This window comes from Amphiprion ocellaris, chromosome 7, assembly GCF_022539595.1.
Source record: "Amphiprion ocellaris isolate individual 3 ecotype Okinawa chromosome 7, ASM2253959v1, whole genome shotgun sequence".
Taxonomy (NCBI): Eukaryota; Metazoa; Chordata; class Actinopteri; family Pomacentridae; genus Amphiprion; species Amphiprion ocellaris.
Genome location: NC_072772.1, coordinates 34,254,475 through 34,382,504, shown reverse-complemented (window position 1 = coordinate 34,382,504; position 128,030 = coordinate 34,254,475). Strand labels below are relative to the sequence as shown.

The following is a 128,030-nucleotide window of genomic DNA, read 5'->3' as shown; positions in this document are numbered from 1 at the left end:
ACTACTATGACCACCAAACAAGATACTCTTCCTGGCCTCCACCTCATCCACAAGCACCTCCACCTCGGTCTCCGAAACATTTCGTTTTCTTTTTCTGCCATGACTGAGCGTAAAATGCCGTGGATCAGCAGCTTGTTTATATGGAAATACATTCATGAGTTACTTTGCATTGACCATTCATGGTAAAATGTGGGTGTGTCGTGGGCGGGATGTGAGGTGGATCCACCTGCGCAATCTTCCAGCTGGAGTGTGATTTATAAATGGGAAATTGCGTGCAGTTGTGCGTACGCACGGTTTTATACATCAGGATATTTTTTGGCGTACGCCTATTTCAGGGTTTCGGCGTAGTCAAACTTTTAGTGTGGATCCTACGCAACGTTTTATAAATGAGGCCCCTGATCTGTTTTTGGTGCTGCTTTATCGGACCTCAGGCCTCTGACTGAGTGGATTTCAGATATTCTGACTGTTTATCTGGTTTTACTGAAGACATTCTGTCCTCTGGAGAAACAGTTGAGTGTCTCTTATTGGTTCTATTTAAGTAAAGGTTGTTTTTTTTTGTATTTTCTGTGAAGCACAATTATAAGATAAGATAAGATAAAGTTCTTTATTTCTCCCCACTCCAGGGGAAATTTACATTGTTACAGCAGCTTATGTAACAGTAGACGTAGTGATAAGAATAAAATAATAATAGAACAATAGTAATAATATTTACAATATATACAAGGGTGAGAGATGAGGATAAAGTGGCTTAACAGAAAAAATAAAAATAAAGTTTAAAAGTGCAAAGATGTGCAGTGCAAGAATGTCTGCAAATTTTATGGTTTGGGGTGGTAATGATATAGTCCAGTTTATGTTAACATCAGCCAGTGAATTATGTAACTCACTTCAGAATAACATTTTCCTTTGACCTTCTGAGCATTTTTCCATGAACTACTGGCCTTTGCGATGTCATGCCTGTTTATTTCTTTGTGTAGTTCTGTGCAGATCTGCAGGGATGTGAGTCTTCATGCTGCTGCTCAGCCTTGCTGGAGGTACATCACTTATATTCTGTTATTTATTCGGACGCACTAGAACAAACATCTTAGGATGATCCATGAACTAATTTTTATTCAGATTTGATAAAGTTTCTTCATAAATGGAGCAATTTAAGCAACAGTGTTTAAAAAAAGTGATGCGTAGACATTTTTCTTTTACCACAAGAATGAAAAATGCAGACCTCAGAGGTATAAATGTATTTTGTATTCACAAATTTCAACACGTATTAAGACAAATGACATTTGTAACAACAGTAAAAAACAACAGGTCTGTCGAGTGTGAAAACGGTTTGAACTCAAGGTCCATTTCCAGCTTCTATGCTTCTACTATGTCACTTAATCATTTCCAGTCCACGAGGGGGAAACTCCTGCCACTGATGAAGACCATGAGATGAACTGAAAGCTCCAGAAAAAGCAAGTAATGCTGTCTCAATAGAAACAGAAACAAATTAAAACTAAACAGCTGACAATAAACAAATATAAACAAAACGACTGTAAACATAAATCATGAATGAAGTCTTTTAAAAAAAAAAAGTCCAATATTAAGAGTATCATTTAATAAAAGCCATAAAGATAAACCTGAAGGCTCCAACTCAGAACTCAGGACAGATCTGTTTCTAGTCAAGTTTTAAATAAACGAGTCCCTTCAGTCGCACAGTTTGGAAATGAGGCCAGAAAAAACAGACGTATTCTGAAGCTAAACTAGAGATTAAGTCTAAAACAGCAGCAGGTAGCAGCTGAGAAAAAAGACGGAACCTTAAATGTTTCTGACCTCGTTGTCTGTGAGAACATTGCAGCCGTTACTGTAGAAAGAATGTAAACTTTTTGATTTTGTCAGTATTTCAGGATGCACCAGATGAGAAAAGAACAAAACTAGATGTCTATAACTTCACTAAAGCTCCTGTAATTCTCTAATTTACTCACAAAACTATCAGATAGTGTTATTCAGGGTTTCTGCGTGGTTCAACACATACATATAGGACTCTAGAGCTTTTTTTAATGACTACATATTTAATACCTGTTTCATTGTCATACTAGTTATGATGGATAGTAATGAAGATCAGTCAGAACAAACCATTTAAATACATGTCAGTAATGTACTTGATTTATTTAAACATCTGGATAATCAGCAGAAAACTGATGGATTCATTCAGAGCTCTGGAACATTGGTGCTAGATTTAGTTTAGTTGTTACAAAAATGTCCACTTATTAACATTTGTTTTATATTTAAGGCTTTTTAATAATTAAGCTTAATAAGATCTAACTTCAGGACTTTTCTTAGATCCTTATCCTGCCTTTAAAACATGTATTTCCTGATAATAGCGCTGCAGGAAGTGGGTTTACTGAAATCAAACACTCAGCTCCACCTGACGTCAGTGTTACAAAGCAAGTTAAAACAACAACAACAGGATGTTGTGTTGTTTTCTGCCCTCACTGAGCCTAACAACTATCATCCTGCTGACACATGAACAGATCTAGAGTCGCAGATTCCTCACAAGAAGCAACACAGCTGTTGCAGCCAAAGCAGGACAGAAAGTTGTGCACAAGTTAATCGGTTCATTAATAAGACACAAGCATATCTGACTATAACTACACTTTATTCCATCTGTTCCATTATATGTGTTGTTCTGGTAAAAATGACGATTTCTGACTAATTCTTTCAGCTGCAGCTGTGGTGAAGTTCACTGGTTTGGGGAGTTTTAAAGAGCATCTTTCAACTCTGTCAGTAAACTTACTGCAGCTACTATAAGGTCAGAAGGTAAACAGCTTTAGTGCTTTATCAGTCTCTCTGTAGTGATCAATGTTCCCTCTAATTTTTCAGTCTGAGTGTGAGCAAACACACAAACTCCCTGAGCGTCCCTTGGACCACTGTGAGCAACATCAGACTTGTGCACTGTGGTCACACCAGCATCACATCCATTCAAGTTACATGGTTCATTAAAAGAATCAAATTACAGCATTTACATTTCTGTTAAAACACTTTGTCAACAGGAGCCAGTTGAAGGCTGCAGTGATTTTAGTGACACTACAATGTATAAGAGTGAAGTTATTGAATATTTGTCTCTCTTTATTGTTGCAGCGGTTTTGCAAATTGCAGACGGACCCTGTTCACTCCATAGACACCAATGTTATTCCTGTAGCTTGAAAGACAGCTACTTTTGATAAAACTGGGCTTGTAGCACATTGTCTGCCTTGCAACAATGGGAAAGAGGCACCGTTTATGTTTTGACAACCAATATCTAATGAGTTATTGATGCTGGAAGTCCCAATCTGTGAATATCTTTCCAACTTTACTGAACTTAGGGCCACTACCACCTAAGGAGTGATATATTTAATTTTGAAAAAAGCATTTAGCCATACTTAAAGCTTTAAGTGCTTTATTAACACGGAACTAAAAATTTTGTATTGTTTTATTATCACAGGTTCTGTCTGAAAAGAGGTGGCATCATTTTTAAACAGTGAAATCAAACTAACAAAATGTAATGACCAACCAGTGAGCAATACTGGATTCTGCAAAAACATAAACAACTTTTTTTAAAAATCTAAATCTTATCTTAACACAGTTAATGTATTAACTTATTTATGTGTGTATGCATGTATTTATTGATTTATTTAGTACTGTTAACATATCAGAGTTCCTGAGTGATTTTTCTTAAGATAGGCAAAGGCCATTTATTGATTACATATAGGCTCTTAAATGTTTATTAAAAACTAAAAAGCATTTTAAAAAAAACAACTTAGGCATTTATTGAGTCACTAAAATACTGCAGAGTACAGACCACATCAGCATGATTATAAGCATCCTCTGGTAAATTAACAACCAGATACTGATGTCTCTCACCATATGGACTTCAGGAGATGACTGGGGATGATAAACTGTGACCTACTGGTTGGGTTTCTCTCTGTTCTCATGTTTCTTACATGTTTGTCCCCTGACAGCCGGGTCCTAATGTTTTTTGAGCAACACACCATACTATGACGTTTTTACAATGATGGTTCTACTATGGAACCAGTTTGACATGTTCAGGTGTTCTTTGTGTGAAAACTCAGAGATTTCAGGGATCAGAAGGTGGTTTTCAACTTTCTTTGTTCACTTTCTGCTTCAACTTTAAACTAAATTTCCTTCAGTAACCCAGCCCTCTGGACTTCCAGGAAGCTGTGTTCCTATTGGCTGTCCAGGTGGCTGCTAGGTGTTATCAGGAACACCTGAGCAGCTTGGTGTTATCAGGAACACCTGAGCAGCTCAGTGTCTTCCTGCTTTATTTAGCTGCAGACAAACATTTCCTCTGTTTCTCTTCACCACTGAACTGGGTTTGACTCCATTGCTTCAGTTTGTTCTTTAGGCGTTGGCTTGCAGCTTCCAGCAGTAAAATCGTCTTTAATGTGTTTCTTGGTGTGTTTTAGGGCTTTGTACTGGATAGTTGTCTTGGTAAAGGTGGTTCTTTAGCCACAGTTAGCACATGGTGCTAATGTGTGCAGTGATTAGTGGATTTGATGCAGCTGAGTTGTGTCTTTATCTTGGCTGTAGTGGGTCTTTAGAGGTTTTTAGTCAGACACATTCTGTATTCTTGTTTGAGAACCTACGTTGGTTGTCCAGAAGGTAAGAGTTCCTGTCCTGATTCTCTGTTCTCAGAGGTTCTCTGGTAGGCTGCAGGAGACTTTAGTGTTTGGGTTGTGCTAGTTTGGTTTTTGTATGGTTTCATTTGGACGACTATCTTGAGGCCCCTCCATGTGGTTTAGTGAGGTTTTCTGGAACAGTTCTACAAAGCAACCTGCAGCAGAAGAGACTTTGAGAGTTTTTAGGAAGTTCTGGAGACCAGACTTTAGAGCAGCAGAAACATTTGTCAGCAGTTTGAGCAGGAGAAGGTGAGCTTCAGAGTAGAAATGAGATGGAAACCTTCTTGACCCGTGTGGTGAGGTCCTGTACCAAGAGTTTGAGCAGGTTGTGAAGAGTCTGTAGTTCTTTGGTCTGAAAGCACAAGAAGAGTCGACTCATTAAAGGAGAAAACAGGAGATATTGTTGGTTCTTCTGTCACTCTGCAGTTTCCTTAGACTGAATATCAAGTTTATATTTTAAATGATTTCCCATGTGAGCCCAAGAAGACTTCAATAAACTCCCTCCATCCCCTGGACACAACAGATTTTATTACCATGTTAAATGTTTATTTTTTTTTTTTTTTAAGTGTTTTTGAGTTTTAATCATAGTTTTTTCTCTTTGCTTGTTTAGTTTTGTCATCTGTGTAAAAGGTGCTAAACAAATAAAGTTGAATTGATAAACTGAATAATTGACTAACTCATGATTATGACAACAGAAGTATTTTCATTGTGATTTAAGGGTTTGTTTCATTTTCAAGGTTGGGGTTAAAATCTTGACAGAAAAAGAAGATTAAAGAAATAAACTACATAACAAAAAGCAATTAAATCAAAGGAAAAAAAATTAATACAATAAAACTTTTAAAAAGTTTTATTATTAAAAAGAATTAAGAAATTTAAGATGTAATTTTCTAATTAAACACTTAATTTTTTAATTAAATGTTTTATCTTTTTAAAGGTTTAATAATCTAATTAAATGTTTTGTATTTTTTAAAATGTTTAATATTCTTCTTCTTTAATTATATTTTTTAAATGTTTAATTATGGAAAATATTTTATCTGTAATTTTGAATATTTGTATTTTAAAAATTTTGTTTAATTTCATAATGACATGTATTGTATCTTGTTGAATTATCTAATTCAATATTTTGTCTGTTTAATAGAGTTAAACATTAAATACAATTACATTATATTAAACAGACAAAATATTAGATAATTCAACAAGATACATGTCATTATGAAATTAAACAAAATTTTTAAAATACAAATATTCAAAATTACAGATAAAATATTTTCCATAATTAAACATTTAAAAAATATAATTAAACAAGAAGAATGTTAAACATTTAAAAAATGCAAAACATTTAATTAGATTATTAAACCTTTAAAAAGACAAAACATTTAATTAAAAAATTAAGTTTAATTAGAAAATTACATCTTAAAGACAATAAAACTTCAAATAGGAATTAAACAGAAAATACAATGAAGCATTTAAAAAGAAAATTAAACATTAAAAGGTGGTAAAACATTTAAAAAGAAAAACCTTAAAGATTTAATCAAAACATTAAATATTGGGAAAGAAAAAAAAACTCAAACAAGCTGATTAAACATTTGAAAAAACAATTAAACATTAAAAAGACAAAACATTTGGAAATCAAATCAGACATTAGAAAAGAATAAAAGGTGAGAAAAGAGCAAAACTAAACATTTAAGAAGAATCAAACTAAAGACAAAACATTTGAAAAGACAACAGTTAAACTTTAGAAGATCAAATTAAACAGAAGAGACAATAAAATGATGAAATGAACAAAAACAGATAAAGGCCAAAAAGTGTTTTCTAGTCTGAAATGAAAACATCAAGTTGTTTCTTCAAACATTTCCTCTTTCTATGTTCTTGGTTTGATTGTGGACAGATTTACTAAGAACTCATTTCAGAAAACTGCTTTCCAGATAAAGTCTACTAGTAGTTGAAGGCATTGATCAAACTAATGTTACCTTCTGATCTCCACAAACTTTACTGTTCAGTGAAGAGAATCAAAGTTTGTTGAGGATTTCTAAAAAACCCACAGGTGAAGGTCTGAGAAGAACAGATGGATGATCTAAATGTGAAATCAAAACTCATGGTCACAAGTTTTAAGGCTTCTGTTAACCAGAAAGTTCAAACTAACAGAGAAGTACTGAGAAACCTTTAAGATTTCAGTCCTCAGACTGTGGAAAGGTTCAAACTAACAGAGAACTACTCAGGAACTTAGAAGATATCAGTCCTTGGACTGTCTGAAGGTTCAATCTAACAGAGAACTACTGTGGGACTTAGAAAATTTCAGCCCTCAGACTGTGTGAAAGCTCAGGTCCTGAGGACTCGGGAGGTCTGGAGGCTTGGAAAGTCTTGGAACTGAGGGTTCCACCCTCCAGTACAAAGGCTGAAGCCCAACCTCCTGAGAAAAACGGTCGAGTCGAGACTCGAGTTAAAAAAAAACTCGAACATGACAAAAAATAGATGATAAATGCGCAAAAAAAAGAATATTTAGTATCTGAGCGGATAGCTCAGGGGGATAAGAAGAGGACTACCAAGCGGAGGGTCGCAGGTTCAAGACCCACCACCGGCCTTTTTCTTTCTTTGCCTTTGTCAGGATTTTAGGAAAATTTAAGAAGTGTCTGGTCTTGAACCAGCGACCTGCAGCTCCATAGGCAAATCCTTAACTCACTGAGCTACAGATCAGATAAAAAGAAATAAATTCGTCGTCCCTTTGGCATCGTAGTTCCTGAAGTGACCACATGGGTGGAGCTAAGGCGGAGTCTGGGTGGAGTCAGGGCGGAGAGTAGGCGGGGAGGTGGGTGGCGGCCTCCCCCCTCTACTCCCCCACCTCCCGCCACCACCCACCACACCTTCCCCCGCCCGACGAGTTCTTCGAGTCTCCACGAGTTCTTCGAGTCTCCACAGGTTTTCCCGAGTTTCTGGAGTTTCCACCAGGTCGGAGGCAGAACAAGTTGTCATGAAGAGGTGTTGAAGTCAGCCAGGATGGACTGACTTTTTACAGCGACGAGAAGGAAGACGACTAGAAGAACAGGCCTTTAACCACCATCCATAAAATCCATGGAGTCGCTCCAGAGAAATGAAGGGAGATCAACTTTTATCAACCTCCATCCAGACGTTCAACTTGATATCTTTACTTTGACATTTTTAGCACCACAAACCTTTAGTATCACACTTTATTATCATTTATTAAGACTTTAATGGAATCCACCAGCAGATTTAGTTTTTGTTGACAAACTTTATTCTTGTCGTTGTGGGACTGCAGTATTTAAAACTCTTCCTTCTATCTGACCTCATGTTTATTAGTTTTAGTGGAGAAAGTTATTTTAGTTGTCGATTAGTCTCTTAAAAACCAAGTATTAAATTGGATTAGTCAAGAGGTTTAAATTTCTCACTTTGTCATATTTTAAATATGACAAAAAATACAAAAATAAAGTGTCTTGAGACAATTTGACCTGTAATTGGCATTATATAAATAAAGTTGAATTAAAAATGTATGTATCTTGTAATGGAGTAATTCAGCCATATATGTTGGAAAACACATTTTCTTTGTCCATTAATCTGTTGATTGTTTTCTCCAGTAATTCATTTCTTGTTTTGGTTTATAAAATGCCAAACCCAAATATATTCAGTTTACTGTCATAAAAACCAAAAAGATTTAGATTCATGATGCAGGAATCGGACAGTTTTTCACTTTTTATCTTAGTTTAGTCAGAAAGATAGTTGATAATGTGTGAATTGTTGCAGCTTGTGAGCCGTAAAAGATTTTAATCTTTAGGGCCGAGTGTCAGAAAACATTTAGAAACCAACATCAACAAAACACTCAACAAAGATTTGAACATCATTAAAGGGAAATCCAACTTTTGCATGACAATGTCTAATTAAAGGACATTTATTTCCAACGTAAATGTGTGATATTCATCCTCTGGAGCTTTCTCTTCACGTCGTCTTCCACCTGGACTGGTTTGGTCGGGAGCATGTGCAACAAACATTTGAAAAACTGCACTTTAACATCAATGAATGACACTGAAGTTTAATCTCTACATAAATGAGACTGAGTCTGGATGTGCTGCTCTGTCATTAACTCCTAAGTTTAGGGAAAGTTCAAACAAAAGAGGACAGTTCAGATAAGACTTGAGAATGAGCTTATTCTGAACAAACATCTCAGACTTTCTGAGCTTCAGCACCTCTAGCAAGATATTTTAACAACAAGCAACTCAAGAGATCCAGAAGTTGGAGAGAGTTAGCTTTAGCTGAGCCAAAGAACATGTGGGATGCTAACCTAGCAAACATTTCAGACTTTTCTCTGTGAATTCAGAGAAATAATTTCCTATTTAATGACAGAGCTACACATCTTAACTCAGTCTCATTAAAACAGACTCTAATTCAGTGTCATCCATCCATATTAAAGTGCAGTTACCCAAAATGTTTGTTGCATGAGCTCCAACAAAACCTGTCCAGGTAGAAGGCCACTTTGACAAACAGGAAGTGGAAGATTCCAAGCAGATTTATAGAAGGGGGAACAGGACTGTACTAAGTGTGGTCCAGCATAGAGGGGTGTTTTGTGGGTTGTTAAGGCTGATAATGATTATTAGTGAGACATTTGGAGTAGATATTCATTTGCAGTAAATGAAAGTATTTAAAATCTTGAGTTAAACTAAGAAGAACACAAACTCTAACAGAAAACTTTGTTGATACGTTTTTGTTTTGTTTACAGATGTTAAGTTAAAGGAGTTTTATTCGTTACGTATAACCAATCAAATCACTCCAGAAGACAGAGCGACCACAGGTAGATAAAGGTTCAGAGCCAAAGTAGCATGGCGTGTCCTGTCTACTCATTCATATCTATGAGAACAACGATGGCTGCACATAAGGACGCCTGACGTTGATTAGCTGCGTAAATACCATTATATACAGTCTATGGTAAATACGTATGTGAATCGCATCATTGGCTGCAGCAGCCAGTCACCGATCACTCACTGACTCACACTGAAAAATAGCACAGAATGAATTGTTACGTGTTTGTTTTATTTACAATTTAGGTTGGATTTTTTTTTTTGTGCGCAGCGCAGATTTTCTGTGCACGGAGACCGTGTCAGCAGTGCACACACACGTAGCTTAGAGGGAACAGTGGTAGTGATATAATCCTGAAACTGCTAATAAACTCCTAACGGAGCTTTTCTTATAGAAATAGGGATGTAATTTTCCAAAAGAACTAATTGGTGAGCAGGAGCTGCTTTTAGACACATGATCTTTTATCTTGAACACAACCTGGTCTGAAACAACAGAATTAAACTCCAAGTTAAGCCGAATTCTGCTTCGTAGTGAAGGTTTCAGGTCAGAGTCTGGGTTTAGCGTTCAGCTTATTATTATGTGACTCTTAGAGGTAAATCAGGGCTTCTGCAGTGTAAATGTAAGATATGATGGAGAACCAGGAGGGAAACGAGGCCTACAGTTATGTAATAATTAGATGTATTTATTGTCATTTTTGTCAGTGGTTTGAAGCTTTGCATTACAGTAATTCCTAGTAATATAAATAATCAATTAATATACTAATTGTGGCCTGAAACGAAGGAACTGATTGACCAACTAAGAAAATAATTTATCTAAAACCAACACTTTATGAGTCGTTGACTGAACAGCATCACAGTCCAACTCAGGCAAACAGAGACATATTAACTGAATGTTTAAGATGCCTGTTAACGTTTCACAGAGCAGAGGGTCCTCACTGTGATCTGAATCAGGCTTTAAGGTGACCGTGCTACTGACTGAACACTTTCTGCTGAATCTGGGAACCAAACCAGGGAGACTAACGGAGGACAGTCTGGACTTCAGTCTTAGAGGTAGTCGTCCTCACTGGACGGCTCGTCCTCATCGTAGTGGTAATAGTTGCTGGGTCCTTCTCCGGGGTCGTCGCTGCTGGCGGCTGAACTCGCCTCAGTGAGCCTGGACCCTTCAGAGGAAGCAGAAGGACTGCGGCTCATCCACCACAGCTGGGTGGCAAAGCTCCGCCCCCAGCTGCAGTGCTGGCCAATAGGACGCAAGAGGCGGATGAGCTCAGTGGCCTCCTGCCAGTAAGAAGTTCACTTGCTGTGGCCCCGCCCAGACCGCTGCTTGTTCATGGTGGTCAACATCTGGCTGATGTAGGAGGTGAGCAGGTCGTCCATCTTGTAGCCCTGCAGGTACGAACAGATCAGACGGATGGAGCCTCAGACGGCAAGAATTTACAGATCTGCATTTCCTTCCACTGTGCTTCAATTCTTCCTGATTCACATGAACAGTTGATGTAGTCTAGTTGTTATACAGTCACTGCAGGTACTATGGAAAGGAGAGACCATGAGACGCCTGATGTGCTCCTCATATGATCTCCAACTGCATCCAGCTGCTACATCCAGCTGTTGGGACCTGCGGTGCCTCAGTGGCAGATGTTTGTGTATTTAGGAGTTCAGGAATACAGCAGCTTCCTCATCACAGCCAGACAGAGCAGCTGGATACTGTCTGAGATCAGCCTTTTAAAAGAACAACTAGAAGTGAATGCATCAGGTTCAGCGTCGTCTCTCCTTGCTGTAGTGTTTCCCAAACTCACTAGTAGTTTATGTTGTTACAACCTGAATAAAATGTCTATCAGGATCAACACACCAACTGCTCACATGGATTAGAGAGAATGTAAAGCATATTGTGAGGAAATGGAAAAGTAGTGCTCAATTCAGGGAATGAAATGAACTTCAATCAATCTGCAGATTAGAGATCCGTCTCCTGGTATAGTTCTGTTCACTCCTCTCTGCTTTGGACTGCAGAGATGTCGTTCAGCTTGTGTTTGTGTGTTTTATCCTTGTGTGTGTTTCATTTAACAGACACATCTGAGAATAGATCCAACACAAGCAAGGATCTAGTCAGGAGGAACCAACCTGGATAAGAGCCATAAAACAAGTTCAAGTGTGATAATAGGACCGTGGTGCCTACAGACGGTGCAGGAGGTAACAGGACTTTGTTGTGCGTTTGTGTTTTACAGTGTTGCTCGGGTTGAAGTGCACCAACTGGAACACAAGCTAGAAGCCCTCAGAACCTGACGGCACCAGACCAGGAATGTCCCTTCCAAGACAGGAGGTAAGGACGAGGTATGTCCATTATGAAAGCAGTGAAAACCTGTAGCTATGCTAACTGGGCCCGTACAGAACAAGGAGATCTGGGAAGAATTGGAGCCTTTTAAGCCCAGACTGGTTCATCATGAGAACCAAACACCCAAAACACAAGCTGAACAATGTTGTAGTTGCAGCGAGGAGTGAACACACCAATGAAAGATAAGGGACGCTTCTCTGAGGACAGCAATATTCATACATTACAAAGGAAGACATCTATGATCAACTGGGCAGGTGATCTACTGGATCCACTGATCAGCTACATGTAATGCTGATATGACAAAACAGAGGGACTTTAATAAATACGTGCAGCTCAAAAGCAATCTGTTAGAACCTTCTGGGTTAAAGCTAAAATATTTGAACCCAAAGCAGCCCAGCTTTACTTCTGTCATTGCAACAGCAGTCACGTCTTACCGCCTGCTGCTCGCTGTTTCTAGACAAATATCAGTTTGATTCACCATTTAATTGCAAATCAAACTCAACACTTTCCCTGCATTTCTTTTAAATTATAAAAACAAAAAAAATCCAAGAAAAGTCTTTTACTTGAGTGATGAATATGATGTGAAAAGCTAATGAGTTCATTATTAGTCATTTTCTGTGAGTTACGCTACTGTTCAAAAGTTTAGGGTCACTTAGAAATGTCCTTATTTTTGAAAGAAAAGCAGAAGATAACATTAAATGAATGATAAATCCAGTGTAGACATTGTTAATGTGGTAAATGACTATTCTAGCTGGAAACAGCTGATTTTTAATGGAATATCTCCATAGGGGTACAGAGGAACATTTCCAGCAACCATCACTCCTGTGTTCTAATGCTACATTGTGTTAGCTAATGGTGTTGAAAGGCTCATTGATGATTAGAAAACCTTTGTGCAGTTATGTTAGCACATGAATAAAAGTGGGAGTTTTCATGGAATTATCTGGATGACCCCAAACTTTTGAACAACAGTGTAAATGGTGAGTAAAACTAAGTGCTAAGAAAGACATGACTGTTTCACTGCACTGACAGAAGTAATGCTGTGGAAATTTACATTATTCTGAATGTAGAATGTCAGCAGTAGAAGGTAGTTGGGTTTGTTTTTGGTTCTGGAAGATGTTTCACCTTCATACCAGAAGCTTCCTCAGTTCTGACTAATGGGGAGTTCCAGGTATTTATGAAAGTCCACCTGTTTAGAAGGACACCAATGACGTGTCGCTGATAATAAAGTTAAGGAAACTTACACTGGACAGAATTTATCGTGTGTGTGGTTGTAAACAATTAGTAAAGCCCTCCACTCATTACTGGTTCGTGTTGTCTGCTACATTAGATTGAAATACTCCTTCTATTGTTATCATGTAGCAGTGAGTTGTTCCTCTTTTTCCAGTTTACCAGACATTAGGTTTGTGCTTCTCACCAGCGAAGTCTCACACAGCAGTTTGCTTCCTCTGACCAGGTTGCCGATGGTGATGTGGAAGTAGGTGTTTCCGCTGCTCCAGTTGGAGATCTTGGTGAAGGGGTGAGTGGTCAAGATGTCCTGCACACAAACAGACGTTCCTAATGACACACAGCAACTACACAACAGGATCATCAGTGTAGCTTCTACAGTTGGACAGCAGTAACATGTTTTTGTAAAAACACAAACCTTGTTCTTGGGGTCGATGAGACTGACTCCATGTTTGTTGATGGCGATCAGCAGGATCTCTGGGAAGTTTGGTTCTGTGGTTTGCTAAAGACAAAAGACTTGTTGCTAAAACGTCTCAATATCCATTCATCACCCCTAGCTTATACATTTACATAATGTTACATAATTCCACTTCAGATGGTACAAATGAAGCAAGACGTCCTGTTTGTTGTTGTTTACTCAGTTGTTTGGCTCGTTTGTCTTTACTATTACATTTCCCTGCACTTCTGCCTCTTAGTTCTTCTCATCTGAGACACTAAAATATTCAGTCCAGTCCAACTCTGAAGCAGCTATTTTCTCAACAAAACTACATTCATGCAACTCTTTATTAGGTCAATGTGTGGAATCTGATTTAGCCAAATACAACAGAGCTGCTGTACTACAGCCAGAACTGAATTTCCCTCTGGAGATTCATTAAGTCTAAGTCTAATATATTCTACATTTTCAACCCTAACCCCATTACTCTATATAACACTGGAGGTGGTTTACTGGACCACTTTACATTTAAGGTGTTCCTAATATTCTGCCTCTCATGTATGTTTTTATAGGTTGGTCAAATATGAGGTCATGCAGTCCAGTACAACACCACAACCTCAGTAATAAAGCAGAATTCTCATATATTTACTTCATGCTGTTGTGTTGGACTTCGTTAGATTTCACAGGTACCTAATAAATTGGCAGGTGAGAGTAACACCCTAAAAGCTACAGGCTCAGGTGTGTTTACCTTGACCTCAAAGAAGGCGGAGCCAAAGGTCGGCCATTTGTAGATGATCTTCAGGAACATGAGTTTGGCCTCTTCTCTGGATTTGCCGGCCTGCTTGTTGAAGTAGGCGACCACAGACTAACAACACACAGCCAGGATTAAGCTCTGCTCAAATACAAAACTGGAATTAAGTCATTTATCAGTGTTTAGACAAATGATATCTGACATTTAACCTCCTTAACGTGTACAACAGTGACTTCATGTTTACCCTCTTCCAGTCATCTGGTGACATCTGGCGGATCAGGTCCTGGGGAACCAGCTCCCGAAGCATCTTGGGAATTGTGGGAAAGTGGGATTTGTCGTCCTCAAACTTGACGCGGTAGATGAGCGCAGCAAGTTGGAAAACCTCTTCTCGTGAGCACTTGTGGTAGCCACGCAGGTATTTAGGCAGCTCCTGAAAACAGGAAGACAATGTTATTGTTTACACTCAGCCTCACTTGAAGGGAAATGAAATGCAGATGATAATCACTTTGAGTATAAAATAAAAAAACAAAGTATTTTTTTCGTTTAATAGATGTAGGGTTTAGATTTGTGTCCTCTTTAGGATTTCATCAATTTCAAATCTGCTGTAAACAGAGCTGCTGAAAGTTGCACAATCTCACACAGGAAAACGACATTTAGTTTTTATATTAGAGCACCAAAGCTTATTTTAAAAAAATGGTTAAACTCAGAATATATCAGTGTATTTGTGTGTTTTTTCTGCTGTCATTTTTAATCCTGGATTTCAGGCAAATGTTGTTTACAGTAAAGTGTTCTAGTTGAAATAAATAAACAGAAAGCAGAAGTGTCATCAGGACAACCTGGTAATAGTGGAAGATGGAGTCAGCAAAGGAGTCCTTCCCTGGAACCGTGTTGGTCCACAGCTTCTTCATGAAGAACACCTGATAGGTCAGAGAGGGAACGATTCCTGCAGGGAAGGAAGGAGGAGAAATTAACTGGGATTTTTTTTTACATGGTCATTGATTAAAAGTGGCCTTTAAAACAGGTTTAATGCCAAAATCTGGACCAAAAAATGTTAAACTGTACTAACCATCTTTAGCTGGTCGAGATTTCTTGATCCAGTCGGTCAAATGTCTAACGAAGTCAAAGAAGAAATCCCCCTCCGGCACACTGATCACCTGCAGAGACAGGAAGAACAGGTTAATCAATAAAGTACCTAGAGTCCACTGTTAGATGCTGCAGTATTTCTGTGTATGAAGTGTCTAACAGTGTGGAGAATCTGCTTCATGGTTAGTCTCCAAAAGAACTGAAAAAGTCAAAGATAGTTGGTGATCAAAAAGCTAATGTCCACAACATAAACCACAAAACATCATTTTAAAAGAACATGTGGACACTGGTTTAACACCAGCAGAGAACAGAAACATCTCCTGACCTCACAGATTTCATATATTATTCTGGTTTCCAGTGTCTCAGAGACAATCATCGAATCCTGACCTTGTCTGAGATCTTGACGAAGAGGCTGAAGCCTTCAGGAGATTTGAGCAGCAGTCTGGTGGAAATGTTCTGGCAGAAATCCTTGGCCTTGGTGCTCGACTCCACCTCGAAGGCCTGCAGGTTTCAAACAAAAAACTCTTCTTCAAATAAACTATAAATTGTCGGTGACTAAGTTCACCTTTACGTCCTTCAGTTTGTCGTACCTCGTCTGTGTCGTCGGGGAAGTAGACTTTATGGAAGATCTGTGTCGTTTTGTGTTGGATGGCCCCAACTTCCACTAAATGAGGAGGGTACTTCCTGGATCCGTTACTGTTACCATGACAACAACACGGTCAGTCAGCTGATTTTACTTCCCTCACATGTAAGCATCACAGAACCACTGATGAAGTTAAAGAAGACCAATACATGTAATAGAACAAATTAACTTCAGTTATAGTGGAAAAAAATTACTTATTCTACAGTGAAGATACTAAATAAATTTTACTCATGAAAGAATCTGGAAAAATGTGTGCAACACCGATATCCTTCTAGATACACAATAACCCTGTGCAGTATCAGCAGCACTTCTGTATATTTCTGAGATTTAATGTGAACTTTGAGAAACTCTACTCCTCAAACATCAAATTAAAATAAGCAGAACATATTTTTTAGCAGAGGGGAACTTTGTTAGAATGATTTTAAGTTTATTTTAATAATGGCTCTTTACTTGTGTGGTGTTTTTTGTTGGGTTTTAAAATGTGGCATTTTTATCCTTCCCTAAAAATGTGATTCATAAAGCAGCAGGCCTCAAACAACCATGAAGTAGATGGTGACTAATCCAAGGTCCAGGTGGCTGTAAAGCTGGTGAGTTTACCGTAGAGCTCTGTGCAGACGCTGCATGCAGTCTCCAGACAGCGGATGGAGTCTCTTGGACTGCAGGAACCTCTGGATGTGTGGCAGCAGCACGTTACTGGGAGGATACAGACCAGTACACAACCACAGCAGCTCCCAGCCTTTCTCCTCACTGTACCTGCAGCAGCACAAACACCAGGTTAACGTCTTCAGAAAGGAGCTGGAGTCAGTTCAGCCTGCAGACACACATGAAGGAATGATGAATGTTCACCGAGTAGAAACAGCACATCTTCATTCTGCATTTTAGCTCCTTCTACTGAATCCACTCATTGATTTAGACAAGAAATTGATCTTTTTTTTGCTATAAATATTGGCAAAGATTTGAAAAAAAACATGAAACTAGTTATTGTGATAAGGTCATCAAAATGTAAAGAGCAAATTTTAAAAAGTTAATGATGTCTGGGTTGAAATACACCTCAACAATAGACTCTTAGAAATCTGCTGTGAGTTTAGGGGGAGTTTTGACTCCATGTGAAAAGCAAAAACCTGGATTTTTATTCAGTTCTGGCCTCAGTTTACTGACTTGACGTGGTTGTCTGTGAGCTGTTTGATGATCTGACAGTAGATCTCGTCTTTGAGAGGTTCGGCCTTCAGCGCCCCTTCAAAGATCTGATCCGTGAGCTCGTTGACCGATCGGGTCCGTTTGGACGGGTAGTCGCCCATGTACTTCATCACAGGTAGGACCACCGTCAAGGAACCACACAACATGCTGAGCTCAGTGCAACATTTAGGACGTGTGTGGAATTTAAAAAGAGATTCTCAAAACATCCTCTGAGTGGTTCAGCTGACATGTACATGTAAATTAAATATTCACATTTTGACTAGTATTAGCTGGTGACTTCATGTGATTTATGTAAACTATGGCTGCTGGTTTGAGGTGGAAATCTGACTTTATAATTACAGAATCACACATAATCACAATCACTATTACACTTCACTAGAGGTCCCCAGATCGTACTGGTTATATAGGAGTTTGACTTAACCTTTATCCTTGGAACCTTCTCTGTTAGCTGGAAAGCAGTGTTGAAGTGAAACATGATTAAAGGATATCTATGAAGGACATGCAGGCGTCCTGAGCCAGGTCTTCGTGATTCACCACCTTCTTCAGCAGCGGCTGTTTGAGCGGCTCCCTGGTGCAGCTCCACAACTTGTCTTTACCTCGATTCTTGGTGACCATCACTCTGCTCAGGGTGTGTTTGGGAGGAGGCCTGGAGGAAGCAGAAGACTCTAGTGACTCACTGACACGTCTGAACGTCCATCAAGATGTAAACCGTCATCAAAAATGACATCTAGATGTCACTGATGTCACAACAGATCAGAAAAATCTGTCTTAGACGAGGCTCACTGTTGTGGAACTTCAGCGACGTCGAGGCAGAGAAGGAGACATGGAGTATGTAAAGTTTACTAATATCAGGAGAAGTGACACCAACAGAGCAGCAGCTCCTGCCAGCATCAGTTCTGAAGATTCTCTCTGATCTTCAGGTTTATATTGTAGTTTAGAGTATTTAGATTTCAGACCAATATGGAGACAACTAGTCTGCTTAGTAACATCAGAATAGATAATATCTAACCTCCTGCCTGTTTAAAGGCCATTATGACCTTAGAAAGAGGAAAGAGTTATTTTTCCTTCACACTCACGTATAAAAACCCACAGCTGTTCAGAATACGAGACGTTTCGTTGCAGAAAATTAGAGCCGCAACTAACGCTTGTTTTCATTGTCAACAAATCTACTGATGATGTTTTTGTTTAATCTATTTGTTCTTTTGTCTGTAAAATGTCAGCAAATAGTGAAAAATGAGAGATAGAGATTCAGTTTACTGTCACAGAGGAGGAAAGAAGAAAAATATTCACATTTACGACGCTGGAATCATACAGTTTATTTTTCAATGACTCAAACTGATTAGTCAATTATGAAAATAGTGGAGAAATAATTGATTAATCATTGCAGCTCTACAGATAACTTGATGGAGTCTGGAGCTCTGATGAAGGAAGTGGTGAGAATAAACTCCATCTTGCTGGACTACAGGACTTTTTCTGAGTGTATCTGTGTTTGTATTAATGTGTGCATTCATGACCTTTACATTCATGTGTTTTATTTATTGTCATGTACCTGAAGTAGTCGTAGGAGAACTCCTCCAGCGTGTACGGCTTCGTTCTGCCGTCAGTTTCTGGCATCACGATCTGCGAAACACGAACCGACTCCTGGCGCTGGTCTGGTGTCATGGTAACCAGCGCCTGATTGATTGAGAATTTAATAGAAAAGTTGAACAAAATACATCACAATAAATCAGCCTTTAAAACAGATATATAAGTTCTTTAAAGATACAGTAACTGGGGATAATGTCTTTTCCATCAGTTGATAAACACACAGCTACAGCTTTTATTTTGTAGTTTGTAAATGTTAAGAAAACATACTTTAAAAGATTAGTTTTTCAGCTGTTATTCTGGTTCTGTTGTGTGTGAACTAAAAACCTCTGCATTCGTCAATTTGATCCTTTAACTTGTAGTATTTCCTTGGTTACTGACGGCTTTTGTTCTTTGTTGTTATTGATGTTTGTCTGTAAATATTGTAGAGAGAGAGATGATGGGAAACAATTTAAACAGTTGATCACATATTATTGGCCTTTTTCTGCTCATGAAGAGTTTGGATTAAATACCAAAGTAGTTCGGGAATTACTGACCTTTCTGGTTAAGTTTTCATTTTAAATTATTTACACTAAAATAAATCTAAAAATGAAATAGGAGCAGTCTGTTTTGAAACCAACAATAAGGAGATGTCAGCAGTCAGAGATGAGCGTCACCAAACCAAGTTCAGCTGAATTCCTGTTGGGAATCAGAAGTCTGTTAAATGTGATTTGATCTTCTCCTCACCACTATGTCCTGCTGAGGTCGGGTCATGCTGGGTAAGACGTAGACGCAGTCAGCTGGGAAATCTCCTCTCTGATTGGTTCGTTCGTTGATGCCGTGTGCCCAGCCAGAGCTGAGGACCTGCTCGCCGGTGTCCTGGTCCAACACGATCAGATCTCCCTTCAGGAAGCTCAGGAACGTCGACTCCTCGCCGGCTGCAGGAACAAACAACAAACTGAGCTCACATTTTACTGCGGTGCAGAACATTACTGTGAAGACTTTAGATGGAAATCTCTTTAACTGTGTCGCATCTTTGAGTTTCTGCTTTTTAAAAGTGTTGCTGTTTGATTTTCTCCTATTTGGCAATAAACTGAAAAATAGACATTTTTCCCACTATTTTATGATTTCTTATAGACCAAAGGAATAATTAATGAAGAAAAATATTCAGATTGACTTCAAATAAAAAAAGAAAACCTTTAGCTTTCTTATTACTCCTTAATGCCAATAAAACTGTTTAAGAAATTAAACACAACAAACAGACTGAACAATAAATCAGACACATGCTGCGTATTTTTATTCTATATGTAAAGATAATGGTAATTGTTTAATGTGACATTTTTTGCCCTGAATTCTGATCAGTGTTTAACATAGTTGTAAGTACATCTACTGAGTAACAGTGAAACCACGTCTCTGAGACGGCAGCATCAGAGACAGATTTGGCAACACAGCTTCTGTTTGGTGTAACACTAGAAGAAGAATGTGTTTAAACCCTGTTCTGTGCACACAATGTTGGAAATAAAATCCCTGAACTCGTCTCAGACTGTCACCAAAACAGCTGCTGTATTAAAATACTGACCAAAACCACAGAGAAACAGACGTTAAACTCCAAAATAAATCTCATTTCCTTTGATTTCTTGGCGAAAGCCATCATTTTTCAGGACTTACTGGGGTTGGGGTTGTCCTGCAGCGCGACCACAAACTTGGACCTTTTCCTCAGACCTTCCAGGAAGGTCACCACCAGGTCTCGGATGTCCTCGGCGTTGTTGGAGGTGAAGGTGTACTCGTCTCCTTTGATGGTGGCCAAAGTGAAGCTCTGACTCTGCAGCTTCCCTCCCCTGAACCAACAACACAGTATGTTAACTGTCAGAGCAGAATTATACAGCATTTATTAGTGTCGTCTGGAACTCTAATCACTGAAAGAAAAATAAAAGGTTTCCTGATGTGATGCAGCTGCAGGTGAGGCTTAGGAGCAGCTTGGTTTAGGTTAAATTAACGTTAACAGGTTGATAATGTGTCAGAAGGAAACTTCCACAATGTTGTTCTGATCCGTCCTGACCTTCCTCCCTGTGTGAGTTTTAATTCACGCATCGATAAAGGACTTGGAATAACAGCACGTGTTGCTACTAGAGAATCTGTTGAAATGACTAATGCTGCTGTTTTTCTTTTTAAAAAGACAAACAGAGTAGGAAAGAGCTCAGACGCAGAATAAAAGGACAGAGAACTAAACAGAAATAGAAACAAACAACTAATAACAGGAAAAAAGTAACAAACAAGAGGCTAAATCTCCCAGAATGCCTCACCTGCTGCTGGAAACTGCAGTGATTTCTGGGAAGGAGAGTTCTAAGAGGACCTGCTCCTGCTCGTCTACAAAATAAACCCCAGTCCAGTTGACGGCGACGATCAGGTCGTTTTTAGGCAAACTGGGACCTGAGAGGCACAAAAACAACAATTTAGTGGTTTAAAGGTCCCAGTTTCCTAAATACTGCAAGTATGTAACAACATCATTCCTTAGGACGGTTTCTGCAGAAGTTTAACAGCTACAAGGACAATGAAGACAGTTATTAATCAGGTGCTTTAGTAGAAGGTGCCTTCTGAGAAGTTTCACCGTCATGAAGGTATCTTTCAACAACATGCTGCTCTGTTTACTGTTTTTGTCTCAGCTTAAAATGATTTGAAATTTGTCCAAAGTAACGCATGATTGCCCAAAACCGGTCCAAACTGACTCAAGAATCATTAAAAATAATTTAAAAACTGTGTAAAATTACTTGAACCTAGTTCAAAATGACTCAAAATTGGTTCAAAATGACTTGGCTTCTCAATTTTGTAGTTACTACGGACAATCTGAGTCATTTTCAACAATTTTTGTCCAGTTTTGAGTCTCTGCACATCATCAGTAGAAAGATGTTTCTCCATGCTGAATGTATCTCCAACAAATTGCTCCTCTGTTCACTGTTTCTGAGCCGAGCTGCATTTATTTATTGATCCAACAGGCTCTCTGTGGAAACTCTGCCTGCAGTTCAGACAAACAGTCCAGTAATTATTGTCGTGTTGCTGTTGGTCACAGCTCAGTCAGTCATGGCTTCTGCAGAGTATCTTAAATAAGACGTGATTAAAATGTGATTTGTTACAATTTTAAGCTTAACTTTGGTTAACTTTCACACACAACATGTTTGAGGAACAATCACCATTTTTTGCATTTTTACAGTTTTTGGCTCTGATTTATGTTGGGATTTTTTTATTTATTTTAGAGATAACGTCTTTAAAACCCGTCGGTGTTGTGGGGTTCAGGGGATTAAACAGGCCTTTAACAAAGAGGACTAACTGGTCTAATCCTGTTTAACTTTAATCCTGTTTTTGGTGGTCAGTTTTCTTTGTTTTCCTACATTTTATTTGCTGTAAAAGTTATTAAGTTTAAAAAGGTGTCCCCTAAAGCAGCAGCTTCCAACCTATTTTTGCACCACGGACCAGCAAAACAGTTTTCTACAGACCGATCATCACACACATAACAATTAATAATCTGATGTTTTCCATTATTATTATTTTAAAAAGTGTCCTAAACTAATAAAAATTGTTTTTATTGCAAAATATGTATTTACTTTGTCTTCTGTCTCCGATTTTTCTTCTTTTCAAAGAAGGAGATGTTTGTTTTATTAATTTGGCAGATTGACGGCTTCATTTAACAGTCAGGCATGAAAACATGAGTCCAGTGCAGATGGGAGTGACAGGAAGACGCGCTAGTCACTTTTCAAAATAAAACCACGAGCAAACTACGCTGGAAATAAAACGTTTTTATTCTTTCTGTGCGGCTCAGTAACGGTCCGCGGTCCAGTGGTTGGGCACCGCTGCCCTAAAGAACTCAGGATGATTGAAGGTTTATTACGTCAGTTCAGGCCTAAAAGCTTCTCACCTGAGAACTTGAAGGCTTCGTAGAAACGAGAGAAGAGCAGAGGCCACTTGTGTCGAGCGAAGTCCACAACTTCCTCCTTGACCTTCTGAACGTCGAACCTCTTCTGGGTGTAGATGCCCTGAACAGACCCACAGACGTCGGTACATGAGGGGTTAGAAGCAGTGGTCTGACCCACGAAAAGATACAAGCTGAGTTTAGATCATTTCTGTCATGTTTTAAGGTCTAGATTTTAGTGGCAGAACGGTCAAACCCACAAACCAAACTCAGAGTTACAGTGGAATGTTAAATCATTCTGGAAAACACAAAACTTTCAACCCATTTTTCTCAAAAAACTACAGAATGTAGAATGAAAGAAATATAAGAGGTATTGGTGGCAGACGGTGAAACATGCAGTCAGTGTGTTTGCAATTATTTCCTTTTTATGTATTACTTCCTTTATAATTCGATTCAATTTATTTATATAGCTCCAATTACAGGTCAGATCGTCTCAAGATGCTTTTTAAACCCATATGAACCCCAGATCAACCCTAAGGATCAGATCATAAAATATGGATATTATTTCTAAAGATATTTGTGAAATTTTAGACCTTTAGAGATAAGATTTTTTTTTAGAAACTGCCCATTGAAATGTGAAAAACCTGAAGCCATCATGAACAGTTCCATCTTTGAGAGCACATTAACAAAAAACAGAATTCATCTGCAGATTCTGAATCGGTGGCATGATGACAGGTGGCTGTGAGACTTTCAGGTTTTTGTCTTTAATAGTTCCTCAGATGCTGTTGTTCAAATGGACTCGGATTTCAATGTGAGAAAAACCTGCCGGCAGTGTGTCGACGGGTGATTTTTAGCTGATCTATGCAGACAAATTCTCACATTTATCTTTATAAACATCCATTTTGTGTCATAATGGAGGTTTTGGACAGATCTGAGGCGATGGAGCAGAAGCAGTTTTATTTAATAAGCTCAACCAAAGTGCTGCTGATGTTTACTGCAGTTTGATGTGTTTACAGCTAAGTCTTGCCATCTAGACCTAAACACTAAAGACCCGGCCCATCCATGTCCTCCGTACTGGACATGTGTTGTTGATCTAAATGTTTTGACTCATTTGAGCTGCCCTCCTATATCCTGAGGTACTCAGTAGAGGACATCCAATAATTCCAATAATGTCTCATGTGATTGGGAGGGATGAGGGGATTTTTGTTTTCATGCTGAGAAAAAATGGAGGCTGCAACAAAATGCAGGCCTCCTGACTGCTGAGAGTTTGATTTATGTTCAGTTTAATGTAGTTTCTTAAAGTTTCGCTAGAAAATGGATTGACATTCTTCTTTTCTAGTCAGCCTATTTTGATTTCAAAGCATCGCTGTTTTGTTTTTGTTTATTTTTTTTCATCAAAATTCTATAATTGTGGGTTGTTGTTTTAGCTCCAAAAAGGCAGAAAATGACAAAAAAGTTAAACTGAAAGATACTTTTTCCCCACAGTTCTCAGGAGGATATAAACCAAACTACTGGATGGTTTAAAATTACAACCTGATGAAGACTTCAGAGTAAAAGTCATCCATCAGGTGGTTAAAATGCACCATTAATGTGTGAACAAAATTCACATCCAACAGCTGCTGAGACGTTTCACTGAAAACGTAAAATGTCAAACTGCTGGAGGCACTAAAACACCAGATAGAAGATCATCAACGTCTGCAGGATTCATTCTTTGAGGAACATGAATCTGAAGACGATCCATCCAATCACCTTCCAGTTATTCTGTTACAGTCACACCTAAAACTTAACGTCCTCCTCTGATGTCTGGCAGACTGTGTCCCAGAGACGAGCACCTTTTTGTGGGCAGCCATGATGAAATGAGCCCACTTCTCCACCGTCCTGGAGGTGCTGATCTCCCTGTCAGGGATGTAGGAGGGGATGAGGCTCAGCAGACGCTCCAGAAGGATCTCTGAACCGTAATCTACGTAGTACTGCTGGGAGGCCAGTTCAGCCAGATCATCCTGAGACACAGACAGAGTCCTGGAAGTTAGTTTATCATACTACAGTCACAGCTCAATATGAACTCGTCTTGTCCGTCTTTTCTAACTCAAAGTTGATTGAACCAACTTGTGCGTGTTTTCGTTAAGTTTTAAACATTAATTCTAAGTCTAATGACTCTTTGTCCAATGTGCAAGACGCCTTTATTTTAATAAATTATCCAAAGAGAAACTAAACTAGACCTTATAGTTTTATATACAGACAGAAAAAGCAGATCTTCTACTCTACAGCTGAGATTCTGACTAGTACTTATAGAAATAATCCAACATTTTGGGAAACACACTTTTTGTGTTTGTTCTCTTGTTGAGAAAGAGATTAGAAGATTGATGGGTGCAAAAACGATGAATCTTCAGATGTTTCCAGTGTTACGCTGAGCTAAACTAACCAGCTGTTGGTTCCAGATGTGAACAAACATGAGAGTAATAAGAAACCGTGTGTTTCCCCACATGTTAAACTATTCCTTTACAGTGAAGAACTCAGAGAGATGAGTTACCCTGTCACAGCGATATTCTCCAAATTTCACTCCCCTGACGGTCTGCTGGTAGATGAGGTTGGTGGCGACCTGGTCGTCGGTGGGGTTGTGCCAAGGAGTGAAGATCTCCTTCCTGAAGAACAGCCTCCAGGGGGCGTTCCTCTCCTGGGCGCCCTGCTCCTTGGCGTACTGTTCGCACTGCGACACGGCGTCCATCACGTGGTCGTTACCACTGCCTAAAGACGAAACCTGCAGCAGGAGATCACATTATTCTCTCCTTCCTCACTAAATCAATACAAATTAAATAAACTCTCAGATGCTAACAAAGCTCAAAGCAGAGCAGGTTACTACAGCGCCCCCAGTGGCCTTCAGTGGAATGAATCAGTAAAATGAGCAGAGCTCAGACATTCAGAGCCACTGGTCACTTTTTCAAATAAAAAACATTCAGTCAACAATAAACTCATAATACAAACCTTTCAGTATGTATACGACAGAGTAAACTCACTGAACAAGAGGTTTGCTCAAGAATTTATTTTATAGACAGAACTGCAGTTTGCCCATGACTTCATCTATTTTCAAACAGTATAGAGTCTCTGAATTTTTATTTTTAGTGGACTTGTTTATGTTTAACGTTATTAAAATTAAGAACCACTGCAATTAATAAAACCTTCAGGTTGAGAAAACAGAGGCACTTTTCAGTCAAATAAAGGTCACAACCTGCAGCTACAACCTGAAAATGGAACAAAACAGAGCTTAATTGAATACACATGAAAATAAGTCTGCATTATATACAACAGCAGAGGATAGAAGAATGACAGATGTGGTGAAATAATGACCTACTAACTGGCACAAATAACTTTCTGATAGCTACTTGCTTCAACACTACAGAGGATACGTCTTTTTCTTCACTATATTTATGGTCCCTCACAAGTTTTTTACACCAAGCATTAACAAGCACAGAGAAATAAATGTAAAAAGTAGATCAGCACAATAAAGATCAAACTTTGGATCACATCACAATGAGAAAAACACATTTCTGACTGTAAAAGGTCCGTTTCTTCCATCTCTTCTCTGTGGGATTTGAACTGCATTTGTTATGTTTGTACTTCCTTCTGAAATTTCAATAATATTTATTAGTGAAACATCTTTCCTGATACATGTGTGTGTCTGATCTAATATTGCACAACTGTGTGTTAAAATATTTACAGATTTTTTTTTTAAATTCTGAATTTGTTTTGAGTCCATGAATCCTGATTGTAGTTTTATAAGTGTGTTAAAGTTTTAAACATAGATTTCCGTGTGTTTTTTGCTCCCACCTTGTCGAACAGAGCGATGTACAGTGAGAATCCGAAGCGATCTCGGAGGTTGATTTTGTCTGACAGGGCGTTGGAGAGCTCCTTAGCCGTGGTGGCCGAGTCCGTCAGCAGGGTTTTGGTCGTTCCGTCCATGAACGTCACCGGCAGCATGATGGGCTTCTTCGACTTGGTGGCCTGCAGGTAGAATTCACAACTTTAGTCCCCTTGGTTTCCAGCTAGAAGCCTGTTGCTTAAAGCTACATGATTAATGAGTGTGTGTTTGCACCTGCAGCTCCAGCCATGACGGAGGTTGTGTTCTCGTCCCGTTGGCAAATGTTCGTCTCAGCCTTTCTTCACAGTACGGAGCGTAACCTGGAGGTCCGCTGCTGATGAAGTTCCTCAGGTACTACAAGGAACAAAAAACAATGTAGCTCCATGCGTTCCAATAAACAAACATATTTGATGCCTACTGTGGGATCGGTACAAAGCTAAATATCTTTTGTTCTCATAGAGTCCAGACCTTCACGAATTTGTCTGACGGGGCGAAGCAGCCGACACACAGCGAGATGAGGATCCAGCCGCGAGCGTGAGAACTTTTAGACGGGTTCTGACTCAGCTGCTTACAGATCTGACAGTAGATCTCATCTCTGGAAACACAAACAAACACGAAAAGGTCAGAAATATCAACAAGAAAGTAACAGAAAACTGCAGTATTTATCTTTCCATCGTGGTCCTGGAGCGACAGAATTCCTGGATTCCTGTAGTTCAACAGTAAATGGTGGAAAATCAATCATTTAGATTAATCCACTTGTCAGTAAAATAGATGAATCAATAGAAAAACAGTCGTTCTTTAAACACACAGTTACAGCAGAACGTCCACAGATCAATTAATATCAAAGATCTACTGTTTCAGATGAGACTAGGAATGACAGTAGCTCTTCAAAAAAAATTCAACAATTATTCTAAATATCTATAATATCTATTTACATAATTAAATGACGATTCTTTAAAGTACAGAACATTTGAGGAAATATTCATAAACCATAATTTGTCAAAAATAACAAAAACTCAGAGTTTACTGTCACATAAGATAAAGAAAAGTTTCTCATTTGAACTGGAGAATATTTGAATATTTTACTTAGAACCAAAAAATATCAAAACAAATTTCTGTCAACCGAATAATTAAAAATGAAATAAAATCGTTACTCTCTTCTTATGCTTCTAGGATTGAATTGTTTTATCACCATCTGACTATAACTATAATGTGATGTTGTTTATGCTACTAATCTCTCTTTGTGTGGGAATGAAAACTAAATCAACAAATAAACAACAGTGAATATAAATATATTTACAGAGTCTACAGGTTTGTTTCACTAATAAACCTCCAAACTTCCACAGCAGCAACGTGACATTTAGAAATACACGATGCAAACCCTGAACTCCTAAATACCAAAGCAGGAGCCTGAAAACACCTTGTTCTGTTTTACATGAGAGATCCAGTAAATATTTCTCCACTGGAACTAAAGAATGAGACGTTTATCACTGCGACCTGGCAGTAAAATGTCAGAGTGAACTTTAAAAGCAGCTTTTAGCAGATTAATCACATTTTCTCCTGCCTCTGCCCTGTGAATCAAACTTTAATAGAAATCCTGACATTTTCTAAATGATATTCTTTATTCTGTTATGTAACTGACATTTAAAAGTTTACTTTATTTGTATGACATTAACACCTAACAAGCAGCATCCAAATATATAAACAGCGATGAATTTATAGGAAATCTGACAAAATAAAACAAAACAGACACGATCAGATTTCCCTTCAACTTAAAGCAATTCTAAATCCAAAGAAAAACAAAGAGATTTTTGTTTTTAAATCCACATATCAGTGCAACAACTAAGGATTCGTGCATGTATATTTCACATTTAGTATCTTAATAAACACTGAATTGTATTTTAATCTTCTTTATGAACACATTTCAATACATAGAAATGTGAAAATAATTCTTCTTTGTGTTTTTTCTTTGCAAATTCATAAGATTTCTTGTTTTATATTAACAGGAAAGCAGTAACTTTTTGTTTCATACGTGCACTACTGTTTGGGGTCACTTAGAAATGTCCTTATTTTTGAAAGGAAAAGAGTTTTTTTTCCAATGAAGATGACATTAAATAAATGATAAATCCAGACTAGACATTGTTCATGTGGTAAATGACTATTTTATCTTTGACTATTTTGTCTGTAAAGCTCCATCATGACTGTTTGTTTGTTTGTTTGTTGACCTCAGTGCTGGTCTCAGGATGCCGTTGCCGATGATGAAGTGAAGTTTCTCCAGGTTGGACGTCGGCCGGTCCTCCAGCATGCTGTTGCCGTGGAGACCGTACTCGCCATCGTTGAGGCGCTTGGTGACCTGAAACGCATCAAAATACAACTTTGTAAGTTGTGCAGAAACACGGTGGGTCCTTCTAACCTCCAACCTTCTCTCACCTCCTCAGTGATCTTGGATTTCTTCTTCAGCGTGAGCGACACCAGCTTGTGTCGGACGCTGTTCTTCTTGTGGCTGTCAGAGTGAGGCGTCTGAGGCAGAACGAGACAAAAAATGACTCACTGAGAACTCTGCTGTGCCATTTTATCACGACTATTAACCCTCCTGTCGTCCTCATTTACAGGCACCAGAAAATATTGTTTCATTGTCTGAAAAAAATCCAAAAAATCTGCAAAAAAATCACCCAAAGTTCTGAAAATTTGCAAAACCTTCAGGAAAAAAAAACTCCAATAATTCCTTAAAAGTTTCCCTTAAAAGTTTTATTTTTAAAAAAAAAAAAAATCCCCCAAATTTGGCAAGAAATTCTTGTAAATATTTTTTAAAAAATGAGTAAAAATCTTCCAAAAAATCCTAAAAATATCTAAAGTGATTCCATATATATCAGTAAAACTTCTAATATTTTCTTTAAGAACATTCACATAAAAATCTACCAAAATCCAGCGAATTTCGCTGGATTTTGGTTGATTTTTATGTGAATGTTCTTAAGAAACATTTTTAACATTTCTTTTTTTTCCACCAAAAAATGTTGAAAATGTGGACATCAAATATGTATTTTTTCCACATTTTCCAACTTTAAAACGGGTCAATTTTGAGCCGCAGGACGACACGAGGGTTAAACAGGTCAAATATAATTCACTAGTCACTGCAGAAACACCTTCAGTCATATCTGGTTTGACCACAACCATCTACACCTTAACAGCATTAAGATGAAGGAGACGGTCGTGGATTTCAGAGCAGCTTCAGTTATCATCTAAGATGCTGATGCTAGACAATAAAGCTGGACTGAACCACCCACATAGACGATATTTATTTGATTTTTCTATTTATATCTAGTTATATTGAGATTTTACATATGCAAGTTGGGTTTTTGCATACTGGATATAGACAAGTCATTTTGTTTATATTGTACATTATAGATTTTTTACTGCACATATTCTATACTGTTTATTTTTCACATTATTTAGTGCAAATATTGTTATTATCTCACTCTAAGTTTTCAGTACATTTTAGTGCTTCTGTAAAAACAGCAATTGTGCCTGAAATGTTTTAATCTCAGCGTTAGATGCAGGGATTTTTGACTGTGACTGTAGCATCCATCTTTCTAAATTCTGGAAAGAATATTATCTAAATTAATTAGGACAGCCTCGTGTTATGTTAACAGTTTGTCACATCAACATCACCGACATGTTTGTCTTCACATACCTGCAGTCTGTCTATGAATCATGGTTTCTGGAAAGGGTTTTTGATTAACATCTCTACTGAACTTGGGTGGACTTATCAACAAAAATGTTGAGTAAGAATGACAGATATTTATTTAGATTATAAATCATGGCTGTAAGAGGAAATATACATAAAAGGAGCCAAATTAAATAGTTTCATTATATATGAGACTTCAAATGCTACAACAGAGGAAACTGATTTCTACTGATCTACTGGAATCATCTGAAATGTTTCTTGTTTTTTACTTCTGTAATGTAAATGATATGTTTTATGGGTTTTCATTATATTAGTCTTAATTTTAACAGAAGGTTTCAAATGATTAAATTTATTTGAAGTTGAGAAAAAAAGATAGAGTTAAAATGATTGAGTGATGCTAGAAGAAAGGAGCTGATCCTCTGTGGATCAAAGTGGATTGTGTCTCATCACAGATGAGAACAGATCAATAAATCACTGATGGCATCACATTACGGAGCAGATATAAACGCTATAAATGATAAACTCCTCACCTCTCCTTCCCCCTGCAGCGCCTGCAGCTCTCTCTTGTAGGTTTTCTTCCCCAGAGTCTCGTAGATTTTGGTCATGACGGGGATCTTCTCGCTGCCGTCGCTGATGGCCGTGTGGTATTTGGGCTCCGGTAGATCTCCCATGAACCTCAGCACAGTGATCCACACGGCCAGAGCAGCCTGAGGGAACATTTGTTCATTTATCAGGAGAAATGTTGGTGCTCTCATCAGTAAACACATCGCTGCTAATGTTCCAGATGTTGCTCTGGAAACATCAGGAACCCTGAGCCATTTAGTCTGTCTGTCTTTAGGAACACCTTCAATAAAACTGGAACTTTCAGGGCTCTAAAATGCAGCTGTGTGTAAAGTTAAACTTGATTAGTCTGAAGGATTCAGCTGGACTCGATGTGGGACGATAAAATCAAAGCCACTCTATAATAATGCAGTATGAAAACTTAATTTAATAAAAGACTTTTGGAATACAACAGAAACAGCCCACTGTACAGTCCTTCAGAGCTGCAAGGTTGTCAACAATTAAATAAATCATCAACTACTCTGATAATCTATGAGTTTGAGTAATAAAAAATAAAGAAAACTCTAAACTGTCTGATTGAATCTGCTAAAATCTGAATATTCTCTGGTTTCTTTCTTCCTCATGAAGCTGGTTCATGAAGCCGGCTCCAGAGCTCAGAGTCGACCTACCAGCTGATCTCCCTCGTCGTCGTGGAACAGCAGCGGCTGTTTGAGCGGTCGGCGGACGTAGGTGTGTGTTGTGGTTCCCTGGAAGTAGGTGGCAGCGAACTTGGCGAACTTGTACTCCGATAAATCCTCCTCGTCGTCGTCCTCAGGCAAAGGAAGAGCTTCGTCCAGATCCTCCTCCTGCAGCTCATGATGAGTTCGCTCCAGGTCCTGCAGAGGAGGAAGAACTTCAGTCTCTGCTGGCACTAAAAAAAAAACTCCACACTGGAGAGTTTTTAATGTTTTAAATCCTCCAAGTGATGAGATAAAGCTTTAAACTCCTCTGGCTTAAAGATGTCAGTCAGTTCTATCTAATCTATCAGTCAGGTTTTGGTTTTAAGTTACACAAAGTGTTTCACTAAACAAAAATAATAAAAACACCCTCTAAATCCATCCCCAAATATTATGTTATAACAGAAGGACTCAATAAAACAAATACTTAGGAAACGCTGTCAGAGATAAATGCAACAAGGATCAGTTACAATTTAGAAGAGCAAAACAGGACAATGATTAATAGTGAAGTGATAACAGACAGATAATGTAGACTAAAATGTATTTAAAAAATAAAAAAATAAAATCCTTTCTTAAATCAGAAGTTCTGAGGGTTCAGAGGATAAAAGCAAATCCAATAAATAGATAAGACCAAGAGCATGAAGTGTTTTATAAACCAATAAAAGGATCTTAAAATTAATTTAAAACATTTAGCCATTTAGAGGCTTTAAAATAGGTGTAATGTGTTTTTTATGTATTTAATATTAGAATAATATCATGAACCTGTTAGTAAAATAAAGTTTCTAAATCCATTTGATGCTCTGAAACTACTCACACATTAATTTATTCACAACATTAAACAAGAGACATTTGATTTCCCTCTTAGTCACACAGTTTCCTTTTCTTATTTTCAGATGTCTGTTAATACGCAGTAAAACAAACAAACTGGATTCACTCATTTCACAGTTTTTAATCCTATTTTATGGCCAATCAAAAGCATGTAGCTACTTATAACTAAAGAGCTTTTAATTTGAAGTGTTGTTTTGGATTATCTACATGTAAAAAACTGTACAGATGATATCATTTAGTGTGTTTTTCTTCTCTGAACATTTCATGTAACTTGATCAGGTTTCTCACCTCAAAGCCAGCGGGTGCTTGTCCCTCCTGACCAGGGAAGGAGCTGGTTGTTCCCAGGAAGCCGAACATTTTATCCACCATGTCGGAGTCGTTGACGGGCTCCAGCCGAGCCTTTTCCATCTGCTCAACCATCTCCTTCTTCCTCCGAGCCTCCTCCTTCTCCTTCTTCTCCCGCTCAGCGTCCTCCTTGGCCAGCTGGGCCAGACGCTCCTGCAAAACAGGAAGTTAATGTCATTAACTACATTCTGCTCGTGTTTTAACTTTAATAAGAGCAGAATAGTGTTTGTTCCAGAGCAAATGGAGTTAAATCTTTCACAAAGTTCAAATATGAGCTGCTACATGTTTCTTAACAAATCTGACTTAAACTTCATGTAAACAAGAAAAACTGTTTCTATAATCTGGATTGTGCATAAAAGAGCTAAATTTCTCAGGTTTCTGCACCAAGTTCATACATAACCAGCTGTATGTTCACGTGTTCTTTAAAAACTGATTACACATTTAGATGCACTAGAATAACTTGTTTACTGTGAATCTGAAAATAGTCCCCTGATATCAATGAAAGCCTGACAGATAAGAATTTAAAACAACATATCAAATAGGATTTAGAAATCATATACTTCTTTTTTCTTTACTTATTTAATTGCCCGACGACCTGCTGTTTGAATGACAACATTTCAGGAAGAGTTAAAGATAAAAGTCCCCCACAATCACACATTATTTCACCCTCTTCTCCAATAATTGTGGGTTCTGCATCAATGACATAACAAGAAAAAACTGCGGAAAAATTCAGGCTTTTATCTTCAATAGTTCCTGAGATTTTGTTGTTCAAACAGCCTCAAATTTGAATGTGAAAAAAACCTGCTCAAAGTGGGTCGACAGGTTATAAGAAAAATTTAAAAGTCACAAAACATTTGACATATTAAAGGTAAAATTTCATAGGCACCATTTTAAATACCCAGAGTTTATGATTAAAAGAAAATTAGAATCCAATTAAACTCCGTTGAGCAGAAGGAACCTGTTGATCTGAGATGAAAGAACCCATAGAAGAGGTTTTAAGTGTTTAAATGTGAGAATATCTCACCTGATGTTTACGTTCAGCCTCAGCCTTCGCTCTCTTCGCTGACATCTGGTTCCTCAGTTTGGCTTCTTCAGCCAAACGCATTTTCTCAGCCTCCAGCCTCCGATGGTACTGAAGGGACGGAAGAAGAACCAACTGTTACCAAAACATCCCACAGCTCAGGATAATATATCAGATTAAAATCAGAATTAATGAGCAGAGTCAAATAAACAGCATGTTGAGAGTCTGAACAGGGACTGTGGTAGAATATAGAAAGTACCAGTACTGTATTTAAGTATGAATTTAATATACTTTGAGTCTTTTCCTTTCATTTTTACTTCTACTTTACATCTCAGAGGTAGTTAAAGATAAAATAATTCAAAATGAGTCTCGCATGAAGCAACTCTAATAGTAAAATCCTACTTTTACATTAAATAAATGAGTAATAATAACATAATGATCTAATATATAACAGTATAGTAGCATAGCAGTCACAGAGGACATTTTTTGGATAGATTTTTTTTTTACATTTTATACTTTAAGTACATTTTTATTATTGACTTTTAGTTAAATAACATTTCCAGATGTTTCATGCCTCTACAGCCAAAAGGGCCAGAATATAATGATACAGAAAAATAGTAATAACATTAAGCTGAAGGAATTAAGTAACTACTAGAATAAAGAAACTGAAAACTGAAAATTGAAAACTAAGTAGACAATGAAAAATGCAAAGTACATTTAAGTAAAGAAAATAAGCAAACAATTACTGAAGTTGCAGAAATAAGACATTAAAGAGGAAATTTACATTTTTAAAGCAAAAATTATTATTGTCATTAAGTCCTGCACTGAAATCTTGTTTAAAGTAAAAATATCTGTTTTGCAGAGTAAATGTATACTATAATGAGATTACAATGCTGAAGTGTAACTATGTAAAAGAAACATTTCAATGTTTTGGCTGAGCTCATTTCTACAACTTTATAACGTTAAACTGTGCAGTCTGTCACAGTGTAGTTTGATTTCACAAACCGACAATTAAAACTACATCTTCATCTCCTTGGTAAATAAATAACAAATACAGTGTTTTAAAAAAGACAATATTAGCCACTGACCAGTTGTGGGAAAGAAGGAGAATTCAGCCTTTCAGCATTACTGCTGTTGTTGGGTAGAAGCACGTTGTTCTGCTTGTGTTTGTGAGCATACGAACCTCTCCTTTGAGCCTCTTGTAGAGCCGGCGTGCGATCATTCCTCTGGTGTAGGCCTGGATGGTGATGACGGCCCACAGTCGGTGTCTGAACGCCCGGCGGACCAGGAAGCCTCGACAGCGACCCTGGAAGCCTGTGATTCGCTGACGGGCGACATGATACGACGCACACAACTTCCTGGAACGAACCAGAGCCTGAAGACGAGAGAAGCCGGCTCGCATCTGGAGGGACGAGAGGCAGGAGGAGAAGAAGAAGAAGAAGAAGAGTTACTGTTAAAGGCTTGAAGTTTGAACATCTGTTTTTATCTAAATACGCCTGTAAAAGTGATGCTGCTCACGGCTCCATAGTTCTTCCTGCACTGGTATCCTCTCCACGTCTTCTGGATCAACACAGCCGACTTCCTCATCTTCAGGAAGTTGGATCTGAAAGAACGAAGTTTAGAGAAGTCTGAAATTACTCAGTTTTACCAAAACTTCACATTTTGTCAGAGAAAAAAACTCGGACAGCCGACATGTTCAGCTGCCGTCAGATTCATGAACAGGAATTTTTGAGATTTCTTAAAATCTGGTCAACAGGTTGAGGTAGAGTTCATCCTGTCGCACACTCTAATATTTTGTTGGACTGTCTTTAGCTTTGAGTACAGCACTCATTCACTGTAGCATCATTTCATTAAGCTTCTGCAAAGGAACAGCATTTATTTCTGTCCAGAGTTGGATTCATTTTCTACCAAGATCTTATAATGATGATGCGAGAGTCGGACAAAGTCTTCTCTAGAACATCCCAAAGACCCTCAGTGGGACTGAGGTCTGGACTCTGTGGAGGTTAATCCACCTCATGCTCCCTGATCCACTCATTCTCAATGTGAGCCCATGAATCCTGGCATCATCACCTTGGAACATGTTCATGCAATCAGGGAAGATAAACTCCATTGATGGAAAGACCTTGTCCTTCAGTATATTCAGGTAGTCAGCTGACCTCATTCTTTGGGAACATAACGTTGGTGAACCTGACCAACCCCAGATCATAACTCTAACCTCCACAGGCTGGTAGGCTCTAGACATGATGAGGGCATCACTTCATCTGCCTGTCTTCTTACCCTGATGCCCCCATCACTCTGGAACAGGGTAAATCTGAACTCATCAGACCACATGACCTTCTTCCATTGCTCCAGAGTCCAATCTTTACGCTACCTAGCAAACTGAAGCCTTTTTTCTGTTTAGCCTCACTGATCAGTGGTTTTCTTAGAGCTACAGCTGTTTAGTCCCAATCCTTTGAGTTCCTTTCCCATTGTGACGTGGAAATACTCTTACTTTCACTATTAAACAGCCATGAGTTCAACTGTTGATTTCTTATGATATGATTTCACCAAACGTTTAAGATCACAATCATCTAAGAGTTTGTTCCTCGTAGATGATGGTTCTCCACTATCCTTTACGTTTTAATAATGCGATGGACGGTTCTTAACCTGATATTAGTAGTTTCAGAAATGTCTTTAGTTGTTTTCTTTGGTTGATCAGGCCAATAATTTGACTCTTCTGAGACAGATTAACATCCTTTCCATGACCACAGGATGTGCCTTCCAACATTTAAGAAATGAGAAGCTCCTCACTGCATCAGCTAGGGTTCAATAAGTTGTTGTCATCACTGCAGTAATTATCCAATGGAAGGATCTTAACTATGTGCTTAGTTTAATCTAGGTGGTAACTTGTTTTTTGGACAGGCAGTGTAGTTTCATCATGACAGACAAGGACTGAAATGAGTGTTTTTTAGCTCCTACCTGTCTTTGAAACCTCGAACCACCTTCTGGATGAGGATGACCTTGTCTGTGATGGCTTTGTCCCTCTCGATCTCCAGCAGCATGTCATGGTGATCCTGGACAGAAGGAAGGAAAACTAATGAACAACCAACACCATGCAGAACGGATTTTAACTGCAGCTCTGGTTCAGATTCCAGCCACAACAGCAGCTTAACTTAACGTAGCGCTGGTTTGAGCTAAATGCTAACAGGGTCACATCATCATGTAGATCTGCTGCAGAAAGAAGGTTTGTTAAGGCAACATCTCCCACATAAACAACAAGAAAACAAAGTCCCAACAAACCACTGCCATGTATGCAGCAAGATATCTTTTGCACATAATTAAATAAAGGTTTAGATAAATGTAATATAAAGTAAAAATGCAAAATCCAACAAAAACAGCTTACAACAAATTAGCTCAAATAAAATAATAATTTAACTGAAAGAAAAATATATCTGTCCTAGTATAAAGTTTTAAATTTTAATACTAAATCAGATAAAACTGAAATAAATGATGAAAAATATAATAACATAAACATTACACTGGACTGTGTTGGATAATAAACCCACAGATGTCAACAATTAATACACTAAAGCAAGACTGTTTAAGGAAAATACTTGATGCGTTCCCTCTTCTCCAATCATTCTGAACACATTTTATTCAGAGCTACACAAGTCAACCTGCTGGTGGCGCTACAGGAAACATCAGTGTGTTTTAATCTCTGGAAATAAACCCTGAACTGCTGATCTGACCAACAGAAGCTGCAGTTTCAGCTAAAAATGTGAATATCTGCTTTCCCAAAACATCTAAAGAGAACTTGTGAAGTCCAGAAACAGCAAATTAAAAGTTCTTCAGCAGCATTTTTCCTCCTCCAGGCTTTAATCTGACAGCTTTCCACTAACATGACACACAAATGAAGAGAAAAACCTAAAACTTGTTGTTTTTCCTGCAGCGATCCGTCCGTCTGCGTCCTGTGGAGGAAGTGTGGTCGCTGCTCTGATTCACCTCCTGAACTTTCTGCTTCCTGCTGAGCTTCCTGATCGACCGACCGGTGAAGAACCACAGAGACTGAATGCAGAGGAGTCAACAGAACTGGGAGAAAACCCATTTCACTGATGAACGTAAAGCAGAAAGCATCACATCTCAAACTAATATGAACGTTAAGGATTCATCCGGTTTCTGGAACAATCTCCAAACAAACTGTTCTCAAGAAAAAAGAATCTGAGCAACACCTTCCTCTAAAATCAGCCTCTATAACCTGCAGCATCATTAATCCTCAGATTAGAGCAGCAGAATGATTCACTTTACATATTGTTCTTGCAGTTTAAAGTGTCAAGTAAGTAAAGAATCCACTTATACTGTTTTTAAAATCTTCTTTTCTGGCATTAAAACTAAACTGAGTCACTGCATTAGATCAACCTCTTTAGTTGTGTTGATTTCATTGGTGAAACATTTAAACTTGTAGAGTTTAATATAATTTTTTTCGATGTAAAAATCAACTCCTTGATCTAAAACCTCTGTTTTAGATTTTTACTCATTTTTTGGAAAATATTTACAAGAATTTCTTGCCAAATTTGTTTTTTTTTGTTTTTTTTGTTTTTTTTAAATAAAACTTTTAAGGGAAACTTTTAAGGAATTATTGGAATTTTCTTCCTGAAGGTTTTGCAAATTTTCAGAAATTTGGGGATTTTTTTTGCTGAATTTTTGGATTTTTTTCCAGACAAGGAAACAATATTTTTTGGTGCCTGTAAATGAGGAGAACAGGAGGATTAATGCTGAGACAAAATGTAAACTGTTGACAGTTTAATTTATGTTCAGCTTAATTTAGTTTCTTGAAGGTTTATTAGAAAATGGACGGATGTTCTTGTTTTCTTGTCAGAATATTTCGATTCCAAAGTGTCGCTGCTTTTTTGTTGTTTTTTTTTAAAAGTAAAATCGTTCTGTTGTCCACTACATGCTGTAAACGAACACCTGATGAAACTTTAAACTATTCACAGAGAAATAAAATGTCAAAATAATCTTCTAATTCATCTCAACGTAAACAAAGGTTGTGTTTAAAGGTGTGGAATCAGATAAACTCTGTCATCAGATCATCAACAGAAGCATCAGCGGTGGAAAGTTAAAGTTTAGACAGGAGACGTTCTGCAGGACAAAACAAACTGAGATAAAACATCACCAGCAGCGTCGCCATGGAAACCAGCCAACAGACCAATATGTGACCTCACTGGGCGGGAAAACAAAACATTGTTGTTAAAAACACACACGTCAGTCCAGATGTGACTGGAAACAAGCTCAGTAGTGGATGGACTGGTTCATTCCCAGTCACTGGTTAATTAGTGTTGAAGGTTAATTACAATCATCAGTCCTCCAACTGTTCACTAATCTAAATTTCTAACGAGCCAATCAGGCGGCAGCAGCATGAAGCACTGAAAGAGCTTCAGCTGTTCAGTGGTTAAAACCTCTTAGACAGGAAGTGGATCTGAGTCAGTTCATATTCAAGAAAAACAACATTTTCCTCCATAATAAACACTTCACTAAACCAGTCCATCTGTAATCTTATTCTGCATCCTGCACCGACTCTAGAAGCTTCAAACGACTGCAACTGTTTTATCTACAAACAAGTCAGAAAATGTTTTATAGACGAGCCGTTTGTTCTTCTGTTTAATTCTGACACCAAACATCAACTTCCTGTTAGAACAACAGTCAGAACATCTACTAACTGGACAATAAACCAGATCGCAAGATGTTCCACCAACATGAAGACGAGTTCAGAGTCAGCAGATCAGAGTTCTACTGATCAGGAGGTCTGTAGCGTCAACGCTAACAAACAAACAAACAGACATGTGTCATCACATCAGAATCCTCCAGAAGCTCCAGCTGTCTCAGAGTCTGTCGTTCTCATATTGGTCCAGTTGGTTTGATGTTTGGAAACGAGCCGTAGAGACAATAAAGACGTTAAAAAAATGAAAGTAAAATGTGGATTTTCTTCCACTGAAACATCACGTTTACAAATATAATTAAAAAGACGATACTGATGAAATCCTGAGTAACCGTCTGTTATCGTTTCATCTCCTATCAGCTATAAAAGTCTACTCTACTGCAGGTTCACCTTGAGGAAGATTTTGGTTTTTCCCATCTGCCAGTCGTCGTCTCTGCCGAGTACAGCTTCAGCGATCCTCTGACAGGTTCCCCTCAGATCCTCCTGAACAACAAACAACAACAAACACGGATAAATTAACACAAAGTACGTTTATAACCGCAGTATTTACAGACATTAAAGTAGGATTACAGAGTCTGTATTTAGAGACAGCAATGATTTAGACAGAAAAGTTAATATCAGCAGGTTAACAACAATGATGAAGACTTCTTGTTAATGTTTCTTGAGACGTTTATGGGACAGAACGAGACAATTTATAGGATTTAGTTTTTTCCCCCCGACCTTCCTGATTGGGTCACCCTCCAGCTCCCCTCCACCTCTAACCAACCAGACACAGCAATCACCACACCTGCAGACTATATACCTGCAAGCATGTTCTTAGTCAGGGTGGCTGGTATCTGTGACCAGTCAGCCCTGGTGCCTCTGTTATATTGTTAGTATTTCTGTGATGTCTTTTGGTCTGTAGATACTCCTGGTGGTTCTACAGACACTTCGGGTTTCTGTTGGCAGCTGCTACTTTGGTGTGGAGCCTCAGGTAGCAGTCCGCTAACTTAGGGAGAAGCTATTCGTTGTTGAATCGTCGTGAACTGTGTGTTCAGTGTGTGAGTGTGAGGCACCAGTTTGGTTTAGTTCGTTTTGTACATGATTGTATTAGTTTCTGTTACTTGTGGTGGGTGTTGCTGTTGTACTTGGCTAAGGAGTTTAGTTACTTTGTTTGTGTTTAGATAGTTTTGAATCTCTGTTAGCCTTCGTTTTGTTATATTCTGTTCTTTGATTTAGTAACACTCATCAGTCTTGTGTTCTTTATTATCACTATTATGTTCCATTTGCTACTAAGCAATAAATTCATCTACCTGAACCAATAACACTCTGGTTATTTTGTTGCATCCAGCCAACCCCTAGAGGCTCTAAGTTATTTTATAGTTTTCTGATCTTTAACACATCACATAAAAACACCAAAACCATAATAATCTTCTGAGTATCTGAAGTCTGATCTGTTAAATTAATCTGAGTCATAAACTCTGAGTCGAGTCCAAAAAATATATTGAAACACAGAATTTCTTTTTTATTATAAATGAAAATAAGATTTAATGAACCGTCTTTAAAGATTTCTGTCTTCAGTAGGAACCAATGACAGTGCAGATGGGGGACGGAATAGAGAGACGGACCAAGTGTTTGTTCACAATAAGTAAGACTTTGTCAGTTTAATGTTTCCATAAATGTAACATTTTATCTGTCGAAACATGATGTGCAGCTGTGATAAATAATTATTTAAATTTACTAAGTAAACATAACACACCTTAAAAACATCCCAGAATTTAACTTTGCTATTAGTCTGATGCATTTTTCTGTTTTTTTTCAGTCCCACTTTGACCTGGAGGTTTCAGAGGAAACAGAAACGGATCCAAAGAAAACTTTCATCCGCAGGAAGTTTTAGTGAAAGAAATCAGAGCTCAGCGTTTAAAAATCTACTTTCAAAAAGAAAAAAAAATACTTTGGACACTGGAACTTCTTCTAACTACTATAAATATTAATATTTTACAGTAAAACATTCAACACGAAGAATCTATTTTGGGTTCAGCTGAATAAACTAATGAGGAAAACGATTAAAGTTCCTCTGCTGATCTCTGCTTTCAGAAACACTACGACACGTCAGACTGGAAATAAACACCTAAACAAACAAGCTTCTTTAAATCACTTCTTTTAAACCACTTTTATGTGAAGTTGACTTTTAGCTTTAGTTCTTTTGTGTGACGTCGTCTTTAATTTTTTCATTTCTAACGTCAAACTTCCTTAGTTTGATACGCGTCGTAATCTAGTCAATTATTCACCTGTTATTCCCATTTTTACTATTTATCGTCTCTGTTTGACTGTTCTGTGAATGTTGTTCTTCAGGCTGCTGTATAAATAAAGTTATTATTGTTGTTGTTTATTATTGTTTACCTGTTTGTACGCAGGTTTGACTCCAGGCATCAGGACTCTGTAGCGATCCACAAACTCCACGAAGGTGTAACGGATGGGATAACCGGCTCTACGGATACGAATGGTCTCCATCATCCCAGAATACCTCAGCTGACGCACACACAGCTCCCGGTCAAACAACTACACACATACACACAAACACATAAACATCAGATTCAATGTTCACATAACCAGGAACCAAACCTTCTATTTTCATTTATTATTTCTAGAAATCTCACTGCTGACTGGTTTTCTGTTGATGAAGTTTAACATCAGCAACGTTTTTCTATCTTTTCTCTGGATTATTAATAAAACAACGTTCGTTTGTCTTCACTGATCTGATGAATAAAACTGGAAATGATGAAAATTCCATGATGAGAAAGTGGACAAAAACTGGAATTTATTTATTAGAAAACTGATGTTATTTATTGTGAAGGAAAATTTAATGTTTACATTTAAATGGATCCATTTTATTCTGAAAAGTCATGTTAGAGACACGAGAAAAGAAAGAAAGAAAGAAAAAGAAAGAAATGAAAGATAGAAAGGAAAGAAAGAAAGAAGAAAGAAAGAATGAATACAGAAATACAGAAAGAAAAAGAAGACCAGAAAGAAAGATAAAAAAGAAAAGGAGAAGGACAGAAAGAAAGAAAAAAACAAGAAAAGAAAGGTCATTTTGTTTGATCTTCTCGTGTTTATGCAGAAAATAACAAACTCTATTTAACATCTGATGAAAAACAGTTAAATAAAGTTAGAAACACATAAAAGTATCTGAATTTAAACTAAAAACTTTATTTCTCCACTTAAATCCTGAAACAGTCTCTGGTAGTTAGAATCAACTCAGGACTTCTAATTAACTGGAGCAGAAAAAAGTGTTTTAATGAATTTTAATGTTGTTTACTGCAACATATCAACTAATAACTGACAATATAACTCATTTAAACTGTCTCTGTACATTAAGTTACCTCAGATCTACTGTTTTCAGACACGTTTACGTTATTTTAACTATCAAACACAATAATTAACTGAACAAAACTAAGAAATGTTTTCCTCCAACTGGCTTCAGAGTCTGTCGGTTTAGTTTTACAATCTATGAGACACATTTTCAGCTAAATCCCTAAAACAAACCCTAATCTATAATCAGTTCTACCAGCAGACAGAACCAGAGACTCACCATGGGCTTCTTGTACTCGTTGGGTTTGATGCATCGAACAAAGAACGGCTGACAGACGCTCAGAGTTCTCATCAGCAGCTCCAGAGATCTCTTAAACTGACTGCTGAGAGTCGGAGAACGTTTCCTGGTTTCTGCCCCCTGAAAACACACACACACACACACACACACACACACACACACACACACACACACACACACACACACACACACACACACACACACACACACACACACAGTTAAACAGCAGAGAAAGTTTCAGGGTCAAACAATGACGACTCGTTTGTTCTTCCTGAGTTCTGACACAAACGTTTTTCCTCTTTCTCTTAATACAAAAGTGTTTTTGAGGCTGACGCTGCAACTTCATACTTAAAATATACCTATATAGAGTCGAATAGGGGCTGCTGCTATTAATTAATTTATTAAAAATTCACCAGTAGCTACACATGAAGCAAAAAAGACAAATATTTCCTTGTTTCAGCTCATTGAATGTGATGATATTATAGTTTTGTTCATGAAATACGACATTTAATTGATTATTTCTGGGCTGATGCTGCAGTTTAATACTTTAGAAAGTGTAATTAGAGCAGAAAATGTGTCAAATAATGGAGATATCATCACATAACTGACTGGAAATTCACCTGCAGCTATTTTCACAACAAAACAACAAATATGTGCTGGTTGCAGCTTCTATAACACCAGGTTTTATTGCTTTTCTTCATTAAATAAAACAGCATTTTGGGGCTGAAACTGCAGCTTCACACTTTAAAAAGCGTACACAGAGAAACACCTGAGCCAAAAGTAAATTATGTGACTGAAACTTCACCTGTAGCTGTTTTAAGAGTAAAAAATGATTATTTGAGCACGTTCCAGCTTCTAAAATGTGAGAATTTGATGCCTTTGTCCAAAAAATAACATAATAAACTGCATATTTTGAGATATTTTAAGGTTTGTTAAATCAAATAATCAATCTAAACGAATCTGTCAGGTTGTGGGAAACTTTTTCTCATATTTTTCTATCTATTTTTTTAACTGTTCAACTAACTGATCAATCTGACTCAAGTTCAGGTTAGCTGGAGACGAAATTAACATTTAAGGTGGCTCAGTTTTGAACACTTAAATATATATTAACCAGAGATAATTTAAAATAACAATAAAACACTGTGGTAGTGTCTGGAGAAGGTCGTATGATTTGTATCAAGTATAAAAACATAGTAATGGTCGGTCAAACTGTTTTCTTACCGGGAGTCGAAGCTTGATACAGGAGAGCTAGCTAGCATTAGTTCCGTTAGCTCCGAGACGCTTTAGCCTAGCTTAGCACAGACGTTAGAAACAATGAAAGCAGCTAGCCTAGCTCCATCAAAGCTGCCTTATTTACACTATGCATGTGTGCATTTAATACACGCAGAGCTACAAACCATAGCACTGTTTTTAGGTTGTCGTTAAACTGCCTACAGACGCTGTTTATCGACTGGGACAGAACCCCGCTAGCTTAGGAGGTGTTACAGTGTATTCTGTTACCGGTAAAATCTGGTGACCTGCTCTGAACGGCTGCGGTGCCAAACCGTCACAAAACAGGAAATAAATCAAAAAGTGAGACAACAAAGATTTCCGACTAGCTAACGAACAAGATTAGAAACAAACGTTACATTTACAAACAATTTCCAATATACAAACTACACTATTTAATAAATTCAAATAAGCCGACCCACTCCGTTGCGTGTTTTATTTTTGAAATATTTGCCGGAATTATGGTTATTGAAATATTTCGTCTTTACACTGTTTGCTGCCCTCCTATGGTCACGGTCAGGTACTACACCATTAAAATCAATTTGTGGGTAGAACAACATTAAAGTAATATTTATGTCATTTTAGTGGTTCGACGACACCGTTTGTGTCCCTGATGTTACGGTGTGTTTTGTTACCTGTAAAATTCTGTGACCCGCACGCTTTTGCCTGTTTTATTTTGAAAGTGTTTCCCGGAACAATGCTTATGGAAATGTTTCTCTCTTTACATTATTTGCTGCTCTCCTGTGGCCACAGTTTGGTACTGCAACGCTAAAATCAATTCGTTCATACAACAAAACTAGTATTTCTTTATGTAATATCTGTGGTTCCGAGATAGGATTTGCGTCATTACTATAAACAGAAGTATTAGTAAACTCAAGACTGGTTTTAAATATACTTTTGTTGTCTAAAATATACTGTTGCTAACGTTAGCTTCGTGGCGCTTTAGCCTAGTGTAGCACAAATTTGAAAACGGAGAAAACAGCTAGCCAGTCTTACTTACATCATATATTTATGTATTTAGCATAAACTGATTTTTAAATAAAATAAAGAACTAACATGGCATCATTTTAGCTCTTAATTATGCTGCTTACAGACGCTGTTCATGTACCGATAGCTTCCCTGGTGTTACGGTGTGTTTTGCTACCTGTAAAATGTGGGACCGGAGACCAACTAGTCAAGTTAGCCCGAGGAAAAAGAAAGCACTTCTGGTTCCTGTTTTCAAAATAAAACCACTATTTATACTTGTAAATTTTATTTTATTTATTTGAACTGGACATGGTGGTGCACAACTTTAATTTTTGTATCAAAATTGTAGATTGAAAGACTGAAATAATTATTTATTATTGTCAAGCTGAACCATGTAGTTTTATGGCATGATTTCAAAAATTAAAGTCAATTTTGTGAGTTGGGAATAAATAAAAAAATAAATCTTAATGGTTTCATGTGTAAAACTATCTGATAATGCAAAACTCTGTATTATTTTATCTGCATTTGTTTTAAAGTAAAATGTAAAGATTTCATTCACATTTACAATTCACTACCAACATAAAAAATAAAACTTTTTTGGCATAACACAGGTAGGAAAGAAGAAGAAATAATAATATAAAATGTATGTCAAAAGGGAAATAATAATAGTTAATAATATTTAAATATTTGTAATGTTAAAAATATTAACTGTATATAATATTTTTATTGTTTTAATGAACACAATGAGTAATTTATTTGTGTAATTTTATTTTCTATTGTTAATGCATGGCATGTATTATTTGTGCATTATTGATATTTGTGTTTTTCTTATCTTTAACATACATCTATTATCTTGTCTCATTCAGTTTTGTTGTGCATCAGTCTCTAAATCTGTTTTTTTAACATCTGGTGTTTTGCTTCTAAAGCACTCTGAAGTGAATTTAATTTGTTTACAAAGTGTCGTATGAATAAAAACTGGCTGCCTGATTCATGACACATTAACAGAATAATATACTAATAACACTATTGATTAAAGAAGCTAAATAAACCAATATGAACTTGATCAATTTAATAATTTTGAATTATGTATTTGTTGTAGTTCCTGGTTGTGGCCACTAGAGGGAACTAAGCACTCATTAGTTTTGTTTAATTACATTAATACCTTTTAAAACTGATATTTATTAAACCAATGAACATTTAAGTGTTGGATAAATGATACAGCTTTTTGAAAACATTAGAAGTTGTAAATATCAGGTTTGTTTTGTAAAAAGTCGCAAATATCCAGAACAGACTAAAGACATTCATGATCCTAATGCAACAGGAAATGTGACAAAAATGACGATAAAACATGACGTCAGAGATGATGAACGAGATGAAAAACGCTAAAGAGGTGAATGGATGGAGGTTTATTGTTTTGTGCTGCCTGGGATGTATTTTATTGTTACCTTGGGAAGAGCTGAAGCAGACGAAGCTACAGAACTATCAGCAGAGAAACACAGAGACTGGAGAGAAGCAACACACTGACATGCAAGAAGCACACAAACACACACACACACACACACAAAGAGGGAAGACAAAGAAAACAACGATGATACATTTAAACTGCACATTACTGAGAAACATGCGAGTTAAAAAGGAAAAACCAGCAGAAGAGTAAGAAGTAAACAGCTGGAAATGGTTTTATTCTCAGTTTAATCGCTGATCTCTTTTAGTCATTTTATCATTCTGTTAATATTTACATATTTTTGAGCAGCTGTAAAGTGTTGTTTGTGAATCAAAACACCATGCTGATGTTCAAACGCAGTGATTCTGGAATTTTAAATAGTCTATCTATCTATCTATCTATCTATCTATCTATCTATCTATCTATCTATCTATCTCTCCATCTATATCCATCCATCCATCAACTGGACCCAGATTACAGCTTCAGTAATTTAAAGGAGCTTCTCGTTAAACTGCAATCAAAGTAGATTTTTATACTTTATACTATGACTTTTTATTCCACTAAGGTTTCATATGTGGAAAATTTTTCCAGTACCAAGAAAAATTTGTCATTTTAATGACATCACAGTGAGCAGGAACCAGTGGGCGGGGCCTATGGGGGAAACACTACTGCACATGTGCAGTGGGACACAACCAGGAAGTTAGAAAACTGCTTCCTTCTCCTCCATACGTCCATGTTTGATGATTTGTGTGTGTGTGTGTGTGTGTGTGTGTGTGTGTGTGTGTGTGTGTGTGTGTGTGTGTGTGTGTGTCCGTTACCATGGCGACGTCAGCCTGGAAGATCTGCTTGATGAACTTGTTTTTGGACGAGTGAACCAGCTGGATGATGTCACCGTATAAAGTATCTCGATTCTTCTCCAGGAAACCTTCAACACAAACAGTTTTACATCAAGAACGCAGTAAATAAACCAGCGGTGGAGAGTAACTGAGTACATTTACTCAAGTACTGTTCTTAAGTCTTAATGTATTTAAACTTGAGTATTTCTGTTTTAAACATGGTGCTTTATACTCCACTGTTGTAGTTATTAGTTTTGTGTTGGTTTAAGATTTTAACATTACAATCGATAATAGATAAAATCAGTGATTTCCAGACATTTTAATGTAGTCAATGATGGCTCTGAGCTGTTAGCTGGTCTAATAAATAGTGATTCCTGCATAAAATGTGTCATGACTTCAGTTAAATAATCGTAATTATCCAAAACTGTAACAGCAAAACTAAGGATTAACGAATAGTACAGAAAATTATATCAGTTTGTGTACAAAATCTTCACTTTTTTTCTTATTATACTCTCTAATTAAACATTCCTCTACCACTAAACTAGCAAACTGTATATAAAGGTAATTAAAAGGCTGTTGAGATGCATCATTACTAACATTTTACTGCAGAACTGGTACTTTTAACATGATACTTTTGCTAATAATACTCATATATTTCCACCTAAATAAAATTTTGCATACAAGACATTAGTTGTAATGAACTGTATGTACAAACATCATGATGCTGCCACCACCATTTCTAACATTATGATGCTGCCACCACCATGCTTCATGTCATGATGCTGCCACCACCATGCTTCATGTCATGAAGTAATGTGCCACCAAAACAGCTCCAACATTTACAGAAGTGCTCGATTTATGGGTTTTTCCTTCTGAAAAAGTTTGTCTGGATGTGGTAATGTTGTGTTATATTTCCACCTAAATATAATTTTGCAAGCAAGACATCAGTTGTAATGAATTATATGTACGAACTACAGATGTCTGCAGTTAATAAGAAGAAAAAGCTCTAAAATAATCAAGTATTTTCACAAATAAACTGTCTGAACTGTTTATCTGAGCCACATGAACAATAAAACCAGAGGGAAACACATAAATGTCTTTGACCTGATGAACACTAACAGGGACATTTTATTTTCCACCGACTGCAGGTTTGAACGACGTGTTTTAAGCGACTCTGACCTCTCGTCTCGTAATAAACGACTCCAGCGAAGTGTTGGATCCCAAACTGAGTCTCGTAGTTGTTCTTTGGTGGGATGTAGTTGGTGTTGAGTTTGTGCTGAAAGTTCAGTTTGTTCAACATCGTGGTGTCGGTGCCCTGCAGGAGACGCACAATGACAAAACAACACAACAACAATGTAGATCAGTAGCAGCGGAAACAAGAAACTAGACATTTAATGACCTGTTAACCTCTGAACATCCACCTTTCCTTTAACTAAAGGAAGTTGGAAGAACTTTGCTGGTTTCATTTACAGCCATGTAATGCATATGAAGCAACTGTTGCTGCTATGTTGTTGGTATCTAAAATGATTTATACCAATAGAGTTGGGAGTCTTTCTGGTTTCAAATGACGCAAAATGGGCCGATACCATTTAAAATCCAGTTTCAGGATTTAAGGTGTTGCTAGAAAACATTTATTTATTTGGACATCAAGCAGCTAATCAACTGTAGGATGAAATATTCAGAGAACAGTTCATTTCGTCACCATAGAGAACTCTTCTGATGTTTAGCTAGTGTATGTTTCTCATCAAAGTGTTGATACATTCAGACTTTTTGTATGCTTATTATCATTTCTAATTCTCTTTTTTATTGCAAAATACCAGCATGTTTTCACACCTTATGTCTTTTTTCAACATGATTGTAGGTCATTTTGCACATTATTCTCCTTACGGTTCTTAAATGTAACATGTGAGCTGCTGGATAAACTGATCTTCAGGAAGTAAAATAGTTTAGAAAATTCTTGAAATGGTTTCTCTGTTCTGTCTCTATCTGGTTGATGGTCGACTGGTTTTAAACTCTGACTTTAGAGGGAACAGAAACCAGCAGAGTCCAGCTTCTGGGTTCGAACCTTCGGGAACTTGCTCTCCTCGTCGATGAGCGAGATGATGTTCATGGGTTTGATGGCGATCATGTCCAGGGCGTCCTGGTTGTCGGTGAACTCTATGTGCTGCCAGTTGATGTGCTCCAGGTTGTATTCCTCCTGCTCCAGCTTGAAGACGTGACGGACGAAGAACTGCTGAAGGTTCTCATTGGCGAAGTTGATGCAGAGCTGCTCAAAGCTGCAGGAAAGAAGGAGGACGAGAAGAAGAACTGGTTAGGAGAAGGAAGCATCTCAGCCAACACAAAAAAACACTTTTTCATAGTTTTGATAAATTTGTTGTAATAGGTCAGAGATTATTGCATTTACTTGTAATCACACCCAGAAAAGAAGAAGTAAATCTAGAAATGAGATGGCACAAGGGTCATGTTTCCACTTTCTCCACGGACTAAGAACTTTTGGAGGAAGTTGGTTTGTATCCAGGGTCTAAACTAAGTTGGAGGTAAGTACTTTCTGAAAGTTCAAGGGTTAGGGTTGGATGTTCCTGCTACTAAAAGTTCTGGGTTCTTTGGGTGGAAATGCAGAATGACTGACTGTGTTTGTGTTTTACCTGTTGACAGTGAAGTTCTCGAAGCCGAAGATGTCCAGCAGACCGATGGAGCGTCGCAGAGCTTTGGGTTGTGAAGACGGAGGCTTGTAAATGGCTGCATTGATCTTCTCCACGATCCACACAAACAACCGGCCGTAAATACCCTGAACACACAAAATACAGGTCAACATTCATCACTTTAAAGGTTCCATGTGGAGGTTTTTACCTCTAGTAATGTTAAGAAGGCTTTATAATGTGTGGCTTCTTGCTTTGTTTGTGCACGAAACACATTACAACTAATACAGTGGCGATAAAAAGTATTCTTTCATGTCAAATTTCTACAAAATAATTTCAATTCATTAAAAATACCAAACATAATTAAGTAATTGAAAAATAACCCCTTCATATCATCATGATGCTGCCACCACCGTGCTTCATATCATCATGATGCTGCCACCACCGTGCTTCATATCATCATGATGCTGCCACCACCGTGCTTCACATCATCATGATACTGCCACCACCGTGCTTCACAGTGGGGATGGTGTATTTGTGATGATGTGCAGCTAATACAGCTCGAAAGACGACATCTCAGAGTTCTAAATGATGAGCTGATTAACAAAAGTTATTTCAGGCCTGTTTTTATAGTTCAGTGTTTTACCTTAACAAAAGCGTCCCGGACATCCAGAGCTTGTTCCATGCTGAGTGGAGTAGAGACGGTTTCTCCTCTGGTGATCAGCGTTCGGCTCGTCAGACAGTTCATCAGATCTTTACCGTCCACCTGAAAATGCAGTTTAAGTGTTAGAGTAAAAGTCCTGGTTTAGTCCTCTGACTGATATTGTTTTATATTTAGAGTATTACTAGTGAAGCATCAGCATGTGATTATTAGTGTAACTAAAGTCATTAGATAAAAGTAGTGGAGAGAAATTAGAACATTTGCCACTGAAATGTTATGAAGTAGATGTATAAGGTTGCATAAAATGGAAATATTTGTGTGCGTTACCTCCAGCAGAGTTGCAGCGGTGGTCAGGTGAGCGCTGTGAACGACCTCACAGGCATCCAGGTTGTCATAGGTACGAGCTGCAGGGTCAAATGTTTAGAGTCGAGACAGTCTTTTTGTTAGTTTGCACACAATAAACAATAAAATACCAACAAAAAGTAACAAAACAATCAACAAAATCAGTGTGCAGATAACAGATTTAACTAAAATTGGTAAATAACTGTGCTTTATAATATCAGACATATAATGTAGTAGAACAAAACTAGAAATGCTGCAAAAATTCAGCTTTGTGACCAGATACAATATTCATTTATTCCTGTTTCTGTTATAGATACTTCATATTTTAATACTTGCTGTATTTGCATTTTTACTATACATAGAGGTGTGTTTGTGTTTGCTTGTAGAGCCTTATGCATTGCTGTAAATAAAAATACAGACGAAAACAATTTCGTCAGCCCTCAATTGCGTCTGTAAGTTTTCATTTTCAGGCTGCAGTAGAATTCATTCAGTTAGATTGTAAAAAAATACATTTATCAACAATGCTGAAAAAAGGGTTCATAAGAAAATCACCCTAAAACTATAAAAGACAAGAGATGTTGGTGTAAAATCATACACATCTAGAAACAAACATGGCTACAGGAAACCAAGAACCATTGAAGACTGAACTGGGAAACATTCCTGAGCATCGATGAACATTATGAGGAATAAATAGTTTCCAGATGTGGCTGAACAACTTCATCAAATATATTTTCACTTCACCTTCATATCTGAGGTTCCCCATGTGTAATATGGCCGCCAGCAGTTTAGAAATCTCCCAGTTCTCCTTGTCAGTGAACATGAGAACCTGATAAGAACAGAGGAATGGAAAACATTCATCAGCTTTAAGTGTATTTCAAATAAAAGGCAAAGTGAGGACAGTAAACCTGTCCCTAATGACCTGAGGGCTCTGGATGCTTCATATGGAGATAATAATAATAATTTTGGTCCATTCGGTGTTTTGGAGACCAGGAGTCAGATTTTGAACTCTATCCTCTGACTAACAGGAAGCCAGTCTTAGTGATTTGAGCTTCCTGGTGTTAGGTAGGACTTTGGCAGCAGCGTTCTGGATCAGCTGTTTGATTGATTTCTTGTTAAGACCTGTAAAGACACCATTACAATAATCTGACCTACTGAAAATAAATGCATGAACAAGTTTCTCTGCATCTTTTCTAGACAGGAAACCTTTGATTCTACAGCATTCTTCAGGTGGTAATAGGAAGATTTAGTGACGGCTTCAAGTGGTTGTTAAAGTTCAGGTCTGAGTCGATAATGACACCGAGGTTTCTGGTTTGATTTGTAACCTTTAGTGACATGGAGAAAGGGTGGGCACTGATCTTTGACCTTTCATTTCTGGGGCCAAATACAATCACTTCAGTCTTATCTGCATTGAGCTGGAGAAAACTTTGACACATCCACTCATGGATTTGATGGATTTTCTTCCTGAGAGCAAGTAAAGGCCTGTTAAAGACTTTAACTTCATCGGTACCTTCATGGCAGAGCGGATGTTGGAGTACTCCTTCATGTCGTCTCGGCCATCACACACTGTACAGTTACCCTGCAGGGAGATGGAGTCATTTAAAAATGTTGGATTTCTCTCTGTGCTGCTGATATTTTACATCCATCTAACTTATTCTGTTACAGACAGTGGACAAAGCTTGTAAATCAAAATTCCAACTTTCAAAAAAGCGTCTCTGATCCATAGAGGCCGAGGTGGTTCTTGTTGATGTTACAGTTGTGGAGCTGCTACTGGCTGAATTTAGGGACGTTTTTCAGGTGGACATTTTTAAAAATAAACCTAAAGAAAAAACATCTGCATCCAACAGGATAATAATGATTCATTTAGAGACACAGAATGAGCTGAAAACACGATGAGGACATTAAAATGTTGCTCACTATGGTCAGATAGGTGTAGTCGGTGGCTTTACTCAGCTCCAGCTTCTTCTTCTCCTCCACAGTCATACCCTTCAGCATGCAGTAGAAGATGTGGTAGTTTCTCTCATCATAGGCCTGAAGAGAGGAAGGAAATAAAACTAAAGGGTTCACATCATATATAGCCGTACAGGATTCTATAATCTAACAGATGGATCACTAAAATGACTCCAGATGGACCAGAAAAAACACAACAGGTTCATTCAAACAGAAAAATGAGCTTGAAAAATTTCATTATTTTGCAATTCTATCAAATATTAAGGTTGTTATTTAAATACCAGAAGAACAGAATCACAGTTTTTTGGGCTGAGGAGTGTAAACCTTCATTTAATTTGATTTAATTTGATTTTTTTTACAGACATGCCTAGATATCATAAAGCCAAAAAAACCCAAAACAAAACAACCAAACCAAACCATAAACCTAAACTAACATCTGAAAACAACATATTAACCCTCTACATCTCTGTTCATCTCCTATCTTACTGTTTCCTGTTTACTTTTATACATCTTTAGAAACTGCAAGAACACATTTACTTTTCCACATTATTATATGCGTCAAGCCATCTTTTTTTTGTATTATTTTAAAATTGTTCAATAGTTGTACTCATTTTGACATCATCATCCAGAATAACCCATAAATTTATTGGTAACAACGAAACGCCGTAGGTCGAGGACGTCGTAAACCGAGGACTCCCTGTATTTTTACCTTTTTAAGAAAGCCACGGTGAACAGAAACTTGAAGTTGCTTCCAGACTTTCAACCTGCAGTGATAGTTGTTGAGGGTTGGATGATGTGGGAGGAAGCTATTTCCTGTCCTGGTTAAACAGGTGTGATCAGTGTTTACCTGTCGACAGACTCTGGATTTCTCCAGCAGGTATTGTTCGATCTTGGCTCCCTCTATGGCTCCTCTCTTGTTGAAATGGATGTCGATGTATTTCCCAAAACGAGATGAGTTGTCGTTGCGGATTGTTTTTGCGTTGCCGAAGGCTGGAAGAGAAACAGGAAACAGAGATAATGTGGTTTTCATCAAGTTCCACAAGTTGCATGTTTTCAAGAAGACTTACTTAGATAATACCAAAAAAAAAATTTCCTGTTATTGTTTCTGTCTGAAAGGCTCTTTGTAATTCTGTCGTCCATTCATTCTTCCTTGGGTTCATTAGACTCAGCAGGGAGAAGTTTAGAGACATTTGATGCATGTATGGTGGTGTGATGTTTCAGTATAGCTTTTCTCTCAGGTGAGACAGTGCACTGGATCAGAGTGTAAATGATGCCGACATCACACTGGACATAACAGACAGATGTTTTTAGCACCTGTTCAGACATAAACTAACCTGTAAATAATCTGTATAAACACCAGATCACTGGCTCATGCTTTATTATCTCCCAGAATTAACCCAGAACAGTCTTTTTTTCTGACACTTTCTGAAGGATTTGCTGACGAAGAACCAAAATGTATTAATTCCCTGATCAAATTTCCACTTTTATAGTATCATGTCTTGAAATATATCTTTACATTAGACATTGCAGAGTTTGAGGATTTAAATCAGGCAAGCAAGTGATTCCTGCTAATTTTACTTCATATATACAATCAGGTCCATAAATATTTGGACACTGACATAATTTTGAGCATTTTAGCTCTGTGCACCACCACATGGGTAAAATGAAACAACCAAGATGTGCTTTAAGTGGAGATTTTCAGCTTAAATTTGAGAGTATTGACAACCAAATAAGGTGAACAATGGAGGAATTAAATGACATTTTAGATGCACAGTTGCATAATGTTTCTGGTGATTTACTGCACATATAGTAATTTTTGTAAATAGTGTAACTTAAAATGTACATTTTCACAACATATTTCTTTTGGATAATGATGAAATCCATGTTTCCATCTGTTATACGTTCAGACAGCTACCTTCCAGGATGGGGTTGGCCTCCAGGACCTGCTGCTCGATCCAGGAGTGTTGGCCGCTGATGGCTGCCAGGAACTGAAGGATCAGTTTGGTGCTTTCTGTTTTTCCTGCTCCAGATTCTCCACTGTCAAGATATGTGATAAAATGTGAACAGAATGAAGAAAAAGCAACAATTTAGTGTCTTTTGGAAGTTTCTGATGACACAGTTTACATGTTATAAGATTTTCAGTGCATATACACCAATCAGCCACATTAAAACCATTGACAGATGAAGTGTACAACATTGGTTTTCTCATAATAATGTGATGTTTTGCTATGAAACCTTGGGTCCTGGTATTCATCTGGATGTTATGTGACGATCGGCGATGGTTTGTCTGTCTGTTCGAAACATTGCTCGAAAACGGACCAACGGATTTGGATGAAATTTTCAGGGAAGGTCAGAAATGATACAAGGACCACCTGATTAGATTTTGGCAGTGATGCAGCTTATAGTCTGGATCCATGGATTTGTTAAAGATTTCTGTATTATTGCCAGATAGCGGCACGGCATCAATGTAACTATGACAACCAGCGAACACTACGTCAGCTGCCTGCTGACAATCACATGATTACAATCCTACGACAGATCCACCGCTTTGGACTTATCAGGACTTATCTGTCGGAAATCATACAAGGAACAACTGATTAAATTGTGGGGGTGTTTCTGAGTCCCATCAATTCCTGCAAACATATTTAGGTCACACGATTTGGTATCCGTACATAACGCACACATGCATAACACACGCCTGTGCCCAGTGCAGGGTCATTTTGTTTGTGAGTACATCTATATTAAATGGATACATTCTATGTTGCCATAATTTATTCCACAAAATTTTTCAAGATTTCAACTGTGGGAAATGATCCAATGACTGAGCAGCCTTGGCGGAGTACTGTGCTCTCTGAGGGCTTTTCTCGTTTTCTAATGCACCACCTAAGTAAACATTGTTCCAGACCAAGAACACTCCTTTAGGGCAGCAACAGTCCCCCAGCAGGTCAATGTGCTCTATTACACCTCAAAAACTGCTCAAGAACAACCGGGGGAACACAACCAAGAGCTCAAGGAAATAACAAAGCCTCCAAACTCTGATGCCACTAGAGATCCTGAATCTTTGCCCCAACATGTCAGAACTAGTTTTGGTTGCATGAATCCTACGTAAATGTTATACCGGTGGTTTTAATGTTGTGGCTGATGTGTGTATTCTTGCCATTATCTTGCTTTTTGTCATCATAATTCACCTAACAACTCTCTAGTCATACAACAGTTATATTTTTATGTATGTTTGACTCCTACAGATGTGACTTAGTGCAGCTTTCAGGTGCAGTTTGGACTCTTCCTCACCTGATGATGCAGCACTGGTCACGGTTGTTCCTCTGCATGTTGAAGTAACAGTTGTCGGCAATGGCGAAGATGTGTGGCGGCATCTCTCCGATCTTCTTGTTGGTGTAGAGGCGGATCTGGTCGGCCGTGTAGATGGGCAGCAGCTGGTAAGGGTTGACAGCCACCAGGATGGAGCCGGTGTACGTCTGCAGGGGGAGGAAGGGAATTAAAACAGATAAAAGTCTTTAAAGGCTGATGTGATGATGATTGATTGCAAAAACAGTCCAAACTCTGTGACCTTAGCTTCTCAAATGTGAACATTTCCAGTAACAAAAATATTTGCAGCCCTAAAATGAACCCCCATGGAACCAAGAATGAATCCAGATTTTCAGCTCCGATTTGGTCGCTACCAGCACGTCTTATTTCTTGTTTTTGACCAGAGCTGCAACAGTTAATGGGTTAGCTATTGATTATTAAATTATTCACCAACTGGTTTGAAAACCCACTAACTGGAGTCATTTTTTATAGAAAAATTGTCCAAATTCTCAAATTTCAGCTCATCAAATGTGACTATTTTTTGTTTTCTTTATCTCTTCCTTGGACATTTTAAATGGAAATCAAGTCGACTCTAAAGTCAAAAGTCTGTTAAGCACATCCGACTATCTGCTGTTGGGGGAGCGAGCAGCTAGTGGCGCTGGTGGAGGGTAGCTGAGGTGATGTGGGTCTCGAAGCTCAAATGTTGAAGGACGACAACGAGAGCGGATCATTGTGTCGCCACCAGAGAGCAGGCGGCCATGTTGGAAAGAAATCAGCATGCAGCGAGGCCGCAGAGCTGAGTTTGGTTACCGCTGAGCCCAGCAGAGTCGGACCCGTGAAGCATTTGACTCATCCTGCAGAAACACGACACCTTCAGCATTTAAGTGGCCGAACCCACGACTGCTTCAGTTTCAGGTTCATTTCAGCCAACAGTGACAACATATAACATTCAAAACGTGCAACATACATGCATATAGATACAGCTGAAAAGGAAATATGTAGTTGTATAATATATAGTGCTGTTTGCATGGAAGATGTTGCATTAGAGTCAGTCCATCTGAAATCATCACATTTTTATAACAATTTCTGCTCCACCATCTCTGATTTGCTTGATTTTTAAAAAATATTTATGAAGATGTTGGTATAATTTTAACTTGAAATATCAAACACTTAAAAAAAAACACATATTAACTCAATCTCAGCACAAATTTTTACATATTAAAATTTGAGTCTATGTTTGAACAGGAGTATCTCAGGATCTATTAAAGATAAAAGCCTGAAATTTCTGCTGTTATTGCTTATCATATGTCATCATTGTTTTTATCTGGACCACATTGAACGAGGTCCCGATCAAAAACCGGTGAGCTTAGTTGGATCAAACCTTAAACAGATTGTCATACAAAGGCTAAAGACTCTATTAACCTTATTTTTTTGATTTTGGAAAACCATTATTTTTCATATTAGAATGTAAAAATGTGGAGAGCTCAGTGCTTTTTTTGTTGCATCTGGACCACACTGAACCAAGTCCAGATCAAAAACCAGTGAGTGTAGGTGGGTCAGATCTTAAATAGATTGTCAAACAAAGGCCAAAGACTCTATTAAACATAATTTTTGATATAGAAAACCACATTTTTTTTGTGCTAGAATGTAAAAACATGGAAATCTTAGTGCATTTTTTTTTTTGCATCTGGACCACTTTAGACCAGGTCAAGATCAAAAACTAGTGAGCTCAGGTGGGTCAAGTCTTAAATAGGTTGTCGTACAAAGATTAAAGACTCTATTAAACATTTGATGTGGAAAACCATATTATTTGTGTTAGAATGTAAAAACATGGATATTTTATTGTTTGTTTGGGGGGTTTTTTGCATCTGGACCACTTTGGTCCAGGTCCAGATCAAAAATCTTGATGCTTAGATGGGTTAAATCTGGAGTGGATCACATTTTTGTACCAACACAGTTATTAATGGTAGAGGCACCATCCAGGAACCCAGTGGATCCATTGCTGATGTCCCAGGACCAGACATAACAGGACACCCATAGAGGTCCCATGTTTATGATGTTGTGGCTGATCGGTATATATCAGCCTAGAATTTCACAGACATCATTTTAAATATCAAAAGTTTTTGATGTTAAAAAGTATCAAGCAAATCAGAGTTAACCAAGCAGAAGGTCTTGGAACTGAGATGGAAAAACCCCCAATAAAGCCCCAATAAATTCATGTGTTAACTGTATATGGTTGTACTTTTCCCAGCTGAGGTTGCTGCAGCCGTGCAGGACTTACCCTGCCACCACAGTTTGTCTTCAGAGCAAACAGGAGAGAGGAAGGAAGGTAACAAGTGAAGCAAAAGAGGGACAAAAGGAAGGAAGAAGGGAAGATGAGAAGTGAAAAACAGCCAACAGCAGAATGGATTTGTGAGATATTAGTGACAGAGGTGGTAAAGAGGAAGCACATTTATACAGGGAGGTAAATATGGGAACAGCCTGAACAAAGGGAAACACATTTTTAAACCAATCTCACACATTTTCTTAAAGAAAATCAGTTCTTTGATTAATTTTAACTTATTACACTGTATAATTGTTCTTTTCTAATTGTGTATTTATATCTGTATAATGTCACAACTTGATGGTAATTAATGTGCATTGTGTCTATTAAATAAACAAATAAATTAAACTCAGGTTAATCCATGGATGGCCTGCTGTTCTGCAAAGTTCTGCTGATGTTTTCAGGGGAAACTTTTCCTTTATTTCTGCACATTTGTGGTCTGAACTCCTGTGTTTTATTCATCATTATGTGTGGATGAGAAAAAACCTGTTGCTGTGGTTGTAAACGGTGGAAGAAAGTAACAGCATCAGTTCTCTTGACGCTTAAGAATAAAAACAGTGGTGATGAGATTTCTGACGTTCTTTTCTCTGTATCTAATGAGCAGGTTGTGTTTGTAGATTCCTGTATGCAGCAGCAGAACAGCAACACTCACATATATGAGCTTTTCTCTGTATCTGATGAGCAGGTTGCGGAGGATGCCGGCTTCGTTGAGGTCTCCGAGGCGGATCATGTCCTCGACGCCATGGATGGAGGTGGGATGCATCGGCTTGATGTTGGTGGCATTCTGGGGGGAGATCCAGTGTTCCTGGAGGGGCAGGAGGAGTTGTGGTGGGTTGGAGAGAGAAACGGGACACTTATGATGCAAAATAAAGTTACTTTTTTATTATTCCAACATCCATCTGGCATTTATGTTGAGTCACATTATAATGAACCACTTACTAGACCTTCTTTACTTTAACTACAGATCACAAAATCTTGAGAAAACTTTCCGTAATTACTCTGACTGCTCAACAGAAATGTGTGTGAATTTCTTAATTTATATGACTGAAACATTTGCACTTGGTGATAATATATAATTAGAAAATTGTGTCGTAGTGAGCAGTAAAATAAGACTTTGGGCCTTTGAGAATCATAGTAATTTTGTGTCATTGCTGACAGGTGTAGACTTGCACAGTTGTGATTTTCATAGCTATAAATGTATAAATAGTTTATTTGTATAGTGCTTAAAAGCACCTCACAGTTTGGTTATTTGCACAAGCCAATGACTGCAAGTTCTCAACTGGATTCAGGGTTGGCAATTCAATTTGTGACTACTCATATGTTGTGGCAGTACATTTAAATGTTAAGGGATGGTTTTGGACACAGTCTAGCACACTCCTCACAACATAAAGGAACCATTTTTTAAAAATAAATACAAGTGTCTCAGCACTACAGACGTCCAAAATTCCAACTGCTTCCAACCAAAACCTTTTGAGGTGTAAAACAGGAAATGTAATTTTCTTAGCAAAATTTCATTTGTACTTGGATGAACTGTACTTGTAATGTGACGATCACAAACAAATCTGGGCGTGATTGTTAACCAGAACACATATTAGACCTGACTGTGAATGTGTTTTCTACTATTTTGTTATGATATGTGATTCTGTTGTGACTGTAAAGGAAAAATTACTCTTTCCCCTTTCTAAGGTCATAATGGCGTTTAGACAGACAGGAGGTTAGATATTGTCTATTCTGATGTGACTAAGCAGACTAGTTGTCTCCATATTGGTCTGTAATCTAAATCTGACCTTCTCCCAACTACAATATAAACCCAAAGATCAGAGAGAATCCTCAGAACTGATGCTTGCATGAACTGCTGCTCTGTTGGTGTCACTTCTCCTGATATCAGTAAACTTTACTCACAACCTAAATCATCTGAGTCTCCAGTGTGTCTCTCTGTGTCTGACTCGACATCGCTGAACTTCCACAACAGTGACCAGCATCAAGCACCAAGGTCTGATAACATCAAGAACGTGAGACTCCTCAGCTGAAGAGTCTCACGGTCTTGATGTTATCAGACCTTGGTGCTTGGCGTCTCGGCCGAGGAGCTTCTGTTGTCTTCACGAGAAAGGCAAAGTTCTTTCTATATAGCAGCATCATATCAGGTAACAAAGAACAAACAAGTGTTTCATCACTTACATTCCCTTCATCATCCAACACCTGGATCTGTCCTGAGTCGCAGAGTTTGACCACAGCGCCGATCGGCACCTCAAACTCCCGACCGGTCTTCAAGTCCAACCAGACATAGTCTCCCTGAGAAGAAATAAAACAGAAACCAGGATCAGGACTGAGATCATTTTCAGAGTTTAGTCAAACCATTTAGCATCAGAGAGTTTCAAATCATCGTCAGAACGCTATGAAGAATCTCAGGAGAAATCAGAACCAGAAGGACCCTTGCTTTGACTACAGCATCTTCATTAATGTGATTTAACTGTTTTTTTAGAGTTTACATTTGCAGGATGATCAGACTCATAATTAGAACCAAATTACTTTGTTTAAAGCATAACTATTCTCACACTTAACCTTCACAGGACTTAATGCAGTCTGGAAATATGAACTTTTTAAAGACAGAATCTGGTTAAATAAAGACTTCTTAACATTTTATTCTACAGACTTTTACTAAATTTACTGTAGCAGGTTAACTGACAATCACCAATATCAGTAAGGTAATACAAGAATATTAATAAACGGTTCAGTCTGAAAAGGGTAAAGGGAACTTAGAGTGATCTCCTGAAGTGAAGCTTCTGAAAAGGAAAAACTAAATATATACCAGGAAGTTGTTATACAGGAGAGGAAATAAGGGTTAGGACAAAAGGATGAAGGATATTTAGAAATCATTTGAAGCATTTTAAGGAAAACTTTCATGAGTATTAAGCTCTAAACTGCTGAAGGCTTGAATAGTGGCTCTGAAAGCATGGATGACCTCAATCTTCAGTCAGTTTGCAGTTTTTATTCACTTTTTAGCTCTAACTCTGGTACACTCACTAATGCTACATTAGGTTACTTGCTTTTAAATGCAAATATCTAATCAGGGAATCAAGTAGCAGCAATGCAATGTAGAAAATCATGAAAAAAATAGGCCAGGAGCTTCTGTTAATGTTCAGAATGAGGAAATAAAATGATCTCAGTGATTTTTTCAGTGTCGTGTGATTGTTGGTTTCAGACAGGCTGCTAATCTCCTGGATTTTCATCACAACAGTTTTTAGAATTTAGTCATAATGGTGTGAAAAAGAAAAAAACTTCCAGTGAGCAGCAGTTATGCAAACGGCAACACCTTTTTGATGAAAGAGGTCAGAGGTCAGACATACATGCAGCTGGACTCTCGATGTGTTTTTCATGCCACAAATGTGATGTAATCAAAGAGTTTCTCAGCTTCAGTGTGAACAGTCTTGGATCATCTTTTCCCTTCATGAAAGTGCATTTGGACAGAACTTCTGAAGTGTTCATAGGTGGTTGTAGTTACCTTTGCAAAGACTCTGGTTAGCCGTTTCCAGTCTTTGTGCTAAAACAAACCAACCAGGTGCAGGCTAAAGTAATTAAACAGATTTTCCAAAAGGCCAAATCTTTTCAAAGGATTCATTGCAATTTGCAGCAATAACAAGCTATCAGTGCAATGAAATTCTTCATTATCAGTGTCATTGCCCTAATTAATCTTTTTACAGAACACATTCACATCTGCTCATATATACTGAGGTAATAAGATGGATACACAAGAACAGTGCAAAAAAACTCTGCACATGAAAAAATGGATTAAAAAAAGCATGTGCAGAAAGTTCAGATCTGCTCATTGATTCCTGTGTTATGATACATAGGACTGATGTTAGAGCACACACACTTTCATATTTCCATTATTTCAGATGCTGCTACACTGATTTACACTAACCTTAACCATAATCTGTCCAATAAATATGTCTAAAAAAGTCTAATTTACATTTTAATGATTTGTTTTTTATCCCCAGAAGGAAGGCGGATCTCAGTAGTGTGACTACAAGCAAGTACACAAATCTGAGTTAAAACCTGAAACACAGTTTTCAGATGTACAATTATGATTCAGAACTCAGAATCATGTGTAATTATTTTAACACACTGTTATGCAATATTATGTCAGCATCTCTCTACTCAAACACATCAGAAAAAAGCCACACAAACATAATCGATTGTTATGGTGGAACAATAATCTCATAATTATATGAACTTTATGGGAATGTTACTGGAAGGAACATTTAATTACAATGTGTTCTTGAAAAAAGAAAATTAGAACTTGTAGCTAATGTTATCAAATGTTCCCTACCAGCAGGGTCAAGGCTTAAAAACACTCCTTAAGAGGTAAAACATGAATGTAGCAGCAGAGCTTGTGTGATATTAATTAAGAACAGACTGTCACTGAAGTCAGACGTTAGCAATCTAGCAGTGTTTCAAGACTAATTTATGATCTTTATTAGGCTAATATCGATGAAAAGGTTGTTCTCCTCTTGCTCTTATGACAAAAAAGCCAAATCAGGAGCAAAGTGATTGTAAATAAGTCAGCAAAGAGGGAAATAAAATAGATTTTAAAAGTGTGTGCTCAAATAAAAGACTTTTTTCAGCATATTTGTGGTCTGAAACAGAAAAAAAGCCACACAAATATAATTGATATTGCACGTATGACACAGGTGAACACACACACACACACAGCTTGACGTAACACAAATCCACTCAGAAGACACGCACAATTATGACTCATGACACTTAAGACACACACACACGCATACCGGCAGCAGTGTAGTGTGTTTCACCACAGTGTTGACGTTGCGTAGCAGCGCCCATTTGGCCAGATCCTTCTCATAGAGGTCCACGTAGTCCCGACGCTTGTACATCTTCACAGTTCAAACTTACACTCACTCAGAAACTGATATCCAAAGGTAGAAGTCTTCCACTTCAAACAAAAAAACATATAAAATAGCCCCAGATGCAAGTGGAAGGTTGTGCAAACTAATCTGCTGTTTGTATAATTTCAGCTTCTCAGGAAAACTTTGAAATGTTCCAGATCTTCAGCTTCAGTTCATCACAGCTCCAGATCAGATCATAGTCACATGTCACCTCTGTTCATCTTCCCTGGTCCGTCTAAAACCAGCTGAGATGCTCTTTCAGTGATAGAACAAAGATGAAGCCAATAAAAGCAGCTCCAGTATCAGACATCTTGTAGGTCACACAGAGGAACATCCTGGTTTGTGTGTTTTCTTCAAATGTCTTGTTCAGTTTCTAAAAAGTCCACATAGAAGTTCATCACTGTGACGTTTCCTCTGCAGCCACATTTTGGGAGAATCCTCCAGCTCTCTCCGTCTCCTCTATCACACTTTGTTAACCCGCCCCCCCTACACCTCTCCTGTCGCCCGTGGCAACAGGATGCCACTTCCTCCTCAGGTGTGTCCTACGGTGTTGGATTTCCTCACAGATCGATCCACAACAAACAAACATCTAACTGCTAAGTAATGTCTGCAGGTGATGCAGAGCAGACAGGTTGTTTCACGACTGAGAAACGTTAGCGTGAAGCTAACAATAATCCTGCCAACAACCACCTTCTTCATGAGTCACACCTCTGACATCTCAGTGGTGACTCAGTAATTATATGAACAACGATGCTGCCATGCTGTTGGTAAGCACATGTGATGTTTCAACAGCTTTAGCATCTTTAGCATCTTAGCATGCAGATGTTTCAGACAGACCTAACATCCATGAAGCTGCTAGTTTGGCTAAACTTTCAGACTTTGGAGACCCAGCTGACAGGAAACGATGCCACGACATTGGATAACATTAGCTAAAAGTTCTAATAATAATTTTAAAAAATGGTTTAATCATATGTTCAAAAAACGTTGTCCTGTAATGTTCCTATAGAGTTAATGTAATGTTTTAATGTCAACATTCAGAGGAGCACAGATTATGTTTCAAGATAAGAAGAACGTTCTCCAACCAACTTTAAAAACTTACCAGATGTTATTGAGGTCTTAAATGACAAAATGTTTTTGCTACAGATTGGTTTACAAGGTTCCTGTTTCATGATAAATTAAAGGTAGAACATTTTGCCTTTTTCTTGAGGGAACAAATTATAGAATGTACTCTAGTAATACATTTCCACAATGATGACAAAGAAAGAACATTCTCAATGCAACACTGAGAAAAATGTTTTAAAGAAGACCTCAGACAATAGAACACTCTTTATAAGATACTCCTTTTCTGTGATACATATTAAAAAGGTGGAACATTCTGACTGCAAAGTTCTGGGGATGTTGTTGAGGAAACACATGATAGAATCTATAAAATGCTCCCACAATGTTCCACTATGTTTCACCATAACAAAGTAAGAACGTTCTCAGGGCAAGACTCAGTTTTGAGACTGTTAGGACGCAATGCTCCATCAAAGTTATAACCAAACGTTTCTAGAACATCTTTAGTTATGTTGCCTTTAAGAAGAACTAAAAGAAAACTTGCCTCTGGAAAAGTTAGCGGAACTTTGCAGAACTTTCTCGATGTTTTTGGGACAGACAAATTCTAGCATGTTGTTGACGTCTTTTAGCTCTAGTTTTGGTCTCCACAATTCAAGACTGAACAAGGAGCTGAAACTTATTAGGGTTGTAATATAAGGTTTTGAAACTGAACATTTTGCAAAATTTTCTCAGAATGAAACAACAATTGAAACAAAACTCTTCTAGCTGGGTATCCCCTTCACTTTAAATGATTTGAACGCACTAAAAGTACCATGAGTAAATCTGAATAAAACACTAAATAAAAAACACACCATGCAAAAATCTAATCTAAGTAGAGATGAAACAAATACAGCACCCAAGATACAATAAACACATAGACTGATGCTCTGCAGGTGTCTTTAGAAAAAGACACAAAGGAGAACTAACACTCCACTATTTAAGAGGATGAAGAAAGAAGGATGAAGGATGAAGTTTGAAGCAAAGACATGTCTGATGTAGAAGTCACTCTACAAGTTCCATTTAGAAGGAAACCTGAATGTGGAACTGCATATATCGAGCAGATAGTCATGATTCCCAACTGACTTTTCCTCTTTCTGTCCTTCAATCTGTTTAGTTTTACATATAATTATCAGTCAGATGATTGCTGTGAATCATATTTCTGTCTGTTTTCTTCCCCTCCTCCTCCTTAAAAAGACAGAAATGTTCAGAACAGTAGCTGAGATGTGAGCTGCTGAGTTTACTGTGAGATGAACACCGTAGCAGTCTGAGTGTGTGTTACATATATGTCTGTTTAATTAAGTAAATACTCCGTCTGGCAAACTGAGCCTCCTGAACATTACACCACCGAGTACCTGTCACACACACACACACACACACACACACACACACACACACACACACACACACACACACACACACACACACACACACACACACACACACACACACACACACACACACACACACACACACACACACACACACACACACACACACACACACACACACACACACAGTAAACAGGAGGACTGATGGCAAACTATCAGGAACCAGTTGCTGAATTATTGAACACAGACGATCTGTTTGGTGTCTGTCTTTCTGTCTCCTTCTTTATATTTCTTCTTCTTTCTTTTCCATCATCTCTGTCTCCCTCACATCATTCATTCTAATTTATTCTAATTTCTAATCCCTTGCGCTGTTGATGTGTAGCTGGATATAATTCAGGTGCGCAAATTGACAAATTAGTCAAATTACACAACAACTACTTCTGCTACTCAGTGATCACAAATTAATCAATCAGATCTTATATTCACAACTTAGTGTGGTACATTTCTTACATCTGAAGACTGTTACTTAAAAGAATAAATAAACTATTCTGTTAAACCTTGTCTATAAAGTAACCTAGCAAGTCAATCATTCATCTAGTGCTGTCAGCAGTGACAATATTGTTCTTAATTTACTACGTCAGTATCATTGCAGGTATTTACTTTTTCTATTCTAGCTTTATTTTAGCTTATTATTTTTTTTATTTTTGATAATGTATTGTACTTATATCGTATTGCTTTTCTATTAGGTAGCACATTTCATATGTTATGTAATTTTGCGTTTTCTGGGCAATATCTGGCAAAAGAATTTCCTTTGGGAATAAAGTCTTATAATAATAATAATAATAATAATAATAATAATAATAATAATAATAATAATAATAATAACATCTTAACGAGAAGATTTATCTTCCAAGGACTTACATTCAACTTTATTTATCACATTCAACTTTAATTTGCACAGTGATAGTTCTGTATTATATTATTCTTCATCCTTTTTCAAATTAGATGGGTTTTTTTAATCTAGTATACATATGGGGGGGGGCTGGAGTCTATCCCAGCTGACTCAGGTGAAGGCAGGGGACACCCTAGACAGGTCACCAGTCTGTCACAGGGCTACATACAGAGACAAACAATCACTCTCACATTCACACCTACGGGCAATTTAGAATGATCAATTAACCTCAGCATATTTTTGGACTGTGGGAGGAAGCCGGAGTACCCGGAGAAAACCCACGCATGCACAGGGAGAACATGCAAACTCCATGCAGAAAGATCCCAGGAAAGCCGGGACGCGAACCAGGGATCTTCTAGCTGCAAGGCGAAAGTGCTAACCACTACACCACTGTGCAGCCCTAGTTGGAACATCTTTCAGAAAACGTTAAAGCTTGGTGCATCTGAATGTGTTGACCAGTTTAAATCAATGATCATCGATAAATCTGCTTCTGAATGTGATTGTTTTTAACTCAGCTCCTTTTTTGTCGACTCGGTCGCCTTTTGATCCCATTGACTGGACACTCAACATGATTGTAAATGAGGACTTGCACTCAATGATTCCTCGAGATTTAAATAAAGGTTGAATGAATGAAACTCAGGAAAACGTCTCACACCTTTTCTACTACTATCGATGAGTTCACACAGATGAGGCTTTGGACAGGCGTGACTGAGAGAAGCTCGGTGTTAGTTGCTGTTAGCGGTGATGTAATGTCCACGCTGCCTGCGGTGAACAGGTGTGTGTTCTCATCATCTCTTTCTGCAGGTAAATAATTCAGGACAGACATGAGCCAGGTATTCACTTGCAGCTGCTAATGTCACTCCTGTGTGGAGGCAACAAACCGCTCAGATGGCAAACAGAAAAACAGCCAATGAACCACGATGTCCCTGTAATTCCCTCCAGAAAACCAGTTATCCATGTTTAAAATGCTAATCTACTGAGATATTCTCCTCTGGTTCTGCTACAATCTTTTTCTGTTCCTTCTAAATGAACTGGAAACATGAAATGCATCACGTTTTTTTTCCCTGAATGGTGTCTTTGTTTAGAGCTGCACTGATCCTATAGATAATGAATACTGGGAACAGGGAATTACAAGCTGCTAATGTGCATTGAATGTTCATTAACTTTGGGTATTAAACACAGAGACAGTTGGGAAAACATCCATAAGGACAGCAGGAAAACACCACTGATACCATATCTGTTTCATAAAGCGCCGTTAACTAATTGGAAAAAGTTAATGCGACAGCGTGAAAGTGTTTGTGTTCTGTTTTTTGTAATAACTTTAAATTGAGTATAAAATTAAATTGAGCTTGTTGTTCAGCTGTTGAGTTGGTGGAGACCAAAAATAGAGTTAAAAGAAGCCGGCCAGATTAGTTGTTTTGTTCTGAAAACATCCTGCAAAGTTCTACTAATTTTTTTCAGTGGGAAGTTTGCTTTTAGCTCCCAGAATGTTATTGTTAAAAGGCAGAATAATGAAAAATTTTCTGACAATGTTTGCATTGAGAATTTTCTTCACCCTTGTGGGAACCTTTAATAGATTCTATAATGTGTTCCCTCAACAAAAAAGCAAAATGCTCTACCTTTAATATGTCACACAATAGAAATACTATGAAACATCCTGTATAAAAAATATGCTGCCATCTGAAGTCGCAACAATATTTAGAAAACATTTACTGAATGTTGGTTTGAGAACGTTCTTCCTATGTCATCATGTAGCATTTTGAGAACATTTAATAGATTCTATAATGTGGTTCCTCAACAGAAAGGTAAAATGTTCCACCTTTAATATGTCACATTTCAGGAACGTCTTAAAACATTCTGTCATCTGAGGCCTGTCATTTGAGAACATTCTTCCCTTGTTATCACAGAACATTGTTAGGATGTTTTACAAAAGAATGTTCTATTTGTGTTCCCTCAACAATGTCCCTAAAACGTCCTCAGAACATTGGAGCCAGAGTGTTCCACATTTGTTAATAAATCACATTACAGGAACGTCTAAAAAAATCCACTGAGGCTTTGACCACATCAGGAAAACATTTTTTGAATGCTGGTTTCAGAACATTCCACTTTTTTGTCATCATGGAACATCATCTGTGTTTGACATCGAAACGTTATTTACATTAACTTTATAGGAACATTACAGGAAAAGGAAATTTTCTTAAACCGCTTAAACATTTGATTAAAACATTGTCTTTAAAGACATATCAGAACTTGTAGCTGATGTTATCCAGTGCTGTGGGGTTAAACCTGCAGTAGTCCTAAATTTGTCCTATATTAACTCCCTTTTAGCTCCATTTTTGGTCTCCACCACCTCCTGGAGGAAATATTAGCCGCTATAGCTGCTACAACAACATTACATACTTTATACTGACTATACTGTTAATACTACTTCGACTGTATATATCTTAGAACATTCATAATGAACCAGGTATTCACTTGCAACCACTGCACAGAGGACAGACAGAAAAGAGCCAATAAACCACGATGTCTCCTTTATTTCCTCCACAAATCCAGCAATTTGTATGTAAAATGATAATCTATATGTGGTTTTGAGTTATACTTGATTGTAGGCAGAGTACAGTGGATTTACTTTATACTCTTCTCCTCCTCCTCCTTCTCTAAACTGCAGTTTATTGTGTTCGGGTAAAGACTAGTTGTACTTTGTGCAACGACAATGAATTTAAATATAACAGAATCTAATTTCTGCTGCTTTTTTGTGAGAAATAATGTCCTGCTGTGGACGAAAACAACACCGATGAGAGTGATCTGAAAACAATAAACAGGTTCTGAAGAGTCACTGTCATGTAATCTGTTGTTAATGTGCACATCTTTAATTAGAGCTTATTTAAACACACATTTTCTTCAATAAGATATTCTCATTCTATCTTATTGGTTATATGAGGTCATGTAGCCCTCGGTTGAGCATGCAAGATTATTTTTGAAGATTTTCCAAGGTTGCAAATGGATTTTCACCATATTAAAACATGTTTTGTCAGAAATAGGATTGATTTAACTTCAGTAAACATCCCTGTTACAACTAAAATCCTCATTATACCTGCAGCTGTGTAGTTTCTTGTTACCCTCAGTGTGGAAAAGGTTCACTACAAGTTATACAAGATCTCATCAGGCCCTGAAGCTATCAGCTCACAGCTACGTCTTCAGGTGAAGCTCTGCCCTCTGCTGGAGTTTAAGAAGCTTTCTATTATCAGAAAACCCTGCTCTGTGGATATACAGCACATTATAACAACATGTTGTCCTCATGAGAAGAAAGCAGATCAACAAGGCCACTATTAAGAGGCCATGTGAGTAATAACTGCAGCTCCACTTCACCTCATTTGCATTTAGATCGATCTCACTGACAAATCAAAGGTCACAGGGTGAGATATAGTGACAAGATAATAGTGCTGGTGTTTATTGGTGAATAAAAACACAGACGGACTCATTCTTCTTTCTGCTTCAGTGAACAGATGGCATGGACACATTGTCTCCACAAAGAACAGCACAAACAGCCACTGCCAGCAGAAAATATTCTCATAAAAACTAAATTTATAACAAGAAATAGTGACGGGCGGAAGGAATATTCGGATGATTTACTAAAGTAATACCAAAAAATTACTTACGCATTCAAAATCTTAGTATTTTTTAAAATAAAAATTTGATTAAAATAGAAAAAAGTGAAAATATTCATGTTGCATGTTCTTTTAGAACAGAATATTAAAACTACGTATTGCTCAGTTCCGATTTAATATTATCATTTATCATCTTTCTGTGAAGTTACAGACTGACTATACAAATGTTTTGTATAATTTTACTGTCATTCAGCAAAATGAAACTGCAAGCTTCCAAGTTTAACGTCAGAAGTTGATTTATATACTTTATTTTTGAAATTTTGTCTGATATAATGCAGAACAGTGGATATCAAATTGATTATTTTTTATAAATGTGGTTGTACCAGGGGTTGAATTATTAGTGGGAAACACTCCTTTAACACTCAGGCCAGTCAATTACTAATTCTGAATATACTATTGTGTATTTTAAAGTTATTATTTAGAAGCAGATGTGTTTTTTCCCTCTAATATCTAATCATTTGCAGTAACTAGTGCCTACAGGGGTCAAAAAATGATTAACATTATGTAATGAAGTAAAAGTATAAAGAGGCAGAAAATCTGTACACACTTTACTAAAGCTGGTAACTGAATATTCAGTAAAATATCTTATAATATTTGAATGTGTGTTAATGATCCCTCAGCAAATTTCACTCGATATTTAGTCCTTTTTTTTTTTTAGCTCCGTTTTTGGTCTCCACCAGCTCCTGAGAAAAACATCTGGTTTCCAGTTGCAAAATATTACCATTCTATCATATCAGGACAATGCAGACGTCCATGTGTGCAGAAGTACCTATTATTCTCGCTCCAGTTCATGCTGTAGTATCTTGTTCCCCTCAGTGTGGATGAGCTTCTATCTGTTATATCTCTACAGGGCTGTAAACTTCAGCTCTCTGCATAATAAACGTCTGTCTGTAGCTGAGGCCTTCTTCAGGTGACGTTCTGCCCTCTGCTGGTGTTTAAGAAGCTTTTTAATTATCAGTTAAAGAAATACTGATCTGTGGATTTTCAAGCTCTGTCCCTCTGAATGTGACTAATTAAAACAGATCAAGTGAAAGAAGCATCTGTGTTTGTTTTTGGGCGCTATGTGGGTTATTGTTGTTGATTTTTCTGCTCTTGTTCACACACAGAAACCAGTCCTGTTCCCACTGTCAACATCCAAGAAATGAATGAATGAATGAATGGATGGATGAATGAATGAATGAATGAATGGTGCCACTCTGTCATGACAGAATTTCAACAAAACAGATAAAAAGAATCAAACAGATTTTCACTAATCTTATGGATAAGAATAAGTGTTTAAATAGTGTATTTCCTGTGTAACTGAACAGTGCAGTTCCTATTCATAAATTAGATTCAGATTTACATATTTTTAGTGCCTCCATTGTTTTAAAAATATTTTTTTCAATCTGTTGTTGACATGCTTGATTTTATGAATTTTGTACCCTTAAATTTTCTTTTTCTTTCTTTCTTTCTTTCTTTCTTTCTTTCTTTCTTTCTTATCTTTGTATAAATCATCATTCTAAAAGTTAAGCTGGTCCACCAAGTTTTTATGTTGTAACTATTTGCCAAAATTATAAACACGAGTTTTTAAATTGACAACTGTTCAAAACGTTATTGAGATTTTCATCAGCAGTTTTTAGCTTTTTGTGTTTTTTGTTGCTAATAAATTAGCAAATAATGTTTCACAGTTTCTTTCTTTTTATTTTTCTTTATTTTGAGCACATTTTTGGTCACATTGCTTTGGTAAATGCCACCATGTTCTTTGTATTGTATTTGTTCTACATCTTATCCGTCTGTTTTCATCCAGGCCTGAAGTTAACTCAGAATCTTAAACTTGTGGTGAAGAGCTATGTAGTTATGAAGCCAATTTAATTTAGTTGAATTTAGTTTTAAATCATTTACGACACAAATTTGAGTTTAAATCTCACACAATATTAAGTTGATGCAAGTATTAACATTAGTACATCAACACAACTGTGAAAAAGTTGACCTACATCAACAGAATTGATTTATTTTGCAACTAAGCTGTGAGAGTACGCACCCTGAATGACTTTTTAGAGTTAAAGATATTTTCAAGAAGGCATAAACGCACAACAGCACAACAGATCTGCAGTCTGTAGCAGATGATTTAGGTTTCTTAAAGTAATGAAGACAGAAAACTCCACTGTTCCCTGAACAGATAATCTCTGGAATAATTCGTGTAAATCAGAAGATACACTGAACAGGGCATTTATTAAATGAAGCTGGTTAAATCCTACTCAAATATGTGTTCAGAATTTGCTGTTTTTTATTGATTATTTCTAACTTCATGGCATTTTTTGTTCATGTTGTAAGATATGAAACATTTTGTTTCTATTTTTTGTGTGTGAAGTTGAGTCGCGTTTCTCTAATTTGCCCCTGAGTGAATCCAGAGTTTACCTTGATGAGGATGGTGTATCTGTAGCTGAGGCGGCGAACATTCGGGTCCCAGCCCTCCAGCGGCCAATCAGATGCCACCTTGTTCCTTCTCGTTGTCATGGTTACCACATTAACATCTGCACACCTTTCAGAGCGTGACAGCATCTACAGAATAACTGCCGTTTCCATCGAAAACCTTTTATAGATGCTTCATAAAAACCTGTCCTTCCATGTTTTCTTCCAAGTTCAGCAGATAAACCCAAAACCTTCCTCCATGCTGGAGCTAAAAATCACCTGCAGCTGATCATGTATGTCCACAATCGTCTTTTCTTTCCTTTTCACAGGTGAACACTAGCGTTTAGCTCACACACAGCTCCTGTCCAGTTCAGTCTGGATGGATTTCAGAGTGAAGAGACAAACCTCCAGAGCAGAGAAAGCCGAGGCCTGCTCTGTGTTTGCTGCTTCTGTTGACCCTGTTTGTGCCTCTGAACGCTGTCAGAGCTCATTAGTCGACCAGAAAGGACGACGAGTTCAGCAGCGCATTAACTGAACATCAAACAAACCCACACTGAACTATGCATGCTCACACACACAGAAAACATGCTTCAGAAATGCTTCACTTCCCTGCTCGGTGTTTTTCCACAACAAAGAGGATTCACTGAGAACAATTCAGTGTCATTAGTAGCTGTTCCTCTAATAGTGTCTTTCATTGCAACAAGCTGCAGAAACACTGCAGGTAAGCTGTATGAAACTGTGTTCAGTTGTCTGTTGTGTGTTTGGGTGCAGGTGTGTGTTTACCTGCTGTAAAATGACCATGATTCTGGTTTCTGTCTGTATGACTGGACATCAGCAGTCACCTGTAGACCCTGAGAAAGACAAAAACATTTACATTTATCAGGATATTCATTGCTTTACATACTATAAAATACAAATTTAATCAGAATTTTTTTCTCTATCAAGTGTAATACTTCATTTTCATGTGTGATATTACTTTACTAGCTCAGATTCGTTGCTATTATTACTTCCTACTTTTCTATTCCAGCCCTTTTTTTAGTTGATTTATTTCAATTTTTGCATCACATTTACATTAAACTTCTTTTCTTTTAGGCACTGCATTTATTTTCATGCTATGCAGTTTTGTTATATTGTTTTCTGAGCAATGACCAATATGTGGCACAAGAACTTCCACTGGAATTGAAAAAATGTTATCTTATCTTATCTTATCCAGGTTTTAGCAGCTGCAAAGGAATATCACCAGTGTGAAAGGTAACTGAGAATGAGAACATTTTGAACCATTCTATTTTAAACTGAGTGTCATTCACTAAACATAATAGACATTTTTTTAAGCTGCTAAGAAATACGAGGAAAGTCCACAGATTTCTGCCAGATAAGGGAACACATTGTCTTTACTGTACATGGATAGATCAAGGCTAGATTCTGAGAGTGAAAAACCTACTATACACACAGAAAAACAACTGTATACACTGTGCAATATCATTAAAATGTTAAATGATTAAAAACTCTGCCATCATACAGAAACTGTTTGATTATGTAAACATTATGGGATGCATTATATGTAAGTTGCAGAACATTTGAGGGGCTTAGAAGCAGAGTGGTCTAACCAGTAAAAAATCCAAACTGAGTTTTATATAATTTCTGTAATATTTTATGGTCTAGATTTTAGTGGCAGAGTGGTCTAACCCACAACCCAGATACAGCGTTACAGTGGAATGTTAGACAATTCTGGAAAACACTAAACTTTGAACCCATTTTTCTCAAAACTTACAGAAAGTGGGTCAGACCACTGCTTGCAAACCCTTCATTTGATTCGGTGAATAATTAGACACAAACAGACCTGCTCCAGTATAAACAGAATAAATTCTATAAAGAGTTCACACAGTGGGTGTGATATGAGATGCAGCGTATAAACACAGTATGAACAGTATAAACATGCAAGTCAGTGTCCCAAAAATACTGAACAAATACATCAAAAAGCACGTGAAAAAACACATTTTCAACAGAACACTGACTCCAAACGTCAAGAACAACAAATGGTCTAAAAGGAACAAAAACTAGGACCTAACCAGGTTTTCACACACCTGCACATTATTCTACAACAGTGAAAAGAGCTAATTGGGTTCGTTAAGCTCTGGTCACACACACATATACAAACTCTTGTAAATTATTCAGCCTCCGTTAACGAACCTTCAGTTTGATCCTTTGACTTTCTGACTGGCGGCAGCTGTGACACCTCGACCTCATCAGACGTTTTGTTCAGGCTTCTCAGCTTCAGTTACACCTCAGGTACAAAACAAGAGTCTGGCTTTAAACTAGAAAACCTCCCTCGCTATCACGTTTCATCTGTGAAGTTCTGCCACGCGTCAGGTGTTTAGTACACATCAGAGGTAATTCAGTGATGCATTTTCATCAGCCTGCTTCTGCTCCAGTGAACATGTTTCTATATTCAGCAAGACGAGGGCCTCAACTTAATCAGGTGTTTTCTTCTGGACACTGGATTAGAAAATGGGGTTTAGTCTTGGTAGTAGACATCTTCTACAATGGTTTAACAGCAAATAAAGACAAAGAAGAAGTAGTGTTTGGTGAATTTGAGCAAATTTTCCTTCAGTCTTGAAGACTTCAAACAAGAGACAAAATCCACCTAAAGCTCCTGAATGAACGTTTTGCATCTAAGTTGTTTAATCTGAAGAAAAACTCAAGTTCTAGCCAATAATGTGCTTTATGATTGTTTCTTTACTGGAACCAGCTGCTAGGAGACAAGTGGAGAAAGTTACTGGTCCTGAACCAGACACACTGGTGTTTATTTTCATGTCAGACGTATTTATTACTGTCACCATGAAGACAAAGGTCCCATAACTTCAACAAAGAGGTCATTTCAAACAGCAATGATGTTTTATTGGATATAACCAATCTGATCCTTAAAATGAAGTTGCCTGCAGGCAGCAGCATCAGATCACTGCTTTGTCTCTGAGGGTTCAGGTCTGAAAGTGACAAAAGTGACCTATTATGTTGTTTAATTTGGATAATGTGCTACTGAGGAGTTATGCTGTTGCCATGTCCTGTGTTTTACCATGAAGCTGCAGGAAATGTGGTCTTAAAGAGGCGTAAAACAGATTAGAATTTCTACAAAAGCCGGACAACGCATGAAATGTTACTTAAAAAGAAAAAATATAACTCTAGAGTAAAGTCAACAGTACTAAATATCTCAGGATGGTTAGACAAATCAAAAGCCAAGTTCAAAAACTGAATATTAGAATTTGGAAACATTGAGTAAAATGAATAATTGCAGTTAACATCAACTTCAGCAATGCAGTAGACCTCATTATGGATTATTCACGGTAAGCTTGTCACTCTGATGATGCAGCTTTAATGGGATTATTTGACCGTTGGTACCTTTCAGCAGTGACAGCCACCGTTCAAAGGGAGAACCAACTCTTTGATAACTAAACTAGAACCAGCCGACAGCCTCAGGAGGTTTCACCTCTCTGGATGCCTTTAAAAAAGATTCTTATGAAGACGAGCGTTAAAACTTTCCCCCCATGGACCAATGATACTAAACGTAGGGTCAGGATACACTGACAGGGAGTCACAGGAGGATTTCCAGAAGTTAAAGTATAATTTGAAATGATTCTATGAAATTAATATAATACTATTACAGTTGTTGTGTGTTGATGGTATGTGTCTGTACCATCTCTAGGGATAGTGGGGGTATCTAGTCCATGGCACTGTTATTTTCATTTGGGTCAGGGGCTGAAACGTTTATGAATCTCTGGACAACCTCCACTGTATCAGCAGACTAATGCTAAAATACCAGGTGGATTTAACATTATTTAATGTTGCTTTTATCTCCCCAACATGCTGATCCACACATTAAATAATACGGCAGACATCATAATAACTGGAAGCGTAGACTGTTTTTGATAATCGGCAAAAGCAAACCTGAACGGCTATCTTTTTTGAATATGAGAGAAACCTAATGATCAAGTGCTCAAGATGTGGACGCCATAAATTAGTGTTCAAACAGCATTTGCCTCTGGTTTTTCCTTTTTCAAGTCTCAAAAACAGCTCATTCCATCTCAAATTATTTCATTTCTACAACAATTTCTGCTCAACTGTCCCTGATTAACCTGAAATTTGTATTGGATAAAATAAGGATATTTTTAAAGATTCTTGTAAACCTTTAGCTTCATATATTAAACACTTTCAGAGACCCAACTCAAGCCACTTTCAGCAGGTTTTTGCACGTTAAAATTTGAGGCTATGTTTGGATGACAACATCTCAAGAGCTATTCAAGATAAAAGCTTGAAATTTTCACTGTTATTTCTCATCATGACATTGAATCAGAATCTGTAATATTGAACAAGATGCAAAAATCCTGAACTGTAAAGTGGCTAAAGCTGCCAGATAAATGAAGTTGAGCTTTAAACTTCCTCCTGCATTTAACTCTCTTTCTTTGTCTCTCTCCCTGACTGACCTTTGTTGAGTCTCCAGTGAAGGAAAAGGTCATAAAACCTGCCTTATTATAAAAACAGAAAGAATTACATCACATACAAACAGGCAGTAAATGCAAACACATGAGATGCAGCTGCCTCTCTGCCACACACACACACACACACACACTCCCCATCAATATTTCAGCATCTAATTACCCCAGCAGAGGTCTGGGACAAAGGTTGTGTGCAGTCATGCCTCCACATATCAGATTTTATAGCTGCAGATTAACACACATTAGCAAAAAGAACAGAGCGACGCATCGGAAACTAAACATCCTGTAATGGAGGCTCAAAACTTAAAGAGAAAAAATTTAGAAGGGGGAAAGAAGGGAGGAATGAAAACAGATGGTTAATGTTATTATTATTTGTTGTCTTTGTATTGTTTGTCTGTTCTCCATCTGCTATCTCCAACCTCACCCCAACCGGTTGAGGCAGATGTCCACCGTCCTGAGCCTGCTTGGATCAGAGTATTTTTTCCTGCGCAGTGAAGGGTTTTTGTTTTTTTGTTTGTTGTTTTTTTTTTTTTCCCAGGGGAATCTAAAGGCAACAGTGGATTGTTGGGTTCTCTGTTCTATGTTTAACCCTCGTGTCGTCCTGCGGGTCAAATTGACCCCTTTTAAAGTTTGAAAATGTGGGGGAAAAAAATCTGTTTTCACAGTGAAACTTCTGATGCCCACATTGTCAACATTTTTGGGAAATTTTTGAACATTTTTGGTGGAAAAAAAGAAATGTTAAAAATGTTTCTTAAGAGCATTCACAAAAAAATCAATCAAAATCCAGTGAAATTCACTGGATTTTGATTGATTTTTATGTGAATGTTCTTAAGAAAATATTAGAAGTTTTACTGATATATATGGAATCACTTTAGATATTTTTAGGATATTTTTGGATGATTTTTACTCATTTAAAAAAAATATTTACAAGAATTTTCTTGCCAAATTTGGGGGATTTTTTTTTTTTTAAATAAAACTTTTAAGGAAAACTTTTAAGGAATTATTGGAATTTTCTTCCTAAAGGTTTTGCAAATTGTCTGAAATTTGTTTTAGTTTTTTTTTTTTGCAGAATTTTTGGATTTTTTTAGACAAGGAAACAATATTTTCTGGTGCCCGTAAATGAGGACAACAGGAGGGTTAAACTGCATGTAGTGCTATGAGATGACTTATGTTTTGAATTGGAGCTATGTAAATAAAATCAAATTGAATTTAAATTATGGAAAAATAAACCATAGCAGTTACAGATGACAAGAAGGAGAAACTAAGGGATGGAAGTCAGGAACATCTCTCTCGAGCTTTTAATTTTCATTACACAACAATGTGTCTGTTTTTACATGAACAACTGGGTGCAACACCAACGCCTCCTAGTAAAGGCTGTCAAAAGGAATACATACACAAGCGTTCAAAAGTTTGAGGTCACCCAGACAATTTCATGTTTTCCATGAAAACTCCCACTTTCATCCATGTACTAACATAACTGCACAAGGGTTTTCTAATCATCAATGAGCCTTTCAACACCATTAGCTAACACAATGTAGCATTAGAACACAGGAGTGATGGTTGCTGGAAATGTTCCTCTGTACCTCTATGGAGATATTCCATTAAAAATCAGCTGTTTCCAGCTACAATAGTCATTTACCACATTAACAATGTCTACACTGGATTTATCATTCATTTAATGTTATCTTCATTGAAAATGAAAAATGAGGACATTTCTAAGTGACCCCAAACTTTTAGATGGCAGTTTATAAGGTTATCCCCATGTTTAAAAGATTTATTCCAGTTTGCACCTGTCAGCTACTGCTTTTGGAGACACCTTAAGCCCTTTTTTTCTGTTCAGCTTTTATCACTGCTAGTTTCTAATGAGTGGTGAGTTTCTGCTTCTGCCTTTGTTTTTATTTGTTTCTACCATCTCTTCAGTAAATGTTTGGCTCTTTACCAAGTAAATACTCCACTAAATAGCTACCAGATAATCTCTAACTTAGGTCTGCTGCTGTTTGGCTCTGAACAGGTGGTTTCAGAGCCTGTTCTCTTAAAACAGCCTGTCTCTTAATACTTATGTTACTATACAACTCAATGATGACATTTTGAGTGAAACAAAATGTTTTCTCCTAGAATACATTTATTTGCATACATTTTTTTTGTGACTTCTCCCAGAAATACAACTCTAAACAACATATCTTTTTGTCATGCATTGTATTGTATTTAAATATTATTGTATTTGTTTTTGTCATTCCACTTCACTTAACCAATCAGAAATTACAGAACTTGTCACCATGGCAACTGAGAAAATAGAGAAGAAGATTCAAACATGTTGTCAAAGAATCTTATTTTAACCCAGAACAAGACATTTTCCTAAACCTAACCAAGTCATGTGTACTTGTAACCAAACAGAAGGTTAAAATGGAACTTCTAACAACAAAAAGTCTAATATTAATAATAATAAAGTTAAACAAAAAGTCTAAATATATTGAACCCCAGTCAACCATCCAACCTTTAACACAGAGGCTGAGGCTTTTTGGATGTGGAAATGCTTCCTGCTACATCATAACGTTACTTTACTTGAAGAAAATGTGTTTTTTTTCCCCCTCAAAACATAAAGAATATAGTTTAGTTGTATAGGAGCATCGTTTTTGAGGGACAGGCAAAAAATTCTACACTGAGAGCATTAAGAATGAATTTGTTGGTTAAACAGCTAAACAATAATCTGAAACTCAGAGTTAAGCTCCATGAAAAAGTAATCCACTGGATTTATTCCCACCACCTTAATTAAATGCATGGCTTCAGGATTTAAAAAAAATAAATTCACTCACTTAGATAAGCCTTTTAAGTTGCTAACATTATTTTAACGAGTTGAAATAATAATAATAATGTTGCATCAGCTTAATATTTGTGTAATTTAAACTCAAATTTTAGTTGATTTAAAACTAATTATTATAAAATTGGCTTGATAACTTCAAAACTTCATTACTTTCAAATGGCTAAGACTAGTAATTAAAAATGTATTTGACTCTAGATGAAAAGTTAATTCTTCTAACTCACTCTGCCATAACTCAAAAAGACCAACTCAAACTGTTAATTTTTGTTGTTGAGCCCACACATTATTGCTGCAAATCCAGGTGAGAATTGTCTTTTGGGAAGCTTTAACTGAGCTGCACACATCATAGTGTAGCAGGTATTTGTGTAAAGAATGTCGTCGCAGTAGAGAAGTTCAGATGTCGGCTCGGCTGAATGCAGTGTGGAAACTGGATGGTGGGTTTTAGAAAAGCTGCAGAGATGATTGGACACAGCACCGATGCTTCTAAACAAACATCGCTTGCTTACAATCCGTGAAGCCGAATCCAAATCCTGCCATCCTGCTGCTTTTAGGCCTCAGGGAGACGCACCAAACCCTCTAATGGACGCCTGATATGGATCCGAGAGGCAATCGATGGTGGGAAACTTTCTGGGGCAACCCAGATTTAGTGATAGGTGACGGCTTTGACTGTCCGGACGAGGATCACACACAATAAATCTGCTCTTTTTTGCAGTTTACGGAAAACAAATGAAGTTAATGTGGATTGAGTTTTAGGAAAAGGAACTTTTTTAGAATTAAATTTGCAAGAGGATTTACCTCAATGTAAATAATCAGTCTATTGAGCCCAACTTATGTATTAAAGTCTGAGGAGTCCAACTGTAGATGTTGTAAAACCTTCTGAATCCTGCAAAGTCTGATAAAATGTCTCACGTGATGTAATTTAATATAACGTTGGTTGGAATTTTGGACAAATTTTAATCATTTTGGACAATTTTGAGAGATTTTCAACAATTTTTGAGTCATTTTGGTCAAATTCTAAGTCACTCTGAACAATTTGTGAGACCTTTGCAAAGTCTTTCAGTCTTTGTGGACAATTCTTTCCCTGTTCTGGACAAGGTTGAAATCATTTTGAACAATTTTTCAGATATGTGAGTCAGATTTGAGTCAGGTAACCAGAATTTTTGGACATTTGGAACAATTTTTCTGACATTTTGGACCATTTTTTCATCATCTTGTAAAAAAAATGTGTCATTCTAGACTGGTTTTAGTCATTTAGAACAAATTTGAGTCATTTTTTAATACTTGAGAGTCATTTTAGACATTTTTTTTCATAATTTTGGACAAATTCTGAATTTTTAATTTTCTGCTTAAGGCTCTAAGACATACTAGTGAAGTTGTATGATGGTTGATGAACAGTTAAATTGGTAAAGAGCTCATTTAAAATCAGTTCTGAGGTGCCAGTCATTTATTTACACATTTTTTCCTCGACAGATGAGATTTTGCTCCCCACTAAAGATGGTTTATCCTGCAATAAAGTAAAATCAGCAGCACCAAAACGATAGAAATTAAGAATTTTTAAAGATAAAGCAGTTTTGCCAATGGAGGTTTATATCATGTGAGCATAATAGGCAAGTTTGTTTATCAAATGGTCCAAAAAACAACCAAGAAAATGCACATATTTCTGTCAAATAATGGAGCACACACATGGATCCTTTGCTGTCATCCATAGTCTTGCCCTAAAGTCTTAATCTGAGCAGGAAAAACCCTAGTTTGTTTCCATTTGGTGCATCTTTCCTCCTTTTCAGAGTAAAATACAATCATATTTACTCACAAGCATGATAGAAATGCAAGGCTAAACTGGAGAAGTCCTCTGTTCTGATCAGTGAGCTTTACTTCAGGCTAAACTTCCCACATTCCTTGAATTCACGAGATTTCCTTTAATTCCTTCTCATGCGTCTTTAGCAGCTAAACCGTCAAACATTTACCCTGATGGAGACCAAAACTGAGCTGAAAGAAGAGCGAATGATGAACTTACTTTGAAAACAACTCAGGCTTCACTGACTCTTCATGCCAGCTGGATGTGTAATCAGGCAGGTGTTTGCTAAAACAGTCACACCTTCTTAAAGGGACAGCATCATATCAGGTGGGTTTGATTCGCTGCCCCCTAGAGGCCAAACAGCTGGAATAATTCAGTTTATTGTGAGTTCTGAGCCAAAATTTGCTCACAGCAGCAGACTGTGTTGAAAGATTAGTGACTCAGCTGCACCCAGTTCAGAAAATACTTTAGCAGCAACTCAAGATAAGAGCATAAAAGCTTTGTGAGCACTGAGGGAGGAACCATGGATCGTCTATGGGAGGAACCGGGAGTCGAAACCAACCAGCTGCAAAGTAATTTATCTTTTAATAATAAGACAAGTACAACTGTGTTGTTAGGGACATTTTACTGGAAGTCAGCTAAAGGTTCCTGTCTTTTTTTCTGTTGAAAGGGTCACATATGATGGAGAAAACCCACTATTTATTGAATTACAGACTTTTTTTTAATACAAATGGGGTCAAAGTTTTATTTCTTGCCCTAATTATAGTGCAAGTTCATGAGTTTCATTTAATGAATACAATATTTACACAACTGATTGTGTTCTTTGTGTGACTCCTGAACAAGGGACACACTTATAAGTGCAATTTAAAATATGTATAACCGTAAATACCGTCTTGCTTGCTTCACTTTGGTCAACTTCCCTGTGCAGCTGTTTGTTTTGTTTTATTTTTGTTGATTTTTTCCATTTATATTTTGTATTGTAATAAGATTTAGTCTTTTATTTCAGAACAGGAACCTGCTGTAAACCGTTTTTTTTTTTTAAATAGCAATAGATTAAATTTGATATATTATTGGAAAATTTGGTAATACATGTCCCACAATTGATTTTTATTTTGTAAAATATTCAAAACTTGACATTTTCATTCTGAATTATCTTTAGAAACCAGTTTCTGTTGGATTAAGCTGTCCTCAAAGTCCTCAGATATGTTAAAAAAAATTACTATTTTTAACCTTTTGTAACTGTAATTCCATGACTAACTTATTGCAGTTTGACAAATGTTCTTAAATTATAGATCATGTCTCGGAAAAATGGAGAGAATTGTACCAGTTTACATGCTGACTGTAACAAAACCACATAATGTTTTTGTCAAAATTCTGCATTCTTACAGATAATGACAATCATTTGTTCTCCTAAAAAGATTGTTATTGTACAGATATATGCTGTTAATTTCACTGTTGTTGCCATTTTTTACAGTGTAGGACTGAAGATATTGGATTATTTCATCAATTAACTGAGTAGCCTAATCAGAAAAAAATAAACACTCTCTTTATTAAAGAGCAATAATAAACAAACAAAATATTTGATTTGGAAGACTGTTGCAGAGAAAGAAGTTGTTGTCCTCTACAGCCGATGATCTACGAAGTCTTTTAACTAACACAGACGCACCAAACTCTTCTGCAACATTAAAATCCATGGCTTGTCATATTATTGCCAACTTGCTAACGTTTACAACTGAGTAAAGTTTAGAAGAAATAAATGTTTTTCTTCATTTGCTGTGGTCTATATAAAACCAGTGCTATTTGCAGTTTGTTGCTATTAGCAGCTGTTTAACAGATTATTATAATTTTACTATAAGATATTGATCCAAAAAATATATCAGAATTATGAAAGAAAAATTACTCTCTCAGGTGTTTAGTTGATGTCGTCCGACATGCAGATGCTGTAGGAGGAAGATCTGTCAGGATTCTCTGCTCTGGTCTAAAGTAGATATTGTCTATTCTGATGTGACTAAGCAGACGAGTTTTCTCTATATTGGTCCGTAAACTAAATCTGACCTTCTCCCAACTACAATATATACCTAAAGATCAGAGAGGATCCTCAGAACTGATGCTGGCACTGCTGGCATGAACTGCTGCTCTGTTGCTGTCACTTCTCTAAATAAACTTTGCTTGCTTGCTTGCTTCTCCTGACATCAGTAAACTTTACTCACTACCTAAATCATCTGGGTCCCTCACTGAACTTGCACATCAATAATCTTAAAAACTAATCACTGCTAACAGATGTTTGCATTATTTTGTCACAATAATGCCAACTTCATTTTGTAGAAGTTGTCTGTGTGGTTTATCTGTTCACATTATAAACTCCTTAAATGAAGCTGCTCACGGTTTAAAAATAAATAAAACAAGAGGCATCAGATGGACCACGGTGCACTTTTAAAAGCACCCAGTGTCACACAATAAGGGGATTATGGATAAAGCCAGCATGCCTCTTTTAGCTTAATGACAGTTTGTCCTCACCTTTCTGTGTGATCTGAACTTCTCTGTCCTGTTTCTGTCGTCCTTCGCTCAGTCTTGGTGACGTCCAGGCTGCTGGATGGAGGGATGAAGAAGCAGAAGAAGAAGTTGTTCTTCAGTTAATCCCACAGAGCTGCATCTTCATTTTTATTCTCCCCAAATCTTTAACTCTTTTTAATCATCTCCAGTGTCTTTGTTCTCTCTTTTCCTGTCTTTGTAGAATAAACTTTTACCCTTTTCTTCACACTTCTCAAGCTAAATTTTCCTTCTTGTTCTCCTGTGGCCCTCCCTCTTATGAAGGTAGAAAGGAGTGAATGACTCCCCTCTCCTTCTTCTCCTCCCTCCTTCTTTCTTGCTGGTATTAGCAGTGACACGGCAGGCTGCTCATTCACTGCCACTGATCCCTGTAACAGAGAGAGTTAGTGGGGGGTGATGTGGTGCAGTACAGAGGAGGCTGTAATCAGATAACAAAGGCAGCCGACGGAGGAAAGGTCCAGGAGAAACTGTTCACCAAGCATCTCTAACAGAAAGTCTTTAACCACTTGTTTATGTCATTCCCAGCCAGAAGAAAAACATTGGTAAAACAACAATCTACTATAAATCCAAATGTGGGATGCATATGATTAATAATGATGCAATCCAACACCTAAAATATGTTACTGGTATGAAGTAGAAATGGAATATATTACAATCAGACTCAAATCAGAGAAGAATTGATGACATTTTAAGACGTTTTAATGCTCTGGGCTGAACAGAAACCTCCCCTGATGGAGCGTAAACACTGGTTGTAGTGGTTGCTGCAGATCTGGGTCAGTGGAAGGACAGTTTAAAACACTGACAGCTGCAAAACAACTGGCTCACGGACAGTTTGTGGTAAAAATCTGATTGGATTAACAGAGGAAAGGTTTTATTCTTATGTCTAAAATCAAATCTCATCAACCTAATTGTCATTTAGCTGTGCATACAACCGCAGTGCAAGCAAAATGAGAGGGCGTTTCACTAGGAATCTGATAACAGCAGAAAAAAAGAACAAAATTTAAAACACACACACATCCCTGAGACATATTGCAGCTAAAATTAAATTAAAATTGTGTCCATAGCAGAAGCCTGTGGTTAAAGTTCCAGTTCTACTTGATAATATGTAAATTTTAAAAATCTTGAAATAAAATTAAAAGATGGGAAAGCAGTTAGATAAAAGTGCTAACTTCAATTCGAGGAGCTTTATATATAAAACTCTCTTCAGCGTTTACAGAGGTTCATAAATGTCAGAAAATATTAGACCTACAGAAACAAATTAATGCTTTTTAAGGCAAATTTAGTGGATAATATTACTGGTAAGAATCTTCCCAGAAATGTGCTTGCATATATTATGAAAAGGGATCAGTCTCAGAGAGTTTTGTGATTCTGTAGATGTCTTAGTGTGTTCTCCAGCTAATACTATCCTGCTTCTTTGACTGCCATCAGAGCTTACTGCGACCCTAAAACTGATTGGCAGACATGAATCGAGGCTGTTTAGCATCTTCGAATCAGTTAAAAGCGGAAGATGACTGAGAATTACTACAAAAATTTGCTTTAATTGTAATTACAGGCCTATGTTTTTCCCAAACACTTTGAAGTAGTTACTCGTGCCTTTATTTCCTCTAGGTTAGACTATTTTAGATCTATTTTAAATATGTGGCTGCAGGTCAGAGAACACCACTGTTGTCCTCCCCCCCACTGACAATAACAAATCAAGGTAATTTCACTGGCTTTAATAAACATCTTAGTTGAAGTCATTTGCTGGACAAACTGACCTAAACTTCTTTTTGGTGTTTGCTGCCCTCCAGTAGTCAGACCAGTGAACTGCAACGCAGTTTTAAAATAAAGTTAAAACAACCACAAATGAATTCACAGCATCAGTCAAGAAGTTATTGTGTTTGTGGAACTTTATATCTTTGAGGTAAGAGTGAAACCCCCAACAGGTGTAGTCAAGGTAGCCCTAAAACAAGCTTCTTCACTGGCAGTGATGGTGTAAATAACATTAGCAGGATTTACCAGGTGGTGAATTACAATTTTTATAATTCCAAAACTGATAGTCCAACTCAGTTTGTTTATTTTAGTTAATTTCAGTTCAACAGAGTTTTTATTTTTCTTTATTTTTTTAACCCCATGTATTATATTCTATTTAGCTTTCTGTTCTTTTTTAACCCCAGACTTTTATTTTATTTTATTCTACCCTGAAGCTTTTTTTAAATTTTATTTAAGTAGGTCTGACTATATTATTATTTCATTTTTCAGGAGGTTTTTGAAATTTATTTATTAATTAATTTATTTATTATTGCTTTTATTCCTTTTCTTTCATTTTTTTCCTACATATTTGTTTTATTTGTATGTCACCTGTACACTGCCATCGCCAAAATTTGCCAAGTAGCAAATTACAGTTTTTTTAACCTCAGCTTAGGTAGTTTTTTTTATTTTTATTTTTATTTAATTTCATTGCTATGGAAGCCCGTTTCCGCCACTTGAAAAAAAAAAGAAGTCACATGCTATCTCACAATTATGAGATAGTAAGTCATAATTATGACTTTGTATCTCATAATTATGACTTACTATCTCATAATTATGAGATACAAACTCATAATTATGACTTACGATCTCATAATTATGAGACAGCATGTGACTTCTTTTTTTTTTCAGTGGCGGAAACGGGCTTCCATACATTTCCACTGAGCTCTTATATTTTTCTTTATTTTCTTTCATCCCACATATTTATTTTTTATTTTACCCCAAATCCAAAGTTTTGTTTTATTTTATTTTATTCTACCCTAAAGATTTTTTTAAAAACTACATTTTCTTTTAATAGACCAGGTAATATTATTATTTCATTTTCTCTGAGCTTTTCATTATTTATTTATTATTTTATTTATTATTATTTTATTTTTTTACCTGGGGATTTTTATTTTGTTTAATTTTCTACTGGGTTTTGTTATAGGGGAAAAAATAAAATATATTTAAGATTTTTTAAAATTAAAATCTTAAATACGTTTTAAATCTTAAATATACTTATAAGGGAAAACATTTAATAAAATATAGTATATTTAATTTTTTTAAAAAAAATCTTAAATATATTTTTTTCCCTTGAGCTTTTTCTTCCTTTTTTTTTTTCTCCATTATTTTTCAGTGAGATTTAATTTTTCTTTGTTTTTAACGTCACCTGCCGTTGACAGCGGTGACGTCAGTGCGTCATCGCTGGGCGGGGCGGGGCGGGGCGGGGCGTGTTGTTGTTGTATCCTGGACGTGAAGATTCTTTAATCACCAGTCTTGGATTAAACCTCGGACAGCGCCATAATCTCCGTAAAGGATCCCGGCGGCTGCTAGTGTTCGTTGTGTCCGTTGCTATCTTCCGTCGACATGGGGAACTGTCTAACTGTGGGGCCGAACGAAGCGTTGGTGGTCTCCGGTAGGTGTTCCCCTTCACACCGCGCTAACGGAGCCAGCTAGCTGTCATGGAGACGGAGGAGCTCACTATGCTAACTAGCTGATGTCAGGTGCAAACTGTTCGACCAGACCGCGTTAATGTCGCTCTCGTGAACAGAGAGAGAGAGTTAACTAACGTCTTATAACCAGATAGCTTGTGTATAAAGCAACCAAATCAGTGCTAAAGATAGAAATCACAGCAGTTTATAACCTGCAGTGCTAGCATGTTTAGCTAGCCAGCCAGAGACGTTAGCGTTGATTTGCCTGTTATGGTTGAAACTCTTTGGTTCATCACTACAGAACTGATGCCACAGATACTTACATAAGTCCTGTTTAATGAGCATTGCTGGTTATTAGTGAGCACAGGAGGCCAACGGTGTTCCACTGAGAGGGGGCGTGTTACTGGACCTCCATCACAACATGGCAGTGAATAATAATAATAGTACAGAGGTCAGAAAAAGGAGCAGCAGAAAGTTCAAAGTTAGTGGAAATGTATTAATTTACAATATAAGAACATCATACTCTCTGAATCCAAACGTTGGATTTGGATGAACAAACAATAACTGAATATTATTGTTATAGATACATTATGAAAAGCAATGAATGGAGAGACAGATTAAATATTGTTTATTTTAATCAGTGGAGAGGAGACCGTATTAATATCAGCACTATTGAGACGATATGTGGTAAATTTAGCACAAATATTCATGACTAATATGAATGTGGAAGGTCACTGAGCAACGTACAGATGCTGCCAGACAACAACTTGAGCCACACTGACGAGGGCTGAACAGTTTATCGGAATATTACTGACGTTTCAAGTGGAATATCCAAACCACAGAACCTGCAATTATTTTGATAAAGGCCAAGTGTGTCTCAGCACACTTTTATGTATGTACCGCTGTGGTGCAACGAAGATATCCTGGCCTACAAATCATATCGTCCAGGTATTTGGGAACATACTTGCAGTAAAAGTTAAATAATTTTTTTAATTGGAAAAGAATTGCAAAAAATTACCTTCCCACTAAAATTGTGACCCATATTACAACCACATTATCTTCCAGCTGTAACACAGACTACATCAGCACCAAATGCATTTTTCAAAGACACTACTTACTCACTTTTGCTGCATTATGTTTGTACATTGGGGCTCTTATTTGACTTGTAGTCTTTTTGATTTGTTTGCTCTTAATTTTGCATAATATCAAACACGCTACACCTAACAATATATATTAATAGACTAATTAGTGCGTATGAGAGGTTTTATTCTCAATTTTTATTTGAAATCAATTTTAGATCCCTGAGAGTCTAAAATAATTCAACATCTCACAAGTAAATAGCATCTGAAGAGGTAAATGTTTCTGTCCTGGTTTAATAATCGCACAGCCCCTCAGGTTTATTACCCCAGATGGTATCTAACGCTCTGTAATGCATCATACTATCCTGCACAGTAATTCTCAGTTTATGTCTGCTTCGTTTATACATGATCTGTGTTCTGTCCTGTCGTTTAATTCACACGACCTGCTCTCGACCAACAGATCTGTTGAACTAAACCTTGCAGTGAACAAAGTAAAGTAAATATTGAATGAATCAGAGGGCTGCTCAGTGTTCAGTTAAGGATCGAGTTTATGTTCCATCCATACAACATGTCTGTGCTCCCTTTCCTGCAGTTTGATCCTAATCATGTCTGGATTCAAAGGTTTAATTCCCTGGATTACTGAACCTGAAGCCCTGTCCTAATGGAGCTGTTCTCCTCCCTCAGGTGGCTGCTGTGGTTCTGATATAAAGACCTACATCGTGGGAGGCTGGTCCTGGGCTTGGTGGCTCATCTCAGACGCCCAAAGGTGACAACACCGTAGAAACAGTGACACCAATTTGTGTTATCTGGAAATGATTTTGGCGTTTCGGTCGCTCCTTGACATGTTTTAGCTCGACCAAGCGCTGCTCATTACAGATGAGTGGATTATGGAATTAAACGCCCCTTTTGGATGAAGGGATTGACGTTTTTAAAGAGACCACAGCTGAAATGGGCCTTTGCTGTTTTGGGTTTCCCCAGAGAAGTTGCTCCCATTATCTGCAGGCAGTCAGAGAGTAATGAGGATGAAAGCTGTCCAACAGAAATCTGTCTCATATTTCCAGTTCAGATCATGTTATGTACACACATTCCCTTCCTTATTCCTCTTATCTCAGCTGTGTAGCGATAAATACGCTCTTAATTGAGCCTAAATGTCACAAGACTGATGCATTCCTTGACTTATTTTTTGACAGTAGTTGTCAGAGGACAAACATTTTATTACAGCATTTTTGTGTTTTACAGCAGTGAACTCTCCTCTCAAATGTCAGGACTGAGATTATGAAATCATGTTTTACTTTCAAGTACTTTGGTTTTATGTTGTGATGCTTTATTGTCTGTAAAATGACAGATCAACAGAGAACAACTACAAATGGACATCGCTCTTTATTCAGCTCTAGGAACAACGTGATGCATCAGTTTATAGTAAACGCACATGTTGACCTTCGTGTCGAGTTCAGCCTGACACATGACAAGTTTAGAAAACACAGCTGTGTGTGGAGTGTGTGAGGAGTCAGGAGGCCTCAGACAAAGTGCATGTCAGAGACTAAAACCAGCACAACCTGTCTGACAGACAAGCCTTTCACACAGTGTTTAGCCGAGTGTGTGGAGGTGAGAATCATGCCTCAAAAACAGATTTTAGTCAAGATTTGGACTAATAAAAATTCTTGTCCTAATGATGAGCTCTTTAGTTCAGGGAAATTGCAGTATTTACACCTGGTGTTTACCTTTACCACCTGTCTGCAATCAACTCCTTTAGAAATAATGACTTGTTAGCTTATTATTAGCTGTTTTTTTTCTTTTTCAAGTTATTTTTCTGGCCTTTGTTGGCTTTTATTGACAGTACAGCAGTGAGGGAGAGATAGGAAAGTGAGGAGGATAATAGGGAAAGACTAGCAGCAAAGGGCCATGGTCTGGATTCGAACCCATGGCTGTTGTGTCAGGGACTATAAGCCCCTGTTTGTTAATATTAGCTGCTTTTTAAATAGAATGCATTGATCTGTTCAAGCCTTTGGTATTGTTTAAAACTGTATTTAAACCATATTTTATAATACCATTCCTCAAATCAAAGTAAAGAACAGGTTGTGTATCATTCAGACAAACTAATTAAAAGTAACTTTAATCTGAAAGTCTCTTTTTTCAAAAATTTTCACACAGTTGTGCTTTAAATATTTGTTGATCATAGAATAACAGCAGACTTTCCCACACCTTTAACCATAGTCACGCTACCTAGTTTGTCTGAACGATACACACGATGTTCTTTACTTTGTTGTAGTATCATTAAGAAAATAAAGCAGTGTGACTAGAACAAAAAACACGTAAAAATACAACAAAAAAATCCTTCAAATAAAATCTTGTTAACATTAATCATACCCACTTTATATTAACATGTTGTGCATTTTTGGCACTGTTACTCTGACACACTTTCTTGACCATCTGATCATTTAGGAGCGAACAGCCAACAGTAGGAACAGAATCAATCAGACTTTTGGCACCTTGGCTGCATGCCGTGTTTAACGTATACAGATAATAAATAATGTAATATGCTGACTAAATAAGCTAATATGCTTGTGTTCCTGCTGCAGGTTAAGTCTGGAGATCATGACCCTGCAGCCTCGCTGTGAGGACGTGGAGACAGCAGAGGGTGTAGCCATCACCGTCACAGGTGTAGCTCAGGTGAGACGTCAGTAAAACATCTTCTCTGTGAGCCGTTACGTCAGACGTCATCAGTTATTAGCAGGCGTGAGTTTACTTATGTAGGATTATTTACTGACAAAATATGAAAAACTGTCGGCTCCAGAAAGCCAGAATCAGACGTCTTTGACCAGATAGTTCCTGATCTAAATAAAACCTCGCCAAGTTTAGACTCTTTTATTCGGAGAAAGCTGTGGTTCGACTACTTTTGTTGAGACGTTTAACTTTTTGATTTAATAAAGAAATGGTTTTACAGGCAGAACATATTTATGAAGTGATGCATCAAATGTATCGGTGCAGTGTTTTGAGAATGTATCACAGACCAGGTGCCGTATTCTGCTCCTGGATGTCGAGACTTTTGGTCTGTCAGCAGATGAACCGGATTCGCTCTGTTTTTGTTCTCCTTCAGGTCAAAGTCATGACTGAGCAGGACTTACTGGCTGTCGCTTGCGAGCAGTTTCTCGGTAAAACGGTGATGGAGATCAAAGCCGTGCTTCTGCAGACTTTGGAGGGACATCTGCGCTCCATTCTAGGTACAAACAACAAACACCAACCACAGCTGGCAGTTATTATCCTTCTTAATCAATCTGCTGGTTTATTTTTTTTGTGTTATCTTTTATTCTTAGCTAGTGAATTCAGGGTGACATTTTGAGTGTCTTAAACAATTAATTGATTATGAAAGTAGCTGCAGATTTTCTGTACATATTGTTATCACAAGTAAACTGAATGATTTTAGTTAGCCCTTTAGAGCCCAGCGTAGCGCTACGATTGCATATCAGTTGTTGATTGGTGATAGATTTGAAACCAGATCAAATAGATTGATCGTTCTTTTTGCCTATAAAATCTGGGGAGTTACACTAACATTTCACACATTCACCAGGTCTCAGAGCGCTTTTTCATTGCAGTGATGAGTTAATCAAAATACACAATAAAACGCACTTAACAAAAATCTTCAGAAACGAGACCACAGGATATTGTGCAACGATTTTTTTTTTTTTTAAGGTTTACCTGAAGCAATTTATTGTAGTAGTTAAGTAATAAGTCAATAAATATTATTAGAACTGGGAATATAAGGGTTATATTGGTGTAAAGCAAATGAAAATACTCCAAAAAGTTGCACTACAGTATGTAGAAATGTAAGAATATGTCCTGGTGGATTTGTCTTAAAGGGTTGAGGGTTGTACACTTCACTAAACAAAGCAAGTCAACCTGGGTGATGTTGTTTTAAATACACCAAAGAAATGTCGATCAGAATTAAACTGCACATCACAGCTGGTAAAAACAAGGCTAGCAGCTAGTTTGTGGAGATGAAACGTGGCGTTCGTTAACTGTTTGCAGGTACCTTGACTGTGGAGCAGATCTATCGGGACAGGGACCAGTTTGCTAAACTGGTGAGGGACGTAGCGGCTCCAGATGTGGGCAGGATGGGCATCGAGATTCTGAGTTTCACCATCAAGGTGGGTGGAAGGTGCCAAAAAGAACACCTGATAGTACAATTCAGCGTTGACTTATAATAATAATAATAATAATAATAATAATAATAATAATAATAATAATAATAATAATAATAACAGTAATAATAATGATCTGACCGGTGCCTGTTTATCACGTGTTAGACTAGAGGTTGATTAAACTTTATTCCGTGAAAATGTGTCTTTTTGAGAATACAGCACTTACGACAGATGTGTAGAAATATTTCAGATTAATAAACGGTTTTAGCGGCAGCCCGGTAGTTGAGTATTTCAGGTTATTACACATGAACACAAGCCGTGAATCACCAAACTGATGATTCACCGCTTGTGCCATGTGTAATAACCCAAAATACTCAACTAACAGCCAGCTGGACTCTTACTGCCTAAATAATGGCAAAATGCCCCCAAAATCTTGGAAAAATATTATTTAGAATGGAAAGCGAAAACACCTGATGTATGCTGAATATGAATATATCATAAATAAGCAATTAAAGAATGTTTATTAAGCACAGAATGCATAAAACAACCGTTAATACTTTCACCTTATTAATGTCTATAGTTCTAGTGAGAGAAACGCTACAGCTACAGTAAATCTATTGTCCTCTTCAGCTCCAGCTAATATAAAACTAATAAAAGAACAACCAAAAAGTCCGACTATAGCTGCACATATTTGCCGTCTACTTATTTTAGTGTGATTCATGAATTAGCAGTAAACAGCTTAAATTTAGACACTGCTGTAGAAGGCAGTCAAACATCAGTTAGCAGCCTCCCTGCTTTGCTTTTAGTCTGTATGTAGTTCTGTGTTTTAACTTTACTTAAACTGATCAGGTGACAGAGGCTTCACTGGATGTGTTTTTAATGCACGGTTGATGCAGTGATCTCTGCCGACTTTCACGACTCTGATAACTGACCGGCAGCAGAGTTCATTGCTGTTGATAAGCACTAATAGAAGTGTAGTGCTGGCGCAGCAGCTGGAAGCTCAAAGTCTCTTCAATTAGATGTTTTCTGTCAGATAAGATAAAATTTGGCCTTTATTAATCCCACAGTGGTGAAATTTGAAATGATGTCAAGTTCAGTCACACGTCTTCCTGGATCAAAACATCACAATCCTTCTGTCTCCTCTTTAGATGTTGTTCGTAAGAGTGCTGACGTTCCTGTTGTGTTGTTTACATTGAACGTAGCTGTCAGTGCAGTCGTCACTTCTATTTATTGATGCATTTGCTCGCCCACAGCTCAGTGCAGGTGCAGGAATCAATAAGCTGCTACCACACACACTTACAAGATGTCTGTTGTCGAAACCACACTGGACAAATTTGCACCGTCACTGAGGAGAGAAATGGGCTAAGGCAAGAACAAACAGGCTAAAAAGTGTTTAAATATGCAAGAGCCATAATTGCTCTAAACTAGGGGTGTCAAACATATGGCACCCGGGCCAAAACCGGCCTGCCAGAGGGTCCAATCCGGCCCGAGGGAGTGTAAAAATTACAGAAGATATCAACTGTAATTGTAAATTTAAAAAATTCTACACCTTGCCAGGTTGTTTTGATCATAAAATAAAATGCTGTGTTGTTTAGTAGCTCTTGATACCTCTGACTAAATGTTGTGTTCCTTTGTAGACACTCTGGGATCTGTAAGTTGTTATGTGTAAATGATAAACTGAGGCTGAATGTTGTTGAAATTGCACTTATTTTTCTTGAGAAATTTCAGTTTGTTCAAAATGTTTTGTAAAAAGACGGTTCTTCACATGTGAACAGTCTCAGAATTGTACTTTTTTGCACTAAAACAAAGGAAGCATTAGGAGTTGTGGTTATTTATAGATTATTATGCTCCGATTTTACTGGTTTGGCCCACTTGAGATCAAATTGGACTGAATGCGACCCCTGGACTACGATGAGTTTTACACCTCTGCTCTAAATGTTATCAAATATTAACACAAAATATAAGTGCAATAACAATCATACATGTGCAATAATGTGATGATGTGAAATGACTGATGATTGTTAATGTGTGGATAAAATTCAGTTGCACTCCAGAGCACTTTAGGCAATTTGTTCTTTTAGTTCTATTTCTTTTTTATTTCATTCTAGTTTTTAAATTCTTCATCCCAGTCTTTTAACTCTTTTTATACGACACCTACGGTAGGATTGCAGCATCAGTTTCATTGTACATGTACAATGACAAGAAAGACATTCTGTTCTGTTCTGTTCTGTTCTATTCTATTCTATTCTATTCTATTCTATTCTATTCTATTCTATTCTATTCTGTTCTATTCTATAATCAGAAAACATGCTCACTACAAATCAAATGAAAGGCTCCTCAGACAAACTGACGGGTTCTATTTGTGGTGACTGATTGCATCTGGTTTTATATATTCAGTTATATTTTCACTTCAGTAACTAGGAAAGATTTGCATTTTCCTCACACCAAAGTTAGATTTTGGGACATGAAATCAACCTCATGTCTCACAGCTCCCCGAACTGTCTGTGGGTTTGTCCGTTCACAGGATGTGTACGATAAACTGGATTACTTGAGCTCCCTCGGGAAGACTCAGATCGCAGCCGTCCAGAGGGATGCAGACATCGGAGTGGCCGAGGCAGAGAGGGATGCTGGGATACGGGTAAGAAGCCTCCAGCAGGACAGTTTGAAGTGGATCCTGTTGATCACAACGACCCGCCGGTCACGGCTTTGCTTCTTCTTTGTCGTCTCCTAGGAAGCAGAGTGCAAGAAGGAGATGATGGATGTCAAATTCCAGGCCGACACCAAGATGGCCGACTCCAAACGAGAGCTGGAGCTGCAGAAAGCTGCGTTCAACCAGGAAATCAACACTAAGGTGGACATGAGACGTTTCATTTTGCACTTATGCAGCCAGTTAGATGTTTTATTGTTATACTGTAGCGGCCCAACAGTTGGCTGGTTGTTATAAACTTATAGAGTTCAGTTAAACATCATCCAGACTCATGACGGCCATTAAAAACCGCATGGAGTATTGACATGTTGATCCTTTTACTCAATTACAACATCATGTTGAGTCAATCAAGAGCTAAAACGAGCACATGGGTCATTCCAGAATTGGAGGATATTTGGGCTTCAGTTACAGCTTTCTGCTACATGTTCATCAATAAACTATCAAAGGCTTGATTGGCTCAGCTTCCACATCAATGGTACCATTTTTATTCCATGTTTTATGTGTTGTTTGCTAACCCTACTCTAATCACAGTAACAGGGTTGCTAATCGATGCTAATGTGATCTTTTTCTCAGCAGTAGAAGCTAGATATTTAGCTGCTGTTACTGCTGACCAAGAGGACAAACTGACTGATGGAAAACAGTCCAAAGAATCAGTCTGATCCTGGTAATATGAGGTAGAGTGAGACATTCAATCAAGGCTGACAATTTTATGAAATATGAAAACTAGAAGAGAGGACACAGCTTTGCTCTACTCATTCTTTTAGAAAACTGATGATGTTAATTCCAGCGTTTCGTATGATTCACTGTTTTCTTCTTCTTCTACCAGCTATAAAGGTTATGCTAACAGGGTTGTTGTGGGACACACGTTCCATGTATAATAATTATTATTTAAAATGTTATATTGACGTTACGTCCCCGGAGACCAGGGGATGAGGGGAGTAACACATGTAAAGAAAATCAGGTAAAGAGGCAGGAAAACTGATCATGTAGCAGAAAAGTTATTTATTCACAAAAGCAGAAATGAAACCAAAGTCCAACACAAAGCGAGCTTCTTAATTATAAAGCTGATCCCACGATATCAAAGTCCTTGAAGCACAACACTATTTAGGTCAGGCAGAACATGAGTCACCAGCACAGCACTGCAGCAGCTGGTCTGGCCCACAGGCAACGCTTGGCTGTAAACACTCCCTGATTGTAAAGGAGCCACTCCTGCTGGGCGTAACCTGAAAAAAAAAAACACACACAACCTACCTTACCTACACACACCTTAAAATGTAACATTTGATAAAAAAAAAAAATCTTTCCACAATTATAGGAGAAAAAAATAATACCAAAAAAGGAGATTTAAATTTCATTTTAGCCGTTTTATTTGAGATTCAGTTTGGTCATCAGAGGGGTGGGATAAGAGAAAAATGGCATTTTAGGGTGAACTCCAACTCAACTCAACTTTATTATTTGTCTCTTAAAGGGCGATTTGTTCTGCAGCAGTTTACACAAGCATTCCAGTGAGCAAAACAAATTTAAAAAGTAAAAACCGCATAAAACAGTAAAAACGTGATAAAAAAGAGTAAAAACTCAATAAAAACCATAGAATAATAAAATAAATGAAGACAATAAATATCACATGAAACATCAGATTGACAAGGACACTAGCAGCAATCTTGGTCATTCATGTAGTCAAGTATAATTCAGTGCCAACAGTTGGCAGCAGCAAGACAGAATAAAGTCAAATAAAAAACAGGATAAAGTGCATCGCAGTACATGATAAAGTACAGCAGCAAAAACACAGTTTATTACCTCCTCTTCTCGACGTTTATAACTTGGCTAGAGGGAAGCACAAAGGAGAACTTGTACCTGTTTTTTATGGCCTGGGGTTCTGCCAGACGAAGGCCAGAGGGGAGCAACTGATAATCCTGGTTAAGAGGACGAGCAGCATCCATAAGAATAGACTCTGCTTTTCTCTCCAGACTTAGTTATTATTTTAAAAACATTTTCAAACATTCTTTTCTCCAAATTTTTTTAGATTTGGCCTCAGGACAAATAAATTTACACAACAACTGCATGTTTTATTATTTTGTCTATGGATTAATTGAAATTTGGTGGGTGGGATGTAAAATGTTCTCTAATTCTGGAATGACCCACATACAAAAGATATGGAACAAGGGAACAGAATTTTTACAAATAGTCACCGTGTCTGAACTGTAACACCTGAGAAGAGCAGGTTAGAATCTGTGTTACTTAAAAACACTTTATAGTGAAAGCAGTGAAGGAAATTACAGCAAATTTAAAGATGTATTTTAGTTTTATTGAATTTCTTTATTTAGCAGCAACATCTACAACAAAGCACTCCGTCTAAGCAGCTTATAAATTCTTCTCCCTCTAAGTTTAGGGCTATTTTTGTGTTTATTTAGTTTCATAAGTCTAATCTACGGAGGCGTCACAGCTCAAGAGATGCACAGCATACAGTATGTGTGTGCTTCAGAAATGTGACGGTCCGTGTGCTGGTGTTTCCAGAAAGCAGAGGCTCAGCTGGCCTACGAGCTGCAGGCAGCCAAGGAGCAGCAGAAGATCCGACTGGAGGAGATCGAGATCCAGGTAGTGCAGAGGAAGAAGGAGATCACCATCGAGGAGAAGGAGATCGACCGGACGGACAAAGAGCTCATCGCCATTGTGAAGCGGCCCGCTGAGGCCGAGGCCTACAAAATGCAGCAGCTGGCCGAGGGACACAAGTGAGTGAGAACGGCTCATTTCAAGCAGAATTCAGTGAGATTTAGCTGCTTTTTCAGCTTCTTCTTTGAGAGAACTAACAGACACAGACCACGATGCTCACTTCTCTTCAGGCTTTTGGTCTGTAGTTGACTTTTTGGAATAACAAGAAGCCTGTAACCAACATGTCTGTCAGTTGTGAGTGCTAAAGATGTGAGTAGGTGGAGCTGGAAAGTCAGTCGTTGAAACACCAGCTGAGTCAGATTTTGCATCTCTTTGGAGGCGCTTTGCTGTCCTGATCTTTACAGGGAAAGGTGTGAGTTCAGGCAAAATGTTTCCAAAGTGTTCTGCTGCAACGCAAAACATACGGAACAAGAAAAGCACTCAGAGGACACAGCACTCCACCAAGGCTGCTCATTCCCCCATATGGCATTGGTAGAAATGCAGCATTTTTTATTAGTTACTGATGATCAGAAATCACAGTAACATAGAATGTGTCCATTTAATATAGATGTACCCACAAACAAAATGACTTTGTGCTGAGCACAGGTGTGTGTTATGCATGTATACGTTATGTAGGGATATGGGATCACGTGACCTAAATATGTAGCGGGCAGCGGGAAGTGATGGGACTCAGAAACACCCCCACAATTTAATCAATTGTTCCTTGTCTCATTTCAGATGGATAAGTCCCTATAAGTCCACAGTGGTCGGTTTGTAGTAGGATCACAATCATGTGATCATCAGCAGGAAACTGATGGCTCACTTGTTGTTACAGCTATGGTGACGCTGTGCTGCTATCTGGCAATAATAGAGAAATATTTAACAGACTATAAGCTGCATCACTGCCAAAATCTAATCACTTGGTCCTTGTGTCATTTCTGACCTTCCCTGAAAATTTCATCCAAATGCATTGTTCCGTTTTTGAGTAATGTTGCAGACAGACAGACAGACAGACAGACAGACAGACAGACAGACAGACAGACAGACAGACAGACAGACAGACAGACAGACAGACAGACAGACAGACAGACAGACAGACAGACAGACAGACAGACAGACACCGATTGTCATAACTCCGCCGGTCCTTGGTGGAGTAACAAGGGAACCAATAGCTGCTGTGTCTGAACTGTAGCACATTGAGAAAAGCAGGTTAGAATCTGTGTTACTGAAAAACACTTTATAGTGAAAGCAGTGAAGGAAAACTGCAGCAAATTTAAAGATGTATTTTAGTTATTTTAGAGAATTTCTGTATTTAGCAGCAACATCTACAACAAAGCAGTCGCTACAGGCAGCTTTTAAATTCTTCTCACTCTAAGTTTAGGGCTATTTTAATGATTATTTAATTTTATTAGTCTGCTGTACAAGCTCAATAGAGACACAGCAGCACCGTCTCTGTGTGTCCTTACAGATTTATTGTCTTAAGTACAAACTATGAGGGTGGATCATGCATTTATATTAGCTTCCCCAAAGGATTTAATAAGGTCTAATCTATCTGTCATCACTCCAGCCTGCCAATTCCACATGCTGTGGTCATGAATAAACATTTATTATTTCTTCCTTTCAGGTTGAAGACGGTGCTGATAGCTCAGGCTGAGGCGGAGAAGATCAGGAAGATCGGTGAGGCGGAGGCTTCTTCCATCGAAGCCGTGGGGAAGGCGGAGGCGGAGAAGATGAGACTGAAGGCGGAGGCGTACCAGCAGTACGGAGAGGCGGCTAAGACTGCTCTGGTCCTGGAGGCTCTGCCAAAGGTAACTCAGATACTGATGATGCTCCAAGAGTTCAGTCATGCTCATACCGCTGGTTTGTTCAGAGGAAGTTTCAGTTCCAGTCGGCTTGTGCTCTCAAGCATAACATTTTATACAACATGCAGTAACATGGTTGCAGAAAGGTATTTTAGTTTTGTTTTCATGTGAATTAAAGCAGGAATTTATCATTGCTGCAACTGTTAGTTGAGAAGATTGGTACCACTCTTATATTTATCTCATAGTATCTATATTGTTTGTTAACTTTGCAAAAAGACTGGACAAAACTATCCTGGCTGGGTCTAAATGTAGTAAATCTGCCTTTATGGATCTAAATTTATGTCTTATGCTGTTGTTAAATCCCTCATAAACACCCAAAAAATCTCTATTTTACATTTTCAAGCAGAAACTTTCAGTACAGGTATTTTTCTTTAATGTAGTGTAATGACTCACATGATAAGGTAATATGAAAGATTTAGCTTATTTCTAACACTTGGTGTGTTTGCAGATCGCTGCTAAAGTGGCAGCACCTTTATCCAGAACCAATGAGATCGTCATTCTCAGCGGGGAGCAGAACCGAGTGACTGGAGAGGTGAACCGCCTGCTGGCTGAACTTCCTGTGTCTGTCAACGCTCTCACTGGAGTGGATTTGACAAAGGTAATCTTCTTCATAACATCCATTTATAAGAGTCTAAATGTATTACTTGGGTTGCTAAGCGTCAAATTAATAAAAAAAAGTTTTCCGTGATGTGATTTTCAGTTCTTGCACTTTGATGAGGTTGGGAGACATCTGACTGAGATATCGTGTCTTTTAGTTACTGACCTGTTTTCTGTCAAGCATTTGATTAAGACAAGTTGACTGGATGCTCCAGTGGTTAGGGTGCTTACCACATGGATGCAAGTTAGGGCTGAACAGTTAATAGACATAATTAATTGCAGTCACCAAATGGTGAAGGCTACAGTTTAGGATGGACAATAAACAGTCAATGGTTTTATAAATTCATACCATCCTTATTGTGCTCCATCACATTTAAAATGTTTACAGTGACTACAATAACCTGCTGCTGTCTAAAAAACTCAACATCAACATCTGTCAGAAAAACTGCAGTGAGATATTTTCCCCAGATCACTCAGTCTGAGTGTAAATGCTGTGAGCAGAAAGTCGTCAGATTGATTCCTGTCTGGGAACTATTCTCTGCATTCCTCTACTCTGTCCTCATATTTCCTGTTTCTCTCCAACGTTACTGTGACATTAGTCTGACTAACCGGACGGCGGATGCAGATACAAGCTGCCGCTCATTTCAGGCAGCTTTGTGCTTCCTGCTGCTATCTGTGTGATACTGTTTTCTGCACGATGGAAACAACAACAACAGCAACAGCATGTTTTGCAGAGGATTTGCATCGTGCAGTAAGGCAGCTCTGCTAGTTTTTAATGACAGAATTCATCTCCCTGCATTCAAATATTCCTCCACAACTATTTTGACTAAACACCAAAGCTGCGTCCTTCGTTTAGCCCCGCCCACAACGACTGTGATTGGTTTAAAGAAACACAAACAGGCCAGAGTGTTTTTCCCTACAGCAGAATGATAATGAGGAACAGCCAAACCATAATGATCTCCATGCTAACTGATGCTGCGGAGCTAGATCTCCATGGTAACTGATGCTGCAGAGCTAGATCTCCATGGTAACTGATGCTGCAGAGCTAGATCTCCATGGTAACATAGGCTGTGGAACCAGATCTCCATGGTAACTGATGCTGCGGAGCTAGATCTCCATGGTAACTGATGCTGTTGAGCTAGATCTCCATGGTAACTAATTCTGTGAAGCTAGATCTCCATGGTAACTGATGCTGTTAAGCTAGATCTCCATGGTAACTAATTCTGTAGAGCTAGATCTCCATGGTAGCTGATGCAGTGCAATTAGATCTCCATGGTAACTGATGCTGTGGAGCTAAATCTCCATGGTAACTGATGCTGTGGAGCTAAATCTCCATGGTAACTGATGCTGTGGAGCTAAATCTCCATGGTAACTGATGCTGTGGAGCTAAATCTCCATGGTAACTGATGCTGTGGAGCTAAATCTCCATGGTAACTAATGCTGTGAGCTAGATCTCCATGGTAACTGATGCTGTGGAGCTAAATCTCCATGGTAGCTGATGCTGTGGAGCTAAATCTCCGTGGTAACTGATGCTGTGGAGCTAGATCTCCATGGTAACTGATGCTGTGGAGCTAAATCTCCATGGTAACTGATGCTGTGGAGCTAGACCTCCATGGTAACTGATGCTGTGGAGCTAAATCTCCATGGTAACTAATGCTGTGAGCTAGATCTCCATGGTAACTGAGGCTGTGGAGCTAAATCTCCATGGTAGCTGATGCTGTGGAGCTAAATCTCCATGGTAACTGATGCTGTGGAGCTAGATCTCCAGGGTAACTGATGCTGTGGAGCTAAATCTCCATGGTAACTGATGCTGTGGAGCTAAATCTCCATGGTAACTGATGTTGTGGAGGTAGATCTCCATGGTAACTGATGCTGTGGAGCTAAATCTCCATGGTAACTGATGCTGTGGAGCTAGATCTCCATGGTAACTGATGCTGTGGAGCTAAATCTCCATGGTAACTGATGCTGTGGAGCTTAATCTCCATGGTAACTGATGCTGTGGAGCTAAATCTCCATGGTAACTGATGCTGTGGAGCTAAATCTCCATGGTAACTGATGCTGTGGAGCTAGATCTCCATGGTTAACTGATGCTGTGGAGCTAACTCTCCATGGTAACTGATGCTGTGGAGCTAGGTCTCCAGGGTAACTGATGCTGTGGAGCTAAATCTCCATGGTAACTGATGCTGTGGAGCTAAATCTCCATGGTAACTGACGCTGTTAAGCTAAATCTCCATGGTAACTGATGCTGTGGAGCTAAATCTCCATGGTAACTGATGCTGTGGAGCTAAATCTCCATGGTAACTGATGCTGTGGAGCTAGATCTTTATGGTAACTGATGCTGTGGAGCTAGATCTTTATGGTAACTGATGTTGTGGAGCTATATCTCCATGGTACCATACACTGTGGAACCAGATCTCCATGGTGACTGATGCTGTGGAGCAGGTCGTGTTCAGAGTTCCAGATTTAAATCGGTTGTAGGAAGCGTTTCCGTTTAATTAAATCGTTTCCTGACAATTTTATTTATGAGCGATACAGATTCTCAGCTGACGGAATATGCTTTATCTGTAAACCTGTTGACTTATACGTTGCTACAACCATTGATTGAAGTCGTGTAGTTACGGTATCACACACTGGATGCATCGCATTGCCATGGGAACCGACATGTATTTAGTTGGAGAAATCACATCAATATGTTTTTTTTTATTTGGTCCGTGTAGTCTGCGAGTACTGCAGCTGACAGAAAAGAGTAGAAAATTTGTTAATGTATTACACAGAATATTAAACATCAATTTCACTTTGATTTGGCCACAAGTTAAAGTGATTTCCTTCATTACGGGACAGTGTCAGACTGCTCTGTAAATGTAATATAAAACCTAAAAACAGTGAAGTGTCTCTTTAAGTGGGGCCTCAGTAATCTTGAGAGTCTGTTTCATGCTGGATTTTAACTTTGTGTTTCCAATTTGAGCATAAAAGAAGCTGAAACCAGCCATCTATCTGCCTGGAAAACCAGTGAAACAGAAAAATGTGGGTCATGGAAGTGCTCCATCTTATTTATGAGTCTCAGTGCCAGGCTGCATAATCTGTCCTTTCTCCGACAGCTCCCTTTGCTGCAGAAGATGTCCAGTTCCTAAGCCTGAAAACCGAAGACTCCACATGACTCCAGTCTCTGTTGTATGCACTCTCATAGACTGCCTTTACTACACTTGAAGATTTTTGTTGTTTTATACGTATACTCTGTATATGAAGTGAATTTTGGAAACCTCTGGTGCCTTACTTTATACAGGACCAGAAAATCTGCATGCACTGCTGCTCATTCAATGTTTGTTTTTTTGTTTTTTTTTTTTAGTGTGATCATGGGAATAATTTGTGTTTTATTTCTTGTATTTTTCTGGCTTGTTTGTATGAAATACCACTGAGGAGGAGACTGTTGTGATTTACAACCTGCTGATTCTCACCCAGGTTATATTGACTTTATTTATACTGTGACCTTCTGTGGTTATTATACACTGGAGTTCTGCTTTTTCATACAACAAGAACGTTGTTGTCACTTTTTGCACTATGTGTTGCAGGCCTTTTGTTAAGTTAAATACCTCTTAATTGTTAGACAGACACATCAGAATCCTTTGTGCGGTACACGTTGTATTTTTACCAATCAAACATCACTTTATGTCTCTGTAGTTGATTTTCATTGTAACAAAGGTGCTCTAAATTGTGAAAGAAGCCCCTGTCATTGTGTAAATCTCAACCTTAAACTTTTCATACTCTTTTTTTTTGTCTTCCCCTCTAAAAAGACTTTTTATCCTCCACAAACTGTTGATATCAAGCATGAAGCATTTTTATTTTATATTTATATGCTAACAGGAGAACGGGTAGCAAAGTTCTGATCTTGTGCTGATGTGGTTAGCTTGTAATGTGGTTCTTTAATATATTTAGTGTGGATTTTAATATAAAATATTCATAGTTTGGGCCTTTATTAAGAGTGGAAAAAATTGGTTGTGTTAAAAAAGAGAAAAAAAATCACAGGAAATTGTAAAAATAACTGGCTTAGCGCTGTAAGAAATATGTTCATACTGTGGAAAATAATTAATGTGAATAGATTTAATAGATTTTGAAAATGAAGGGTCAAACAGCGATGCCAAATAGAATAGACTGTCTGTTGATTTTTACCGTATCAGAAGGAAGAACTGAGGTTACCTGCATCTGAACCACTGTTTAATTCAACACTACAATGACCTGTAGACGCTAAGCCATGTTCAACAGTGTGTCAGCAAACCAAACTTTTTAGGGAAACACACTTTCAGTTCCATGTTTGTATATATCTGCACTGATTAGTTTTATTAACTGTGACATCAGATATACGGTGATGTTTTAGGAGAGTACTTTAACTTATACAGTAATGTTATATCTATTTTAAACAGTGATATTGCTGTTTGTAATTGTCACGATGCTTTGTAGTTTCGGGGTCAAATCCAGCGCTACGGGACACAGAATCCGTCCGAAAGGAGCCGTAGATTATCGAGTTGAGCAGGTTGACCTCCGCCATGAAACATATTTCCATCCACTTCCATAAAAACATCCTCTCAATACTGTACAGAGCTGCACTCACCCGCTACACATCTGGACTGACAGTGATGAAAGTTTTTGGTAGTTTGACTGAACAGTCACTCTGAATTTACTGACAGGATTTACAGACGACTGTTATTATAACTGCTGTTAATGTTTGTTTCTGCGTGTCTCAGTCACTTGTCCTCATTCTCTGTACACCGTTCGTCTCAAATGGCCATGAGTTCCTGTATGCTCTTGCTGCATGTCATCCATCTGTATGCAGAATAATCTGCTCACTAATGCTGAACTAATTGTCATTCTAATAAATCAAATTGCCATAATTTATTCTCTCTTTTTTTGCCATTTCTTATCCTGCAAGTTAGTGATCATGAATTACAGTCAGGTCATCGATATTTGGAGACAGTTTTCAGCATTTTGTCTCTGTACACAACCACAATGGATTTAACATGAAACAATCAAGGTGTGCTTTAAGTGCAGACTTTCAGCTTTAATTTGAGGTTATTTACATCCAAATCAGATGAAGGATGGAGGAATTACATCACATTTTATATGATGATTATTATGTAAATATTATTGGATCTGACTGTATATCCAGCAGGATCAGATGAACAACTTTAGAATAAATATTCACATCCTTTTCTTCAGTATCAACACAGAAATGTGAAAAATAAAAACTTAAACTGAAGATGTAGTTAAAGTACTGCAATAAAATACATGGTTTGGCTGTATTATTATTAACAGTGAAAGAATCCTCATCTCGAAAGTAAAGCTAAGCCTATGAAGTACAAAGTTCAATATTATCCTCTGAAATGTGGTGGAGTGGAAGTACAAAGCAGTATAAAATGAAAATACTCAAAGTACAAGTACCCCAAATTTGCTCTAAAGTTCTAATTGTGAGTAAATATGATGAGTCTCTTTCCACTGCAGCTGTTAGCGTCTCAGCTCTTCTTTTGTGAGGGTTTAATCCTAATTATAAATTATATCTGTAAATTTTAATTTATGTCCCCTGAAGAAAGTTCAAAAGTATACCTACCAGCAACTTTACAGTTATCGGTAGGTGTACTCTGGAACTTTCTACAGGGAAGGTTCTCCTTTCTTGCTTCCAGTCTTTAAGTTTAGTCTCGCTTAGTCTCAATAGGTAAATATACCACAAAAAAACAGAAAATCTCCACAAAAAGATGTAAGATGTCCACAAACATACAAAATCCTCATCAAAAGAGTCAAAATTACCACAAAACGCCACCTGGTTCTTCATGTCCAGTAACTTTATAAATGATCAGAGTTCTACCTCTACAGAGTTCCAGGTCCTGGACCCCTGTAGAAAGTTAGATATGCTTGTTCCTTGAAGTCCATAGAGGAGAACGTCCCCTGTAGAAAGTTCAAGAGTATACCTACCGACAGCTGTAAAGTTGTCGGTAGGTACTCTTTTGGTGGAGATTTTGCATGTTTGTGGGAATCTTACATCTTTTTGTGGAGATTTTGTGTCTTTTTGTGGTATATTTACCTACTGAGACTAAGTGAGACTAAACTTAAAGACTGGAAGCAAGAAAGGAGAACCTTCCCTGTAGAAAGTTCAAGAGCATACCAACCGACAACTGTAAAGTTCTTTCTTGCTTCCAGCATTTAAATTTAGTCTTACTTAGAACATTCAGAACTGGAGACTTCGACGTCCTTGAAGTCCATAGAGGTGGGTCCATATTTATCATTATTTAATGGACTTTTTCCATCATTTCTGAGCCTCAGAACATTTTAGGAGGAAAAACACATCTGAGTTCTGGGGAAAACTAACACTAACATAACTTTAAAAAGCTGGAAAATTACCAAGTCAAATAGTGACAAAGCTGTTTTTTTTGTTGTTGTTGTTTTTAAAAAACAAAACAAAACAAAACAAAAACCTCATAACATCCAATTTGTTATGTATTGTGGGCAGGCGTTCACCGTCGATACCTACATGCAGAATCGGGGTCCTTTCTTTGCGCATGCCCGGCAGATGTTGCTGCCGTAACCAGACAGCAGCACGGAGCAGCAACACACCGGGGATGGTCTCTTCATTTTTTAATCGAAACCAACGTTGTATCTCCACAAAATGAAGCTTCCGTACTCCTAGATTCGCGAGGAGTAAGTATCATCCGGCCCGGTTGAACCTTGCGGCGGCGGCTTCCGTCAGTGAGGAGCTAAAGTTTGCTAACCAGCTGGCCTGCTCACCATCAGCACAAAGAAGCTCCTTATTTATTGTGGTGCTTCACTCGAGATAACCTCACTAAAACGGCGTCATTTCGTCTGTTTTGGTGCCCGTTAAAGAGGCCCGGTGGCCTTGCGGGGCGGCTCGGTTTCTGGAACAGTCCGGCTCCGTTTATTAAATCGATCCTGACGTTAGCTAGCTGTTTGGGACTACAGCAGATTAAGGCTGGATTGCTAGACAGATGGCTAACGTCACCTAGCTACAGGCTGTCTGTCTGAAAGTTCACCTTCCCCGCTCTAAGACGCTTTTTAATATATGTGTGTTTAAAGATGTGAGAGCGACGTCAGAGCTCCATGAAGTTAGCGTGGACTGTGTTTGAAAGGTCACATTATTGAGTGTGATTTAACGAGGATCTCTGCTTCCTTTCTCCTTCAAACTGTCACTCCTCTGCGTCCTGCTGAATTTATGCTCACATAAACACTAATCTAGGAAGCTGCAGGAAACCCAGTCGTGAAGATTGAACCTCTTTAAGGTCAGACTCAACTGTTTGAACAGTGGAAGTGAACAAGTGATGAATCACAGACTGTCTGCGAATGAATGATGAATCTGCAATTAGTGAATCACTGAAACATCCCAGCGTCCCTTCAGTGGAGGAAATGATTCAGTTAGTAAATTGGAAAGTCTGAGGATAGATATTACACAGTGCATCTGAGCCAGCGATGAGTTAAACTCTTATGTCAGTGATTTTACAAATTCATGACGACCTTATCAGACTCAACTTTAGCTGTCATTCTGACCATGTGATAAGAACACTTTCACAGGTCTGGGTTCGTAGTCTGACATTTAAAAATATAGATATAGATATGTATATACACTACCATTCAAAAGTTGGGTGTCACTCAGACAATTTCACACTTTTATCCATGTGCTATCATAATCGCACAAGGGTTTTCTAATCATCAATGAGCCTTTCAACACCATTAGCTAACACAATGTAGCATTAGAACACAGGAGTGATGGTTGCTGGAAATGTTCCTCTGTACCTCTATGGAGATATTCCATTAAAAATCAGCCGTTTCCAGCTACAATAGTCATTTACCACATTAACACTGGATTTATCATTCATTTATTGTTATCTTCATTGGAAAAAAAATGCTTTTCTTTCAAAAGTAAGGACATTTCTAAGTGACCAAACTTTTGAACGGTTGTGTGTGTGTGTGTGTGTGTGTGTGTGTGTGTGTGTGTGTGTGTGTGTGTGTGTGTGTGTGTGTGTGTGTGTGTGTGTGTGTGTGTATATATATATATATATATGTACACACATACATACAGTGGTGTAAACAAGTTTTCAGACACCTTTAAAATTCTACACAATCTCAAATGTTATTGTGAAATGTTTGTGGAAAAATCTTTGTTGTGTTTCAAAAGGTGTGGCTGCATTAGACAGACACAAACAAATATGAATGATATTTTTTTAGCGTTTACAAGAAAAACTAACAAAACTAAGTTCTACCAAAATGACCCAATACTCAAAGTTTCTTATTTTTGTGGAACCAATCAGTTTTAAATTTTTAATATTTTTTTAAGATTTGTTTAGTATTTTGGCTGTGATTGTACTGAAAGAAATTGCACTTGAAAACCTGAGAGTGATTCTTAAAGCAATATTTCACAAATGCATGGGGTGTCCGAAAACTTTTTTCCACTGCTGTATGTGTTTAATGAATGAGGATAAAGGGAAGAAGATGATGGTAGACATAAAGCTAAGGTAAACATGAAACTGAGATGAACATAAAGTTAAGATAAACAATAAATAAAACCTGTAGAGGCTAAGCCAATGCTTGAAGCCCCTGAGGTGCTTCACCAGGATTTAAAAAGTTAACGCACCTACAAACTTTACCGCACCTGATGAAGAGAGCCCAGACAAATGCTTGCGGTTCCAATAATCTGTGCTTTTATTGCTCCAAATAATTGTAGTTCAACAGTCTTTATCTAAAACAAACAATTCATTATTACTGGCTTCTTCGGCGGTCAAAACTGTTTTTCCTTCCGGGCGGAACATCTGCCCAGACAAAGCTCAGTTCCTATTTATAATATAAAGCACTCATTGGCTCCTACAAAACCTTTGTACAATATTACACGATGTCCAACAACAGCAGCAGCTTTAAGGTGATGAAGAGAAGCAGCAGCGTCGATGAGCTACAACAGTTACTGTGTGAAAGTCACTTTTGATATTGTCTCATGACGTAATTCTCCATCACATGTTTTAACAATACATATTGCGGATTTATGAAATTATGTTGCAAATCAAATCACAGAGTCTTTGAGAAAAATTGCAGTCAGATGTTTTTCTTAACCCTCATGTTGTCCTGCGGGTCAAGTTGACCCATTTCAAAGTTTGAAAATGTGGAGAAAAAAATACATTTTCACAGTGAAAACTTTCAACATTTTTGGGAAATTTTTGAATTTTTTTTGGTGGGGAAAAAAGAAGTGTTTTAAAAAAATATTTCTTTAAGAACATACAGAAAAAAAATCAACCAAAATCCAGTGAAGTTCACTGGATTTTGGTTGATTTTTTTTTTCTGAATGTTCTTAAAGAAAATATTAGAACTTTTACTGATACATATGTAATCACTTTAGATATTTTTTTAAGATTTTTTTTCGGAAGACTTTTATTCACTTTTTGAAAATATTTACAATTTTTATTTATTCTTCTTTTAAAAAAATTTCTTTCTTGCCAAATTTGGGGACTTTTTTAAAAAAAAAAAAAACTTCTAAGGGAAACTTTTAAGGAATTTTGGGAATTTTCTTCCTGAAGATTTTGCAATTTTTTAAATAAATTTGGGGAATTTTTTATTTTTTTTTTGCTGAATTTTTGGATTTTTTTTCAGACAAGGGAACAATATTTTTTTGGTACCCATAAGTGAGGACAGCAGGAGGGTTAAATCAGAAGCCTTAAGGAGACGAAAATCTACAGAAGGGCTAAAACAAATGATTATTTTCATTGTCCATTGATCAGCTGGCTACTTTGCTGATTAATTGTTTGTTCTATTTAAAATCTGAACCATTTGGGTAAAATGTCTAATTGTGATTTAATATAATTTTTGTAAAGTCAAGCTCCAGTTCATACTCGCTACTTTTAAAACATTTGTTGCAGCATTTCCACATGAGACGCCATCAAAAGCTGGATCGTCACACAAGAGGAGGTCGTGAATTTATAAAATTATTGTCACGACAGTTTTAGCCCTGGATTAGAGGGAGCCTTTGAGATTTACTAATTGCTTTATTTCAAATTTCACTTTGAAGACTAGTAACTGTTCAGTCATAACTCACTACACACAGCTGACTGGAAACATTTTCCTGTCGGCTAACTTAAAACTGGTGGTTTCTATAAACAGAGTCAGGAGCCATGACTGATCACAGAAACACTGAATTTTATAATGACAATCACAAACAAGTTATATTTAATGTTGATTATTCATGCTTGATTCTTAACTTTCCTGCTAAAGAGATCCAGGATGGTATTTGGACACTGGGTTGGTCACGGCTCAAACCAAATCACAGCTGTTTAAAGCAAAATACTAAACCGTCTCCAGTTACAGCCTCTTCAGTTGTGATGACTTACGTTACAGTAGACTGAAAGTCTGACTTTTGAGTAAAATAAGGCTTGCAACAGGAACTTTTCACTATTTCAACACATTTTACTGGTCATATGATTGAGGAGAAATTACACAAAACTTAGATTTTACATGTGGAAATGTGAATGTTGTGTCAGCTGGCAACCAGTGACTCTGTTTTCTAATTCCAAGTCTGACCAGTAAATACATTTTCTCATGGTTTCCTCACTATTTTGCAGATTCATCGCTGATTTTCAGACGACGATTCATTGTTTGTTCACTGCTGCTGATGAAATCCATACGTTTGATTTATTCTAGTGATCCACTCTTTATAATAAATTTCCAGATTTTGCTCCCATTATAAGCAGGAAGTCGACAAACCTGTTGGTCTTTCTGTATTAAATGTGTCTGGGTTCTAGCCCCGTGCTTCCTTTTTGATTTGGCTGCAGGTTTTATGACCTTATAAACATGTTCAGTTGAAGAAATTGAGCTTTTTCTGCTCTGCTGTTGGCTGGGCCTCCTGAGTTTGGAGAAGATGGCTGGTTGGCTTCCAGCTCGCCGTCATGCTGCGTGTATGCGCTGCTTTGTTGAAGGAGGAAGAAATAGAGGCTTTTTCCATCTGCGCTCTGCTGGCTGCAGTGTGTACACAGCCAGCTTTTACACAGCCATGATGTCACTTTATTACAAGCTGCCATTTGCAAAAGGTCAAGCTGAACTGGATGCAAAAATGGGTGATAGCAGAAGTCATTTCACACCACTGTAAGCGTCTGTCAGCGGCTGACTTGCACCTGCTCTGTTTGTCTCCAGTATGGTGAGGACTGGAGAAGGCGTCCCATGCTGCATTAGTGGAATAGTGACATGCTGGCCTGTCTGCCAGCATCAGGTGACCCAACCATCACACTTCTTTCCCGTACGCAGATGAACACTGGACTTCAGAAATGTGAGTGCTCTCCTCCAGCATGCTGCGCTTCTATTTCCTTTGAGTTAATGTATTAATGAGCATTAGGAATCAGGTTGTGTGTTGATCACGCAGTTTAATGCACACTTTGAGGTTTTCAGGATCATTAACCGTCATGTGCAAAGATTTATGTGAGTCCAAAGTGTTATTGTGCAACATTAGGTCATTATTACAGACCGTAGAAACCCTGCTGTAGAAAAGTACATGATGATGCTTCTTTGTAAAGAGTAAGTTACAGAAAAACAGTCAAAACTATTCAAATTTACACATATAGTCAAATTCCAAACTGCACAAATCATGTTCAAAGCTAAAAATAATGTTTTGCAACAAAATTTACAGAGATTGTTTAGGGATTGAGAAGTTCAAACTTCAAAATAAACAAAATCTGTGCGAACAGAAAAAGATCCTGTTTCATTCTGTGGGTTAAAACTCTGGAACAGTTTGGGGGAGGAGATAAAACAACGTCCCAACATGCAGCAGTTTAGAGATAATGTTTTTAAAGCATACAGAGATGAAGTGGGGGTGTGACAGTCACTGGGTGTGCACAGCTTACTGTTAATAATGACTGGTTTCTTTATTTATTTATTCATGCATATTATTAGTTGGGTCTTTTCTTTCTGTTGTGTTTTGCTGCTGTTAGGTCCTTTTGTATGAATGTAAACAGACATATCGGTGTATATTTATTCTAAATCATGTACATTATTATTATTGTCATTATTGTTGTTTATAAACGGTAGTATTTTGAAGAAGCAGAATGAATAGATTTGCAGTCATTATGTCAGGACAAGGGGTGGGATTAGATAAGCTTTGACTTCTTCTCACTCCTTTTTGAATCAATTATTCGTTTTTTTATATGTTGAAATGTTCAAAACAAACATTCAAAAACAAACAAAAAAAAGTCCACATCAGATGCCAGCTGCTTGCTCCTCTAATGCTCATTATTAATTACACCATGCATTTGTTGCCAAACATTGAAGGAGGAGATGTGAGGTTTTGTTGCCATGTTTGCTGCAATGACTGCAGGATTTGTGAGGCGTCTGCAGCAGATGGAGCTCCTGCTGAAGGACACACAGTCACACAGTGTAGCGTTACAGCACAGCTCAGTGTATTAGCTGGGAATTAATGTGAAATCCCAGTCAGTGCTGCTTGTCTGACGCTCTTCATCTTGCAGGGGAAACTACACAGAAGATGAGATCTGCCAGCTATCCAACCCCAGCAGAGTTGGATGCCTATGCTAAGAAAGTTGCCAACAACCCTTTGACCATCCAGATCTTCCCCAACAGTGTCAAAGTACCTCAAAGGAAGCACATTCGCCGCACAGTCAACGGGCTCGACACCTCCTCGTCCAGCCAGCGCCACAGTCCTTACCCCTCTCAGGTCAGCGCCAGTGGAGGCCTGCTGGCCGTCCTCCGTGCGCCCGTCAAAGGCGTCATCAAGCAGTCGGACGGTAGCCGCGCTCGACAGCTACACAAGGCAGTCATGAACCCTCACAGCGGGCCGTACGCCACTCAAAGCACTTTAAACCTTCCTCAGCCCGCTCCTCACCTGCAGGGCCCGCCTCAGCCTGCAGCCCAGAAGCAGGGAATGGTTCACCCACAGGCGCTACAGCAGCAGAGTATGACTCACCCAATGGCTTTACAGCAGCCTCATCCACAGGCTCTACAGCAAAGAAACATGGCTCATTCACAAGCTGTGCAGCGGCAGCAGAGCCTGTCACAGGTTCAGACCTCGCAACAGCAAAGATTGGCTCATCCACAAGGAGTCCAGAGGCAGCAGAGTCTGCCGCACAGCCAGGCTCTGCAACAGCAACAACAACAGCAACAACAACAGCAACAACAACAGCAACAACAACAGCAACAGCAGGGCCAGTCCTGCCCATCAGTCATACCACAGCAGCATCTTTCTCATCTGCAGACACTAAAGCATCAGACGGCTCCTCCACAAGCTTTACTCACACAACAAGGAGTGACTCAGGATCTGCGCCACCTACCTGATGGAGCTCAGCTTCCGAGCCTGCAGCACACCCAGGGGCTGGTGGGCTCCCAGAACCTCCCCCAGCCCGGAGCTGCAGGACCTCCTAACATGCCCAACAGCCTCCAGCAGCCTCCTCCTGGACCATACGGGCCCCGGAAGCTCCCTGACGCAGACGCTCCACCAAATGTAACTGTATCTACCTCCACCATCCCACTGTCCATGGCAGCCAGCCTGCATCAGAACCGGCCGGGTGACCTGAGCAGCATCGTGCACCAAATCAATCAGCTGTGCCAGGCTCGGGCCGGCATGGGCTCCACCTCCGTCTGTGAGGGCCAGATCGCTAACCCCAGCCCCATCAGCCGCAACCTGCTGATCAACGCCAGCTCCAGGGTGTCCTCTCACCACCCGGCTCTGGGCAACATGCCCGGCTGCCTCATGGTGGGACCCCCAGACAAGGCAACAGCTCAGACTCCCAGTGCTGCTCTCCATTCACAGCCCAGTGTTGCTGCTGCTAGCAGTATCCCTGCCTTTCACACAGACGCTGAGAAGGTCCAACTGCAGCAGCAGCAGCAGCAGCAGCTTCAGCACCATTTACATCAGCAGAAACAGCAGCAGCAGATACAGCAGCAGCAACATCTACAACAGCTACAGCAGCTGCAGCAGCAGCGCTCCTGGGCGCAGCATCAACTGGCCCACATGCAGCAGCCTCCTGAGGGGGCTCATCCCTGCAAGAACCCAAGAATGGAGCCTCCAGCTGAGTGCTCTTTCCCCTCACGAAACCTCAGTTATCCCCACAAGCTACCAAACACAGCACAGGGCTTTCCTCTGAAACATCCTGCAGAAAAACCACAGCCTTCGTCCCCTGTTAACTGCCCAGTAGGATCTATGCCTTACATTAATGGCCACTACATGCAGCCGCCGTGGAGCAGCATCCCAACCACAGCAGGTAACAATGGATCTGGCCCTCAGGACCTGCCGGTGGTCTTCCAGGGAGGGCAGGCTGCTGCCTCCACAGACCGCATCCCAGGGGCCAAGTACCGGCCAGGGAAGGAGGGTCCAGCTGGGCAGACTAAGCTGATGCCCACTGTGGATTTCTTAGGAGGGGACTTCCAGATGCCCAGCTTCCAGGAGCAGAACATGGATGTGATGGAGAAGATGCACAGGTCAGCCATGGGCCAAGTTCAGGAGCCCAGCAACAGTGGAGGCGTCCACACTCACCACCCAGGCTACCGCTAAAGTTCGCTCTTATCCCCATGTGCTGTGTTCTGCTACTTTCAACATACATGTTTAGTTCTTTAAGATCTTGCAAGTGATCAATTAGATTTTATTGCTTCAGAGCTCAGTTTGGAGGCCCACCAGGTTGGGATGTTTCAAAGTATTCCTCAGGTCTTAAGCCATGTCATACCTTTGTTGCAGATGAAGGGTTTTTTGAGATTGTTGTCCACTCTTTTCGTCACTGGCATGGATGTGCTGCTCTTTGTTCGTGTATATACGGTGTTCTGAAATGTTCGTTTGCAGCTGAGAGTGTGCTTGCCTTACGATTGTCACAGTGCTTTTCATGGGTTGACATGGAACAACTTCTATCGGCATTTGTGGCCTTACAACTGCCCAAAGGCAAGATTTAGGATGTCCTCGTGTAGTGTTTTGATTTGCAATTATTTATCATTTTCACAAGTTTGTGATCCATTTGAATAAGAAGGTTACATGTATATGCAATTAATACGACTGTTGATAAAGTTTTAGCCCCAGGAGCTCTTTCCCGTAGTTTGAGGCGTACACTTGTTCTTTCAGGAATACAAACAGGAGTTCTGAACTGCACCGTCGGGGGGTCTGGGTAGGTGTCGAGTTGTTCAAACACAGCGATCACTGTGGAGAATTGGGTTTGAGGTTAGAAATGAGATGAAGCCAGCACTAGCAAAAACAGAAACACTCTCCATTTCTGAGATTCACCTAGTTTTTAAGTGCCCTCTTGTGTGTAATATTTCAAGAGTTGTTTTTTGAGTAGTTATTTTATTAAGTTTTTTTTTCTTTTTTTCGTTGTATTACTGTAGATCGTCCTACTTGAATTGTAGAAACTTAATTTGAAATGTCATGCTTGGCAGAAGGAGCCGAAACTCCATTAGCCCTTACTTGTCTATAGCTAATGTGAAACAGAATAGCATCCCATTATTATTATTATTATTATTATTATTGTTATTATTATTACTAAAATGGTGTGTGTGTGTGTCGGTATGTGAAAAGCAAATTGATCACTTGCAAGCATGCAAGTAGTTCAGGTAATGCAAGCAGGGAAAAGATGCTGCGTTTCCCCTCCGACACATTTTATCACCACTTTACTACTGTAATGCAGCTGATGTGGTGTGGATGTTGTTCTGTGTGGCTTGTGGTGGGATGTTCATCTACTAATCACCGGCGTCGCCCCCCCACCGTGTTACCGTGTTGTATTTCCGCTCCCTATAAAGAAGCAGGACGGTTGTGCTTTGCTACATGTGTGTAGCTTGTCCTCCTCCTCTTGTCCTGGTTAATGTCTGGGCTCACGTTGCTCTTCTATCCTAAAGCCTTCTGGAAAAAGCCTTAAATGCCACAGTAGTTCTATTCTACCACTTTCTTTGCCAGGATCCCGACTAAAGTATGGCTTCATTGTGAGTATTTTTTTTTTCTTTTCCCTGAGCTGTTGTTTGTTTGAAACCTACTGTCATATCATTGGGCAGTGTGAAGATGCACAGGCAGCGGACTGGATGAGATTGCCTTAAATGGAATTATTAAGGTAACAATGCTACACCATGCCTGTTGGTAAATCACCATCCTACTGTCTCAAATGGATTTAAAATGATTTTAAGAGTAAGATATAGTATTTAGCAGAAGTAATAGGTATTTAGAACAGGGCTGTAGCAGTTATTTTAAGGTATTTAAACTGTGTTTTAGTTGTTCTACTTAATAAATAACCTGATATAGTTTCTTAATTTATTTTTTGGACCACTGCATCCTGAAGCCATAGGTGTTTTTCACATTAGGTGCCATAGGTGACGCAGACGGTGTAACCTGAGAGTCTGCGCTCGAAGGCAAATAGGAGGTTTGCATCCGTGCTTTAAGCAGAAAGTCTTTCACAGCAGCGAGCTTTTTCCCCTCTGAGTCGCCGTCGGAACACAGCGCAGGTCAAAAGGGAGAAAGAATCACGAGACGAGACGAAGAAAGACGGCTGAGATGCAAACCGTAGCTTTTCTGGAGTTCGGTCTTCATACTTGATGGCAGTTTATGTTTTTCCTGGCTCTCATTTTTGATGTGCCTGCCCCTTTAAGCTGCTATTGAATTTAATCTTAACACACACTAGTATGATTTGTGTGTATGCGTGTATGAATAGTAATGATGTGTGGGCTGTATTGGTGAAATATTTATTGATGGGCGCAGGGCGAAGCTTGCCACCAGTCAGATGCTGGTAAACGTGGCTGTTTGTTATAGCAGCCGTGTTTGGAGATTACATGATAACTGACCAGTATTCAAAGTGAGTTAGTCTGAAGACCTTCCGAGCCCGTTTGGCTTCCCGAGCGTTAAATGGCCTGAGTGAAAACACTAAATTATCAGAGCTGTCCTGTTAATGCTGAACTGCCTCGCTACAGCCCGACTCAGTCAGGTTCTACAGTTTCATATGAAGTGCCTCCACTGGGCTTAGTATGGAGAAATGTGTGAGTGGCTGTGTGGGTGTGTGTGTGTGTGTGTGTGTGTGTTTGTTAAGCTTGGGTACTTGCACACAGGTGTGCGCGCTGACAAAGGTGCACGAAGTTAATCTCTGATGGGGGACCAAGCTACTTAGTGTAACTACTGATACTGTGTCATGGACTGAAGTCCTGAAGTGTGCCACGACTCCTAGACACTGTCGGGATGTGTGAACTGTTTGCTGCTGACTCACTGACCAAAGTGACCAAGCGTCCCTCTCCGACCACCCGGCTAAAAGCCTCGGCAAGCTTGTTTTGGGAACTTGTGTTCTAACGGTAATAAGCAACAACCTGGTGACGTAAAGGAGAGCTGCTGTCCTCATTTGGACGGTTAAAGAAACTCTTGTGAAGTAAAGTGTAAAGATGTGAACCGAGCATAAAACAAATCTAGATTGAGAGGTTCCTGTCTGCACGTTACACCCCAGTTTTCTCCTCCAACCAAGATCCCGATGTGGTTCTAAACAAAAGCTTTGTTTTTTTAGTGCTGGCATCCCGTCGAACACAGTGTAAAATGTGATCTAGTTAAGCACATTGTAGCTCGTCATGTTCGCTGACTCAGATGGCAATACTTAGCGGGGCACAGGTATGCAACAGCTCTCTCTAGATTTCTTTTTCTCTGATTACTGTGACGGTCTCTGATCACCAGAGACGGTCGTGTTGTGAACGGTGGTGGAGGGGGGCTTACTTCTTCTACTTTGTGAAAATGTGATATTCCAGTTTTACCTAACCTTCAGGAATAAAATGTCTTGCACAAACATTCCCCCTAACCAAAATAAAGTTTGCAAACACAAGGCTTTTCAAGTGCCTGTCTTTGTTGTGTGGATATTAATGTAGATACAGGTGTATGTTATACTACTTCAGTTGGGTCAGAACCATCTCTCAACTACCACAGTGGGGGTGGAACTGGACTCAGATATTTCTGAGGCAAATTGGTAGGGAGCAGTTTGGTTTGTTTGATTTCTTGTATTTAAATTCACCCACAGGCTCCACCAGTCCAGCAGCAGCTCATCAACCTGTTTCCATGCACCAGTTAAACCTGCTGATAAAGTACACAGATCAGCCACAACAGTAAAACCACTGACAGGTGGAGTGAATAACACTGGCCATACTGGTGCTAAGTGGTGTTCTGCTGGAAAACTTTGGATTTTGGCATCCGTGCTGATGAGACTTAGACACCAAAATAAACCCAGAACAAACACACTCCATGCAAATAGAAATCCTAAATGTCACTGTTCTACCCCCGCACCCCACCACATCGCAAAAACAGCAAACAATCATTAACATCTTGGGGAACATGACAGTCACTCAAGATGTTGATTTGACCTCCAAACCTTCTAGACCCCATTCTGATCAGCAGGATGCAGTGGAACAAGTTTGATTCCCAGATGCCCCACTGCACAACCCAGAGAACCCAAAGGATCCCCTGCCAGCGTCCTGGTTCCAGACCCCATAGGACCCTGGGAGGTCCTCTGGTCCAGACCCCATAGGACCCTGGGAGGTCCTCTGGTCCAGACCCAATGGTTCACAGCATTTTTCATGACTAATGGGGAACCAACACAAGATTAGGCAGGTGGATTTAATGTGCCTAATTGATGAAGACTTCCTTGGGCGATATACTTTGGGCCTGTTCAAAGTTGGGAGACCTAAAGATGATCTATGATACTCTCAGATTTACATTGAAGTCAGTTCAAAATTGTTTTTGTAAATGGTTAAAAATTTGCCCAAAAAATGTCTTTAATAAATTGACTCATTGTCCAAAATGACAAAAGCTTCTTTAAAATTGATGTAAACTGGTCCAAAGTTTGCAAAATGTGTCTAAAATGGCTCGAACATATCCAGAGTTATACTAGAATCTTGGATATTGTGTTAATTAAAGATAAAAATTAAAAAGTGGTGATAGAAAATGAGAAAAGCCTGAATAAAAAACCTCATCTCTGGTCAGTGATGTGTGAGAAAGTTGATTAAAAAGTTTAAAAACAGTGACAACTATCACTCTTCCTGCTGGATATTGTCGTTGATCAAAATGTTTCAGCGTGTCTGACTTTCAACAGGTGTATAAACAACATCACAACACCTACACTTCTATACAAGTTAATAAAAAACAGGACTTTACAAACTAAAAGGCTCAGAGAATTTACCAGTTTAAAAATAAAACTCACAGCCAGGTCAGACTGTCCAGTTTTCAGCATTTTCACTTTACATATGTGCCACTTAATGAGAAATAAAATATTTACTACGGACCAATTATGAGGACGCCACACCACAGGTAATCTAAGTTCATTAACTGAAATATTATATATAACTACAAATTTGAGGTACTTCTTCATTACGTGACATATTTTCTTTCCATACTTCATACTTCTTACTACAATTCAAAGGGAAATTGTGCTTTTTACTCCACTACATGTATTTGACCATTATAGTTGCTTGTTAACTTACAAATAATTTTTTTTGCATACAGAACATATTATAGGATGCTCACATTAAACTGCCCAACACATAAAAGAAGGTTTGTCAGTAAATTACAGTTTTGTTTCAACAGAAAATGTATTAATTTGACATTATTTGAGGTCATTTTTGATTTTTTAAAGTGATTCATAGTTCCTGCTGGTTGATCCTTATTTAATATTTAATAAATAATATTTATGATGTATTATTTTCATAATTGCAATGTGTATTTTCCATAATAAAATCAGGATATTATTCCAAGAGGACAATAAGGATTAGCTGCAGCCTGATATTAACGACATCAATTCACTAGTATAGAGTGGGTACTTTTATTTTAATACTCTGAGTAGATTTTGCTGATACTACTTCTAATAGAGTATATTTACGTGTATTTGTACATTTTCCACCTGCTTTCTCCAGCTCCAATTGATTGATTACGCACCAGCCGTAGTTTGCGGTTATATCGTTCGCGTTTGAGCCTCTTCGGCCGCCGTAGGAGGTTGGCGACTGAGCTAAGCTAGCTGGAAAGAGTTAATGACAGTTTTATTGTCATTTTATGTTAACACTAGTGATGGTGAAATCGAAGCTTCATGAAGCAATGAACCACTTTGACACAATTGCATCAAGAATGACACACTGCTTCGAAGCATTTGACACAGCCAGAAGAGTGACATCTGCTGGCTCTGTGTCAGAACTGCATCTAAGTGGAGAAAACTGAAAAAGCCTCAGGACTGCCTGTCTGACACTGCTTTGTACTTGCAATAAATATTTTAAAACGGTATATATGTATGTTTGTGTGTATGTATATACACACACAAACTATCTATATATATCTATATCTATATCTAGATATCTCTATATATATCTATATCTATATATCTATATATATCTATATCTATCTATCTATCTATCTATCTATCTATCTATCTATCTATCTATCTATCTATCTATCTATCTATCTATCTATCTATCTATCTATCTATCTATCTATCTATCTATCTATCTATCTATCTATCTATTTACCTAAATAATGTGATAATGTGTGTGTGTGTGTGTGTGTGTGTGTGTGAATCTCTGTGTATGTATCTATCTGTGTTATTTAATGTATGAAATGCAACTAAATATATCTAAACTAAATTCTACCTAAATGTGTACTCTCCTTAACTTCTTTCAAAATGACAAATGACAAATGCGCTAGCGTAATCTCTTCTCAAAAACCGTTGAGGAGTGAATCAGACCCCTTTTAAGACCTGGACAGACTAAAATGTCCAACCCCTTCAAAGTTCCCGCGAAGCACCGCGACACACGCTGTGACGTAACGAGGCCTCGCTCTCGGTAGTCACGTGATTGTGCTGAAACAGGGATTGAAACACTGTCTCGGGACACTTTCACTTCAAAAGCTCGGCACTGTGTCGAGCAAACTGGCTCGAGCGTAACATCACTAGTTAACACCCTTTAATGGTTGTAGATTAACTGTCGGCAAACGCTGTCGCTTTGGTTTTCTGCCTCTTAAACGTCTGCTGGAGACCAAAGCAGTCAACCAGCGAACACTTTTGGTAAGACAACAACTGTCGTTAACTCGTTAGCTTCAGCTAGCAGGCTAACGCTAATTAGCTCAACTGATCGATTCTCTCTGTTCGCTGCAGTTTTATTGATCAGTAAATTATCTGGACTGTGCCGCGTTCAAAGGGCGATGCTGTCAGTGTGTGTCAGGTCAGCTCTCAACACATGTAAGTGTCAGTGTTTTGTGTGTTTAACTTCAGTTTGTCGTCGTGTTACATAGTGTGATGATGTGTTTAAAGGTTCCTTATAGTTGGATGTTTGTTTACTTTGTGCAAACTCCGACTAGCTTGTTAACAAATATTTACTAAAATGAAGTAAACAGTCATGGAGGGGGATGTGGGTGAAAGGTCGCCAGTGCAGCTTCAGTCTTTTATCAGAGTTCGTGTCCTGAAGTTTTTCTGCAGCTTCCAAATATATTTTGATATTTTTTTAAAATGAGACTGCAGCTGATATTGTTTGTATTAAGCCACTGATGCTGATACTGGATTTAGTGATTAAAAGTCTTAAACTGTGTCTAATTTTATGTAAGGCTATGTTATTAGGCTTTCTGCAGAGCTCAGATATGAATTTTATTATACTTTACGTCCGGATTGGATAATAATGTTTGTATTTAACCAATAATACTTTATATTTCTACTCAATTTAGGGTTAAAAGTCTATAAAATGAAGCAAACAAAGTCATGGAGGGGGATGTGGGTGAAAGGTCACCAGTGCAGCTTCTGTATTTTATCAGTGTTCGAGTCCTTAAGCTTTTCTGAAGCTCTTAAATATATAAATATCCTATTATTTATGTATTATTTTTCATGCTGGGGCTGCACATGTTAATGTTTAGCTATTAATACGCAAAGTGTCTACTTGTTTTATTGAATTAATGTCCATGAAATGAAGGTAAAAAAAAAAAAAAAAGAGGCTTGTTTTCTCTAGTTTTAGGCAACGTTGTGTTCTTGAGCTTTTCTCCTGGGCTCAAATGCTTATTTTAATATATTTAAAAATGAGGCTGCAGCTGATATTGTTTGTATTAAGCCATTGATACTCTGAGTTTTTGCTGGATTTATTGATTAAAAGTCTAAAAATGCTTCTTTACCTAATTTTATGTAAGGCTGTATTATTAAGCTTTCTGCAGAGCTCAGATATGAATTTTATGATACTTTACATCCCGACTGTGTATAATAATGTTTGTATTTAACCAATAATACTTTAAATTTCTACTCAATTTAGGGATTAAAAGTCTATAAAATGAAGGTTGTGTCATTTGAATGCTTGGTTTCTCATATTTGATGCAAAACTACAAGTATGTTCTGCAGGGTTTCTGTTGGACTCAATATGTACATATTTTATTATATTTCAGACCTGGGCTGTAACTAATACAATAATATTGAGCCTGTATTTAACCATTAATATGAGTATCTACTTATCTTTAATAACTAAATTCAGGCAGTTAAAATGGGTGTTTTAAAACAACAGAACAACAATGCAAAAAATAAAAGAAACAAAAACTACTTTGACACAAGAAAAGCCAAACTATGGAGCTAAAAGTTGGGAATGTTTTCGATTTTCTTACTTGAAACTTTACCATTTTGAGCCTTAGGTAAAAGAACCGACAGCACACGGTACAAATACTGCATTGTAAGTAAAAGTCCTGAACTGAAACTGTTATTTAACTGAAAGCGTGTAAAGAATAGTGCTGCAACGAATAATTATCGATTATTTTCTCCATGAACCAATTAGTTGTTTGGTCTTTTAAACGTCACAAAGTTATTCAGTTCACTTTCATAGAGAAGGAAAGAAACCTGAAAATATTCACATTTAATGATCTGGAATCATAGAATTCAGACTTTTTCATAAAATATAATTAAACTAGCTAATTATTTATCAAAACAGTTGATGATAAATTAATAGCTGCCAACTAGTTGATTAATTTATTAGCCACTGCAGCTCTAATAAACAGAAAAATACTAAATTATTAAAAGTTTAGCATTTTGCTGTTGCAGCTGATAGTTTACTATTTTCCTTATGGTTTAAATTCCTGATAGTTTTTACAAATAATCAGTTGGATTAGATTTTTTTTTTGTGATTGCCTCACATTGATAAAAAGAGTCTAACCATGACATGTTTGACTCTTTTCATCAGTTATTAGTATAACTGAAGATTAATTTTCTGTCAAGAGACGTTTCACTTAAGATTGACCAATAATTTTAGCTGTACCTGAACATGTTGCATTTTAATCTACGACAAAGATAAACATTTCTAAGCTCATCATGTTTTGGAGGAAAAAATCAGAAACTAAAGCCGTCTGAGAAATGTGCTGCTGCAAAAATGACAATAATTTCCCCCAGACATGGAAACTGAAGTCTGTTTTCATTGCATTGCAGATTAATATCGCAAAATAGCAAAAAAATAAAACATGCATGACCTGTTCTGAGCCCAAGGTGACATTTTTAAATGTCGTGTTTTGTCAACTTAAAAGCCCCAAAGACAAACCAGTCAGATTTAATCATCAAATTCAGAACATTTGGGGATACTGGTAAAATAATTTATGACATTTGAATTATTATTGAACTTTCTGACCTGAACAGTTAACATGACGGATCAGCTGAAGCCTGTTGTTGTTTTGGATGACCTCATGTTGTTGTTGTTGTTGTTTGTCTACCTCAGACAGGGGCTTGTGGCTTCCTGCTCAGGTTGCAGTCCGAGCCATGTCGTCCTCCGGTGGTCCCACGTCTCCGTACACCTCTCTGGCCATCAGCCGCCCCGCTGAGTCCATCACACATGTGGAGCTTCACCGTCCCAAGAAGCTCAACGCCATGAACAAAGCCTTCTGGAGGCAGGAACCTGTTTAACACGTCACATATAATGTTGAATGACGAGTTCTTCATCTGCAGCTGCTGTTTGAGTCGTCAGCGCTGATCTCCCTCAGCGTTAGATAGAATTAGAATATTCCACAAGTTCTTTTGGGAACTTAAACACAAAACTTGTATTTAAAACTGATTTTCTGCAGCAGCTGCTGCTTATTTCTGCCTGAGTATGAAAATCACTATTTAATCCTCAGTAAGTTTTAATGTAAACATCGAAGAACCAGTCAGAAGAAAAGTTCTGTTTCTTTAAATGAATCGCTTATTCAACCTAAACGTGTGCAGACCTTTTTCTCACTGTTAGTCACGTTTGTTGTCATCTAAGTTAAAATTTTCTGTGCACATTTGGAAAATTAATTTGTGCACATTTAGATATAAAACTTATCTTCAAACATTAAATGCACACAAAAATTATTTTTTTTTATTGATTCATATTTGGGGTAAAAGTTTAACTGTTTTATACTTAATGTTCCTAATAGTGATTTTTAATTATTTTTTTAGTGGTGGTGAAAGAAGATGCTCAAGAGTTTATAAACACTTTAAAATGACCATTAATCTAAAGATGAGCATAAACCTCATTGATCCATGGAAGTTCATGAGATTCACAAAATGCTTGTCTCATAGTAAGTCATCAACTGGGGAAGTTTCATGTCAAATTTTTATGCAGTTTTTTTTCTCTCTCTCTGGGGTTTGTTCATATTTCACTGTCAGCCAGATTTATGGAGCATTTTAATCCTAAAATCGTAGCGTTTTGTTTTTCCTCTGCAGCTTTTTTCTGATTTTTGAAATGATAAAACAGATGTCCAAATTCTCTTCAGTAAAAAGCTTGACAAAACAACTTTGGAGCTGGTTTTATCCAATGTTTGGGTTTCTGTTGTGGACATTAATGCAAGTTTTGACATTTTTAGGTGTGTAATGGCTGATTTGCATAGTTTAAACATGCATTTTAAGAGGACTTATCATGCAAAAATTCTATTCAGTTCAATTCAGTTTTATTTATATAGCACCAATTACAGTCAAATTGTCTCGAGACGCTTTCCAGAACCCATATGCCTGAACCCCCAGTGAAGCCAAAAGGTGACAGTGGCAGGAAAACACCCTTTTAACAGGGAAAAAAACCTCGAGCAGAACCCGGCTCTAATGTGGGGGGACCATCTGCCCAAAATCACTGTAAGAGATCAACTGGGGACATTTCATGTAGAGTTTTATTCGTCTCTGTCTAGGGTTTCTTTTTAATGCCATTAGGTGTCGAAAGAACACAGAAATTACTTTAAAAGACACTAAAAACATAGAAAATTGGAGCTGATTTAAGTAAAAAATGATAATGAACACAACTGCAAATAAAAAGTTTGCAAAGTATTTTTATTTATTATGTACAAGCAGCAGTTACTAACTTACAATTTTGTGTATTTGTAGCTTCTAAGTTGATAAAATGTTGGGAGATGCATTTGTATGAAGCAGTTGGAGTTAATTTGATGTATGTGTAAACAAACTGTGGACACCAGGGGGCGCTGCAGGGAGAAATGTAAACTATTAGACAGTTGAGTGTTTCATGGATGGGTCAGAATCAATATTGTGTCAGTAAATTGAAAAAACTGCCATAATTAGAATAGTTATTTCCACTTTTGTACTCAGTGCTGCCAGCTGTTTTTACTAAATAACTGGCCGACAGATTAAGATAAGATAGGATAAGATAAGTCCTTTATTTCTCCCCACGCCAGGGGAAATTTACATTGTCACAGCTGCCCATGCAACAGTAGACGTAGTGATATGAACACAACAACAATAGAACAGTAGTAACAATATTTACAATATATACAAGGGTGAGAGATCAGGATAAAGTGGCTTAAAAGAAAAAAAAATAAAGTTTAAAAGTGCAAAGATGTGCAGTGCAAGAATGTCAGTGCAAATTGTTATGGTTTGGGGTGGTAATGATATAGTCCAGTTTATGTTAACATCAGCCAGTGATGCTGATGTTGTAAAGTCTTATAGCAGATGGAATGAAGGACCTGCGATAGCGCTCTTTCTTGCAGGGTGGATGTCTCAGTCTGCTGCTGAAGGAGCTGCTTAAAGACCCCACAGTGTCATGCAGTGGGGGAGAGGGATTGCTGCTATATTTAAGATATTAAACAATGAAGCTTTCTTTTGTCCTGAAATCTCAATAAGCATTGAAAGGTTGTGTGTTTCTGTGCAGGGAGATGGTGGAGTGTTTCACTGAGATCGCTGAGGATCGAGACTGTAGAGTGGTGCTGGTTTCTGGAGCAGGAAAGATGTTCACAGCTGGTGGGTTTCCTGCTTCTGTCCTGAAGCTGTCCTCTTACTGCTGCTGTATTTATGGTCTCTGCCGTGTTGCCGTCCAGGTATGGACCTGATGGACTTTGCCGAAGACGCGTTCCAGCCTGGTGACGACAACGACACGGGCAGAACTTCCTGGAACATCAGAAACATGCTCCACAGGTACCAGGAGACGTTCTCCGTCATAGAGAAGGTCAGAAGTGTTCACAGCACTGAGGAAATGAAGATAAATCCAGTCAGAGACAATCGTCAGTGTGTCAAATGATCCTGTTCTTCTTGCAGTGTCCAAAGCCTGTCTTGGTGGCCGTCCATGGAGCCTGTATTGGAGGAGGTAGGATAACTTCATCTCACCAACTATAAACCTGAGAGTCACAAATAGACCCTTTTTCATCGCTGATATTTTTAATTCAACTCTATTTTATTGACTAGTATATTCAGTTCAGTTATATTTACATCATGAGTCAGAAAAAAAACACAAATGCATGCAGAAATGTAGAAGAAGAAACGGGATAAAGCACAAATTTTGACTTGTCAAAATGCAGTTTTTAGGTGATGATTTATTGAAGATTTTTTAAAAACCCCTGTGAAAAAGTAATTGCCCCCTGTTGGTATCATGTTCTTCTTGTATCAATATTAGCTTTACTTCAGATGTAGCGGATCCATGTCTTCCAGAAAGTTCCACCTTTGACTCATCAGTCCACAGGACAAAAGTCTTGGAGCTCATCCAGATATTTTTGTAAATACTGGACAAACCTTTATGTTCTTTTTGATCCTTTAACTCTCCCATGGATCCATTTCCTCCCAGAGTCTTCCTT

At 38.1% G+C, this 128,030-nt stretch overlaps 4 protein-coding genes across 10 annotated transcripts in view; 3 read left to right on the top strand and 1 right to left on the bottom strand.

Annotated features, from left to right (window-relative positions):
• Nucleotides 1–9,668: 9,668 nt before the first annotated feature.
• myo7aa (myosin VIIAa) lies at nt 9,669–84,830 on the bottom strand. 6 transcript variants are annotated; one of them, XM_055012529.1, is made up of 50 exons: nt 84,569–84,830; nt 73,732–73,799; nt 60,786–60,899; nt 59,260–59,412; nt 56,270–56,454; nt 54,894–55,015; nt 53,826–53,968; nt 52,946–53,059; nt 52,539–52,607; nt 51,773–51,857; nt 51,017–51,093; nt 50,675–50,794; nt 50,035–50,177; nt 49,455–49,665; nt 48,569–48,704; nt 47,372–47,478; nt 42,857–42,994; nt 41,668–41,826; nt 39,676–39,768; nt 36,549–36,643; nt 35,109–35,193; nt 34,774–34,992; nt 33,594–33,701; nt 32,513–32,722; nt 31,349–31,555; nt 30,650–30,826; nt 28,865–28,954; nt 28,660–28,787; nt 26,903–27,029; nt 26,675–26,788; nt 26,404–26,583; nt 25,109–25,336; nt 24,411–24,578; nt 22,585–22,702; nt 20,978–21,104; nt 20,343–20,512; nt 19,422–19,612; nt 18,661–18,785; nt 17,600–17,757; nt 17,073–17,226; nt 16,512–16,667; nt 15,862–15,967; nt 15,659–15,772; nt 15,255–15,342; nt 15,025–15,131; nt 14,433–14,618; nt 14,186–14,302; nt 13,423–13,506; nt 13,195–13,314; nt 9,669–10,837 (listed from the first exon to the last, which is right to left on the bottom strand). In XM_055012529.1, the coding sequence occupies exons 2-50, from the start codon at nt 73,747–73,749 to the stop codon at nt 10,745–10,747; spliced, it is 6,537 nt and encodes a 2,178-aa protein (XP_054868504.1). In that variant the 5' UTR covers nt 73,750–73,799; nt 84,569–84,830; the 3' UTR covers nt 9,669–10,744. The 6 variants fall into 6 exon arrangements, 5 of the variants coding, with proteins under 5 accessions (XP_054868504.1, XP_054868506.1, XP_054868502.1 ...); XM_055012531.1 differs by lacking the exon at nt 84,569–84,830 and adding an exon at nt 82,271–82,295; XM_055012527.1 differs by lacking the exons at nt 73,732–73,799; nt 84,569–84,830 and adding an exon at nt 72,955–73,559.
• A 2,979-nt stretch (nt 84,831–87,809) lies between these two features.
• On the top strand, nt 87,810–105,943 carry LOC111579408 (flotillin-2-like). Its single transcript, XM_023286692.3, has 11 exons — nt 87,810–88,004; nt 89,784–89,865; nt 91,679–91,769; nt 92,197–92,320; nt 93,126–93,244; nt 95,763–95,876; nt 95,970–96,089; nt 98,460–98,674; nt 100,219–100,402; nt 100,905–101,054; nt 104,152–105,943. Exons 1-11 carry the CDS (start codon nt 87,956–87,958, stop codon nt 104,182–104,184), a joined length of 1,281 nt encoding a protein of 426 aa, XP_023142460.1. The 5' UTR covers nt 87,810–87,955; the 3' UTR covers nt 104,185–105,943.
• Nucleotides 105,944–107,592: 1,649 nt separating this feature from the next.
• On the top strand, nt 107,593–118,848 carry LOC111579451 (protein FAM222B-like). Its single transcript, XM_023286752.2, has 3 exons — nt 107,593–107,737; nt 112,220–112,352; nt 113,542–118,848. Exons 2-3 carry the CDS (start codon nt 112,271–112,273, stop codon nt 115,578–115,580), a joined length of 2,121 nt encoding a protein of 706 aa, XP_023142520.2. The 5' UTR covers nt 107,593–107,737; nt 112,220–112,270; the 3' UTR covers nt 115,581–118,848.
• A 3,014-nt stretch (nt 118,849–121,862) lies between these two features.
• The window catches only part of ech1 (enoyl CoA hydratase 1, peroxisomal), an 11,471-nt gene continuing 5,303 nt past the window's right edge, over nt 121,863–128,030 (top strand). The window contains exons 1-6 of one of the 2 annotated variants that reach the window (XM_023286661.3): nt 121,863–122,061; nt 122,152–122,235; nt 124,724–124,892; nt 127,115–127,203; nt 127,281–127,408; nt 127,498–127,546. In XM_023286661.3, the coding sequence (XP_023142429.1) occupies nt 122,199–122,235; nt 124,724–124,892; nt 127,115–127,203; nt 127,281–127,408; nt 127,498–127,546 (472 nt within the window). In that variant the 5' untranslated portion in view covers nt 121,863–122,061; nt 122,152–122,198. The remainder of the gene's footprint in view (nt 122,062–122,151; nt 122,236–124,723; nt 124,893–127,114; nt 127,204–127,280; nt 127,409–127,497; nt 127,547–128,030) is intronic. The other variant, XM_023286669.3, reaches the window with a different exon arrangement.

Bases quoted from the DNA above. Each gene is read 5' to 3' on its own strand.
- LOC111579408 (XM_023286692.3), top strand. From the start codon at position 87,956: ATGGGGAACTGTCTAACTGTGGGGCCGAACGAAGCGTTGGTGGTCTCC. The intron at 91,770-92,196 runs GTGAGACGTCAG...GTTCTCCTTCAG, and splicing joins CCGTCACAGGTGTAGCTCAG to GTCAAAGTCATGACTGAGCA. The intron at 92,321-93,125 runs GTACAAACAACA...AACTGTTTGCAG, and splicing joins ACATCTGCGCTCCATTCTAG to GTACCTTGACTGTGGAGCAG.
- LOC111579451 (XM_023286752.2), top strand. From the start codon at position 112,271: ATGCTGGCCTGTCTGCCAGCATCAGGTGACCCAACCATCACACTTCTT. The intron at 112,353-113,541 runs GTGAGTGCTCTC...TTCATCTTGCAG, and splicing joins GAACACTGGACTTCAGAAAT to GGGAAACTACACAGAAGATG.
- myo7aa (XM_055012527.1), bottom strand. From the start codon at position 73,098: ATGCTGTCACGCTCTGAAAGGTGTGCAGATGTTAATGTGGTAACCATG. The intron at 31,556-32,512 runs GTGAGAAACCTG...CCTCCTCTGCAG, and splicing joins AAGCACCCGCTGGCTTTGAG to GACCTGGAGCGAACTCATCA. The intron at 15,773-15,861 runs GTACGACAAACT...TGAAACCTGCAG, and splicing joins TCCCCGACGACACAGACGAG to GCCTTCGAGGTGGAGTCGAG.